The 138,037-nt window shown below is 40.4% G+C and overlaps 12 protein-coding genes, 1 non-coding gene and 1 pseudogene across 22 annotated transcripts; 7 read left to right on the top strand and 7 right to left on the bottom strand.

Moving 5' to 3' along the window:
- Positions 1–1,903: 1,903 nt before the first annotated feature.
- LOC125316184 (ankyrin repeat-containing protein ITN1-like) lies at positions 1,904–4,587 on the bottom strand. Its single transcript, XM_048283700.1, has 4 exons — positions 4,441–4,587; positions 3,887–4,288; positions 2,899–3,308; positions 1,904–2,675 (listed from the first exon to the last, which is right to left on the bottom strand). Exons 1-4 carry the CDS (start codon positions 4,460–4,462, stop codon positions 2,019–2,021), a joined length of 1,491 nt encoding a protein of 496 aa, XP_048139657.1. The 5' UTR covers positions 4,463–4,587; the 3' UTR covers positions 1,904–2,018.
- Positions 4,588–24,712: 20,125 nt separating this feature from the next.
- On the bottom strand, positions 24,713–27,094 carry LOC115726543 (3-ketoacyl-CoA synthase 19-like). The gene is made up of 2 exons (XM_030656457.2): positions 26,520–27,094; positions 24,713–25,869 (listed from the first exon to the last, which is right to left on the bottom strand). The coding sequence occupies exons 1-2, from the start codon at positions 27,016–27,018 to the stop codon at positions 24,950–24,952; spliced, it is 1,419 nt and encodes a 472-aa protein (XP_030512317.1). The 5' UTR covers positions 27,019–27,094; the 3' UTR covers positions 24,713–24,949.
- Positions 27,095–38,821: 11,727 nt separating this feature from the next.
- On the top strand, positions 38,822–45,794 carry LOC115726548 (putative pectate lyase 21). Of its 5 annotated transcripts, none has more exons than XR_007199548.1 (8): positions 38,822–39,033; positions 39,699–40,050; positions 40,159–40,369; positions 40,464–40,532; positions 41,656–41,845; positions 43,855–43,965; positions 44,104–44,669; positions 44,740–45,794. XR_007199548.1 is itself a non-coding variant. In XM_048284113.1 (6 exons), exons 1-6 carry the CDS (start codon positions 38,907–38,909, stop codon positions 43,938–43,940), a joined length of 1,035 nt encoding a protein of 344 aa, XP_048140070.1. In that variant the 5' UTR covers positions 38,822–38,906; the 3' UTR covers positions 43,941–44,681. The 5 variants fall into 5 exon arrangements, 2 of the variants coding, with proteins under 2 accessions (XP_048140070.1, XP_030512324.1); XR_007199549.1 differs by having other exon boundaries at positions 44,116–44,669; XR_007199547.1 differs by having other exon boundaries at positions 43,855–44,669.
- Positions 45,795–48,808: 3,014 nt separating this feature from the next.
- Positions 48,809–50,753, bottom strand: LOC115726549 (60S ribosomal protein L35). The gene is made up of 4 exons (XM_030656465.2): positions 50,621–50,753; positions 50,374–50,509; positions 49,721–49,877; positions 48,809–49,129 (listed from the first exon to the last, which is right to left on the bottom strand). The coding sequence occupies exons 1-4, from the start codon at positions 50,622–50,624 to the stop codon at positions 49,055–49,057; spliced, it is 372 nt and encodes a 123-aa protein (XP_030512325.1). The 5' UTR covers positions 50,625–50,753; the 3' UTR covers positions 48,809–49,054.
- Positions 50,754–54,723: 3,970 nt separating this feature from the next.
- On the top strand, positions 54,724–67,794 carry LOC115726550 (caffeoylshikimate esterase-like). The gene is made up of 7 exons (XM_030656466.2): positions 54,724–54,895; positions 54,994–55,150; positions 55,242–55,388; positions 55,514–55,644; positions 56,405–56,641; positions 56,735–57,046; positions 67,649–67,794. Exons 1-6 carry the CDS (start codon positions 54,893–54,895, stop codon positions 57,014–57,016), a joined length of 957 nt encoding a protein of 318 aa, XP_030512326.1. The 5' UTR covers positions 54,724–54,892; the 3' UTR covers positions 57,017–57,046; positions 67,649–67,794.
- On the top strand, positions 65,407–67,794 carry LOC115726554 (caffeoylshikimate esterase-like). The gene is made up of 6 exons (XM_030656476.2): positions 65,407–65,570; positions 65,669–65,825; positions 65,914–66,060; positions 66,185–66,315; positions 67,007–67,243; positions 67,338–67,794. The coding sequence occupies exons 1-6, from the start codon at positions 65,568–65,570 to the stop codon at positions 67,617–67,619; spliced, it is 957 nt and encodes a 318-aa protein (XP_030512336.1). The 5' UTR covers positions 65,407–65,567; the 3' UTR covers positions 67,620–67,794.
- A 287-nt stretch (positions 67,795–68,081) lies between these two features.
- On the bottom strand, positions 68,082–74,227 carry LOC115726551 (spliceosome-associated protein 130 A). The gene is made up of 4 exons (XM_030656467.2): positions 71,027–74,227; positions 70,274–70,765; positions 68,882–69,042; positions 68,082–68,468 (listed from the first exon to the last, which is right to left on the bottom strand). The coding sequence occupies exons 1-3, from the start codon at positions 74,036–74,038 to the stop codon at positions 68,905–68,907; spliced, it is 3,642 nt and encodes a 1,213-aa protein (XP_030512327.1). The 5' UTR covers positions 74,039–74,227; the 3' UTR covers positions 68,082–68,468; positions 68,882–68,904.
- A 3,577-nt stretch (positions 74,228–77,804) lies between these two features.
- Positions 77,805–79,182, top strand: LOC115726555 (dirigent protein 24). Its single transcript, XM_030656477.2, has one exon. The coding sequence runs from the start codon at positions 77,902–77,904 to the stop codon at positions 79,051–79,053; it is 1,152 nt and encodes a 383-aa protein (XP_030512337.2). The 5' UTR covers positions 77,805–77,901; the 3' UTR covers positions 79,054–79,182.
- A 1,926-nt stretch (positions 79,183–81,108) lies between these two features.
- LOC115726552 lies at positions 81,109–86,366 on the bottom strand. 3 transcript variants are annotated; one of them, XM_048284167.1, is made up of 5 exons: positions 86,143–86,366; positions 85,814–86,019; positions 83,393–84,785; positions 81,880–82,039; positions 81,109–81,805 (listed from the first exon to the last, which is right to left on the bottom strand). In XM_048284167.1, the coding sequence occupies exons 3-5, from the start codon at positions 84,701–84,703 to the stop codon at positions 81,180–81,182; spliced, it is 2,097 nt and encodes a 698-aa protein (XP_048140124.1). In that variant the 5' UTR covers positions 84,704–84,785; positions 85,814–86,019; positions 86,143–86,366; the 3' UTR covers positions 81,109–81,179. The 3 variants fall into 3 exon arrangements, with proteins under 3 accessions (XP_048140124.1, XP_030512328.1, XP_030512329.1); XM_030656468.2 differs by having other exon boundaries at positions 85,814–86,366; XM_030656469.2 differs by having other exon boundaries at positions 81,109–81,763; positions 85,814–86,365.
- Positions 86,367–87,271: 905 nt separating this feature from the next.
- On the bottom strand, positions 87,272–87,436 carry LOC115726556. The gene has a single exon (XR_004013568.1). It is a non-coding gene; the product is annotated as a U12 minor spliceosomal RNA (small nuclear RNA).
- A 162-nt stretch (positions 87,437–87,598) lies between these two features.
- LOC115726553 (metal tolerance protein 11) lies at positions 87,599–92,701 on the bottom strand. 4 transcript variants are annotated; one of them, XM_030656470.2, is made up of 6 exons: positions 92,402–92,701; positions 91,053–91,162; positions 90,687–90,932; positions 89,296–89,376; positions 88,915–89,148; positions 87,599–88,192 (listed from the first exon to the last, which is right to left on the bottom strand). In XM_030656470.2, exons 1-6 carry the CDS (start codon positions 92,574–92,576, stop codon positions 87,845–87,847), a joined length of 1,194 nt encoding a protein of 397 aa, XP_030512330.1. In that variant the 5' UTR covers positions 92,577–92,701; the 3' UTR covers positions 87,599–87,844. The 4 variants fall into 4 exon arrangements, with proteins under 4 accessions (XP_030512330.1, XP_048139997.1, XP_030512332.1 ...); XM_048284040.1 differs by having other exon boundaries at positions 91,053–91,239; positions 92,402–92,535; XM_030656472.2 differs by lacking the exon at positions 92,402–92,701 and adding an exon at positions 91,891–92,388.
- Positions 92,702–95,383: 2,682 nt separating this feature from the next.
- On the top strand, positions 95,384–101,594 carry LOC115726545 (protein-tyrosine-phosphatase MKP1). Its single transcript, XM_048283497.1, has 3 exons — positions 95,384–98,400; positions 99,435–99,615; positions 101,230–101,594. Exons 1-2 carry the CDS (start codon positions 95,914–95,916, stop codon positions 99,531–99,533), a joined length of 2,586 nt encoding a protein of 861 aa, XP_048139454.1. The 5' UTR covers positions 95,384–95,913; the 3' UTR covers positions 99,534–99,615; positions 101,230–101,594.
- An 11,595-nt stretch (positions 101,595–113,189) lies between these two features.
- On the top strand, positions 113,190–114,102 carry LOC115730895. Its single transcript, XM_030661514.2, has 2 exons — positions 113,190–113,825; positions 114,031–114,102. Exons 1-2 carry the CDS (start codon positions 113,190–113,192, stop codon positions 114,100–114,102), a joined length of 708 nt encoding a protein of 235 aa, XP_030517374.2.
- A 14,870-nt stretch (positions 114,103–128,972) lies between these two features.
- On the top strand, positions 128,973–134,771 carry LOC125316136 (annotated as a pseudogene).
- Positions 134,772–138,037: the final 3,266 nt, after the last annotated feature.

Genomic DNA, 138,037 nt, shown 5'->3' on the forward strand with positions numbered 1-138,037 from the left:
AATTGCTAAGTTGGATGGTATATGGCAGCTGACCAGTATACTAATTTGTGTACTAGTTTGACCCAATTTGATCGAAACTAACGGAGGATAAACTTATTATGGATGTACCAATTTGAGATTTTTTGTGGTAAAAATATTAGTTTGGGGGTAAATTTGTCATAGTTATACCGATTTAAGATTTTTCGTGATAAAAAAATAATTTTGGATAAATGTGTCATCTACCAATTTGGGATTTATCATGATACTGGCTCTTATTTAAATATGTGTCAAGACTTTTAAAAAATCATGTGAGACCACTTAAATTTTTACGATTTAAGTTGCGGAACTAGTGGCTTTACGCATGTCCGAGTTTTTTTTTTTTTTTTGGGTCCAAGTTAGGCGAAGGATTTTTGAACGGTGACATGAGTTCTAAAATAGTTGTGGCACTGTAATTTTGTCTATATTCTGTTCGTATGGTAAAGTCAATGTCATCCCTTTTGCAATTGCAGCGCAGTCCGGAAAATTAAATATAATCCTCTCAAAACAGAGGTTCTCAAAGCAGTAGTAGTTAGGGGGGGTGAGCTTTGCTCCCAATTCAAGTGGGAGTGGGAACCGACCCGAATCGAATTGAACCCGCGGGTTCAAAGCCGGTTCTCGGATAGGTCCACAGGTAAAAACCTTCAGAAACTGGTCGGGCCGGTTCGGTTCCCGATTTAACTATTTGATCATTGAATCTATCTTAGAAAGAGATATTCGACCCTTAGTGGTGCAAAAACACTCGAATTGCTCAAACCATTTTGCCCAAAGATATAAAAAAAGGAGAAACTATATCGGAATTCCCGAGTCTCCCCTAACACCGACTTGTCCCTACAGGTCGGGCTTCGGTCCACAGTTTAGAATAACCTAAAACCGGCCCTAGCTGGTTAGATTCCAGGTTCCAAATTGGCTCACCCCGCAACCGGTCACCTCTAAGAGCAGCCCTAGAAGGTCCACCGATGGCTAGACAATTGTCCCAAATGGGTCAGAGAGTCAACCGCCTCCTTGACTTGAAATATGAGAAGTGGCTGATCCAAGTAGACTGTTCAGATACAGGTTGGCAAGAAGGTTTTTTGAGTTTCATGCTAAAGTTTTCACTGCTCAAGAAAATTTATGTCAAGTGTGGGCAAAAATTCTAACAGGAGGCGTCCTCTTAGTTCCAAGTCAATTATGGCGGACATAGGTTGCAGGAAAGTTAGCCACCGGCTGGTGCTATTTGCTTCCCTCTGGCATACTCTTCTTCTGCATCACATACTTAATCACCATGTCCAAACAAACAACCTAGGACGCCATACCGTGCGAAGGATTTCGCACCGCAACATCAAGTTATTGAAGAAGTTTTTACGCCCGTTCATGCGCCTTTCGAGAAGTAAAAGACGGGCGAGAAGCTGGATGTTCCGTTGCAGATAACATAGTTTACTCAAAAGAGATGGATTGAGACACTCAACTTTTGCACCACTTCGTTTTGTTAGGTATCCCATAAGCATAGAAGTGGTTGGTGACGGAAGCTCTTGTCTAACTTGTGGAGGAAGAAAGAGGAAGTGAAAGAAAAGATAAGAGGCAGAATTGGTCTCGGACCAAAGCGAAGATACTGAAAAACTTGAACTTGCCTGGTGCTCGGAGTCGGTGACTCGGGGTCATGGCGGGTCATAATGACGAAGAAGAATGTTTGATTACTGTTAACACTTCTTTTTCGAATGCCTGTGAGTGCAAGCCTATGATTATCATGCTTAAGAACATCCCCGGCGAACCAGATCAGAAAGCTCCAGCTCGATATCGTCTCCACAGAGTAAACTCAATGTAAATTGAGCCAAATGATTCCATCACGGGTAGACACTACGTTGTGCTAAACACAGAGAAATGATTCACACGAGAATTAGAAACGACCACTACGGCATACACTCGGCATAGGTTCAGCACCCAACACTCTGCTGCGCCTTCATAGAAGTCGCCCAGTATTGATGCACTGAATCTTTCAACTGATACGAATCTCGGTTTTTGGCCTATGTTTCCTTTTTCCTTCTCGACCTAATCCTCCTTAATTTCATCTCGTAGTAAGTCTTGATGCAAAGAGAGCCCAGTAATATAACTCCCCCGGTAACGGTAATCAAGGTCGAAGCCCACTCGTTCCGCCTCCCGACCACTACATATATTGCAGTCATGAATACCACAGAAATGCAGATTGTCGCGAGCCATATGAGTTTCCTCGTTACCTCCACCACCATGGCAAGTGCCTCTGGTTCGGTCTCTCCTCTGGCCGTTGTGACCTGAATTAGCACAACAGCCATTGATGCAAAAAAAGCTATAGAGTTACAGATGATCAATACTTGAACGGAGGTATCGGTCATGGCCAGAGGAATCCCACTATTATCACCACCACCAGGCACGGTGAAAATGGCTGCAAATGCAATTTGGGCTATGAGAATGGCGGCCATATTCACGGAACGTGCACTGTTGATCCCGCCCTGAAGAACTCTATTAAGTTCTTGAACAGCTCCAAGGTCATTAGCTCGGGAAGCACCCTTACGAGAGAGGCAGCTTCGGATTTTAATGGACTCTGGAGAGTAAGGGAGCTCTTCAGCTATGTCAAGAGCAGTTTTGTGGTCCTTATTCGTTGCATTGACGTTGGTTTCAGGGTACAGTAACAACTCCTCCACTATCTGCAAAGCTCTCAGGGGAAATCTGGTCAGTTGACTGAATTCTAGTTTCCATGGATGTCACAAGTTATTATAGTAATATAAGTGGGAAATGAAATTAAATAGTCAATCTTGGTGGACTCTACGCATCATGGACATCTCATATTGATAGGAAAATGGCAACAACTGTAATTCTGAAGTGAATGAGTGCAGCATACGTACTCTAGTTATGAACCTCAAGAAGTACCTTATGTCGAGCCTTTCTCGTGGCGACATGCAATGCCGTGTTACCGAGCATGTCAGGAAGCACAACCACCGCCGGATCTGCCTCGATAAGCAACTTAACCACTTCTTGACTATATCCTTTCACGGCCCTATGCAATGCATTTTGGCCTTTCGAATCACTCCTCCGTCCCAATTGCTTGTCTTTGCCAAGCAAGGATCGAACAACCTCTACAAGCCCGAGCCTCGCAGCTAGATGCAACGCATTTCTTCCATTTGATTTGATACCTGTTAACAAGCTGCAATCCTTTGCTAGCAGCTGATCAACTACAGCAGCGTGCCCTCTTACAGCTGCAGCCATAAGAGGGCTGCTATTTGAGGGGCCAACGGTCTTGATCAACTCGGGTTCATAATCTAAAAGCATTTCAACAATGTCTGCAATAAAAAAAGGTCCATATAAGCACAAACACGGTTATTGGGATGCAATGACCTTCAGCGAATCAACTTCTCGTCCTTGCAGTCCTAGCTGATTCGATTCTAGGTAGCTAGGATGTATGCATTTCACTGTGAGTACAGATTCTACAAGGGTGCACCTTTGGTTAGTGCCGAGTGTGTCTACCATTTTTGACATTCACATTACGAAAAGATCTGCAAAATGGGAAATGTTTTCTAGAACGATTTCTGATTCACTGTTGTAGGAGCTTCAAAAAAGTGGATAGAGCAAGATAAATGCAAATCAATACTTCTAAATTTAGTCGAGCAATCCACGAAAATGTAAGCTCCTCCCTGAAATGTTTTCATATGGGCAAGGCAGCAGTTCAGGTATAACTTCCATGCTTAGTGAACACATTTTCTGTCCAAAAGCTACACATCAGGAGCCGAGAAGGCTAATCGCTAAACGGTTTAAATGAGGTGAATTCATATTCAATGACTTGAGTATCCACCCATATAAACTATACGCCAGAGCCAAAAATGAAGAAGCTAAGAAATGCAAAACATCAGGGATTAATCACCAGCATGTCCATGACCAGCAGCAGCGTGCAGGGCAGTCAGACCGTCGATGTTCTTCCTCATAACCTCTTCTCTGGTCGAATGCTTGAGCAGTTCCTTCACCATGCTCGCATTCCCACTCTTTGCTGCAGCGAACAAGGCAGTCTCTCCTGATGCGTTCACTTCATCCACCGACTCCAAAGGAGCAACGCTTGCTTCCGCGGTCGCCCCATGGATCGCCCGTCGGCCTTCGATTTCGAGGAGAACCTGCCTATCGGAGGTGACGTCATCCTGTTCCGCCGCTGAGTGCAGCTCCGTGCCCTTGTGTGGCGCGGCCTTGTTCTTCATCAAAGATTGATCGAACAGCCCTGTCGCGGCAGAGCTCGGCAGTGGCAGAACGCCGCTCTCTATGTCCCGGTGAAGTCCTGGACATGAAAAACACTCAAATCATTCGTTAGCTACGGATAAGGAATGTGACGGGACTTGGGAGAGCGTCGACGGATTAAACCAAACCGTGAATTCACATCCCACAAAATTGAGAAGATATATTGGTAGAGTTGAGGGGGAGTGAGGGAACCTTCTGTGGCAGCCGAAGCCATTTGAACAGCTGCAGAGCGATCGGAGAGGTTGACCACTGAAAGAGGAGGAGGAGGGGCAGGAGGAATGGTAATGCGAACGACCGGCGGCAAGAACAGAGATGAAGTCGACTGGGTGCGGTGGCTGTTGGAGTGAAAGTGAAGGAACGGGAACTGGAAAAGTCAACACAAGGAGAGTGGACCGGCAACGTATGATCATGGTCCGTGCGATGGTGTGAACGTGTTGACTGGCTCAGGGATTCTTTCGTCACTTCGTTAGAGGGACTGACGACCTTTTTCCAAGAAAGACGATACGAGTCCCACGAGCACTCGTCCTCAGAAAGACCTAAATCCTACGACTTTTTCATGCGATGGATTGCCGGATGTTGGACAAGTTCTTTCCATCCAAACTAACACGCCATAATGACGTTGGTGGGCTGTCCCATCGCATTGCTTTCGACGGCATCCGGTCTGATGTTTCCGTCCCCGTTCACCGAATCAAACTCTGGCCGATATCGCCCGCCGATCATTTAGGGTGTGCATGAAATCACTTCTACTTCTGGATTTCTCTATCGTAAATCAATTTGGCAGGGAAATCTATTTGGTAAAAATCTTGCCGAAGTAGAAATCCATTTGGTAAAAAAATTGACTTCTGGTAGGATTTTCAACTTCCGGTAGAATTTTTAACTTTTGACAAGATTTTTTGCCAACTTTGAGAAGTAATTTTTTTTTACTTCTCCACCTTAGAATCACTTCTTCGATCACATTGACCTCCACCGACCACCCATCGCCGCCCGCCGCCCGCCGCCCGCCGGCCGTCGAAGATTTTGTTAATAATGTTCTAGAAGTAGAAATTTTCAACCATAATCAAACGAATTTTTTTAATCAGAAATTAATCTAAAGTAAAAGTAGAAAAATCATCTTACGCTTTGAAGGAGAAGTTGAGAAATCAACTTCTGGTTAGAAGTTGAGAAATCAACTTCCGGTCGGAAGTTGAGAAGTTAATCTGAAGTGTTACCATGCGCACTCTTAGCACCTACAACTTGGACATGGCAAATTTAAACAACTTGACCGTAGGGGTAGAGAGTAGAGAAGCTCGAATTACTAAATCCGGAATGGCCAGGGAGTCACAAAGACGTTAGGTTTTTTACCCGCTTTTTAACCCATTTTTATCTATCTAGATCAAATATGAATTTAACAAATTAAAAAAATAGGTCGAATATGGATTTTAGCCCAACCCATTTTCGACCTGTGACCTATAACTTCGCAAGACTAATTTTATTCATTAAACCACCGCTCGTGAGCTGTCGTCGCCTACCGCCGCCCCTCCCGCCGCCGCTGCCTCCCGCGATGGTAAACCGGAGTTATAAGTCCCACCGGCGATGCTTGCGGTTGGAACTGCGACTATGTTAGTTTTCTATACTCCCCTCTCGAGCATGTGAATGTTTCGTTTGTTGTGGATTGCCGTAAATGTGTGAGATATTTGACGGCTGAGTTGAAGAAGAGATCCTGTTTTTGTGACTGGCGTCGATGGCCAAGTAGATGGCCGGGTAGATGACTGGCGGACGGTGGTTTGGTAGCGGTCATCGATGCCGGCGGAGGACGACGACGGGGATTAATCGGTGGTCAGAGGAGGAAGTTCTGCTGGGCATGGTTCTTGGTGGGAGCTTCGGTGAAGGCTGGGGATGAAGAACCCACGAAGACGACGATGGAAAGAATAGAAAAATGAAAAGAGAAAATAAAAAAAACAAACGATAAGAAAAAAAGAAGAAAGTCAGAATAAAAAAACAATTCTTTTAGGTTGCTGGGCTTATTCTTGGCTTTGGACTGTGGTTCTGTGGGCCTACCGGGAAATCGAATAAAAGGTGGAACGGTCGAACCATCTGGGCTCTGTGGGCATTTGACTGGCGGCTGGGGGTTGGGCGGGCGGGCGGCGGCAGGCAATGGGTACGGCAGGGTGGGCGGCGATGGCAGCAGGCACGTCGCGGTGGGGGCGGCAATTGTCGAAACAATTTTTATATTTTTTAATTTTATGAAACAAATATTTCATGATTTAATTAAATATATAAGTATTTAAATAATTCGGATCGGGTTAGGTATAGGTTGGGTCCGGTATAGGTCCTAAAATTTATACTATATGAAAATAGATTAAAAAGGATTAAATGGGTCAATATGGGTCGGACCATATTTGATCCAACCCACCCGTTTGACACCTTTAGAGAGTTGCAAGCGAGGTGGAAGAAGTGTAAAAAAAAGTCATAAATCTATTGCATTAGTGCCAATTCAACCTTAAATATTTTGCATTGGTGCCAATCCAATTTTAAATCTATTATATTGGTGTCAATTCAATGATAAAATTTTTTTGTGCCAATTTAATCCTAAATCTTTTACATTAATGCCAATATAGTCATAAACTTATTGCATTTGTGTCAATTCAATCCTAAACCTTTTGCATTGATGCCAATCTAGTCTTAAATCTATTGCTAGTGTCAATTTAATCCTAAACTTTTTTTTATGCCAATTCAGCCCTAAACCTTTGCATTGGTGTTAATTCGATCGTAAACTTATTGCATTGGTGCCAATTCAGACTTTTTTTTTTTTTTTGGTCCAAACAAAAACTTTTCATTGAAATAACTCAGGAAGGAAAGCCCAAGAGATGGGCATCAGTACATAATAGCTCCCACAATGCAAAGGGAGGGGAGGAAACCCAGTTTAAAGGTAATGTATTTTTCCTATGATTTTTAGCAACCCAATCAGCAACGGAGTTTGATTCTCTAGGGCAATAGGACACTTGGGCATTTGGGTAATTCATCAAGATATCGTTGCACTTAAGGATTGGCACATGGGCTTCCCACGTGTGCTGGTGGGGAGTGGAGATAGCTTCCACTAAGACCAAGCAGTCAGTCTCAAACTCAAAAGTACAATCGCCAGGAGAGAGAAGCTCAGTTAAGTCTTCATCTTCGTTCCTTCGGGGGCAGAGGATGCATTTGAGGGCTTCCGCTAAAGCGTGAGCTTCAACCACAAGGGCCGATGAGGCAGCTACAGATCTCGCACCACCGCTGACCAGTCGGCCGATCGAGTCACGACAAACCCACGCTATCGAGCCCTCCGACGTTCCAGGTACGTAAGCCCCATCAATGTTTACCTTAAGGTTGCGATTTTTGGGAGCTTTCCAGGAAGTTGAGGGGTTTCCTTCTTCGGATCTAGATCTGCCAGCTTTGCCATTCCATTTTTGAAAGCTTTTCAGCGAGATGAGGGCCGTCTCGACAACCTCGTCGGGGTTGGTTGGCTTTTGATTGAAAACTGCTGCATTTCGTGCTTTCCACACACTCCACAAAACCGAGGCTACCTTAGCCAGATCTAGTGCGTTTTTCCTGTGCTTCGATAAGTTATACGTCCACTCTTCAATTCGAGATAATCCCCGATTCGAAATCTGCAGGTTCAGCGATGGGTTTTCCCAAACGGCCTTCGTCCATGGGCAGAGGAGGCATACATGTTCTGCTGTTTCAACACTCTGTTTGCACAGGGGACATAAAGGATGAGGTACTATCTTCCTTTTGAAGAGATTTTCCTTTGTTGGGAGAGCACCCTGGCAAAGATTCCACATAAAGAATTTGATTTTTGGAGGGGTTTGCAATTTCCAAATGTCTGTCCATAGAGATTGAGGGGGGGTGTAGGAGGAAGATGCTGTGTTCTCTATCTGTTTACTTGCTTCTTCGCGAATGAAGTGGTATCCACTTTTCACAGTATAATAACCCGCTCTGGTGCAAGTCCACACAATTTTGTCGGTTTCAGTTTGAGGTCTGATCGGAATTGTCAAGATCTCACCCACTGTTTGCTCATCAAAATGTTCCTGCAAAACATCTTCATTCCAACAGCCCTCTTCTTTTTTTATAAGTCCTGATACAAGATGAGGTTCGTTTCTATTCGCAGGGCCAATTAAGACTCCTTTCTTCAACCACTTGTCTTTTCTAGTTCTTATTTTTGTCCCATCTCCTACGGTCCACATTATAGAACGTGAAATGGAGTCCCTTCCCAACATCAAACTCTGCCAACCCCATGATGGGCGGTACCCTTTTCCTGCATGTTGAAAATCTCCATTTGGAAAATAGAGGCCTTTGAAGATTTGGCCCCATAGTGAATTGGGGTTAATACTTAAGCGCCAGGCTTGTTTAGCCAACATTGCTTTGTTGAAATCTAGCAAGTCTCGGAAACCTAGGCCCCCCTTCATCTTTTCTCAACTTTAGCAAATCCCACCTTTTCCAATGGACCCCAGCTTTAGCTTCGTTAGTCTTCCACCAGAATCTTGCAATTTTCTGCTCAATAGCCTTGCAAATTGATACTGGAATCTTAAAAATAGACATGGCATATTGTGGGAGCGCTTGTACCACTGCCTTAATTAAGATTTCTTTACCTGCTTTCGACATAAGGTTTTCCTTCCAGCCTTCTAGCTTACTGTTGACACGTCCAAGAATCCAGGCAAACATGTTTTTTTGATTCTCCCCAATCTGAAGGGATTCCAAGATATTTCCCTGTCCTCTCTAAAATGGGAACTCTCAGTTCCCTTGCCATATTTTCCTTTAAGCTCCGAGGACAATCCCTGCTGAAAAAGATCCCAGATTTATTCAAATTCACCGCTTGTCCAGAAGCCATGCAATATTGGTTTAGAATTAATGACAAGTTCTCACATTCAAGAACTTTCCCATCCAGAAAAAAGATAGAATCATCTGCGAAAAGTAGATGGGAGAGAGTGGGGCACCATCTATTGAATTTGATCCCCCTAATAGTTCCATCAACCACTGCTTTCCTCATTAGCGAAGTTAGCACATTGGCCACTAGGATAAACAGATATGGAGAGAGAGGATCCCCTTGCCTGATTCCTCGAGATGGTTTGAAGAATTGAAGAGGCTCTCCATTTACTTTGACGCTAAACGATGCAGTAGTTACACATTGCATTATCCATCCCACCCATCTTGTATCAAACCCAGTTTTAATAAGGCAAGCTTCCAAGAAGTCCCATTCCACACGATCATAGGCTTTTTTCATATCAAGTTTCAGAATTGCTTGGAATCTTCTTGTTCTTTTCCGAATTCTGAGTTGGTGTAACACCTCCTGCACTACAAAAATGTTATCCTGAATTTGTCTTCCTCCAACAAAGGCACTCTGCTCAGCAGCTATCACTTCGGGCAGCAGTGGCTTCAATCTATTTGCTAGCACTTTGGCAATAATTTTGTAGCCAAAGTTACACAAGCTTATGGGACGAAATTGGTCGAGTTTCTCTGGGTTTGGGACCTTTGGTATTAGGGAAATCGTGGTTTTATTAAGATCTGGCAGCATGGTTCCTGATCTAAAAAAATCCTTAACTCCCTGAAAAATATCATTTTTAAGCACTTCCCAGTTTTGTTGGTAAAATAAGCCATTCAAGCCATCTGGACCAGGTGCTTTCAGAGCCCCAAGTTGGAATGCAGCATTTCTAACTTCATCAAAACTCACCTCAGTTGTTAAGGAGAGGTTCATTTCCTCGGTAACTACCTTGGGACACTGTTCCAAAACGGGGGAGAAGTTGCGAGAGCCCTCAGATTGATAAAGATCTCTAAAAACATAAATACAGCTTGCTTAATCAAACCTGGTTCTTTAATCCAGGTTTCATCAGCCCCTTTGATCATAGAGATCCTATTCCTTTGTCTTCGTTGAATCGTTGTCGCATGAAAGAATTTTGTGTTTCTATCCCCCCATTTTAGCCAGTTTATCCGGGATCTTAACCCCCAATACATCTCTTCTTGTTTCCACGTCGCCTCAATTTCTCCCTGCAATTTTTCCAATTTTTCCTTGTCAAAAGGAGTATGACAGTTGTTCAAGTACTGTTGTAACTCCTTTTTAACTTACAAACTCTTTTTGTCCATTTCCGAATGCTTTTTGGCTCCATTTAGATAAAGCAATAGATATTGCAAGCAGCTTCCCAGTTAAATTCTTATCCGCCTGGGTTGGCGAACTCCACACTTCCTTTATAACTTCTCTGCATTCTTCATTCTCAAGCCAAAATGCTTCAAATTTAAATTCTTTTTTTCGTTTGACCCTCTTTGGCTCGAAAGACAGAAGAATGGGGCTATGGTCAGACCCTACGGCTGGGAGAGCAAAGGCTTCGGCTTCAGGGAATAAGACTCTCCATTCGATGTTGCACAGTACTCTATCAAGCCGTTCTCTGACATTGTCTTCCCCATCTCTATTATTAGACCAAGTAAAGGCACATCCTTTACTATCAATGTCCATTAAAGAGCACATCTCCAGGAAATCCCGGAAAGCCGTCATTCGGTAGTTATCAGGCATACGTTTCCCCACCTTTTCCCAACAATACAACACCTCGTTAAAGTCTCCCAAGCAAACCCAAGGTATTGTAATCGATGAGCTTATTGCTCGAAGTTCCTCCCAGAGCATAAGTCTTTTCTGAAAATTATAAGGGGCATGAACAAAGGTCATTCGCATCCTCTTGCCATTGAGTAAATCTTTGCATCTCAGATCAATGTAGCTTCCAGTTAGCAAATCGAAGCTGATTTCCACTTTTTCGTCCCACAAAATGGCCAAACCACCAGCAGATCCTTCTGGGTCAACCACCTTACAGTTTTGATAATTTAGCCTCCTCCTTAATCTTTGGAGCGCCACTTCTCGATTTTTAGTTTCCATCAAGAAAACCACAGCAGGCCTAAACTGAGCCACAAGGGCTTGGAGCTCTTGGACTGTTGCGGGTGTGCCCAACCCTTGACAGTTCCAGCAAATCACATTCATTTCTACTTTGGTGGCTTCGGGGGGCTAGCCACCAACCTATAACTTGATCTCCTCAGAAAACCAATGTTCACACCAATATGACAAAACAACAACAGGAGTTATCCGTAAAACTCAACAGCTATAATGAAGTCGTTATTAAGAGACGCTAGAAGAAAGAACCTGGCATCTTTCTCTAACAAGCATTTTGTCGAACATGTGTTTAGCACTGGGGGGAAACTTCCACAAAGCGATGGAGAGGGAACAATGATAAAGCGAAGGCGAATTCTGCTACGTGGAGCATGTGAAGCGTGAGGTGGTGGAGGCAAAGAATGGCTAAAGTCGTGAAGGCGGAGGGCCGTTCTCAAGCACTTGACGAGTGAAGGCGGACCAGCAGCAAGGGAAGTAGTAGTGTTGTGTTGCGAAGAAATTGGAAGCCCAGAGACGCGGGGTGGTGGAAAAGATGAAGGAAAGGAAGCACAATCAGTAGATTGGAAAAAACTCTCAGATTCAATATCGAGAGAGGAAGCTCCCATGAAGGGAGAGAAAAGCTCCCATGAAGGGAGAGAGAAGCCACTCCATCCGGCTGCATCCCATGCCAATTCAGGCTTAAACCTTTTACATTTATGCAAATTCAGTCATAAACTTTTTGTATTGGTATCAATTCAGTCATAAACCTTTTGCATTGGTGTCATTTCAATCCTAAACATTTTTTTGTTGGATTCAAATCTTAAACCTTTTGAATTTGTGTCAATTGAGTCGTCCGATCAATTTTTGCCGAAAATCACTTACCACGATCGATTGTCCTACATGACACTACTCGTGCTAATATAGATATTTTTTAATCGGACGTTTCTAATTTCCCATAGAATCTCTAATGTTAACATTAGCTTGAGCCATGCCACGTAGGACAATCAATGTCCACGTCGGAGATTTCCAAAAAAATTGATCGGATTGACTCTGTTGGCACAAATACAAAAGGTTTAGGATTGAATTGATACCAAGACAAAATGTTTTGATTGAATTGACATCAATAAAAGATTTAAAAATGAATTGGCATAAATGTAAAAAGTTTAGGATCGAATTGATATCGGTGCAAAAGGTTTAGGAATGAACCGGCACAAGAAAAAAGTTTATGACTGAATTGGTACAAACGCAATAGGTTTAATACTTTTCTGACATTTTTCCCAAACAAGGTCAATTATGTTAGAATATATTTTGAGTTTGAGCCCATGAACAAAATCCGAGTCATTTTGAAGCGCGTGAATTTTGGAAAAGCAAAAGAAAACTCTCTTACTAGAGTAGGGGTATATTTTGGGTCACGGTCAAGAACGGAAGGGAAATTTTTGGATGACGATTTGGATTCTTTGGCTTCGAATTGACAGGTTCAAGTGGACTTTGAATTTGACCATAACTTGGTCAAGTTTTGTTTCATAAATTATATATAAATATGCCCCAGTCCTGAGTAAATATTTCATAGTAGCTATGGGACTTTAAGGAATAATGGAAAGGATTGTTCCAAATGTTCAGTAGCTTGATTTATAGTAATGAGGTTCCTTAAATCGGACAACATAGTTTGATAATGAACCAAATTTTCAGAGCAATTCGGGATAATGGGCATTCTTCACGCAATAGTTTTGATGAAATGAGAAGCTTCATCTGTATAAGGGACACCCACAAAACGTACTCTCCGAGAGTTTAGATTTTCCATCTACTTTTCAATTCCCGTACCTTTTTTTTTTAATCCTAGGAACATTTCATTCGTATCCACAATAAAACAAATTGAAATATCACAATCCAACTGCTACAATTTCAAAATAAAATAAAACTCCATTCATTCGAAAGGTAAATTTATGACTTCTTCAAATCAAAATGGACAACCGGTCACCGATTCCATCTTGAGTAATGAGCACATATCAAAATCTTCATATGTTGCTACAGCTTTGCCTTCCGATGGTACGCGTCTAGATTCGGCTTCCCCAATACCTTCCGTATTTTACTTTTTTCCATGTAATATCAATTCCAATCATGCATTCATTCCGATGTATTTCCTTTTAATATAATCTCAATTCTGGAGCATTTATATTTCCTCGCATTTAGATTCTCGTGCATTCACCACTCCACCCAAGTGGGCACTTTGTGCTAATGTGAGGAACCATTAGAGGTGGCAAAATGGATCTAGAACTCATATTTAAGGGTCGTGGGTCAAAAATGAGTTGACTTAAGTACTTAAATGGTTCTGACAAAAAAAAAAGTGCTTAAATGGGTCATAAATAGATTACTTAAAAATTTAATACGTCCTAAATGGATTTTAAATGAATCAACACTGGATTAGCTAAGACAACTATTTTAAGGGAGTCATAAATAGATTTTATGTATGTTTTAAAAATTTGATATTTTAATATTTTAATATTATTTTTTATTTTTATTTTTTTCTTTTCTTCCTATTTTCTTTTTCCTCTTGCCTTGGCTGCCACTAGCCAACGATGGCCAAGGGCAAGCTCGGGCTCGCCAGCCTAGGGCATGCTCAAGCTCGCCTAGATCGATTGAGCCTCGAGATCCGTCGAGCACCAACAAGCTTGAGCCTCGGCCATAATGATTTTGGAATGGATTTTTTTTCAAAAATTTATAAGAAATGAATTTTCCTAAATATGATTGGATATTGAAGTGATTGAACAATATGGATTGAGTCGGATGTGGGTTGGGCCGATATGTGTCATTAAATTTGTGCCGTGTAAAAATGGGCCGATGTAGGTCGAACCATATTCGACCTTACCCAATTTTGACTCGATCCAACTTGGGTGAGCAAAAAAAAAAACCATGACCCACCCAAACCAGACTGGATCATACTCTACCGGTTGATTTTGGATAGAACCGGTGGGTACCGGTCCGATTCCCGGATCCAATTTTCTGGAACTAACAGGTACCGGTTCGGTTCGCGGTTTCGGATGGGAACCATCCAACCGGCCCAACCGAACTAGTTATTTTATATAATACAAATATATATTCTTTTAATTGAAGCGATCTCCCTCAAATGCCCATAGTCTAGACCCATCCGTCCAAACAAAAAGAGTCCAAACTCAACTTATTTTCATGTGTGATATGTGTTGTGCATCATGGATGCATTTGAAAGCTTGCATTAATTAGTTGATCAACTGCTATTGCATTTCCCACGATGCTCGACTCTATTGCTGACAATAATACTGTCGCCTGCAAAGACATTGTCCTTAAGTTTTTCATGTGATAAGAATACTGAATGCAAACATGAGGAATGTACTGCCAAAGTCCCAAGTTGAGCCCTCCTCCTTCAACCGCTAATGGGCGGTTCTCGGTTCTAGGGGTGAGAACCACCCATCCCGAAACCGATCACTTATAGACCTAACCCATCGATTTAACACCTCTAGGAACCATCGAACGATTTTAGTCACCCTCCAATAGTGTGAAGTTTGGATCGCCTTGGCATATAAGGGTGTGCATGGCAACACTTTTGCTTTAGAAATCAACTTCTGATCAGAAGTTGATTTTTTTTTACTTCTACTCAAAAGTAGAAGTTGATTTTTTTACTTCTACTCCGGAAGTTGATTTCTAATCAGAAAAATTCATTTGATAACAGTTGAAAATTTATACTTCTAGAACATTATTAATACAAAATCTTCTATGAAAAATTATTGTCGATAGCTGAAAAATTTCTACTTATTTTTTAATTTTTTAAAATTTCTTTAAAAATAATTGTTATTATTTTAATTTTTTTTTAAAAATTATTTATTTTATACTCTGACGACCGAAGACGACGACTCAGCGACAGCGAGCAATGGCGGCGGGCAGTGGTTGGAAGCTGCCAATGGCGGTGGTTGATTGTGGGCATAGTGGGTGGCGACGGCAGAGGCATGCTTGGAAGAGAAAGGCTTTGAAAATGAAAAAAGGCCGAAATGAAAGAGATGTTGATATTGAGAGATTTTTACTTAAGAAAAAGAAGTAACATTTTTTAACTTCTGAAATTGACTCAGAAACAACTTTAGTAATAGAAATTTGCTTCAAAAGTAGAAATGTAATGTTGCGTAATTAAACGGATTTCTGCTCAAAAAATTGCATTACTAAACGAATTTCCGCTTCAAAAGCACTTCTGGAGCCGAAATTCATTTCCATAAGTGTTATCATGCACACCCTTTGACTCTATCTAGTGGCTCCCAGATTCAAACGAACCCAAGTGGTTCTACTTCGCATGGAACCTCGTTTTGAGGAAATCCGTTGAACTAGAACGAATAGGTGCCGTTGAAATGCTCCTTCTTCACCCCTGCTATCCTGATGGGCAATGCCAAGAAAGGATTTCGACAAGAATTGTTAGAGTGCGTATAGTAACACTTTGGGAAATGAATTTCTGCTCCAGAAATGCTTCTGGATAGTGTTTGTAATCTGAAGGTTCATATTAGCACAAACGAGATCGTTGAAATGCCAAGAGATTCAGGAAATTTACTTCTCATCCTTGCAGTCCTAGTTGATTCGATCATAGGTAGCTAGGATGAATCCATTTCATTGGCAGTACCGATTCTACTAGGACAACTCTGGTTAGCACCCGAGCGTGTCTACCATTTTTGACATCTGCATTGCAAAAGCTTCCTTAAAATGGTAATTGCTTTCTAGAACACTGTCTGATTCAATGTTGTAGGAACATCAAAACATAGTGGGGCAAGGCATCAGCGCATAATTGGTCAAAAAGACTTGAGCCATAGCCACTCATTATGTAACGACACAAATGTGGTGGTAATGACACATCACACAAGAAGTCAAGAAGGTCCCCCATGGTTTCAGTTGGTTTTCACATTTACGTTGTATGATGGTGCAAACATCATCAGTCTTTCAAAAAGAACGTCAAAACCAAACGACAGAAAGACCAGGCATATTATCGGAAATCAGGACATGAGGGAACAAACTGTCTTATCACAATTCGCTGGAGGACAGAGTAGTTCAATGCAACTTCCATGCTTAGTGAACACATCTTCTGTCCCAAGAGCTACGCACCCAATAATCGAGAAGGCTAATCCCTAATCGGTTGAATTTTACCAAGGCAACCTCAAGTTCGACGACTCAAGAATCATCCTATAATCTAAGGGAAAATTTCAAATAAGGGCCCGAAATCTTCTCGTTTTCTCAAATAAGGGCTCCAAGTGAATTTTGTTTCAAATAAGGGTCCGAAATGACATAGTATATTTCAAATAAGGGATTGAAGTGAACATAGTATTTCAAAAAATGGTCTGGCCTAAAGGGCATTTTCGTCATTTTCCATTTTGATTTTTTGTTCATTTTTTCTCTATTTTTTCCTTTTTTTTAAAAGGCAACAAAATAAAAAAAACATAAGAAAAAGCTACACAGGTGGGAGGGCTGTCCCTCTAGCCTATGGCCACCGGCCCACCGCTGGTGCGGGGTCGGCAAGGGCGACGAAGGCCGCCGAGGTCGTTGGCGCCTCGATGAGGGTCGGCGGGGTGGCGAGGGCCTCTGGCCCTCGCAAAAATAGAGAGAGGGTCGAGCACTCTCCCAAATCTAGGCGAGGGCCGACAACCCCAGCCCAGATTCGGGAGAGGGCCCGACCCTCTCTCGATTTTGGTGAGGGCCAACCGGCCCTCGCCTGCGGTCGGTAGGGTCCCTAGCAAACCCATCGAACTTCGCCGCCTTCCCCCCTAGCCCTTAGCGATGGGGCGGCGGCCACAGGCGGGAAGCTACTCTCTTACCTGTGTATGTTGTCTTTTTTTAAAAAAAAAAAATTTTGCCAATTTTTGAGAAAAGAGATCAAAGAAAAGTCTAATAAAAAATAAAAAAAATCAAATAAGTAAAAAGACAAAATGCCCTTGAAATTAGGCTCTTTCTTGATATTTTATGGCCAATTCATGCATTTATTTGAAATAATATTCACTTCATACCCTTGTTTGAGAAAATGAGAGCACTTGAGGCTCTTATTTGAAACAGAGTTCACTTGGGGCTTTTATTTGAAAAAATGAAAGGACTTCAAGCCCTTGTTTGGAATTTTTCCTACAATCTAAACGCCATAGCCAAAAAATTTTGAAGAATTTGAAAAATGTAAACATCAGGAATTATTCATTGGAATGTCCATGAGTAGTAGCAATGTGCCGGGGAGTCGAGCCGTCCCATGCTCTTCCTCATCACGCCCTTCCCTAGTTGAATGCTTGAGCGGTTCCTTCGGGACATGCGCATTCCCTCTCTTCGCTGCCACCAACGTCACCGTCTCTCTCCCGATTCGTTCACTTCATCCACCGAGACGGAGGAGCAACAGTTACTTCCCTCGCTAGCCATGCGGGTGAACCGATAGCGGTCGATTTCGCAGAACACCAGCTTCATAGCAGCCTCCGCCGCCAAGTATGAGCGCCACCTCGAAACAGGAACTTACCTATGCAAGGAAAATTATGGGAGAAAGGACACCGGACCGGTCGAAGTTTATGTACGACACTCCTTGTTCTGGTGACCAAATTTTTCATTAGCTCTCTTGAGTGCAAATGAAGAAAAAAAAAAAAATTTGCCGCGCGATGTTTTGGCCAAATTGATTACATGACATTTACTATAAAATCTTTAATATTATGTGCCAATTTTTTTAATATCAGTTCACATGGCATTTTTATCCAATAATCAAACCACATGGATTGATTTTTATAAAAATAAGCTAAAATATTTTAAGAAAATTTAATTTAATTTAAAAAATAAGCTAAAATAATTTTAAAAAAGGGCCTTATACAGTGGTGAAGGCTTGCATAGCCCTTGTTGCCGCCTCCCCACCCTCATCAAACCATCGCCAATAATGGTTGGCCGGGGTGGAGGATGGTTGGCGAGGAGCACCGAGCCCCGATTAGTGGCCGGTGACCCCCCACCAACAACAAACGTTGGCTCGACTTAGCGGTGGTTGTGCGAGGCCGACGTTGCCTAGCGATAGGTAGACCCTGTCGACCCTAGTGAGGCCTCGGCTGCTATCGGCGACTCCCGCCGGCCATTGCCGGTGGTGGTGGAGCTGCGGCGGCGATGGTGAGGGTTGTGCAAGCACTTGCTACTTAACCTTACCCTTTTCTCCTTTTATTTTTTTGGACCTTTTTTAAGTTTTTGAGTTTTTTTTAACTCTTTTTTTATTCTTGATCGAGATCTTCCATTGAGCCACATAGGATTATGTTGTTATTAAAAAGAATGCCACGTAAGATTTTTGGCAAAGTTCACTGGAGTTGATACTTAAATAATCGTTTTTAAAAAATATTGGCACTTAAGTTATCCAAAAAAAATTTGACATTAAAGTGAGCGTCATAAAAATATTTAGCACTTATAGTGTCTTTTTTCCGAAAATTATCATGAAAGTCGTAAATTTATTATACTTTTGCAAATTCAATTATAAATTTCTTAACTATGAGAATTTAGTATTAAATACTTTCACGTTTTTTCAGTTGAGTCTATCCGACGAATTTGGTGGAAAATCTCTATTATGGACACCTACCGTTCTACATGGTATTGCCGTAGTCGATGTTGATAATTTTTTTTCAATTGTTATTACTATTTTTTGATTATTTACTTTTTCTCTTTTTTCTCTTTTTCCTTTTTCCTTTTTCTTACTGTGGCCGATGAGGGCAACGAAGCCTTGGCGAGGGACGTGACACCCTAGACTATATTGTGGTTGTGATGGCCTCGCCCATATCCGGGAGAGGGCCTGGTGACTCTCGCCGGTCATAGTAAAGAAAAAGTTAAATAAGGAAAAGAAAACAAAAGAAAACAAAGAACTAATAAATTCAAAAAATAAATTATCCACGTCGGCGCTAACCATGCGGCGTAGAATGCTAGCATCCACATTAGCAATATCCGGCCAAAAATTAGCTGGATAAACTCAATTGACAAAACTTGAAAAAGTTTAGGACTTGCATAATTAAACGTTTAGGATTTGATTAGTAAAATACAATAGATTTAAGATTTTTTTAGATAATTTTGCCTACATATGCAACAATAGCTAACAAGAAAACATTCTTGCAAATTTATCAATTTAAAAGAATATCCGGAGGCAAATATTTGGGGCTAAAATCTTGGCCGGGTATTAAATTAGGCCCAGTCCAGCATTGTACAGTAGAACCCTAATCTCCTGGAGATCATCTTTCGTCGTTACTTTTACATGTATTTTTCAATTCCCACGCTTTGTGCTTCCGTGTCATTACAATTTCAATTATGTATTTCGATTCGATATATTTGCACTCGTGGTAATTTCAATTCCGATACATTTCTATTTCCTCGAATTTAAATTCATGTACATCTACTACTCCATCCAATCCAAACTCTCGCACCATGTTGTCTTCATGTAATGAGGAGCCGCGTAGCAATCTCAGCCGCTCCTCAATCATCCGAAGTTCGGGTCCGTTTAGCGCATATTGATTTCCGTCAAGAATAGTCAATCCGTCAAGAAGGGCCTTCCTGATGATGGGTCGAAATCACTTCGTTTTAGCCTTATATTTCATGATTTAGCCACAGCATCAGCATATACGATAGAGAAAATAATAATTAAAAAGGCACGTAAGAATTTTTTGTTAGTTAATTTGGATGGAGTTAACGGGAGGATTTGATTGCACCAATTTGACCAGTTTTAGGACTTATTGCACTTTTTGTTAGGACTCAATTACACTTTTGTGATAAGTTTTAAGATTTACAATGTGCTTAACCCTTCAAACGATTGACTGAGTTATCGCTAGAGTTTTAAAATGTCCAGACGATCATCTACAACTTTAACATTGTCATCCACATATAAGAGTAGTATAACAGACCCACAAGGTGTGTGCCGAACAAAAAGAGCATGGTCATAATGACTAGATTTAAAGTTGAGGAATTCAATTGTTATGCTAAACAAATTATGGCTCATCTCTACTAACATTGCATCATCACCATCAACTCACAGGAGACAAAATCATAATGCATCTTTACCACGCCTCATCCCAGCATTTTTCACAGGTGTCCTCTACATCAGCAAGGATAAATACAACATCGTGCAACTGCATGAAGATGGCTATTCCATACTCAATTCTCATGAAAATTCATACTCATTTTTTTCCCTTTTTTTTTTTTTTCCGATGTTGAACCTCAGGTCCATAATATCACATAATAGATTAGCCAAGCTATATCACGTTACACAAGCCATATCATTTCGTGTATGGATTATAAGATTTCTTCATCCCCTGTGAACTTTGCAGAGACTCGTCTTACGTAGTAGAACATCTGTCTTTTTCTGAAGCCTTACACGCATACTCATACGATGGAGCTCGCTCTTTGCCGGGTAGTCGTTTCATCACATTGCATCACTGACATGCAAATCATCATAACATAATAGTTGCCACGTGAAATTATATAATAAGAGTGAAATATCATCGCACTAAACTCTCGGCATTTCCAATATTAACATTGGAAACTATTTATCATCATTTGCAAACCTTCAAGCCCTTACTCGTAAATCAATCATCACTTAATTCATGAGCTCACAACATTCTTACGCCCCATGAACGTGGCACAAATGATACCGGCATAGTCCGGCCTTCATCATAGTGCAAATCAATATAGTGTAGCATTATACTCTTTTTTGGTTTCCATATAATAAAGAGAGCTTTTAGAAATCATATGCACCATAATATATCAATACTACATGTTGCATAATTTCATTTGCGCAAATCTCGAAGCATTAAGTCCAATGTGGCTCACATCTCAATTTTTCTCTTAATCTAGCTCCACTAATCGAATTAATTAGCTAAGGCCATTCACTTGCAATTTGATCCATATGAATATCGTATTAACACTATATTCATGTCCTCGGTTTCGTAAAATTACCAAAAGAATCCACTTTTCAAAATACTTTTGCAATTAATTCTAAATTTTGATTAGCTAGATAAATTGTCCAGTTTGACAAAAAAAAAAATTAAATTGTCTAGTGATTAACTAAGAACTTACCACATAAGCATGCTTAGCATATAAGCAGCTCTCAAAAGTTTCAGTTTTAGAAGATGAAACCTCTAACTATTTGAAATTACAAAATAGCCCCTTTACTCTACAATCTTTGGATTTTTCTACCCGATTTCATTTCCTTTAATTAATCTCACTTAATCGCTAACTAATAAACATTTAGTTCATAAAAAGTTTATTGTTCGCAGAGGAGTTTATGTCCTGTGAAATTACTTCTTCGCTCGTGTTACCCACAATTACCATGTTACTGCTTTACATGCATAGTTTCAACTTTATAAAAACATTTGCTTTTCAAGTCCAGGATCGACCACTTCCGCGTCCCCCGGGGAGGAAATGCGGTGATCGACACGGTAATTGTGTGTAAAATTGGCAGGGTGTCAACTGTCATATGCATTGATCGTTTCAAAGTATGCCCCCGGTTAAGGGGGGCATTTTTTTCCAAAATATGATTTAAAAAAAAATTACCAATTTAAGTGTTTGTTAAAAAAATTTACTGATTTAGGGCATGTGCGCCTCTCTTACAGGCGAACATGCCCTCTGCGCGCACCTCCCACAGAGGCGCACATGGGTTGTGAGCCTGTATGAGAGGCGCACAAGGCAATCCATTATTTTTTTTTTTTTACTTTCTTTTTCCTTTTTAGCTGCACATTATATATATATATATATATATATATATATATATATATATATATATATATTATATTCCCTGTGCGTTGCAAGCCCGTGAGCCCCCTCCGCTGCCGCGCCCGCAAGTTGCTGCCATGTCGTCGTCTGAATCGTCGCAGAGTAAAAAAAAATATTATTATAAATATAAAAAATAAAAAAAAGGACCCCTGTGTGTCGCAACTTGCAGGCGCGACAGTGACTCAGACGACGATGACGACGATATGGCGGCAACTTGCGAGTGTGGCGGCGGCACGAGGCTTGTGAGCTTGCGGCGCACGAGGATCCTTTTTTTACTTTTTTATATTTATACTAATTTTTTTTTACTCGGCGGCGGCACGGGGTTCGCGGGCTTGTGGCGCACGGGGGTCCTTTTTTTATATTTATAATTTTTTTTTTTACTCGACGACAACTCGGACAAACACCACGACATGGCGGCAACTTGCGGGTGCAGCGGCGGCACGGGGGTCGCGGGCTTGTGGCACACGGGGGTCCTTGTTTTACTTTTTTTTATTTTTATATTTATAAGAATGTTTTTTTTTTACTTGGCGATGACTCGGACAACGACGACACGGTGGCAACTTGTGGGCGCAGCGTCGGCACGGGGCTCTCGGGCTTGTGGCCCACGGGGGTCATTTTTTTACTTTTTTTTTCTTTTTTATATTTATAATAATGTTTTTTTACTCGGCGACGACTCGGTCGACGACGATGACACAGTGGCAACTTGCGGGCATGGCGGCGGCACGGGGGCTCCCGGGCTTGCGGCGCACGAGGGTCCTTTTTTTTAAATTTTTGTACTTTTTATATTTATAATAATATTCTTTTTTTACCCGGCGACAACTCGGACGACAACAACAACACGGCGACAACTTGTGAGCCCGGCGGCAGCAAAGGGCTTGCGGACTTGCGGAATTGATGCGCATGGGGGGTCCTTTTTTATTTTTTTATTTTTTATATTTATAACAACGTTTTGTTTTTTACTCAGACGATGGCGACATGATGGCAACTTGCCGGCGCGGCAGTGACACAGGGCTTGTGGACTTGTGGCGCATGGGGGTCCTTTTTTTACTTTTTTACTTTTTTATATTTATAATAACGTATTTTTTTTACTTGATGATGATGACATGGCGGCAACTTGCGGGCATGGCGGCGGTACGAGGGTCGTGGGCTTGCGACTCATGGGGTCCTTTTTTTTTTTTTTTTTACTTTTTTATATTTATAATAAATTTTTTTTTACTTGGCTACGACTTAGACAACAATGATGACACGGCGGCAACTTGCGAGCGCGGTGGCGACACGGGACTCGCAGACTTGCCGCTCATGGGTGTCCTTTTTTTACTTTTTTTTTTTTACTTTTTGTATTTATAATAACATTTTTTTTTACTCGGTGACGGCTCGGATGACAACGATGACGACGACATCGCAGCAACTTGTAGGCGTGGCAGCACGGGGTTTGCGGGCTTGCGTCTCACGGGGAGTATAAAAAAGAGAAAAAAAGTAAAAAAAAAGCATAAAATCTGCAGTTAAAAAAGAAAACGAAAGTAAAAAAAAAATTAAGGTGGCTTGTGTGCCTGTAACAGAGACGCACATGGCATAAATCAGTAAAATCTTTTAAAAAACGCTTAAATTGGTAATTTTTTTTAACCATATTTTGAAAAAAGCACCGGTTAAGGCGGCAATATTAGTGCTGCTCCCTCGTTTCAACTTTGACCAAGTTAAGGACACGCGCAAATCCGGCCAAACAAAGGACATGCGCAGCACACAAGTTAAACTTTTCGGCCGTGAACCGAACTGGGGTTTGAGAAGTACTCCAGCAAGAGCATTTGTGGGGGCTTACAGAGGTTTAGGTCTTGTCGGTCACGTCCTTTAATTGGTTAGATGTAACGATCCGCGCTGCTCTGCAAGATCTCGTAAGTTGTCCATTTTCTTCTCTAAAAAAACCGGGGGACCTCCATGTATTTTGCTGAAGTAATGAGAACCTAACCACCGATTAATGGGATGAAAGTGAAATGACATTGAAATTATTGAGGTGTAGTTAATACTCAATCCTCCCTTCCTCGGGGATGCGATTTGCCAAGCTGAGGCAAACAATCAAACCAGTTACTTCATTCCTGGATCGGCTTTTGCCCGGTATTACCTAAAAAAATTGAACTCTTGCTCCCCTGTTTTAGTCAGCACGTAGTGGGCGTGGGACAGTGCCGTCTTTAAGGCTTAACCGTACATGAGAAGATTGATTGCAGAGAAAAAAGAAAGATAGATTCGTATTCGCACATATGAGAATTATGTAGGAACAAGAATAATTTTGGATTCCCTTTTGAAAAAGAGAAAAGTACACGGGTCCCGCTACTGCCATACATTATTCCATTCGCTTGTAGTTGATAGATGTAATAGCGAAGTGCGATGTGCTAATTGTAGTAGAATCGTCTGCTGAATGAAGCGCCGATTTAAGGGCAAATCAAGATAAAACTTATGCCTCGATTTCGTTTTCTCGCTTTTACACTCTATTTCGTTGCGGTTATTCGACGGATCCTAACACAAATGACCTAACTCGAGTAGAAGGAGCAAACTAAAACATTGCATGCACTATATTCAAATAACACAAATGACCTAACTCGAGTAGAAGGAGCAAACTAATTACAGTGGAATCGTCTGCTGAATGTAGCGTTGATTCAAGGGCAAATCAAGATAAAACTTATGTCTCGACTTCTCTTTCTCGTTTTTACACTCTATTTCGTTGCAGTTATTCGACGGATCCTAACACAAATGACCTAATTAGAGTAGAAGGCGCAAACTAAAACATTGCATACAGTATATACCATATACCATGTTGATCATCTAACATAAGAAGTCCCATGGCATTCCACTCCAACGATAGTGAAATGGCAAATTTATTTTATTTCTATCCACTTTAAAGGAAAATAAGATAATTACTTTGACAATTGAGACGAATCAAGAGTCGCTGAGCCCAACTTACAATTACAGAATCATTTGGAACTGTCTAGTTGGGTGTTTGATAAACAATGTTTGTTCACCAAAAAAAGAAAAAAAGATAAGCCAAAAACCAGCATGTAGTCCAATTTTACCTTTTGATTTTTCATACGAAGGCAACTGCCCGAATCAACGCACCATCTCGGCCTCCTCTAGCCGGACGAAGTTGAGGCTGTCGTCGTAGATCCACCCGTACTTGTCCATGAACGGGTTCTCGAGGCTGGCCGCCGGGTAGTCCTCGACGCTGTCCGCCCACACGTTCGGCCTTTCGAGATCCCGCATCACCTCCCACACGCACGTGTTGCTCTTGAACCCGGCCCCGAGGCTTATCATCAGCACCGTGTCCCCTCTCTTCAGCCGCTTCTTCGCCTCCATGTAACCCAGCACGTACCAGTTCCCGCCCGCCGACGTGTTCCCGAACCGGTGCAGCGCCATCCTCGATGGCTCGAGGTCGTAGTCGCTCAGATTCAAACCCTTCCCGACCGTGTCGATCACCGCCTTACCTCCCGGGTGGACGCAGAAGTGGTCAATCCCGGACTTGAGGTTCAAGTTGAGGCTTGGGCCGCCGCGGACCTTCTGAGCCTTTCTCTTGGCGAACGGGTTGCCCGCGAGGGCGTTGGCAAGTATGTAGCGGACGAGCTCGTGGATGGGGAGGACCCGGGGCAGCAGGATCCGGAGGTTCGCCTCGAGGGCCTGCCCGGCGGCCTTGACGAGGTACTTGGTGAGGCGGAACCCCTGGTGGCCCTGCCCGTCCTCCTCCTGAATGCAGCAGCCGTAGGACTCGTCGTGGGAGCCGTGGTGGATGCGGACGGAGCTGCCGAGCTTCATGAGGGCCCCGTCCTTGGCCCGGGCGCGGTCGTTGGTGAGGAGGACGGCGCATCCGCCCATGCGGAAGAGGCAGTTGGAGATGATCATGGACTTCTCCTTGCCGCAGTACCAGTGGGAGCCCATGCTCTCGGTGCTGACGACGAGGGCCACCGCATTGTCCTGCGTTTTGAAGAGCTCCTGGACCAGGTGGATCGCCACCAGGCTCGCGCTGCAGCCCATGCCTGCGCGGAGTCGGTTTACGCATCAGAACATTGAATCATACACAAGAACAACGTTGAAGGATCGAAATCCGCTGTGAATAATTAGATTAATTTTTTATTATCGAAACCCATTTCTACTTCTTTTGTCTTTCAAATTAATCCTTCTCGTTATTTAAGTATCTATTTACATATAAATCTACTAAATTCACGGATTGTATGGGGGAGAAATAAAGAGTCTCAAATCAGATAAATCTACTTGAACGAAATTAAGTACAATTATGTTTCGGCTTCGACTTGAGCTCTAATCATTAAGTAAGAGTACTTTAATCAATTATCCCACGTCAGTGCCAGGTCAGCATCGGCCGGCCAAAGTTGACCGGAAAAATGCAAAAGGTTTAGGACTGAATTGACACAATTAAAAATAGATTTGGAACTTTTTTTGGTGATTTTCCCTAGCTAAAAACGGGTCGTTAGCTGTGCACACGCAGCATATAAAAACTGCAAAGAAAAATAATAGGAGAATTAGACATATAAACAGGCCTTCGTTTGGGAGCAAAATCCGTTAAGCCAAGATTCAAGCAAATCGAATCGGGTCCTTTTTCAATTAGAGTTTAGAGGCATTAGGCGTTTCATAATCGACTGTGTTTTCGGAGCCGAACCGTCTCCACTACCTGCTAGATTGAAGGTCTTGACGTCGTCCCTGAGCTTGAAGTGGTTCACGATCCTTGACGTCAGCGACGGCGCCGGCGAGAACAGCGACACGTTGACGATGAGGATGTCGATCTCGGGCGGCGCCACCCCGGTGCTGGCGAGCACCTTGCTGACCGTCTGCTGGAACACCACGTCGAGCTCCAGGAGGGCATCGGGCAGGGTCGGGTCCTCCTCGTGGCCGTCGAGCACAAGCCTCGGCCCGTAGCTGTCCTCGCCGATCCCGGACCGGGCCATCGTCTTGAGCAGGAACCGGTAGTCCTCCAGGTTGAGGTTCTTGTTGCGGAGGACGACACGGACGCACTCGTCGGTGGTGAGCTTCGTGTCCTCGGGGGCCTTGTAGCACTCGTAGCCGAGCATGTAGCAGCACTGCCCGCGTCGGCGGAGGAGGCCCCGGGCGAGGCTGAGCACGGCGTAGGCCGCCGCGAGGACGTACATCGTAGCAAGGAGTGTGATCTCCATCAGAGAGAGAGAGAGAGAGAGAGAATGAGAGAATTCACTAACACTTATGTCTTAGGGTTATGTTTTGTCGGAGTTAGTACTGGGCTACTGCATTTATATTCCCCGGGAGTCGTATCGTAGGTGGCGTTCACCTTCATCCTAACTTTGGATAATCACGTCACAGCACCAACGGCTACCCAAACCCCGTTTTAATTGCACCTGATCTCACCATAGAGTTATTATTATCAAATGCTTTTTTTCTTTTTTTTGGACGAGCCTGAGGTTCATAATGATGAATTGAATTCTATCTGCCAACGAATATTTCGACGACGTGTTCCTCGAAGTTAGCTGGTTCGCCATGCGTCGCACTCGTACGAAGATTGGAGCGATGCGTGATCGATCGTCCTTACTTAGCATACGCAAGTAGGTTAAAAATATTGCCAGAGCCCAGAAACCCGGTTATCTCGAGAGCCGTAGAACGCCTAGCAAACCCCACGAATCGATTAGGTCCAGATGTTCGCAGTCCCCCGATCGAGGGCGATCTGCACATAGTTGTGGAGTCTGAGTAGGTGACCGCCCGATCCTAGAGCCGAAATCGGCCGACTGTGCGAACCCTAGGGGGACTCGAACATGGGACTTGTTGTCCCAAAGTTTCAAGGAAAAGGTTAGATTTGAGGGGGAAGAAGAACTAACGGAAAGCCAATCGCATTAAGCATATTAAATGAGCCGACGAACTCGTTGGAAACAGGGCACCATCGTTTTCTATCTTCGACATCTCTTGTCTAGTCTCTCCATCTGCAATTAATCCTTCGTACCAACATGGAAAGCTGGAGAGTGCAGGGTCAAACACGAACGGCAAATTACGAAGAAAGAGGAGAGGAGGAGGACGAGGAGGACGAGGAGGACGAATGTCCATTCATGACTCATGATTGGCGAGTGATTTTCAAACTTAGAATAAAGAAGAGAAACAAGAAAAAGCTCTTGCAGAACAACAAAAGGAAACGCATTAGATGATAACCATAAGTTGGTACAGCGCGCGGCCACAATAGATTTCTAGCTCAAAAATTAAAAGATTATATTTTTTTTTCGTCTCCCATCGATTAGGAAAATTATCAAAAAAATCCTAAATCTATTATATTTGTGCAAAATTCAGTCCTAAACTTTTTTTTTTGCCAATTCAGTCCTAGACCTTTTGCAATTATGCCAATTCGGTCTATCCCGCCAAATTTAGCCCGCCGACGTTAAGGTGACGACATATTGTTTTAATATTTTTCTCTTTTTTTTATTTTCATTTTTTTTCTTTTTGTTTATTTCATCGCTCTTCATCTTCTTCCTCTGCAACGATCGGCTTTGAACTTTGCAACTTTAATCTTATCCTGACTAGGTCCCCCAAGAGTTGCTTGAAAAATTACCAATGTCTTGACAATGAACGTGAAATCCACCTCACCACGGGCCAGCAAGACTCAACCTCATCGTGCCCAGGCAAGACTCGCCTCGCCAACCCGGATCCGGCAAGTTCTCGGCCTGCCTCGCCCGGCCATGGCGAGGCTCGATCTTGCCAAATCTGAGCGAAGCTTGCCCTCGCTAGTGGCCGGCGGCACGGAGCTTTGCCTAAGGCCGGCCCCTTTGGCCAATAAGAAGATGAAGAGCCATAGAGCCAGAGGAAGAGGAGAAAAAATTAATAAAAAAAAAAGAAAAAGAAATAAAAAAAAATCCAAAATAATATTAAATTAATATCTCGTCGGAAGACGTCCACATCAGCATCAGCCAAATAAATTTTGTCGGATGGACTGAATTAGCACAATTACAAAAGGGTTAAAACTGAATTAACATAAAAAAAAATTATGACTGAATTGGCACAAATACAATATGTTATGACTTTTTTGGTAATTTCTCCCCATCAATTACCTATCTTGAACAGGGTTAGCCGGCCAAAGATCCAATCTTGATCGATTTGTTGGTCTTGTAGGGTGGTCCATAGAATATCAAGTAGTCAGGTCCTATGCTAGTGGGTCTAAATTATTAAGAAGACAATTGAAGAGAGACATAAATGTTCGTTCCGTAGAAAGTGAATGTTTTGGAAAAGGTTTTCCTAAAATACTCAGCACTTACAAAAATGAATGAAGGAAAACTATTTTTAATGTCCACTAATCATTTTAAGCGATTATTTGAAAAAAAAATTCAAATATTATTTTTCACGCAATATATGCACTTGAGGAATCCAAAGTTTTTCTTTATTCTTAGGTCCCTTTTGTTTCTAGGAAAATATGGCATTTTTGAAAAATATTTTCCAGCAAACCATTTTCTAGGAAAATGACGATGTTATTTGACATTTGGCTAAAATCTGAAAATACACTAGAAAATATTTCCAGTCATTTGGTATGAAAAATCCTATTCGATTTTCCTTCGTGCACTCATTTTAATAATTTTTTTATTTTTGTTTATCTTATCTTTTTTTTTTAAATTAAAAATTTTTATTTTTATATTTTTTTTCTCTTCCTTTTTTTTTCAAGCAAGCTTGAGCCTCGCCACAGGTCGGTAAGGCCTAGCCTCAATCTAGGATGGCGACGCCACTCTTGTGGTCGGTCGCCTACCGAAGAAGAAGGGAATGGAAAAGGAAAAGGAAAAGGAAAATTTTTAAAAAAGAGAAAAGTTAAAAAATAAAAAATTTACGAAAATTCTGAAAAATAAATAAAAATATAAAGAAGGTAAAATAAAAATAAAAAGAAAGAAAATATGAAAGAGAGGAGGAAAGAAAGATAAGGAAGATTCTTTCCTCTTCTCAAAAAGGGGAAAATATCTTTTCCACTTTTGAAGGAGTTTTTTTTTTCCATGGATTGAAAATGTTTACCTTGGCTAACTTATTTTTCGTGAACCAAACCGAAAAATCTGAGAAACGTTCTCCCAGAAGTTATTTTCCTCAAAATAAATAGACTTACTAGATTATTCCCAATGTGCCATGCCGATAAGCATGTAGCCTTAGCATGCCCATATCCTCAAGCAATCTCTCTCACTCTTTATCTCTCTACACGTCATCGTTGATTTTATAAAGCTTTCCATTGCTTAGTTGTTTCTAGCTTTTAAGCAACAAATGCAAAGTTTAGCTAAGTTTAATAGTCGAGATTTGGACCTCCATTGCAAGGATGACCACCATCCTGTAGCGTTGCGTCAATGACAACCACCACGATGGTGGGCTCAAGGGGCCGGCGAAGTGGTCCACCACCCATAAAACCAGAAGGAAAGACGAGGGGACCAGAGAGTTGAGAGGCTCAACACTCAACCGACGGGGTTACTGGAGAAATGATTAGTTTCGTTTAAGCATGAGATGGAGTATCATGCCTTCATTTGATAGATTAATTCTAGCAAAAGGACACTAGAAATGTCAATATTTGTGTACGGCACTCACTTTAGTGCAAATATTTCTTTTTGGATCATTTAAGTATCAATTTTTTTGAAAAACGGTTATGTCAGTGCCAATTCCGGTGAACTTCGTTGGAAATCATACGTAGTACCTACGTGGCTTGCTGGAGCATCCAAGTCAACAAAAAAAAAATTAAAAATCAATAAAAAAATCCATGTAATATTAAAAAACTAAAAAAAATAAGCTAAAAAAAAAAAAAAAACTGCAGTTGCAGTGGTGAGGGTCGTCCTCACAGCCGCTGCCGCCCACCATCACCGGCCGGCGGTGGGTGGGGGAGTGCGGGGTTGTCGGGGCTCGACAACCTTGCCGAGGCCTCGCCGGGGATCGGCGAGGCTCGACCGTGGCTAGCCAAAGCCTTGCAAACCCCACGGCGAGGCTCGACCTTGCCCGGATCCGGGAGAGGTCGAGCCCCGCCATGGCCGGGCGAGGCCGAAATCGCCGTGGGCCTCGCCAACCCCCGGCGAGGCCTCGGTGGGGTTGCCAAGGCTCGGTGACCCCCCCTCGCCCGAGCACTCCCTCACCCATTGCTGATAGGCGATGGTGGGAGGCGACGGCGAGGGCTGCAAGTTTGTTTGTTTGTTTTTTTTTTTTTAAGTTACTTTTGTGGTTACTTTTAATTTTTTCAAAAAATCAACCTAAATTTTAGTTTAAAAGTCCACGTGGACTGAATTTTAAAAGAAAATTTGTCATGTGGATAGATTTTAAAAAAAAAACTCCACATAATATTAAGAAATTAATAAAAAAAAAATACCACGTGTACTATTTCATCGGAATTGGCACTTAAGTAATCTTTTTTGGCCGGAATTGGCACTTAAGTGATTATTTTTTCTTTGATTTGGCACTTAAGTAATCCAAGAAAAAATATTAACACTAAAGTGAGCGCCGTATACAGATATTGACACTCAAGTGTCCTTTTACCGATTACTTACATGGCAAAACATTTGAAACAAAACGTATGGGGAAATAATAGCAACCACAGATTGGGCATTTTAATCATTAACACCAACGCGAAGTCCTCGAGCATGCTTTATGGGCAAGATTCTTTGACATACTCCCCTATAACTATTGTCAATACATCTCAACAACCGACTCACTAAATTTTAGCTTCATACGTGTGTCGGAGCATCGAATCATTATCGCGAACGTGATGATGGCGTACCAGCCGTGTAGGGATGGGAAGAGCATTAAAAAGCGCGACCCCCCTGCCCATACGGTCGACACCGGATGCGCAAGGATGTGACCGATCCGCGGCCCCATCCGTGGGAGCGCCAACTAGGGGACCTGTAAATGCACAAGGAATGGGTTCCCTCCGTAGCCAAAAATTGAGCACGAAAGGAGCAACTCCGCCCCGAAACTGTGAGGTCACAAGTTGCCGTAGCATTAAACGCAGCTGCAGGGACAGAAGATGACCTCCTCAGCTCAGTCCTCCCAGCTTCTTCGATTTTAGCTTGGGCCCAATGCCCCTGTTCACCAATTGATTACCAAAGAGGACAAAAGGCCCATGCTGCAACCTGCTACTTTATGAGCGTCATTATCATTTTTATGAAGATTTTTCTCCACTTACGAAGCTAAAGTGGACAACCTTTGGGGAATTTATATTTGTGGAAAAGGAACGCCCGAAGCACCACTGACTAATGTGAGGATTGATTGCATCATAAAATTTATTTGGGTGTGAGATTGAGGAGCCTATCGAAGTAATCAAATAAGGAAATGTTCAATTTTCCTAGTAGTGCTTTGGAAATCAAACTTTCCCCTTATTAGGTGTCCCGAAACTCTTAGGCTATGTTTGATAAGAATTAAGAAAGAATAGAGTAGAGATGGATAAAACGATCCTCCGGATAATAAATGTTGACATATTTAATCTTACCAAGTGTTTGGGACACTTCGGCATAAGATTGAATAGTGAATAGAGAATTCAATTAAATTAGAAAATCTAGAAATTAGGAAAGTCAATCAAATTGGAAAATTGAAACCATAGATCTAGGGATTGCAGCCACAGTCGCCGCAATGTGGCCTCGATCAAATAGGGTGAACACCAGCATGGCCTCTGCATGGCGATGCAGATTTGTAGATATGAAACCATGACAGAAAGGGGGGCGAGGGGAATGCTAGCATTGACGCAGAGTGATCAAGGTCTGAGTTGATCAGCAACCTCTCCATCACCATCTTCACCTCGCCCCTTAAGAGGTTGCGTTGTCCTGCAAGATTCTCACGTCACAAGTTGTCGTAGCGGTGAACGAGGTAGCGGAGGTAGAAGTCTTGCAAGATTATTAACGTGTGGAACAACACTAGGACCACAATTATGCCTAGGAGCGAGGAGGGTCAAATCAGCTCCATGACAACGATGCTTTGTCTAGATTGGCTGATCCAGCTCTTGGGATTAATGTTAGGAAAATCACTTATGATGTTTTGAAGATGATAAAATAATCAAAAGGCCATTAATTTGTTTATTGGTCGAGTCGAATTAACTGAAAGATGCATAAGCCATTATGCAAATAGTGTCTAAACAGGGCATCTAAGGGTTATGAGTTCTCTACCATTGGTAAACAATGCGTTGGGCGTAGAGATTTCTATAAGCTGGAAGGACTTGAGTAGAAGGTGAACAAGTCTGGAAGAGAGAGTTCGGTGAAGTTTGGAGATACCATAGAGAGGTGAACATCAAGGTCAAACATTGGTTGCTAATATGCTTGGAAGGACTTAGTTGCCTATGTTAGCTTGATATTAGTAGTAGTCAGTTTACTGCGTTGATATCAGCAAGACAAATGGATATTAGCAAGGTTGACACTTGAATATCAACAAGGCGCTAAATATCATCAGAGTACGTTGAATGTTAGTAGAACATTTATTACGATCTTATAACGATCTTCAAGATTATTTTTTGAGATATTTAATCTCATCCCTTGATAGCAAGTGATCTAACATGGATTCCAGTTACGGAGGGATATCATTAATTATCAATCTCAAAATATGTCTAATTATAGATATGCGCAACATCTTTGTGGATTGGCAATCAACCCGAAGGCCAAATACTTTCCATAATCGAACTACTCTATATCTAGACATTAAGATTTGATTGTATGGGCCATCAAATCTATGGAAACTCTTATTGATTCACTTCAATGGTTAATCGATCTTCTCAACAATTATCCAACAGCTAGTTTGGAGATTGATCCTCTTGAAAATTATCTAACGGGAAGATTGGATGCTGATGAGTATAAAAGGAGATCAAGACGCTTGAGAAGAGGATAAGCAACCAAGAGTTCAAAAATCCAAATTTAGAGAAAGCTTTACATTTTAGATTTGTCTTATGTGGCTTCATGTGTAATCATTTGTGAAGTGTTGGCAGTGTTATAGTTTGTGCTTACGTGTGAGATGGTAAGATATATATCCTTGAGTATAAGCAACACTAGCTTTGAGAGAAATGCTTGGGTATAAGCGGCACATTCCACTACTGATGGTGTGGGACAATAGACGTAGGCTTACACCAAGTCCAAACACTATAAAACTCTGTGTGGAAAGTCTTCTATCTCTTTGCTCGTATTTACTTATTACTTGATAGAAGTTTTTGCATTGTTGAGCATTATCAGAACCCCGATCATATGCACACTCTTTTTAATCGGTCCTAACCATATTCAACTTGATTTTTCTAATCTCGCATCTATTTATCAAGTTTATTTAGAGTCATATATCCACCCCCTCTAAATGATACTGCTAACCAATAACAACTGTACCCAGTGAAATCCCTCTCCAGATTTATAGATGTCATCGCTCTTAGTCTTTACCCAAGATCAACTTGTTCTTCTCATTTTGTTAGTGTCATTGATTCCTCGAGTACATGATCAATTCTCCAAGACAACGTATTCTCATGACCCACATTCCTCACATCACCACATCGATGGTTGATTTTCTCTCTTTTGACCTTTGGCAGTACATCTTGATTATTCTTGCTATCAGATCGTCAAAAAGTTTACCAAGAAACTTATGGCTCTCCATTGGAAGAAAACATGGTTTGCTTCAACTTTTGGGTAAGCTTTGGCTAAAATGGTTGGACAAGAAGAAACTTGTTCTTCTTGCTTTTGTTAAGTTATTTTTTGAATTTTCTTTCATCCAATTCACGTTTATCTCACCCCATTCTAGACATATATGAGTTTTGGTTCATAAGATGTCCCCAAACAATAGATAAGATAATTCGGTATACTATATGATGAGATGCATGCGGAGAATTAATATGGTATGGAGTAGTTAATAAAGCAGTGTTGACTCATAACTCATTGGCTTAAATTTTTAAATGAATGTAGATTTAACTAGATATGTTGACGGGCTCAGACTTGGTCTCTCTCTTAGTTATCTCCCTAGATGAAGGTATCGGGATTTCTATTGCGCGTTTCCAGGACTATCCAAACTTAATCCAGAGTACTGAACGGAACTGTAAGGAATTAGGTGATTGCTTGATTTAGATGCAGCGCTTCCCATATTCAAATTACAATGTCTTCCACTTAAAATAAGTTTCGGGACTAGTTCGTCATCTGGCGAGTAGAAAAGCTTATTTAGTGCACGTTGAGGCCAATTGAGTGCACCATCACGGATTTATCAAGTTGAAATATCAAATATCCTATGACAATATATAGTGCTTCTGAAACTCTTTCATTTCATAAACTGATATCAGTGCAAACTTTTGAATTATGCAAGTGACTTTGACCTAAAGCTGTTTGCATGCAGTTGACAAAATCTGAACATCTGACTAACTGCGTTGACGTGGGGGGAGGTTCGAAACCCTATTTTTATTTATTGGAAAGGAAACGAAGGCAAAGGCCAGAGAGGAAACTCGTTTTAACAACACAAAGGTGGTATTATGATTTTGATTCAGCGTGATTAAAGTCGACAGGGAATTTTGTCGAAGTCGTGTGGCTGGGAGGAGTGGAGGACCTACCCATCGGACGGCGAGAAGGGTAGTTGTCCGGGCTGGAGCGCGGCCCCCCCCCCCGTTCACACTTTTGTTGCAGGCTCTTGGCATCGGTCGCCATGAAGTGTACCGGTGGGGAGTCATTAATGTCCGGGGGGTGGTGGCCAATTTACATGGTCCAATCTTTGTAGACTCTGGGTTCAGCGGCTCCGCACATGGACATGATTACAAAAAATTTATCGAGTTTTTGACTGATAATGATCTTTAGGTACCGGCGCTGTGACTTTCGGCACGAATGGTTGTTCCCCACTTGTCCGACTGTTGCCGAGCAAATTTTGGATGTCGAACGGACCTCTCCCAGAAAGTAATATTACTGTGGCAGATTTCCCCTCTAGGGATTGCTCTAAATCGTATATGTCTTACTTGTCGCTTAATTCTTGCTTTAGATCAACTTTCTTTTTATCTACCGAAGGCACAGGACTTCGCAATGTTAAGTATTTTTACCATGGCAAATTTCCCCTCTAGGGATTGCTTTGAATCGTGTATATCTTACTAGTCACCTAACTCTTGCTTTGTATCGACTTTTTTCCTCTACCGAAAAGCACGGGACTTCGCAATGTAGAGTATTTTTACCATGGCAAAATTTCCCCTCTAGGGATGGATCTGAATTGTATGTATCTTATTAGTCGCCTAACTCTTGCTTTACATCAAATTTTCTTTTATCTACCAAAAGCACGGGACACCGCAATGGCGCAAGACCACGTATGGGGAGTGACGGCTGCCCGCTTGGCATTGTCGAGTTACAACAATCTGTTTTCCAAGGATACCCTGATTTCAACAAATTCGACTCTATATTGTTGATAGAATATCGAGTCATTCTTCAACGTACTTGTATATGCCATTGTAAACAAAAGAATAAATCAAAGTTCTTATTGCAAGATGTTATCAATGAGGAGAAGGATCAGATTGACTACAATACAATATCATGGCATCAAATTGAATATTGAAGAAGAGTAAGAGCATCACTCGACGGTCTCCCGAAAACAATTCATAGCTCAATAGTTAAAAGGCTAATTGGCAGAAGACGTGAACTTAGATCTAAGGACAAAAATACCCCACTTTTCAAACTGACAAAGTGTAAACATCAAATATTAGTTCCTCGGAGTGAATTATTCTATACGGGCAAGATTATGTGGCACCTAAGATGCCAAATGATGATAATGTGTACGAATGATACGTTATATGAGTGAAAATTAAGATGTTGACTGTTGTCTTGAAGCAAGAAAATTAAATAGAAACTCGGATCCGCCACATAATGACGTAATTTCGAATATGTCATGAGGCCTAATACAAAAACAAAAAAAAAAAATTCACAACTTTAGTATCTATTCCAATTATATCCATTTTTTTTCTTTTTGTTTCCTAAAAGCTCTCAACTTTTACTTTTGTCCCAATTTTCTCGTACCCAAAAAATCTCCAATTTTAATATATCCCAATTATATCTAGCATATTTTTTATCTCGTAAAAAATTCCCAACTTTTACTTTTGTCTCGGTTCTGCCACTATCGCCCTTCCCTTCATTATCACCGTTAATTATTCCTATGTGGCTCGAATTTTCTCACCGGATTTACCAATGAATTTTCGAATTTCGAAAACAGCAAGGTTCGGGGACAACGAAATTTGAGATCGTTCGTCCAAATTATCAAATCTCCACATTTAACCGTTTTTTGAGCCGTTGAGTGCTAGGGTTAATTCGAAACGCGCCATCTTGAGTGACTTTATATCTCATGACAATTTGCAGGAGAAGCAAACAATAGAAGAAAAGTTGGGGGCTTTTTCATGTCGGCTTTACTACGGGATAATTCATTAATGATATGAAAATGTCATCTAGGATTAACTAATGATAATTATGAACGGAAGGTTGACGATGATAGAATTGAGACAAAAGTAAAAGTTGAGGGTTTTTATGAGACAAATAAAGTGTTGGATATAGTTGGGGCATATGCTAAAGTTCTGATTTTTTTGGATATTGAGTCAATCGAATTTGGACAAAAATAAAAGTTTGGGTTTTCTTATGAGACAAAAAAGTTTTGGATATGATTGGAATAGATACTAAAGTTGAGATGTTTTTTGGGTATTGGGCTTATGTCATTAGATTAACTTTCACTCTTATGACATTTCATTTGCCACATCATCACCATTTGCCACGTTCAGTTGCCAGATAAGCTTATTTGGATAGAAAAGTTAACGAATAGGTACCTTTGTGCTAAAGCAAAAATTTTGTGCCTTCTTTTTGTCAATTTAAAAAGTGGTAGTGTCTTAGCCTTCGAGTACAACTACGATTTTTCGTTTTGTTTTTTTGCCATTGTTAAAATGAGCTTGTTAACGAGTGTCATTCGAGCATTGCTTAATCATACTCATAGATAGAGGTGGCAAAATAGGTCTAGAACTCATATTTCATGGTGGGGGTCATAAATGAATTTCTTTAGCTTTAAAAGTGGATCATAAATATGTTGCTTAAAAACTTAATAGGTCCTAAATAAGTTTTCAATTGGTCATAAATGAATTAGCTAAGAAAACAATAAAAAAAATTTAGCTACATATATGTATGAGAAATAATTTTCTCTAAACTGAATTTTAATATTGAATTATTTTAACAATATAGGTCGGTGGGTAACTAGATTTGTATAACATGAAAATTGATCAAAACGGGTTAAATGGGTCAATATGGGTCGGACCATATTCGACCCGATCCAACCCACTCATTTGACAACTCTACTCATAGAATATGTTTCTTATGCAAAAAATAAATGATTTAGAAAATACTTTTTAAAAAATGATAGCTTATCAACAACAACTTATGATTAAAAATTTTCGTCAACGATAGAATATAATTTTCATTCATTCATTTTTGTTGTTTAGTAGAATATTTTTTAGATTATTTATTTTTTGCAAAACAACAAAGCATAAGAATTTCTCTTTTCAATATACTTATTGCATATAAAACAAGACAAATAATGGATGAAAATGACAAATTTTCCTTTTCTAAATGTAAAACAATGCTTCGACCCAAAAAAAAAAAATGTACAACAATGCAATAGTTAATAAAACCCTTGTACACAAATGGTTTTTACACTTTTGTTCAATATAATCCCTAAACTTTAGGCTTTAGCTTAATGTATTATGTTGTCCGTGAATTGTAATTTGTTCATTGTGTTCCATGAATTATTTGTGGATATTGAATTTAGTCCATGGATTAATATTTCCTCGAATTCAATCTAGTCAATGGATTATTTAATTTAATGATTAGATTGAATATTTTGAAAAGTTCAAAGATTATATTAAATAAATTAAAAATTCAGAAATGATATTATATATTAAATTAAAATTTAGAAATTAAATTGAATAAATTAAAAGTCGGGACACCATGGTTAAAATTCAGACATCTTTGTGTTGTTTTCCGTTGAAATGACGATATTGGACAACAGAGATCCCCCCGATAATGCGCTCACGAGTCTTAAGACAGAATTTCCCTAACAAGATGCCGTTGATCAAACCACCCGGAGCTTTCTGAGGAAGACGATCATGACGACCTTGCCCTACTCCGACGTCGACTTCAGCTTGAGAGCAATGGCCGGTCGGGCCGAGGGATTCGGCCGGTTGGCCGTCGGCGGCCTCCATGGACCTCTCTATCACGTCACTTCTCTCTCAGGTGTTCTCAATTTTCCTCTTACTCTCTCGTTCTTCTTTTTCTTTCGGTTTTCCTCTCGACTGTTGAGGTATCTACAATTCGTTGCCATTGCTTGTTTCGCTGGTTGTGACGACGCCTTTGCCTGTTGAGATGTTGCTCTTTGGATCCTCTGGCTTCGATCATCATTGCTGTGGTACTGAGTGAACAACCCGCATTGTAATGTAATATGATGATTGCATTTCTGTTCAGAATTTTGAATTCAAATCGGATGTTTCGTGAAAAGTTGCGCAGTTTGAAGAGCTGGACATTTTTAATGTTAGTTTGTGCACAAAACATGTCTCGGCCATCTATGATCTGAAATTTGCAGTCAATCATTCGGAGATGGAGTGTCTGCATTAATAGACATCTCTTCAATCGGGAAGATGACACGGACAGGGACAACAAATAGCTCATTCTAGTCAAATAATTTCCAAAGGAAAAATAGATTTTTTAAGGCTGAGGGTTTGTCGAATTTTGTGTATATCCTATTCAAATAACTTCGACAGGTAAGACATTTAATGCTTCGTATCTGAGTGATTTTCTCATTTAAAACCACCTATGAAGTATCATTTTATACACAGATGTTCAGTCTTGTCATCTAGCTTCATAGATAACATGACATGCTTTTTGGCCACTTTCATCTTTAGATGATGGTCCTGGATCGCTACGAGAAGGATGCCGGAGAAAAGAGCCATTGTGGATAGTTTTTGAGGTTTCGGGTACCATATGCCTTTCATCTTATTTGAGCGTGTCATCTCACAAGACAATTGATGGCCGAGGTCAAAGGATAAAGCTCACTGGCAAGGGCTTGAGACTGAAGGATTGCGAGAATATTATAATATGCAACCTGGAGTTTGACGGTGGTAGAGGTCATGATGTTGACGGTATCCAAATTAAACCAAATTCAAGGAACATTTGGATAGACCGCTGCAGCCTTCGTGATTATGATGATGGATTGATAGATATCACCCGCCAGAGCACCGACATTACTGTTTCTAGGTTGACCATTTGACATAAGACACATAACCGTATAGCTGTACATTTTCAGTTGATGTGTTTATGAGCTTGAACCAACGATGCTAATCAGTTCTTTTTGTACCCTGCCAGATGTCACTTTTCACATCATGATAAGACTATGCTTATTGGAGCTGACCCCTCTCATACTATGGATAGATGCATCCGTGTAACCATCCACCATTGCTTCTTTGATGGCACACGGCAAAGGCATCCTCGGGTACGGTTTGGAAAAGTTCATCTGTACAACAATTATACCAGAAACTGGGGCATATATGCTGTTTGTGCGAGTGTAGAATCCCAGGTGCGTGTCCCTGGTTTCCAGAGAAGAATTGTTTTTGCAGTCCTGTCCAAGATGCACTTGTTTCCTCTCTTATCGATCTCATTGGTTATTTCAGATTTTCTCGCAATGCAATATATATGAAGCAGGACAAAAGAAAAAAACGTTTGAGTATTACACTGAGAAGGTATGTATTGTAGTTACTACATGATTGAATATTTTATGAGATCGGTTCTCCTTGAAGATTATCAGTTCGTATGGAAATTTATTGGTTAGGACTATGCAAGAAAAAGTACATAGAGGTTAGGCTTCTCTACTGGCTTCTCTATATAGCTAAAGTTTTGACCTCTTGTATATGTATATTAATGAGCCTATTTCTGTGGAAAATATTCTATGAACCCACTGATGAAGAATAGGATCTGTGCACAAGAATATGACATTAAACCTTTCTAAGGAATTCCTGAATCTTTTGACCTTGACATGTAAATCTGATATTTAAGTTGGGTGCACAGTGATTACTCTAAATTCTTAAGCTATTAGAGAATAGAAATCCATTTTATTTCAGCATACTCTGTCATACAAATGCTCATTGGATGACAAAAGCCTGAAGCATGTGTGTATCGAATACATCTGGGTGGACGAATTGTTGAGACTCATAAAGTTTAGGTAAACTCATGGGTGCTGGGGAAGGTGAGAAATTGAACTTGAGATCTCTATTGCGGTACCATCATAAGTTGAGTAAACTGTAGATTAACCCAAAAGCATAAACAGTTCTAGAATAGCACAATTTATAGCTCATATCTTCACACTAATTTATATTGCTGTATATCGATTAGAGCTTGATAACATGCTTGAAGGAGCCAAATTAATTTAATAGTGTAGGTTATCTCACGAGTCCATTGGGTTTGATTGGTGCCTTTATTTGAGGAAATTGAGTGTATGCTAATAGGTTCACAGCTGAGACCAAAAGTGATATAATTAGCAGAAATTGTCATTGGTCTCAGTTTTCACTGATTCAAGATCATAGAGCACTTGCCGCTGCTCTTTTGACCAGAATGTATTCACTCCCCATCGTTTATCGTTGTTGGTGTGTTCTTTTTGTTGTTAATAAGGGGGAGAAAACGCAAAAGAGAAGTCATTTTGATTATGACGCAGAAACAAGCTTTTAGTAGTCTCTGGAGTGATGGAGCGCCTTTCAACGTTAAGAATGAACTTTAATAGACGAGGGGAATTGCCTGATAACAGTGAAGATCCAAATGCATTATGGCTATTCCATCTATTTAAATACTTACTTTGTGATGAAATTGTAGGCAGCAGATAAGGAGCAGGCAGTATCTGGCTTAATAAGTTCTGAAGGAGACTCATTCTCGAATGGTGCCCAAGCATCGCTGCAAGCTGGGTTTGGAGAATGTGGCGTTTTCCATCCAAGTGAATTTTACCCGAACTGGACAGTAGAATCGCCTTCGGATTCTCTGAAATATGTTCTCCAGATATGCTCAGGTTGGCAATCCATTCCAAGGCCAGTCGATCATATGGTAGTTGGCTAGTTTGATTTTACTTGATTTATGTGTTTTTGGCTTTTATTAGGTTGATTTACAATCATGGGCAATTTTCCCCTTATTTCACACTCCAATTTTTTAGTACAGGAGAGATCAGATTCCGGGTTGTAGATACGATGATTCAGTGCTTTAACTTAGCAAGCTCATTGAATTTGTTTTCTTCTTTTCGTAATCGTCACAATATGAGCATTTCACAATATTAAATATGTATGTTGTTCATCTTGTCTTCTGGAATGGTTGAAACATCCCAATGCGGCCTTAAAAGAGTTTGAGAACCTTGCGCATCTTCTTTCTTCATTCCTCCTTGAAAAGTTTTAACTTTTCAGATTGGGTCTATCGCAAGGTTTGAGGACTTGATATATCCAATTTAAACTCAATGGCTTCACTTGTGCTGTAACATTTTTGCTTTAACCGTGTAAAAGCAACATAGAATTTCTATATGATTCTTCATTAGAGTAGAAATTCTAAATAAATAGAAATTCTATGTTGCTTTTACACGGTTAAAGCAAAAATGTTACAGCACAAGTGAAGCCATGGAGTTTAAATTGGTTCATTAAAACTGTTTACACTCTTCTAGAGCTTGAACAAAATTTTAGTGAAGACTTCACCAATGGACCCAGCTCCAAAGTGTATTAGTATATAATTCCATGAATGGAAGGTCAATTGGCCTCAACTGGCTCTGACCGTGATTCGGTTTTTATGTTTCCTGTGCTTTCTACAACAGAACAGAAAATCCTTGAAGCTAATGCTTTTCTTTTCGCATTTCTAAAATAATCGTGAGAAAATTATATGTCAACCATCATGTCAATATTATGTATTCTGAAAAATCTCACTTGTTTCGAATAAAATAAACATCAAATTGCGTGAGCCTAATAATTTGAGATAGAATAAAAGTAATGGTCATCCCAAACAGAACAAATGCTCAGTTAGAAATTTGTGCAAATCAGCTTGTCTAGCTGATTGCTCTACATGTTGACTATGGCAAGCGGCTAGTATAAGAGGCATTAGGAATTTAAATTCTTTCAATCTGTGGCTACTATACTTTTCTGCTTCAACTAGGGAAGTAACGAGATTAGTTAGATTGCGAATCGCAAGTCATAAATAGTCTAAATCAGCTTTTGCATTTAAAATGAAAAGAATTGTACACAAGATGTAATGAAATTTGTTTCATATTTCTGTGTGTTTGTCTGTCATAGACCGACTCTATCTTTGGGTTGTTCCGCTGATGGTTCGACCTGATATTAGCATGGTATAATTTTCTCAAATTTCCTAACTCAAGTTACATTATTCGTTTGACCTAACTAAGGGCAATGTTTGGATTGGCTTTTAAGTTTTACTTTTTGCTTAATCTAAATCTTGTAGCGCATCACTTTGCTTAAGTTAATCTTTTCGTCGCATGCTCTTTCTTGACCCAAAATATCTAAATTTTTGAAAACCTATACGTGTGTTCATGTGGATTGACATATCAAATTTTTCCATAATTTTTTGAATTAAGATAAAATTTGAAATTTCTATGGAAAGCCAAAAAAAAAAAAAAAATACTTTCTTCTTATCTTTAATGCTAGACAAACTAGCCCTAATTACTAGGAATGATTCTGCTTTTATACTTAAAATATTCTGATAACCAATATATATAGAAAGATAATTTTTCAGCCAAGTTTTAACCGTTTTTCGATGGAAGACGATGGTCTATGAATTTAAATCTGCCTGAAAGTGATGCCGAACAGTGTAATGGCAGGATGTGGAACAATTTAAATGAATTAATATGCCTCCACTCGACTAGGCCTGATTGCCTCTACAATTTCAACGGACAAAATGAAAACTTTTCAGATGTTGAATGGTTATTTGTACTTAAACTTGCAATTCATTATTTCATCTTGGCAAGCGACCCTGTGAATGTGAAGAAGAGGACGAGGAAGAGCTCCCTGATACAACGATACCATGGAACAGATCCGACAGATAATATTCCAGATCATCAGGACCAATCCTTATCAGGACTCCCAAGTCTTTTTTCCCCACTTAGCATAGCTAAATAACTGTTGTAAAATTCTCTATATGCAGGTATAAGCTTCTTTGCAATTGACACCTTTACTTTGTCCCGTAATTTCCTGTCTGTTATGACCCATGAAGTCTGCTTCTGGTTTGCTTCTTCAAAGGTCGCATTGAATTTCCTGAAAACACCCTTCACTGCTGCTACAGATGTTTCTGCAGAGTTGCTGTCAGGCAGCAATGAGAATACCTTATTCCAAGCAATTGCTTTGTAGCTCGATGCGTACTGCTCGACTTTCCTACCATGCCAAGATAACCACTCATGGCCGAGCAGGGAGTTAAGGTTGGTCATTTTAACATTTCCAACAACAAAGTTAAGATTGTTCGCTAGGAAGAGGTAGGACAAAGAGACATCCTTGTACTGCTGGGCTTTGGTGTATAGTTTGCATAGAAGAACTGGTATGAGCCGTGCCACGTGGACTGGCACAGCTGGGGTCGGGCCATCTTCTTGGCCTGGACTCTCAAAATATGACTCTGGCATGGGAAAGTCATTTGGCAGTAGGTGATCAGAAAGAATTTGAGAGAGGGTTTCTCTGTAATTGAGAAGGTTGGAAATGAAAGCCATGACAGATTGGGTCAGGGGATGGACCCCGCCGCCAGGAACTGCCATACTGGAAGAGTCATTTCAAATGGTGGACTCAAATTCTGCTACAACGTTGTGGATCGTCGTGCGAAGTCTAACTAACGAGGAGAGTGCTTGTAAGTTGACTGCTGAGGTGGACTCATAGCTGAATCGTCGTGCGAAGTCTAACTAGTGAGGAGAGTGCTTGTAAGTTGGCTGCTGAGGTGGACTCATAGCTGAATATTGACCCAATGTCTTGCCAGAGTTCAAACGTTGCTTCATAGAGTTCCATGAAATGGTAGATCTTTCCTGTCGATGGTTTGTGTCTGGATGCCATTTCAGGGAATCTGAATAAATTGATTGCTCTTTCCTTGGTGATGTCAGAGAACTAAGATTCTCTGATTGCGTGGGACGCTGAGAAAACATGATCACAGAGGATTCTTTCCCCTCTGAAGATTGTTTTCACTGCAACTTTCACTGCAACTTTCACTGCAGTTAGCCAGTTCTTGATCATGTGATCAAGTGCTGGCCAGCTGAGTCTTTGAATATGGGCGGATCTGAATCGTTAGATCCCAAGTTGATGTAGATTTTTATCGGTAATGGAGTTTCTGATGAGTTTGTAAATTTTGACGCACTCTCTACTATAGCCAGAACTGATTATGCAATCTGCTGTGGACTTAGGTTCGCCATGGCAAATTCTGAGATGGGCACTGCTTCAGTGGTCAGCTCCTTAGAATATTCCTCCTCTATTTCTCGATCAAATGTGCTTGATCCCCCTGTGCATCGGCCCAAGATTGACTCTGGATCCAGTTGGTTCTGGTTGGTGAACAGTGTATGGTGGAATTTTTTTTTCAAGCCTTTTCATAGCGATTTGCATAAGGTTTTGAGCAAGCACGAGCTTAGCAGAATTAGAGTTTGTAGAGATTAAGAAATCCATGGCTCGAAGCAGGTCCTTGATGGATTTGAGAAACTGCATGGATTCTCTTCTGGTGTCATGGAAGAGAGTGGGGACTGTGTTGTCCGAGTTGTTCAAGTCCCATCTAGCGATGATGGACTCGGCATTTTCTATGTTCTCTTCCATCATGGACTCAGAGAATGTTTGGCTAGGTGGGAATTGAATGTGAGGGCTTGGAAAAGTGTAAGAAGGAGAAAGTGGTTCGGACGATGAGATGAGATTTGATATGCCTTTTCTTGGCATGGCTGCGTTCTCTCTTTGGAGTTCCTATGGTTGGCATTTAGCCTTTCAGTTTTTCTCCTTTTCTTGTTGCTCACACAGAGAGAGAGGTTGTTTTGTGTATAATTTGCTTATGGGCATGGGTATATATAAAGAGGGCAGATGAAAGTTTCCAACTCATGGGGTGGTATACTTGGATTTGTGGACCGAAGATAGTCGACTGAACAATATTATAAAGCGCCATTGTGCTCACACATTTCAATTCAAAGCATAACTTAAACATTATCTCGTTTGCTTCGCCATCACTGATATGTGTAGACCACTTCTTACTTGGGACAATTAGCAGATAATCAACAAAAGATGCGAATGCCAGCAGGATCATTAGCGACTATGCATCGATGATCTATCTCGTTCGCTCGAGATGTTGCAAGAACTCTCATGAGATCGCAACCGCGATGAAGCATGGTCAAAAAGTCATAGTGATTTGCGAGTATATTTTACGGGTATGAGAAAATTGCGGCAAAGTTAGAACCTAAGAATGTTCAGGCAGGACTGCCCACTGTACAATTAGAGGTGTCAAAATGGATTGAAAACCCATATTCAATGAGATGGATCAAATAAGGGTTAATTAAATTTTAGCAAATGAGTTGTTAATGGGTTTGAGTTGTAAACTCAAATTTCAATAACCAGAGTGCCCAATGCCGCGATGGTCCGGGCAAGGCTAGGCAAGGGCCGCAACCCTCACCGGCGCTAGGCGAGGCGTCGCAACCCTTGCTAGCGGGGACGAGGGCATCGCGGCCTTCGTCCGTAGCCGGCGATGGCCGGGCGGCCCTTGCCCGGCTACCGATGAGGGCTTGGCAACTATCGCCGGCCACTAAAAAAGAAAACCATAGGAAAAAAAGAGTAAAAAAGAAAAGAAAAAACTAATAAAGAAATTAGAAAAATATGTCAAAATATTATTAAAAAATTATCCATGTCGGTACCGCCCATGCCACGTAAGATGGTCGCATCCACATCGGTGATTTACGTCCAATATGACTCAATTGGTAAAAAGTGAAAAGGTTTACAACTCAATTGGCAAACTTAAAAAGTATAGGTTGAACTGACAAGGCTTAATAGATTTAGAACTTTTTTCACAACTATCCCAATAATAGTGGCTAATTGTTTTATCAAATCCTCACCGTCACGTGATGTATTCATCCCATAAAATGCTTTCTTATCGTGTAGAGCTAATCTTGCCATGAACTCATCTGGTAGTCACCAAATTGATCCATTATTGACCATTGTGGAATGTTTATTTATTTATTTATTTTGTCGAAAAGTGGAATGTTTATCTAGTTATTAAGCAAGCTCGCAAGTTTTTTCGGGGTTTGTTTATAGTTAAATTAACAGGAGTTTAGTGTGATACTTATTGCCAAATTATTTGATTCTCTAAGGTAGAGCTGCGTTTTCTTTCAATGGAGTTTATGAAATATGACATGCTTTTGAATACTTGTATACTTCAGGAATTGATGAAAGAGGCCATTTAATTAAAGGCTACATCCGCAGCGGTCCAAACAATCCTTGCCATGGTCATTCTTCAGCTTCTACTCATAATCCTCAAATTAATGAAGATGGTGAGAAGTCCTTTCATCTCTTCCTCTTTTCCGCTAGCTAATTAAATATGCATTTGACAGGTCAAAATGAGGCTGGTCTCGTCTAGGAGGAAAAGTACTAAAAAAAATTTTGCTAAACATATTATATTTGTACCAATTCAATACTAAACCTTTAATTGGACCTATTTAGTCCTAAACCTCGATTTGCCAATGTAGTCCATTCGACTAATTGTGTTCGGAAATCGTTGACATAAACGCGAGTCATCCTATATGGTACGATCGGCATTACTATGGATAATTTTTTAAATTTTTTATATAAACATTTTCAATATTTCTGAATTTTCTATTACTTTTTTTGTTATTTTCCTTTTTCTTTTCTTTTTGTTCCTTTCTTTCCTTCATTGTTTCCATAAACTGTGGGTCGGCAAGGGCCGCAAGCCCCTCACATGGGGCCAGCGAGGACGTCACGACCCTCATCGACCAGAGTCGTAAAAAGAAAAGAAAAAATTAAAAAGTAAAAAAAAAACATAAAATTTAGAAAGAAGTAAAAAATTACAACATTTGTCCACTTCACGCCCGGTCGTGCACGTAGGACGGCCGGTGTCCGTGTCGGTGATTTTCAGCCAAAATTGGCTGGATATACTATATTGGCAGATAATAAAAATTTTAAGGATTAAATTGGTACAATTTAAAGGCTTATGACTAAATTGGTACGAATGTAATAGATTTAAGACTTTTGTGGTGCTTTTTTCCAAATTTAATTGATCTTTCTTGGCAAGAACTATGGGTAGAATATTTTATTTTGCCATGAAGTTCATGATTAAACTATCATTTACTTTGTCATATCTCTCAATCTCTATGATGTTATAAGCACATTTTTCATTTACGAGACAAAGTTGACTTTACTTGTGTGGAATGTGGTTGTTTCGCCAGTGGAAGCTCGAAGTTCCCTTTGCCTGTGATCTACAAGAGAGACGGGTCAGGAGATGATGTCCGAGACGAGGCCCCCAAAAGCAACCTGAGACCCAAGCCAGTGAGAAAATTGAGCGGTTGTATGCGTTGCACTGTGGAGTAATCCTATGCATAATAGTCAGTACTCAGAGCTTACCGGGGCCTCATTTTAGGCTTGGAAGGATCAGGATTATGGTTCACTTAAGGTTGGGTCCTCAATTTTTATTCATGTACACATTGCATGAAATCAATTTTAATTTGCAGGGAAGAACAAAGAATGCGTTTAGTATTTGCTCCTTTGGTTCCAATTAGAGTACGAACTAACGATCGCACAGCTGTATTCACAATTAAGAGCACCAGCTAATAAAACGCAATACACTGGGTATAAGACGCCTAACAAACACAAACCTTACTAGCAAAGCCTCAGTATTCGCAGCACACGAGCTGGGTCGCACTCAACCCACAAGCGACACACCAACTCTAACTATTAGGACAGTTTCAATCATGGACAAGTGTTCCATGTGTTAAGACTAGATGTAAGATAAACCATCAGATAAATTTGTTATAAAGAACACACAAGCAGGGGTTCTCACATCATGATCATCACTTGTTGAGGATTCAACCCTAGTTATAATTATAAAGTCAAAAACAACCTCACAATTGTTCTCAATGGGGGAAACAACTAAAGCGCCAAAAGCTAAGTTTTTCGTTGTCTTTTCGTCATCCGACCATGATGCCGTTCAAGATAACCGGAAACTTTGAACAACCAAGAGAGATTCAAGAAGGCAAAGCTCCGATGCAACATGAGCGGTATGCCTACTATGCCTTAATGGCATACTTCCTCACAGGAAAGTACATCTCTTTCTTCTTCTCGCGCTCTGTCTTCAAAGATGCCTGAGCAGAAGCAAGAAATGGAAACTCAGTCTAAGAACCAATGGTTTGGAGATATAAAATGTGTCCGTGCCCAATCAGGCCAGCACAAATGATTTCATTCTAAAAACTCTTTAAAAATTAACATGTAAAAGTTTAGAATAATCTTTAGATGCAAAGACACTATACAATCTACATACAAATGAGACGTGTGAAGCATGCGAAGTCTAAAATTTAAACAAAAGAAAAAATTGAGGACATGAAAGGCAGATGGCGATAATTCAGTCATCAGTCCACCGAGCACAATATCATAAAGAGAAAAATCATGCATTGTGCAACAGCATACGGTCCAGCAGGAGCCGACAGTTCACAAAAACCAATTACTACAACTTAACCCCTCTGAAATTTTCCCTCATCCCAAAATAATATCACCACAAAGCAATGCCCTGCTTCTGTTCACAACCCTGTGCAAGCAAAGGACCATCCAGAAAATCCAATACTGGCCATTTTTAGAATATCTACAGGAAATATCTTTTTAAGTTTGCGAGCAATTCTAGAAGGAAGATGCTTTTAACAATGAGATATAAGACTTGGAAATAAGGAGCAAATCACTACCTGGTACTTTGTTAGTCTTCTCCGAATAGCTCGGGTCTTCTTGGGACGGAGATCAAGGGGCAAGTACTTCTTATTCTTATAAACCTCCCTCAAGGCAGCCTTTTGTTTCTGTGAAATCACAGTCAAGACTTGCGCAATCGACAGCCTCACCACCTTTCTGCAACATTTGAATATCAATAACTAATTAAACCAAAGCACTAATTTCCCTATGTCCAATTGGGAAAACATGAACACCGTTGTTTGTAATAAACCCGTTAAGCTAACCATAACAGCACTTCGAAGTTTTGGTAGGTAATTTGCATTTTATATACTTGAGATACATAAAAAAATCGAGCCTTTTCGATTTTCCAATGCCTTGAAAAACAATAACCCGACTGATATCCAGTACAGAACTCAAAGCTAATTCCGCCACCGATTACCAGAGTACTCATCACCCATACATTAATCATCCTTCGTACGAACAGCAACAAGACAGCATGCTTTGAGTGAATTCCTCAAACGCGAAATTAAAGAACAACCGAAAACCCAATTCAACCAGCACAACCAAAGCTTATAATCATCCCAAACCTAACATTACCATCTACCCAAAATACAAGGCACTAAGTTAAGACCTTCAAAATCGCAAAAAAAATCAAGTGAGAACAGATGCATACATCTTGGAGAGCTTGTTCGGTGCACCGCCGGTGACCTTGGCGACGCGAAGGAGGGCGAGCTCGGCCTTGAGGTCCTTCAACTGGCTCAGCAGATCGGCCTTCGTCTTCTGCCTCAGCTCGTGCACCTTAATCCTCGCTGTCACAAGTCAATCGAAAGGCAAGTTCAAGACGCAAAAATAAAGATAGGCATGCAAGACATCCATGAAATCGACAGAAGGAGTGGCGAAACGAGCGTCGTCTCTCTCACCCATTGCTGTGATCGGAGGTCCTCTCGCGGCTCGGGGACTGCTCTGCTTCGGCGACTGTGAAACCCTAGGGACGAAATGGGGTTAAGCATTTATAGAGGTTCGTTGGCGGAGGAGGGTTTTCTTTTCTCTTGCCCTTTCGTATGGACCGAGTTAAACCCGACCCAATTAATGGCCCAAATAACCCGACCCATGGTTAACGGACATGACTTAAATTGTGGGCCTTGTGGCCCAATAGTAGGCCCAATGTCAGCTATCAATTCGAGTTCGCATGTCAAGTTCTTGTTATAAAAAATGTGTTATTGAAAAAGACTCCGATTGTAAGGGTAAATAACAAGAATCATCCTTGAATTTTGGCATAATATATGATGTGATGTCTGAACTTTAAATGCATTCAATATTATTTCTGAGCTCTGACCCAACGTACAATGTCGTCCCTAAGCTTTTAATTTGTTCGATATGGTCATTGAACCTTTAGTACATGTTCAATTTAGTCTCTAAGCTATCTAAAATTATTTAATGTCATCCTTTCATTAATTCAAGTGGAGGACAACATCAAACATATTCATACAGTTCATGGGATAAATTAAACATTTACCAAAAGTCCGAGAATCACATTGAACAAAATAAAAGTTCATGAACCACGTTGCATATTGAGCCAAACTAAGTTCAGTACCGTTGGTGGCAGTATCCCCTTATTGAACATGCCAATGAATGGATTAAATTCACATTTATAACATGTTCAAGTTTATTAATGTCCATTTCCATAGGCGAAGTAAATTCGTGTCATAGAATTGTCGGCTTGTATATTAATAAAAAGTCCATGTGGGATTTGAAAGAAATCGGGTTCTCTTGATGAGATCATCAAGCCCATCATAAGCTTTTCCAAATCGATCTTTATTGCAAGAAACAGCCTCCACAAGCTTTAAATAGTCTGCATCAGGTGATTGAATTCCCTGACAATGACGACATCATCGCTGAGTTCTTCTTCTTGGGGATAAAACTAGCTTGGTAAGGCCCCAATGAGGTCATCCAGAAATGGTATGAGCCCAGTAAACCAGAATCTCCACGATCACTTCATACACAGTCTTATAAACAGGTTAATCAATCCATCTCGTCGAATGGTCTAGGCCCCTCGACACTCAGGAACGAAAACAAGCAGAGAATCATTCAAATAAGGAGGAATGTCTTACGTTAGAAAGAAGAGAGAAGAACATCATGAGTACCAAAAGTAATGTACGGTGCTCACTTTAGTATCAAAAGTTTTCCATCGGATCACTTAAATGGTGTACAACGCTCACTTTAGTACCAAAAAAATAGTATACGACGCTCACTTTAGAGCATCAACAACAGTTTGCAAGGAGAATCACTGACACAATCCCTTTGGCTCAAAAGAGAACATTCATGGATCGTTTGTGGTCAAGTGATGGGGAGAATGATCCCGTCCATGAGGCTACAACAATGGTATCATGTCCTGCATTTGTCCCTTGGTCCAGAACGGTCTCCTGCACAGTGACGAAGCAAAAGCCCAAGAGGAGCTCACTCCCCCACTTTTGAGCCTCCACATGTGTGGAAATGCTGGCCGAGTGGTCATTTACATCAGTAGAAACGACACACAAGACGGTCCAAGCCAACCATGTCAATCAAATTTAATGTGCTAAGCTCCAATGTAATGGTACGTGGGAGCTGGGACGAGTCCCAACCGTTGTAGTGTCTCTAGTTGAGTGTGGGCTTTGTCATATGTATAGCGTTTTCCGTGTGGGTCTTTGCCTCAAGAGGATTGAGACAGACGAGACGAGACAAGAGGAGACGAGACGGGAAAAAGTCGATGCCCGGCCATGTGACATGGGCCACCTAACAAGCATTGCCGGATTCTGATGCTATTAACATTTCTGTATGGTTAAAGAGTACTTTAGAGCACTCCAAATGTACAATCCTAAATGCATCAGATCTAAGTGGGGAGTACACCATTAAGATCGCCTAGATTGTTTTTGTACTATTCAGGATGCCCAAAGCTGGTTTCAACACCACCTAACCACTAAACCCAAATTTCTACCAAGTGAAGATCCCATGCAACGGGGCTTGACATTTTCTTTACTTCTTTTTAATTTTTTTTTCCGTTTACTTTTTGTCGAAGTTTTAACTAAAAGAACTATATCAGTATTTGTATTACGTAAGTTGATAAACCGACGGCAATAAAGATAACACCATACGAGTCACTACTCTTAATTTATGTAAAACTTTATTCTTCCAATGGTAGGATGATGTCCAGGCCAGCTCTCCGTATCACGAATTATGCAATTTGGGCAATCTTGTGCACCGGTGCTTTCCCGCATCCCTGCACCACGTCTATTATCGCTTGTGCTCACACCGCATCTCCATCACGATCGCCGGTGCATGCCTCTCTCACTCTTAAGAGAGAGAGAGAGAGAGAGAGAGAGAGAGACTGTGAACAAACTTCAAGTCAACTCAACGGGAAGCATCACAGCCTAGGTTTGGGCTACCTCCGATGTCGATCTGCAATAATAGTTTTAGAAAAGTTAATTGAGGTAGGTTTTTATTTTAACCTAGAGCGATTTGCCTGCTTCTTTCTTCTTAGCCCGCGAGCAAAAAGAAGGGCAGGTGGGGTCATTTTACCATCCCCGTGCCAAGTCAAAGCTGCCGTCTACCCCAGCCGACTTGCACGTTGGACCCGAGCTCAACAGGTGTGCAATACATGTAGGGCTGCTCAGCGGGGCCCACGTGCGTGTTTTCCCCAGCACGTGATAGGTGATCGAAACGAAAACACGGAAGAAGAGCAGAAGAAAAACAGAGGATCACCATCGATTGCCCAACGGCCAACTCTTATCAACTGGGTTGCAACTTTGCTCTCTCGCGCAAATGCCGATATAATCCTAAACTTTTCAATCTTCTCAATTTAATCATTCACGTCGAAACGAAATTTCAATGTAGTCATCCAGGTCGATTTTCGCAGAAAATCGCCGAAATGACGATTCATCCTAGATTCCTAAAATGGCGGTTCAGTCATGGCCACTCTGCTATGTCCGGATAAAATTGATCGAATTATATTTGAATTTCGCACGGAAGCTTAGAACTATATTGAAAGATTAAAAACGATAAGTCTGAATTGATATTCGTATTATAAAGGCATGGCTGATAAGATAATTTTTTTTTTTTTTTTGTGAAACGAGAAATAAGGGATAAGATCGGTAGTCGACTGATTTTTTGGATCATCTTTCTTTATTTAATCTAGACTTGGTGGTCTTTATTTGGTCCAGATTTGATCCGGCAATTTTAAACTCATTAAATGAGTTGGCCACGTGGGGACCCACGAAGGAAGCCCCACGAGTGGCCCGAACCCGAGGGCCGCCAATGTGGACAATTTCAACCCGTTGGGTTGACCCGATTGCTAATAAATCCTCCCGAATTAATATATCACAAGAGTCCACTATTGCAAGTTGGGCAATGATCTCATGGAAAGCCAATATAAAATGCAATAAACTTGAAATCGTCGAGTCTCATGGATTATTTACGAGTCTACACATCTATATTTGATCCAAGATTCTCGAAATTACAGATATTTCTTTTCGTAGTTAATTTATTTTCCTTTTATGCGAAATATTTTCAAGTCGCTCTCCTCATTCTTTTTTTATATATATTTTGGCTAAAAATATTCACTCGCCTTAATTGCCAAACGAATTTTTTTTTTTTTTTTCATATAGCATGCATGTAGCGCCTGTATCACCTGGCAAATTAAGAAGAACGACGAGAATCACAGCTAAAAATCTTGGGATTCTCGGGCATCCAAGCCCCTCCTCATGATCTTCTTCTCCTCTCCATTCCCTTTAAGTGTCTATTTTTCTCTAGGGTTTACTCTTTACTTTACCATCTTGATGTTCTTTTGCTTTGGTGACTCGAAAAGGCATAGTCCAAGTTGGAAAATAGAGTGCTAATAATAAACAACTGGGCCCCACTTAATTTCAGATTTAGTTGATTTTTTTTTCTTTTATTTTTTTGGTAGGGCATACCTTTTAACTATGAGGACTCATATAAGAAGGAGAAGCGTGAAGATAGAGAGCCTCCCATTATAGAGCCTCCCCATGCAAAGTATTCTCTTCTGTCTTGCGTAGATTTCTCATTCGGATCTTCGTATATTGCTGTCTATCCTCACCTTCCTTTTTCCTCTCCTTTCTCTTATATCCTGTCCGAATCATTCTTTCCACACCTCAGATTTTTAATAATTTCTCAGACTTCCTGGGGATTTGCTCGAGCGAATGGTGAGATCGCTTTCCTCCTTTATTGACCCTCGATTCTCATCCTTCATCTGATGCTTTGGATCTTCCCTTCTCTTACGTTTGTTTTCATCTGAATTCAGGCGAATCAAATCGCAGACGTGAGCTATGAAGAGGAATATGTCCTCAATTCTAGAGGGTTGAAGCTTTTCACCTGCAGATGGCTTCCCAGCGGCGAACTGAAAGCTTTGATCTTTATCTGCCACGGTTATGCCATGGAGTGCAGCATCACCATGAACAGTGAGCATATTTTCTTTTTAATTTGTCGGTTTATATCTGGCAGAGGTGGATTGAATCAGACAACTAAATGAATCGTATCGGTATTATTCAGGCACGGCTATCCGGCTGGCGAAGGCAGGCTTCGCGGTGTACGGGATCGACTACGAAGGCCACGGGAAGTCGGACGGGATGCAGGGGCTCGTCAACAGCTTCGACGACGTGGTGGACGACTGCTCCAATCACTTCACCAGCATCTGTGGTCAGTTTCTGTCTTCTACCCTCTACCTTCCTCTCTCGTTAAAGGAAGTTTCATGATTCATTCATTCATCCATCCTTTGGCTATTCTGGGGTTGACTTTTTTGAGCTTGCGAATGTTTTTTGCAGAGAAGAGAGAGAATAAGGGGAAGATGAGATATTTGATGGGAGAGTCGATGGGAGGAGCGATGGCCCTCCTCTTACACCGGAAGAAACCGGATTTCTGGGACGGTGCTGTCTTGGTCGCCCCCATGTGTAAGGTGTGCGTGTGCCCCCCCTGATTTCTCTGCTTTTTTCCTTCAAATTTTTCATTTTCCATCATTTTTTTTTTTTTATCCTGTTTTCTTGTCGTGTCCTCGGTTCCTTTTGGTAGAAAAAACCATGGCGGGTCAAAGATGGATCCACTCCAAGACATCTGCTGTGTCTCTTCTCATTTTTTTGACTTTTCTTCCGTTCCAATCCAGACAATGGCAATTATTTTTCTTTTTTTGTCGGAAAATATTTGTGTTTCTGTGGAACTCCAGCTGTAACAAAAGTCAAAAACAGAACTGCTGACAAAAGAAAATGAATATTTCTGTCCGGGCTTTTCTTTGTTAACAAACTCGATGGTGATGAGTTCATAAGATGATAAATTGTGCTTATTACAAGGTACTTTAAGCCAGAACGAACCGTCAGGTTCCAGCTGAAATGTCTTTTTCAGGGCTTAGGCTAGGGCTACATGTTGCTACATCAGAAAAAGTCAACTCCTGGGATACGATAATCACCTAATCTAATGGGATAGTTGATTGGGACTTGGCTTGCTCAATTAGGTTAAAAGCCCTATAAATTAATGGAACTTGGAAGAATCGAAGGAGATCAAGTAGACTTTTGCATTACATAAGAATTCATCTTCTTAGTTGGGTTTTCTTCTTACCTTCAACTATCTATTTTTTTGAAAATTTAATGCATGAGGGATGTATAGATATTGAGAAATTCATTCATTCACTTTACTTATTTATTTATTTATTCTTTGAGTTTCAGATTGCAGAGAACGTGAGACCTCATCCCATGGTGATTACTATCCTAACCCAACTGTGCAGAGTCATTCCAACTTGGAAAATAATCCCGACCGATGACATAATCGACCTAGCTTTCAAAGAGCCCGAGGTCAGGGAACAGATAAGAGCAAACCCATATTGCTATAAGGGACGGCCTCGCCTGAGAACTGGCCACGAACTAATGACGGTCAGCATGGACTTGGAGAAGAGACTCGACGAGGTAATGCTGTTTCTCTCCAATTTCATCATCTACTTACTGGGATTTATGATGAGAAAAAAATCATTTTACTCACAATGAATCTTACTTAAACAGGTTTCGTTGCCGTTCCTGGTCCTGCATGGAGGTGAGGACAAAGTGACGGACAAGGCGGTGAGCCAGCTCCTCCACGAGGTGGCCTCGAGCGAGGACAAGACGTTCAAGCTGTACCCCGGGATGTGGCACGGTCTGCTCTACGGAGAGCCTCCCAGCAACATCGACATCGTGTTTGCCGACATTATCAGCTGGCTCGACGAGCGGAGCGCTCTCGGGAACTCGAGGCTGGAGAGAGAACAGAAAAGCGCGGAGGACGATGCCCACTCTGTAAAGGCCAAATAGTGGGGGGAAGAGCGAGGCTAATTGTTTGATCTATACATGAAGAGAGAAAACAGAGTTTTCTTTCTTGTCCTTCGACTTCTGCCTCAGCAGATCGGCCTTGGCTGTCACGATTCAATTTCAAGACGGAAGGCAAGTTCAAGTCGCAAGAACGGGCGTCGTCTCTCATCCATTTCTGTGATCGGAGGACCTGTGACCGCTCTGCTTCGGCGACTGTGAAACCCTAGAGACTAAATGGGGAGGGTTCAGCCTTTATGCAGGTTCGTTCATGGAGGAGGGGATTTGTTTTCTCTTGCAGTTGCACGTCAATCTCTTGTTATCTATTGAAGAAGATCCCAATTGTTGTTCCTTTGTTGAACATGCTACGGAATTGATTTTGTTTTGCATTTCTAGTGTTTTAGAGGTTATTAATATCCATTCCCATAGACGAAGCAAATTCGTGTCAAAGAGATTGTCGGTCCTAGTCCGTGCCTTTAAAATTCTGAGGGACGAAATGAAATCAATTCGATCTTTCAATGACTGGACGTCCACGAAGCAGAGCAGTCACAGAATTAGTTTCAAGATTCGAGATTCGAATCTAGTTGTATAATCTAGAATAAGTTTCGCATTAATCCATTCTGAGTAAAACAAAGAACACATTATCTCAGCACATGCCCAAATCATTATCTCAATATAAAATCTCAAACATAGAGGATTTTCACAATACCCAAAATCTCAAACTTGTCGACAATGTGATTTGTTGGATCTTTTGACTCTTTGCCGGTTGGCTAATTCAAGGTTTAAGGAACATAGGTTTACTTTTAAAAGTATCATGTGGCTGGCAATTCAAGGTATTGATGGCTCGTCGCGAATACGAATATAGTATTCCGTAGAAAATGTCCCGTATTAATGTTTAACAACCGCTTTTGTCTTGTGTAATCACGAGTTCCAAAGCATCATACTGTTATGGAGCAAAAGTGCTGCCGACATGAGCTCTCAAAACTTATTGTAATTGAGTGGGAAATTGGGAAGGAATTTGTTAGGAGTAAATTGATCTGTTATTCACAAAAGGCATGGAAAAAACTTGAATGTGGGAGGACCAATATCCACTCTAAACCCTTATGTATAGTATCCATCGGGAGCTATATATGCAATAAGTGATAGTTGAACAAGCCAAGGACAAGCTTTTGGAACAAACAATCCGGATCCAACAGTAATAGCTGATGTATGCCACGTGTCCAGATGTAATAAACACAAATTTTCACATATGAAGAATCAAGCGACATTGGACCTCCTCCATGGGGAGCAAGTGTAGACTTTTTATAGATTAAGCAATACAACGGATATTACAATCATATTCAAATCATTCAATCACTCTCATGTTTCTTCACCCCCAATCACACCCAAAAACTCACAAATAGCTTAGTGATCACAAATCGTTGCGAGACAATATCTCAATCAAACAAAAGAATTACAAAGATCTAAACACGAGATTTTTGTGACTCCAAACACTCAAGATGGAACGTATAGGCACGCCGCACTATTGATTGTCATGGCTAAGTTAGGACTTCAAATTAAAATTAATCCAAGCTGCTTGCTTAAATGTTTTCTTTAAAATTGAAAAGGTACCAAAGGGATGCTACTCAAAATATTAGCATAACCAAATCTCCAAACTTATTAATTTATGCTTCGTAGAACTAAAGTATTTCTTCCGATACTTTGTTTAAGTGTCTTATCAACCTACCGTAAATTGATTAATGACGACTCCAAATTAAAATCATTTGCATGCTAAGAGTCAACACTAAGTAGTGATTTGGTACGAGCTTAGGAGTGCTCAAACTAGGTTAATAACTTAACAATCCATTAACCTAAGAATTTTTAGGTCGCCATAGAATATGTTAATCAAGGTTACACAAGGCATCACAATAGATACTAAGGATATCAGCAATCTTCTCACAACCCTCTTCGAAGCTTCCCCAAACGAGAAAAAGGCGTCAAGCAAAGAACAGATGTGAGAAAGCAAGCCCACTTATGGAAGCTTTTGAAAGCTTTACATGTTGACACCTAAATTTGATTTTCTTTAAATCATTCATTTTGTACAAAATGAGAACTAGTCTTAGTTCTCACTAAAAATTAATTCCTCAAGATTGCATGTTTTAATTTCTGTCGGTCACGAATTATCATTTGTATCCAGGCCAAAGATGAAGCAATTGAGCTTAAATTTGACGGGCGGTTGGACCAAACTTAGTCCGAGATTTTCTGACTAATGTCACGAGGGTGTGCCGAAAATTGACAAGAGCATTTGGACCTATTTTCAAGCTCAATTCAGTCTATTCAAGTTTAATTATATAATTGAGGCTTTTAATTAAACATCTATTATTTGGAAAAAGCCTCGATTGATCTCGAAAATTTGAGACGAGCCCATAATTTGGTCGGGAAAATTCGGCCAAGGGGGTATCATGAATGTGCTGAATTTCAATGGGTTTAAACCTAATTTTGAATTCAAATCAACCCATTTTAGCTCTTGTAATTATGCGGGATCTTTAATTAATTACCCATTTAATTAATTGAGGCCCAAGCCAAGCTCGGGATTGCAGCACAAGCCCATAAGAGCTACCATCTTTGGCCATGATCATTGTCACCCCTATGTGACTGAAATTTCGGAGAGTTTTAATTGGGTATGACTCTTCAAAATTCAAATTAATTGAGAGTTTAATTGATTTGGGATTCCTACTTTAGCGAGAGTTCTACGGATGTGAACTCTAATAATCTAATGGCCATTATTAAATCCTACTCTAGCTAGGATAATCAATCCAATGGTCATTGACAATTCCTACTCCTACTAGGATTGGTAGATTGAAGTCTATATAAGCAAGCCTTCACTCGAAGCACTCTCATTCATGCACATTGAAATTTTCAGCCAAGCCTAAGAGCAGAAAGTAGAGAGCTTCTCGAGTAGTTCAAGGGTTTGATTATCTCCCCCAAGGTCAAGACAATCCCCTTCCGAGCTCTCACCCGAGTGCTGGCCAAGAACCCCCCAAGCCGAGCAAGCTGCGCCTCGTCGAGCTCCGTTCATGTCTGCCGTCTCCTCCAACTTGCGCTACCACACAGCCTCGGTGTCACGAGACCTCACCGGCCGCCATGCATCACGTTCCGGTCCCAGTGTGGCCGAGAGCAGCCCCCGGAATCACTCAATCAGCCCACTCGTCCGCCTAAATTGCCCAGCGGGTCTAGTCCACTAATCGGTCTCGGATCAACTCCTGTTCGGTGTTAAAACGGCTTGCATTTCTATTCTTATTTGAGATCTGACGTGGTTGTTTGCTTGGTGCAAGAAGCTCAAAGATTTTGAGCTCAATCAGTAGCGAATTCGGATTAAAAAGAGTTGTTTTGGCACGGTAAGCAGAGTGCAGAAATTTGCTTGGAAAAGGTATAAATTTTTCACCTTTTGATTGTAATCCAAGTCTTGTTAAATTGGTAACATGCATATATGTTCTTGCACCTCAATGAACATAAAGGATTTGCAAATTAAAAGCAGAAAATTTAGCTCTTTCTTGGACCAAACAAATGAATCCTTAATTGATTCTCCAAGTTCAAGCTTTTTTAGATGTTGCTTGTTGTATTGCCTTTAATCAACCATGTTAATGTCGCCGGTCGCTCTACGTTGTGCTTTGACCTGGAGTTGCTTGAAAAGATTTATGATTTAGCATACCAAAAATAGTTCGTTCTTTGATGAACAATTGAGTTTACGTTTTTTTAGTAAGAATCGAAAATTGGCCTTCATGGTATAAAACTACGACTTTTTCAAACAAGCTCGATTTGATTATGGAATTAGTTGAATTTCATGCACAATTTTGAGAATCGATTAATTTGATTGGAAGATATCTTTTCTCAAGTTATGTTCAACAATTTTGGATCGAATTGAATGGGTTGAAAAAAGATTAATTTTTGGGAATCAAAGGTGATTTTCGGCACATATCATCTCTTGGCTGAATTGCTCATAATGGTTATGGATGATCTTTGTTTTGGTTTCTATCCATGGTTGGTTGAATTGTCCTATCTTGTGGCTATTTAATGCTATATCATGTTATGGATATTGATTGAGCTTAATTACATTTTATCTGATTTTTGAATGCTTTATTTGGATAATATCTAATATGTCATGAATAAACTTTTTGATCTCGATGATTATCTTTAACATATGAGTTGGTTGGATTGCTAGTTGAATTGCCTTATCCCTTATGAATTGTCTGAGTTTATTTAATTTGAGGATAAGATTTTATTGGATTGGATAATTATCCAAAATTTTGAGAATTATCTGAAAATACCTTTCAAATCTTAAGGGATAATTTCTCAAAATCAAAATAGAACCTTGGATGAGGAAAGATGGACCCCACTTTCACAATTTCGACCATCCCACATATATTTTCGAAAATTAAAATAAAATTGTCCATTTTCTTGCTTGTCCGGTCATGTTTGTTTGATTATTTTAATATTATATATAGTTTGTACAATTATAAATAAACATGCCCATAATATATGCTCCCTTGTGCCTAGACCCTTCGCAAATTAAATTGCATTTTCCTAGCCATGATCTTATAGAATGGGGTTATAATTTAGTATAGAATTTTGTAATCCGCCATTTGTATTAAGGGATGATGTTATTCTTTACCTTTATCCGTATACCGACTTGAATCTAAGAGTATGTAGAGGATAAAATTCTACTCTAACCCTAATCTTTGGGTATAAGTGAATTTATCGGAATTAAATCGGGTATATTATGAGCATTTTGTTTATTTTTGTTCATCATTTGCTTCAATTTAATTCATGTAAATAACCCTCGTTTTTCTATATTCAATCATGTCAAGAGTCCATTTTTATATCACAAATAACATTTAATATAAGTTAAGACTTTGAAAAATTATTTTCTTAATTAAAATTGGATATTATTGCACTTTATGGCTTGTTTTCATAATAATCACCATTTTATTCGAAAAATACAAAAATCTCATGATTTTCGTGTATCACATGGTCCATTTCGTTTTTCTAGATCATTCAATTCACATCATCAATCAAAAGGAATTTTTCACGAAATTTGATACCGAAAGGCCATTAATTTTTTCAATTAATGTAACCAAGTCTCCTGACTCATTTTCTCTAGTTCGCAGAACTAAGATATTTCTCCCGATATTTTATTTAGGTTTATAATCAATTTACTGTAAATGATTAGTGGCGGTTCCGATTAAATAAATTTTGCATGAACTGAACTTAAGTTGCGATTCGGTAGGACTTGGGAGGGTCCGAATTATATTAGTTACTTTAGTTAATCCGATAATCCGTTAACCTAAGGTTTTCCATTTTTAGGTCGTGACATTCCAATCACCACTATAGCGGGCTTCTTCAACGATTTTGACTCAAAATGTCTACACAGAGAATAAACAGATAAGACGACATTGGATCGTCACCCTGATTAATACCACGACTAGGTTCAAAAGGATTACTCACGCCACCGTTTGAAAGAGTTATAGCAGATGCAGATGAGACGGACTTCATGACAAGTCAACCCGTATGTCAGGGAATGAACTAAGGTTTCTCAGGTGTGATCTCATTCAAACCCATCATTAGCCTCTTCAAGATCTATCTTTATGGCAGAACAGCCTTCCTTAACTTTCATATTCTGCATCATGTGGACGAATCCTTAACGATGACAGCATTATCGTGGCTACTTCTTCTGGGGGGGAAAAACCAGCTTGGTAAGGCCCCAATGAGGTCATCCAGAAAAGGTACGAGCCTATTAACCATAATCTCCTTGATCACTTCATGCAAAGTCTTACACAGGTCAATTGGTCCATCTAATCGAATGGTCCCGGCTCCTTGGCACTTAGGAATTATACCGAGCAGAGAATCATTCCAATGAGGAGGAAGGTTTTGCGTTAGACAGTATGTTATACCAGAATCTCGTGGAGCGTTTGTTGTCAAATGATTGGGAGAATCCCGTCCATGTGACTACAACAATAAATCATATGTTCAGCACTTGTCCTTGGTCCAGAATGCTCTTCTGCACAGTGACGAAGCAAAAGCCAAAAGGAGCCCACTCCCCCACTTTTGAGCCTCTACATGTGTGGAAATGCTGGCCGAATGATCATTTACATCAGTAGAAACGACACACAAGACGGTCCAAGCCAACCATGTCAATCAAATTTAATGTGCTAAGCTCCAATGTAATGGTACGTTGGAGCTGGGACGAGTCCCAACCCTTGTAGTATCTCTCGCTGGATGTGGGCTTTGTCATATCAATATGTGTATTATGTATGTTGATAAACCGACTGACGGCAATATAAATAACATCATATGGTCACTGCTATTTATGTAAAACTTTATTCTTTCGGTGGTCAGGTGGTGTCCGGGCCAGCTCTCCCGTACCTCGACGTATGCAACTTGGGCAATCTTGTGCACCGCCGCTTTCCCGTATCCCCGCACCACATCTATTACCACTCGCGTTCGCACTGCGGCTCCATCACGATCACATCCACGCCACCGGTGCATGCTTGAGAGAGAGAGGAAGGTGGGATAGGGATCAACCCGATAACCGTTCACTCTTTCAAGTATGCTCTAAGCAAGATCAATCTAGAAATCACAACGTTGTTGCTAAACTTGTATCTTCTTTTTTGGTTCCACAGAGCAAAAGGAAGGCCAGGTCGGGTCTTTTTTCCCCTCCCGCGTAGGGGTAGGAGCTCGTGCCAAGTCAAAGCTGCCGTCCAACCCCGCCGACTTGCGCGTTTGACCCCGAGCTCGTCGGGTGTACAATACATGTAGGGCCGTTCAGCGGGGCCCCACGTGCGTGTTTCCCGTGCACGTGACGGATGAGTAAAACGAAAACATGGAAAAAGAGCAGAAGAAAAAGAGAGGATCGCCATCAATTAGCGCAATTGCCAACTCTATCAACTTGGGTTGCAACTCGAGTGACACGTCAATGAGATTTTCAAAGCACTAATTACACGTAATAGCCAACGAAATAATGCATTACCTAATTACAAATCTTTTTGTTAAGTTGCATAGCAAATGATTTGAGGAACAACTGTTAAGGAGGAAATTCATGATTAAACAACGAAACTGGAGAGGAAATTACATAATCAGTCTATAAAACCTCTTGTACGGGTACCAATGTAGCCCTACTTTTCAATCTATTAATTTGACCCTCCCCCCACCTTGAAGGAGTGAAATGTCAATGCAATCATTCAGGTCGACTTTCACAATAAATCTCGGAAATGGCGGATTCGGCCTGGATTGCTGAAATGGCGGTTCAGTCATCATCGATTGTCCGGCCTACAAGATATTCCACCAGGTCCGAAGAAAATTGATCGGAATATTCGCATTATAAATTTATAACTAATAAGATAATTTTCCATGAAACAGGAAATAAGGGATATGATCGAGCATCGACTGATTTTTTGGATAATGACTAATCCCCTCATAACAATCTTTCTTTATTTATTCTAGACTTGGTGGTCTTTATTTGGTCGAAATTGGCCCCGGCAATTTTGAACTCATTAAATGAGTTGGCCACGTGGGGACCAAAGTGGACAATTTCGACCCGTTGACCCAATTGCTAATAAATCCTCCTGAATCGATAATATATCACAAGAGTCCACTATTGCAAGTTGGGCACCCGAAGAAGGGCAATGATCTCGTGGAAAAGCCCATATGAAAATGAAATAAAATTGGAATCTTCTAGTCTTATGGATTTTTCACAAGTCCAAAAACGATCTTTGTCTATTCACTCTTAAATTCAAACATCTATATCTACTCCCGGTACCTAAAAGTATGATTCAATATTATCGAAGTTAGAGATATTTCTATGGCCTCCGCATAGATAACTTATCCTTATTTTTATGTGAAATATTCGGCTAAAGATCTAAACTCACCATCAAGTTTGAAATTACTCTTCCCATTTTCTTTTTCTTTCTTTTTTTTTTTTTTTGGCTAACAAAATTTACTAACCTCAATTATCAAACGAATTCCTTTTGTTTTTCCTCATGTGACGTGTGTATCACCTATCAAATCAAGAAAAAATGCCAAATTCACAGCTAAAAATCTTGGGATTGTTGGGCATCCAACCCCTTCTCATGATCTGTTTCTCCTCTCCATTCCCTTTAAGTATCTATTTTTCTTTAGGGTTTACTCTTTATGCTTCATGAGAAAACCACACCTGATCCTGTCATGCTAATTCAAAGGCCACTTCTTGTCGTCCAAGTTGGAAAATAGAGTGCTAACAACAAACAACTGGGCCCCACTTAATTTAAATAATTAGTGGGTTTTTTTAAAATTTATTTTGGGGTAGGGCATATGTATTAACTATGAGGACGCATATAAGGAGGAGAAGCATGAAGGTAAGAGCCTCCCCATGCAAAGTGTTCTCTTCTGTCTTGCGTAGATTTCTCATTCGGATCTTCGTATATTGCTGTCCATCCTCACCTTCCTTTTTCCTCTCCTTTCTCTTATATCCTATCCGAATCATTCTTTCCGCACCTCAGATTTTTAATAATTTCTCAGACTTCCTGGGGATTTGCTCGAGCGCATGGTGAGATCCCTTTCCTCCTTTATTGACCCTCGATTCTCATCCTTCATCTGATGCTTTGGATCTTCCCTTCTCTTACGTTTGTTTTCATCTGAATTCAGGCGAATCAAATCGCAGACGTGAGCTATGAAGAGGAATATGTCCTCAATTCTAGAGGGTTGAAGCTTTTCACCTGCCGATGGGTTCCCAGCGGCGAACCGAAAGCTTTGATCTTTATCTGCCACGGTTATGCCATGGAGTGCAGCATCACCATGAACAGTGAGCATATTTCCTTTTTAATTTGTCAGTTTATATCTGGCACAGGTGGAATGAATCAGACAACTAAATGAATCGTATCGGTATTCAGGCACGGCGATCCGGCTGGCGAAGGCAGGCTTCACCGTGTATGGGATCGACTACGAAGGCCATGGGAAGTCGGACGGGATGCAGGGGCTCATCAACAGCTTCGACGACGTGGTGGACGACTGCTCCAATCACTTCACCAGCATCTGTGGTCAGTTTCTGTCTTCTACCCTCTACCTTCCTCTCTCGTTAAAGGAAGTTTCACGATTTATTCATTCATCCACTCTTTGACTATTCTGGGGTTGACTTTTTTGATCTTGTTATGGTTTTTGCAGAGAAGAGAGAGAATAAGGGGAAGATGAGATATTTGATGGGAGAGTCGATGGGCGGAGCGATGGCCCTCCTCCTACACCGGAAGAAGCCGGACTTCTGGGACGGTGCTGTCTTGGTCGCCCCCATGTGTAAGGTGTGTTTTGTGCCTCTGATTATTCTGCTTTTTCCTTTGAGTGGGAACCAAAGAAAAAAAAAACAGAACTGCTGACAAAATGAAGATGAACATTCTCTGTCCGGGCTTCGTTGGTCGATTGACCGGTTCAAGGACGGGGATTTTGCAAGGGTTAACCCCTTCAGAGTGACTTGTCCTTTTCTTTGTTAACAAACAAACTGGACCATTTTAACCGACAAGGACGAGATTAGGCTAAGCCCAGACGGAACCAGATTAGGTTCCAGCTTGAAATGTCATTTTCATTTCAGGGGCTTAGGCTGGGGGCTAACCACAATGTTTGCTACATCAGAAAAAAAACCTCCCCAACATTTGACTTTTCCTAGTCTTGAAGCTTCCATCTTAATAGACATGTCGATCGTCACGTTTTCTTTTAGCATCCCTAGAAAAAAGTCAAGTCCTGGGGATAAGATATTCAAATGACGTAGTGATTGAGGGGGGCTTGCTTAATTTGTTATTAAGTCTTGAAAGATCTTGGAAGATTTGAAGGCATCCAAGAAACTGTATGGGTCTAGAAGGAGATCAATTAGACTTTACATTACATAAGAATTCATCTTCTTAGTTGGGTTTTCTTCTTACCTTCAACCTTCTATTTATTTACAATTTAATGCATAAGGGATATATAGAAAGTTCTTATTTATTCTTTGGGTTTCAGATTGCAGAGGACATGAGACCTCATCCCATGGTGATTACAGTCCTAACCCAACTGTGCAGAATCATTCCAACTTGGAAAATAATCCCGACCGATGACATAATAGACCTCGCATTCAAAGAGCCCGAGGTCAGGGAACAGATAAGAGCAAACCCATATTGCTATAAGGGACGGCCTCGCCTGAGAACTGGCCACGAACTGATGACGGTCAGCATGGACTTGGAGAAGAGACTCGACGAGGTATGTTATTCTCTCCAATTTCATCATCTACTTACTGGATTTATGATGAGAAAAAGCATTTTACTCACCGGCTTCTTTCGATGAATCTTAACAGGTTTCGTTGCCATTCCTGGTCCTGCATGGAGGAGAGGACAGAGTGACGGACAAGGCAGTGAGCCAGCTCCTCCACAAGGTGGCCTCGAGCGAGGACAAGACATTCAAGATGTACCCCGGAATGTGGCATGGTTTGCTCTATGGAGAGCCGCCCAGCAACATCGACATCGTGTTTGCTGACATTATCAGCTGGCTCGACGAGCGGAGCTCTCTCGGGAACTCGAGGCTGGAGAGAGAGCAGAAAAGCGCAGAGGACAATGCCCACGCTGTAAAGGCCAGATAATGAGGGGAGAGCAAGGCTTATTGTTTGATTTATACATGAAGAGAGAAAACAGAGTTTTCTTTCTCGTTTATCCTTGTCCTCCCCGATTGAGTTCACAGTCATAAGAGATACTCCAGTGATCCTAGTCCGTAGTTCCTATTCCGAATTGTATTTACTTAAATGTTTCATTCGTAAATTGTCCGGGCAATTTGCTTGTTGTACAGAGTTACCATTCAAAGGGAAGAACACTGTCCTGGATTCTCTGTCTGACAACATCTGCGAGATGGCCAATGGAGCATCGAAAGAACCCAACCAAAGAAATTATAAGGAAAACAAGAGTTAAAAAATAGATATCCTTTCATATCATCAACTAGTTAACAAAGATGCCCAAATTAAGATAGACGCAATTCGCTCGAAGCGTTCGTGCGAATGCCTCAAAGAAAAATGAAGATGAATCGCACATCTAGATTTTGCTGCGGCGTCTACAGGATTCGGATTTCATTTCTGGATCTCTTACAAAGGTTCAACAAAAGGAGCCCTGCCAATTATAACTTCATGTCGACTCAAGATACAAGCACCTTTTGCGAGGTAGGGAACCTAAGCCAGAGGTTAAAAATACTGCTACAGACAGAGAAGGGAGAGATGAGAGAAGTACAACATCAGAAGCAAATTCAGACACGCTAATTAGCCATTTAACTGAGACGAGAGATGTAAGAACAGGGAACTTCAAACTGTCCGAGCAATTTTCCCATTCATACCCCCACGTTGCTGCAGCATGTTTACACCAAAAGCCAATCTTATACCTCTCGCATCCAGGCGTAACATCCACGTCACACAAACCATCCATGCGGAAGAACCTAGAATGGTGACCTGAGCATACAACGTTGATGCTACCAATTAGAATCATTGATCAATGGAATCCAGCATAAGGAAAACACTTCCAAAAAAGCCACAAGCAAAAGAAAGTCCGTTAGGGCAGGAACTGAGGCATGGGCAACATAATCAACGAAAAAGCGTTCAAAAATCCCAATAGAAGGGAGCATCCATTATAGCATAAGCTTCCACAAATCCTGAAGCAAAATCTATGCTTCCCATATCCTAAATATGCAGTCCAGTGGCAGACAGTTGTACAAAGAAGAGGACAAAACAAACAGGCCAGTGTCAGCAAGTTGTGCAAAGGAGGAGGACGAAGACAAACACTTATGAGTAGAAAAAACATGTCCACACGGGAACAACACATCCATGTGATTCCAGATATATAGCCTAGCAGGATGAGGATGCACCTTCAAGCTGACTAGCCCCATTTCTATATGATTTTGTTTCTCACTTCTTCCAACTTCTTTAGGATCTCCGCTGGGGTTCTATCCAATTCATCGGCTATTTTTCTTTGCATATCCATAGGCAGGGTTGGAAACTGCTCGCATAAATCGCCGTCAATCACATCCTGAAGAAGGAACTCAATCTTTAGCAGCAGTGCACATCAAATAGTAAAGCGCACAACTATAGAATCCGATAAAAATCACTATACAAGTTAGAAACCATCCCGATAAAATAACATCAGATATCACAGTCACACTAAGTGACAAAGCTGCTTCATACGACATCTACACATTTAGCAGTAAACCTACAGTGTTTCTTTGGATTGGGTACGAGTATCGGATAAAGATACATGTGGCTGACTTGCCTAACTCTAAAAATCAAAGACAGGGAATTGCCCCAAAAAGGGTCCAAAACTTGCACATGGGTATAACATGGTAAGTCATCTGGTAATTAGGGTCTTCTCTTTCTGAATCATCATATAAAAACTTCTTTTGCATGCTCAGACATTTTAGGCCCAAGTTTGCAAACCTGCCTAACTACACCTCAAACGCAAATACTTGGTAATTAGGGTCTTCTCTTTCTGAATGATAATATAAAAGCTTCTTCTGCATGCTCAGACATTTTAGGCCCACGTTTGTAAACCCTCCTAAATACACCTCAAACGCAAATCTTGGGACACTCAACAAATACCACCAGATGAATGAATAAAAACAGTCTGCCATATTGGTGGACAAGTTTTTTGATGATTGGCAAGACAATGGAGTTCAGTGTCATTAAGAGAGAGAGAGGATCAAGAAAGTTTAAAATCACAACCGCCACCATTTTTCAGATAAACCTTTCAAACGGCAAGAAATAAAAAAAGAAAATTCATATAATCTATACTAGAACAGGCCCACGCATTGCTGCAGAAATATTGAATTCTCTATGTAATACTTTTTTCAGCAAAAAGATTATTTTAATATCATTAAATTTTTTATATTGACTGAGTTTGATGAAATCTACTGATCAAAGATAAAAATGTAACCCATGTTGCTTATTCAAAATACACGTCTCCTCATGTTATGCGTTCTTATTAGATTATGTGCTGATAGTGCACTGAAATTTTAATTTTGCCTAATGCAAAATAAAAGTTTTAACTATTTCGAGAAACTTGATAATTTAATCCCAGTACTTCTATCATCATTAAGTACTACTTTTCCATAATGTACTACATGCGATAATAAAAATTATTTACCTATAATTTTACATTATCACCAAAAAAAAAGATTAATGCATACAAACAAAACTCAATTGAAAATATATAAAGGACATTTGTAGAAGGACCACTAATTGCAAGAATAGGTACCAGCACTCACCTTGACAGGAAAATAGGCAGATCGGTAAGCCATGTGATCTCTGCCACACAAGGGGGGGTATTCCTGCCTCAAATGCATCTCCAAGTGCGAGAAGAAATCAACATCATCACGGGATGTAAATGGAAGTAACGCTCCTAAGCTCCCCATTACTGTTCCGTAGATGACAGAATCTCCACCCCCAGGAATCAGGGATGCCTTCTGCAGGCAAGTAACTACATCACCAACATGAAATTGCACTATCTCCTCCACTTTATTTGGCGCTCCATTCAACTTCCCCTGTTCCCATTTTATCTTCCCACCAGTTGGATCTTCTTCAATCTCATCTGAGACATCCTGTGGTAAACGGACAAAATAAACATTGCCAAATTTGTCTGCTCCTGCCATAGTGTCAAAATCAATGTGGTGTGCTGCCGTAACCCATCTTGGTACAGAATCATCAGCAAATACATATAACTGGTTCTCATCTCGTCGGTACTTGCAATAATGGAAAGACTGCGAAAATGAAGAGCCAAACATAAATTCTTATGTGAGAGATGGGAAAATTCTCTAAGATGACAACTCACACCACAAAACATGTCATAAGGACACTTCCAAACAATAAGACCGGCCATGAGAAGAATTTATGGACAACATACAATTTCTACCGCAGAAATATCAGTCTGGAAGAATTTATTACATACACATGCAAACTATAGGGAGATTATGGTTCTTTTGAATTAAAGAAAGATAAGCATAATTTGCTTTAAGACGCACCTCTTGTATATCACCCACATAAATTCGATCGCGGTAGGTTTGAACAGACACAATTGTGTTGGGAAACAGCTTATTCTCGCATTTTCTGAGCAATCTTTTCTTTCCCAAATCATAGAGCCTTAGGACTGGGCCTATGCCGGCAAGTAACCTTCCCTGGAACTGACATAAAGCTAGAGGAACACCTTCAACTTGCGTCTTGTGCAAAAGTTCAAGGGCTCTCCCATCATCCACAAACCTGTAAATATGAATGAACCCAGAAGCCAAACTTCTTCTTGGCCAGAACTGCAATCCTTTCGCCGTACCAACAGCCAACAATGTTCCATACTCTTTCTCACGGAAGTTCACAGTGCATACACTATATGCAGCTTCATTGTCCTGAAGTTCCAGCAGACAGGTTGTGTTTGATGTCTTTGGGTCGAGCACTCTGATGCAAGAAACCCACTTGTCAGACTCTGCCTTTGGATAGCCATACTGTTCATCAGACAGAGGATCATTCTTGTCCTCATCATCACCACCATTCTCCATCTGTTCACCATTATTATTCCCATTTTCCCCCATACCAGCAGCCTCAAAGAATTCCTTTTTCCCGGCTTCACGCTCTTCTGCGGTGAATGCCCCCTGATCACTTTCAATGATTATCAGGGACTTCTTTTTATGAAATACAAACTTTCTAGGAGTGTATCTCAAAGGAATTGCAGTCTCATTAAATGTTTCTCCCAACCTCTCAATAGTGAAAACCCTCAATGCATCCCCAGCTACAGCAACCACACCTTCAGCACATTGGTCAGATGAAAATGAAGCAGCATATTCAAGAGCCTCATAAGAAAGAGGTGTCAAAAGAAAATGTCCCTGATGAATATAACCTAGCCATGGACGACTAGACAAACAAAGCATAGCGCGCCTGCCTCTAATGACAATAGAAAAGAGCTTTGGGGCTTTCAGTCCTAAAAATCTGGAGCGAGAGTCGGAAAGCTGACCAGTTACCATGTCAACAACTGTCCTAAACAGAACTCCATTACTTAAACCAGCATTGAGGAAAAGACTGGCAGGATGATCAGCACCATCCTCCCCACCAATTGATGCCTGGACTTCAAGAAAGAGGAGAGATTCTGGAGCTGCAGAAACACTCTGTACACTCAAAATCTGCATGCAATCATCTGGATCCAACGATAAGATCCGAATAGTGTTGTCATATGAACCAACCGCAAGAAAACGAGATCTTTGCCTTCCTTCTGGCACAGGGGCTATGTCCAAGCAAGCAACATCTCCAGACATTTCATGCTTCTCTACCTCCATTAACTGACCAGTCATATCCACCTCGAAGTATATAAGCTCGCCTCCACTGAGAGCAATCACCACTTGTAGCCTGTTAGAACCGACCTTCACTATAGTCCTCTTGCCAGGAGTCCTCCATTCATTAATACGACCATCTTCCCGGATGTGTCTGATACCGCTGGGGTGAACTTGCATTAAAGAATCATCGCCAATGAGGGACACTGCAAGGGATGGTGTAGTATCAAGAAACCCACTGTCACTTACTTCTTCGACTGTCTCACCAATCGAAAGCACAAGAGTTGCATTTGCAAATGACACGACGATGTACGCATCAAACTCATCAATTAAGTTCTTCTTCACAGTCCAAACAGCACTCGGTACACCAGGAAGCTGTGAAACGGCCATTTCACTAATGGCCAAACCCGGCCTTAGTATTCTCAAAGAAGATCGAGGACCCCGACCACATAATGTGAATATCTGAGGTGTTTCTTCCTCAAATAGATTTTCTACTTTCATGTCCATTATGGGCATTAAGCTCTCGACCTGGTCAATCCTTACAAGATTTTTAAGGCTTCTAGGCTGGAAAAACACAGGCTGGAAACCTTCTTCAGTTTCCATTAGCGTAGCCGATGAAGCCTCCACATCAGCTTCTTCACCTATCGCCTGGAACTGATACAGAGCATGGTTTCCAAACTCAGATGCTGCAAACAGAAAACCTGATTTCAAAACGCACATGGAAGAAGTAACAGGAATTGTATCAAAATACTTGATCCTCAACTCCTGAACATGTTCGCCATCATGCTCCAATGTGGCCTTAAATATATCCCCATACTCCGTCTGCAAAAGGAAGAAAAACATAGACTTCTGCTTGTGCGTAGCAGCCGAGACAATCAGCACACCACGTTCTGCTGGCAAATCAGCTCGTCTCGGAATAACTGCACGGACATCCGGGTGACCCTGGTTCTTATAAATTACGAAATTCTCTGCACATACCAACACTCCACTAGGCCCGTCGCCTCCTCCAGGCACAGTAACGAGCATGTTAGCACCGTTATCGACGGCCTCCGACCATTTTCTGGATACATGGTTAAGCCCCAAATCAAGCTCATAAAATGTCAAGTGCTTTTGTGCCTCACTCGCTGCCTGACCGGTTGAATCTTGGTCAGCCTCCGAGTAATCCAGCTCAATTGCAGCAAATATTGGGTTATCAAACCCACAATCTACCCCACAAATCGAGTACGTTATGGTGTGTGACTTATGCGCCTCTAGAGGCGATGATATCGTCAACCTAGCCGCTGTATCTCTATTCAAAACGTAAACAAGCTTCTGCTTCTCACAAGCCCCAATCATGACAGCCCTTCCCTTAGGGTCGATGGCCAGGTACTGGCCCGGCACGATTCGTCGACACCCCGACTTACCGAAAGTCTCTTGGTGGATCTTGTCGAACACATTCTTCTCCTTATTGAATTCCAAAATCACGATACGCCCGGAATCGGACCCGACGACGATGTAATCCTTCTGGGCTCCAGTGAGCCTGAACTGAGCTAAGGACCTGACGGCGCCGAAAATCTCAACCGAGAGGACGGTCTGGATCTTACCGCTATCGTCGGGGCGGAGGAGGTCGAGGATCTTGCCACGAGCGACGACTATCTCCTGGGACTTGCCGCCGGAGAAGTTGCCGTTGATGGCGCAGACTATGCCCGTGGCCTTCTGCAGGGTGAGACTGTAGAGGTACATGGTGAAGCAATTAGGAACTCCTCAGCAAGAGCTGGTGCAGAGACAGAGAGAGAGAGAGAGCTAGAGAGGTGTTCAGGTGCTTGACATTTTCAGGTTTTGCAGTGGAGAGTGAAGGTGGAAGAGAGTTAGGGTTTTGCTCGACGGAGGACTTTGGGAGAAAGAGCGCGAGGGAGAATTCGCTCTCGTCGCACGTCGCACCGCCTCTGTCTTGATCGGACGGCTGAGTTTTAATCATAATGGATTGACTGCGCTGATCCAATTCGCCACCGTTCGATCGTGTGAAAATGTCTAATAGAGACTATCTACTGTTGTTAGGTGGTCCTTCGCGGGCGAGTGTGCCTAATTAAATTGATAATCCCATGAGCATCGATTCCATTTGGAAGTGATCATCGAGCAGGCTACAACCGAGCCGGGACTTAAGTCCGGACCTACCATAAATATTTTATATTCAAAATTTTGGATTGGAAGTAGGAGTGAGCAAAAAGAACAGATCGGATTAGGAATCACCCAGGACCGACCGGTTGGGCCCGATTCACGGTTTCCTTAAAAATCTTTGAAAAAATTATGTGAACCCTGAAAATTATTAGGAAAACTTATGCACATTTAAAATGAGAATATGTATTTCAAGTACATGTAATTGGTTTCATTGGACCATATCGGTAGGTTCGGTCCCCGATTTCAAAAACTAGAAACCGATCTTTTCGATCTGGTTCCCGGCTCCGGGGTGAGATCAGAACGGATCGGAAACCAACCACCCCTAATCCGGAGGGACAAAATTTTCTCTCTAAGAGCATGTTTGGTAACGTTTCTATTCCTCCGATTCTGTTTCCCGGACAAAAATGAATTAGAAACGTATTTGGTAACGTAAATAATTTTAACTCTAATTATGCTCCCAGGAACATTTTTTAACCAAAAAAAAGAACAAAAAAAGGTTGGTACTCAAAAAAAAAAAAAAAGGAATGCTTTTAAGAATCAAAAAGGTAATTATAGTCTTCTCTCACTTTTGTCGGCCGCCCGAGGCGAGTCTGGATAATTTTTTTTAAAATTTTTTTTTAGAAATTAATAAAAATATAAAAAAAAAATATTTAAAAAATCAAAAAAATGGAAAATTCATAAAAATTCTTTAAAAAATTGGATAAAATCAGAAAAAAAATTTCCAAAAATTCCAAAAAAAAATCTCAAAAATTAGGAGATGGATCATTTCAATCGGCCAATCCTTTTTGACGATTTTGCATTCCAATTTCTCCCAAATGACGATTTTGCCTCTCATAGGCAAATCGTTCCGAAAAATCTCAAAAATTCACAAAAAAATCTCAAAAAGTAGGAAATGGGTCCATTCAACTGGCCAATTCTATTTTTGATGATTTTGCCATTCGATATTTCCTAAGCCCCGCCTGATTTGTTGCTGGAGTACTAAGTCGCATCGGTGACCATCCTTATGATATCCAAAGATAAAATTGAGTCACCTACGTGGTAGAGATGGAATTTATTCATTTGGAGTAATTAAAGATAATCAAAGTTACCTCTTTCATCCTTCGCATATGCATAGTCTCAAGAGAAGCATGGGAAAACAATAATTTTAGCATATTATCCTTCCAAGAAATAAATCCGAAGCATCCCTATTTTCGCCAAAAAAATATCATAGTGCAAGAAGATTGCAACTGTGCGGTATGAGAAAAGTCATCAAATGTGATTATGTAATCATTTGATTTAAATGAAAAATTTGGAAGATAAATTATTTCCCGGATCGGAAATTTTGTGCAGTTACCAAACGTGCTTCTGTCTCGAGAACAAAAATCTTATGCAGTTATCAAACTCGTTCTAATTCTCTAAAATTCATCCATGAAATATAATAAAAAAAAATGATTCTAATCGGAATCACTTTTTTGAAACAAAAACATTACCAAACATGCCTTAACCGCCCTTGTCTAAGGCCGACCAAATATGCTTTCGAGCCGAGCTCGCATGGGCCCGCCGACTAGCGGATCCGTCATTAGGTTTTATTCCACTATAATTAATTAATGACATCATTGTTATCACATATCTCAGACTACTCTTGAAAAAATAAACAACTTTTAGATTCTATAATCGCAACTTAAAGTTTTTAACTCACAACCTAAAAGACTAAATTTCTTCATTTTCATTTTTAGACTGCTTATAAAAATTATTTCAGTTAATATAATAAAATAAACTTAGATCGCATTTAATTTAGGACTTTGATTATAGAAAATACTTTTTATTCCCTTCACAAGTTGTTACTTTATTGAAAGGCTAGTAAATTCATTGCAGTTTACTATTAATCAATGGCTTACGATACTGATAAAAATTCACTTGAGTTGGTAATTAAAATATTTCATTTGAATTGGGGTAAATTGCTGATAGAATCATGTAATTACTTACCACACCAGTAGCATGTAACAACAGTTGGTGATTTATTACTTCATTGTCGTGCAAGTGTACTAAGTCCCTCATAATGTTCGTAGTTTACATTTCAGAATAGTTAATAATTTACTGCTTCATTGGAATATTTTGTAAATTGCTATTTCATTGGAATATTGGTGCATTAATGTTATTATTGGTAATACACTTACGAAACCCGTAAAGCTTCAGAAGAGTAAGTAATTTCCCTCTTCATTAGAATGATGGTAAATTCTTGATACTGTTGGTAATATGCAACCGGTTTAACCAACAAGCGAGTTCCCGATCATATTTTTTTACCAGCACAAAGGAAAACTACTGGCGAGATTGGGATTCTACGGACATGGAAATTTATTATAAAACTTCAGTATGAATTCAAGACTGGGATCACCTTGAGATATCAAGGATCAATATAGCCTCTAACGTAGATTATGCACTTCATGAGAAGACCCGGAAAGGATGTGCCGGATCTCTCAGAAACTAAATCGAAATAAGAATGATCCGACTCATGAGTCCCGAAACTATCTTTTACTGCTTTTCCTAGAATTTTCACCGATAATCTCTATGTTACATAACTAAACTCTCTCTTTCACCAGAATTAGATAGCTTAATAGTGATAAGGGCTCTCGCAAATCGCGATCTGCCCTCTTGGGAGGTGGCTGCACTTATCACCTAGTGTAAAAGTTCAATAGGCTAGTTCGAGAGCCTCCAAATTGCCCATTATTATAGAGAAGCGAATCAAGTGGCGGACTGGGTTGTCAAAGCCCACAGACGAAAGAATCTTTTTTGTAACTAGATCTCCAACCCCTGGCAAGTACTATAAAACCATTGAGATGCGGAGGCCCATTTAGTTTGTAATTCTGGATTCACTTAAAAGAAAATGAGAGGGATACTATCTTTTGATCGAAACAAAGTCTCTACATTAATCTTACCACTCACTCCGGCTTTCCCACCACAAAATGCATGGAATCGATTGGAGTGGGTGGTGAAAACAAGAAGTACAATTTTCATGTAACAAAACCAAGATAAACCTAGTTGTTGCTAGAACAATTCATACCATATGATTACATTAATACTAATGTCAGAATTAAATAAGACCCAACTCTGCAAAAAGGCTTCTTCTTTGCAATGTCTCCTCTCAATCCTCCAGATGCAGGGTTAGTTGATGAGAGCCTTCCTTCATTTTTTTGGGGGATATGATTTGTAAAGCTTCCTAACAAATACACTCTCTTTTGCTGCTGGTGAGGTTTGGTTACTCAAACAACTCCACTTCCATCAGCTCCACATTCTGTAATTTGACACATTCTGAAAGGTCTCCCTCTCTATATAATCCCCCATTGACTCTCACTAGACATTCATCCACAGCAAAGCGTCTCCAGCGTTCCACCTGCTTTCTTTTCAAGCATACAATTTGCTGCTTCTGGGCTCTTTACCCATCAAAAGAGATGACTACTTCTCTTTTGTTCGCTTCCAAGGCCATCGCTCGCCTTCTGTTCATAATTATCGCCATCGGATGCGCCTGCTCGGCTAGGATCCTCGATGAGGTCGACCCTCAACCCCAGATCGTCACCGGTCCTCCTGGACTAACCAATCCCGGCGGGGCGCTTGTCCCCAGTGGGGCCGGCCCCGCCAGCACGTTACCAGGAGGTGGAGTCCCCGTTGCTGCCCCTGCCACAGTGGATGAGAGCGCAGACCCTCCTCTCCCCGATGAAGACGACACTGCCGGACCTGTTGCTGACGTGGCCCCTGCAACCCCAGAAGACGCCGCTGCGCCTGAACCTGAAGCACCTAGCGTTGTGGCAACGCCCGTCGCCAATGTGGCCCCGACTGTGGCTATTCCAGCACCAGGTGGGGCCGCCACGGTAGCTACTAATACTGCCGTGGCGGCGAAGCCCGGTGCCGACCCTCAGTTATCCTTCTTTATGCATGACATATTGGGCGGATTGCACCCGTCGTCCAGAGTGGTGACCGGGATCATAGCCAATTCGGGCGTCAACGGCCTCCCGTTCTCCAAGCCCAACAACAACATCTTCCCCATCAACGGCGGGGTCCCGTTGGTCAACGGCAACCTCAACGGACTGATCAACAGCAATAATATCCCTCGCCTCACTGGCCTCAACGGCGGGCAAGCGAACACTATAATTCAGAACAGCGGCAACAACAACCAAGTCTCAGGCGGAAACAACCAGCCATTCATCACCGCCGGGCAGCTCCCTGCCGGGGCCACGCTTCAGCAGCTCATGTTTGGGACAATAACGGTGATCGACAACGAGTTGACCGAAGGGCACGAGCTGGGCTCCTCAGTACTTGGCAAGGCACAAGGTTTCTATTTGGCTAGCTCCTTGGACGGCACTAGCCACACGATGGCACTGACGGTGCTGTTGCACGGCAGCGACCACGAAATAGACGATACCATCAGCTTCTTTGGGGTCCACCGCACAGCTTCAGTGGAGTCTCAGGTCGCCATCGTCGGCGGGACGGGGAAATACGAGCACGCCAAAGGTTATGCCACTGTCGAGACTCTTCCTCAGGAAGATCAACACACGACAGATGGAGTGGACACCATCTTGCATTTCAATGTTTTCCTCACTGAGTAGGAAGTCCTGTGTCATTTGCTGGATTGGAGGCTTGTCCTTTTGAGTGTGTTTGAATTGTCTTGATCACTTTACATGCATCTAAACCAATGTTTCTATTCCGATAAACTTCAGATGATTTGCTCTCTTTTGCTTGAAAGAGAATATGATCTTTTCTAATCTAAATGACCGTCGCCGGCCGTTTCATCATTAATTATGCTCATCCGGTGGTTAAAACTGATGCTCAGACTCTTGTTCATTATTAGATATGACTTAGCAAGTCCTTTCTGTCCAATTTTGAAACGGAAAGGACTTCCCCAAGTGCTGCAAATGGAACTTCGCCCATGGCAATCTGTCCCAGCGTCAAGCTGTGAGACCTGTATAATAAACATCAGTAGTAAGCTGTACTTCATGAACATCCATACTGAAGGAACAAGGAAACAAACAAGGATTACCTCATCCTGAGTATGCTATAGAGGGCGGAGTTCAACCGTTCATCTTAAGAAACATTAAGGCTCCGTTTGTACTTTGTTTCGTGGAGAACATTTTTCGGGAAAACATTTTCCAGCATTTGGATCGCGTAGGAAAATGAGTCGACAAAAAATGTTTTCCTAGTCAATGGAAAAATGTCTTCCTGCCAAAGCTTAAGTCCAGCAAAATTTATTTTTTCTTTAAAAAAAATTGGAAATTATTTTTCAAAATTTGACTAGGTAGCAGTGCGTAGACCAGAAACTCTGCGTTTGGGCACGGGAACCCCAATGCACATTCTCAGGCCCTTGGCAGGTATTAAAACTTAGGACAAAGTTAAGATCCAGTCGATTTGCTAGACTTTCTTTCAGTTATGACACTTATTAAGTGATGGTAAAGACAGAGCATAAGCTAAAGTGAAGTCTTAGTAGAAGTAATCCAATGCAATCTGTAGCATCACTCAATGCCCTGGCTTTGTATCTCAGCCCTGGAAAACATCATTTTGTTGTGTATTCATAAAACTTCTGCCATTCCTATCCTTTTTCCTCTTCTGTTTCCACTAAGTCTGTCGCATTGTTTATGCTTACAAGAGTTATTTCTTGTCTGGGATTGTACGATTGGAAAGCAGACGTTAGAAGGAAAGGCACCCGCCGAATAGAATGTGCAGTCCGCTGATTTCGAAGCGAAGTTCCCAGACGAGCAAGTGTGTGAAAAGAATTCAACAGTAATTGAAGCCAGTTATGCATATCGAGTTCTAGACTGCTCAAGTACTTCATTTTGCTTTATGAGTTGCAAACCGAGAAAAGCTCGTCTTTCGCAAATCAGAGTTAAGCGCTTACATCTCTTGCTTCCTTGGTTAGACTGATTTTGAATGATTGGAAATGGAAATATGCCTTCTAAGAAAGTCTTAATTCTGCTAATGGAACTAGTTTAGTATAATGCCATATATGGCTTCCGTGGTTGGACGGTGATTGGAAAGGAGATATGCCCTCGAAGAAGTCTTAATTCTGCTAATAGATACCTAACGACATACTGACTTCATATGGAATGCTTATTCGCTTTATAAGAATGTGAACATCCGAAGTTTTCAAGTCGATACAGTCCTCTATTCTTGTAAATAAACGGAAGTCGACAATTGCAGTTCAAGAGCACAGTAATCCAAATAGGATAATGTCCGATCGCTAGATCATTTTACACATGCATATGAACAAGAACCAGAAATCCTAGCCTTGATACTAAACCTAATACCAAAATAACCAACCCGTTTATTCGGTTTGTTCCTTCCCAAAAGCAGAAACAGTACAATCTTTCCCATGACAGAACAGTGCAACTTAACTATCTTCTGACAGTTGAAAAGCCTGCAATGATGCATCAAAAGAACTCACTTCTCCAGCTTTTATTTGATTGATACATGAATGAAAACATTGAATCTCTATGAACTCCTCCTCAAAAGTCTCTCAAATGATCAAAACTGTTTCAAAACATAAAAACAGAGATACAAGCCTAGAATCATAACAAAGAGACACAAGCACTCATTTACATGCTGATGACCTCTGCCACAAGCTCATCAATTACTAGCCTCTCCATCTCTGTAACTATGTCGCTCGCCTATTGTAAGTATTGATTTCCCTCTATTGAAAAAATACAAGCCAAGAATCAAAACAAAGCCTCACAAGCACCATTTACAAGCTGATGACCTCTGCCACGAGCTCATCAATCACTAGCCTCTCTATCTCTACGAGAATAGAATCTGAACAATCTCCTAAATCTAACGACTTAAAATCATTTTCCAGCAGCTGTTCAATCGACTCCTTTCTCAGTTGTCTAACCTGTCTGACTAGAAATTCACAGAGCACTTCCTCAATGGCATCTCTAGTAAGACTGCTCCTAATCCTTGTCGATACAGGAATTCCTTGTGCTGGAACACCCAAAAATGAATGGAGAAATTTTGTCAAGAAAAAGTTTATTTGGTCGAATAGGAGCCTCCTTTCCGACCTTTTCCAAGACTTCTGCTCACCATATCTCTTTTCTAGGGCCTGAAAAACCGAGGGGCTTATCGGGCATTCTAAGGAGTGCCATTTATGAAGGCCAGTCGCGAGATTTGTACCATGAAGACCTGCCTCGATCAAAATATCAACGATATAATGGAAATCGCTACTTTCCTGAACAGCAAACGACCTTGTTAAATCTTCTCTTTCTTTAGATATTTGTGAAGGCCATTCCATGTTATGTCCATCGCCTGACCCAGTTCCATCTGAGCATGCTACCGAAGGCTCCAAATTAAAAAGGTGAAATTGCAGCCCAACACCTACCACAAAATTTTAGAAGTTAAATTATGAAAAAGATTAATGCTACTGAAAAAATGCAGCAAAGTTTACTGACCAAAGAGATCAGCGCTGCTGCTAAATGGAACTTCTTCATGTTCAAGAACTGAATCTGGACTAGGCTGATCAACATCCTCCAAACTCTTGAAGGAGACTGCTTCGATGCTGGAGCAACAAACAGCCATGGAGTCCTCTTCTGTAAATTCAGTTGACATGTCCTGGTCAATTGTCGTAACATTAGCAAACCGTCATAGTACGACATCCAGCAATACCACCAAATAATGAGCAATCAAGACCGGTAAATTTCTGACATTGAAATCTTCAAAAGGCAATGGTTAAACAACTCATGGGAAAAAATGCAAGAAAACATTTAAAAGAGATGATGAAGAAGAAAAATGTGATGTAGAGGTTCAACCCAATGCGAGATGATTGAGCAAAGTTGGCTGAAAATAGTTGACTGCAGTTTAGCACCAAAAGGAGCTCACAAAAAGACAATTCCATTCATGCAAACAGAACTTGCACCCTTCATCTGAAGAGTTGGTCAGTACATGACAACGAACACAGGAAAAAAAAGGACACAAAATCATGAAGCAGAATTTTCTACAGACATCACATTGAATCTGCAAGGAGATTGACTTGGGAGTGGAAAGTGAAATTGACATGAGGAACTAGCTACTCTTTTACTGTTGAAGAATTAAGATTAAAGCAGTGTCCACAAATATGAACTTGAAGGTTTCAAGCATCCAGAAATTAAGTTGCTAGAAGAAGCAAATTAAAGCATGCTGAGAAAATCAGTGTTCCTAGCAATGATTATGTCCACACTAACTTTTGGCTTTTGCAGCATCTAGTGGAGAACAAATTTTATAAAATGAAACTAAGAAATAAGTTCAGCAGTGGATTTGCCAAGAAAACCATCATAACATTTCCAACTCTCTCATTTCCAGATTTTAACCACCAAAGCTACTTTACCAGCTCATTTCTCTGATGTTAGCACTGTCTAGTGGCCTGAACAAAATCACTGTACTCTCAAGACCGGCTAAGGTTTGTAATTTATTGAGCATCAACAATAAATCATTTCATCTACTTCCTGACTCATGAGAATACCCTTTGGGTGTAGGAGTTTTTTTCCTTTTCAAATTATTTCTAATGTTGATAGAGAAAGTGTCAGTTGGCTAAGCTCATAATACTCAGACACCAGGGTTAATGTCTATCAGGCAAAGAAATGGCTGACATGTTAAATTACAAAAAGATATGCCTCTCTACTCTTAATTTCCAACTTGGTCGAACAGTCAAGAAGTCCACAGGAACATTCTTTAAATAATCATCTGTCTGTTTTTCTCCTTTTGCAAAGTCAGCCACCAACATCAAGCACAAGGACATACACTACATACTATCCTATCATTAGTTCACTGACATTCAGAGGCCCGCGGTTATTAAGCGACTTTATGCAACAAACTTGATGTAAAGAGAAATTATAGCAGGATGAACAAAATGAAGTGCAATTCCATGTCCAAAATTAAAATGTAAGAGAACGGACAGCCTAAATTATGCCAACGACAAGTTTGTCAAACCTGTTGAATTGAATTCTCTGAAAGATTAGAGAAGAAATCAATATCTTCAGCCATGGGTGACTTCAGAGCCACAAAATTCTGTTTTGAGTCTCCTGAAAAGAACAACTTATCCGACTCATTCTTCAGTTCCTGCAGGATCACTTTGGGCTCCAATGAGAATGCATTGTTCTTTTCCTGAGCTGACACACAACCTCCACGATTGAGTGCATGCAAAAATCTGGAGTTGTTGCGACGGGATACTGAGTTTCTTAATTTTGAGGAGTCTTTCCAATTGAAATCTTTCTCCCTTGACCTGCTTCGAACCACATCATGTGAAAATTCATGTCCTTTAGACCAGCTGCAACCACTTTTCTTCCTGGTTCTGGGACTTGCAAACATAATAGAAGGTAATGAGGATCTAGAAGTTGGTGATTTTCCGAGCCGCCCAGTTTTCCAACAGTCTCTAGCACTAATTACAGAGAAACTAGTTAAATTCTCAACTGCACCAAACCTCCCTGTGTGATTGCCTGGAGCAGAACCATTGAAATTTCTAAACATAACATTACATTTATGTGTGGAAACCGTTTCCCCAATGGTCCTGCTTCCACCTGCCCAACCAACCTCTTGATTTTCTTTAGTACTCTTCCATGTTTTCGAGATTCTCCTCTCGACCTTTCTAGCCATATATGGTTCTTCTGGAGAAGAGGTCAAAGATTGATTTCTCTTCTTCCTATCTGATGTACTGAGAAAATATGGCATTAACAGCTGAGACTCTCTTGTAGAGGAATCAGAATTTCTGATATCTGCTCCTACCAAGCCTGAATGACCAATCCTCCTCCTGAGATCCATTACTATCTCGTCACCTTTTTCCTTTGAGACTCTTGGCTTCGGTGCAAAAGATTCTACCTCATGACAAAAGTTGTATCTTTGACAAGATAAAGGCCCTTTCTCATCACCTGAATCTGCATGATGACCTTCATTATATCTTAGCGAAGCGAATTTTTGTGCAAAGCTGTCTTCCTCTTTGTAACGTCCTTCTAAAGCACCTTCTCCAGGAGTGCATGCTTCACTGCCCCAATTCAAATGACATCTCAAAGTGTCTGGAAAATTTTCAGTTATGTCATATGATTTTCTTGAAACATCAGCATTAACAAAGTTCTTCCTTGCAACCTTCTCGTCTGAACGCTTCTCTCGCACTGCTATAGAAGCAACTCTCTGGAAGTATTCCTCAGAGAGCACTCTGCATTGTTTCTGGCTAGAATGCTGACTTGGCAGATCCTCCAGCCCCATTAATTTTGCAATAACACTGGGAGGACCAGAGATGGATTCCATTTCTGCCAGTATGTCCTAAGCCCTTCCAAACAGAAACTCCCAAATTCAGCACTATAACCATCTAGAGAATGAGAAGTTTCATCTGCATGGAAATAACATACCAAGAAGATAATCAAAACAACTTTCATATTGTTCATCATCTGCTGTCAATAAATCATCTGCTAACTAATTACTAAGAATAATGAGAAAGGCCACTTGAGCTAGCCTGTGCCAACGAAAATGAACCAATAGAAACTACACACATCATGACTGCCATCATATAAACCTAATTAATTAACAAAACAGAAGCACATACAAGTGTCTAAACCTGTTGCTACTTGTGATGGTGCAAAGTCTAAATGCCTGTTAATACAGAGTAAATACCAAAGTGCTCCAGAACCTACACACAACATGACCGCCATCATAGAAACCTGATTAAGTAACAAAGCAGAAGGACATGCAAGGGTCTAACCCTCTTGCTACTTGTGATTGCGCCATGTCTAAATGCCTATGAATACCAAAAGGGCTCAAGAAAATATAAAAGGAGAAACAAGGAAAGAAATCACGAAACATAAAGAAGCAAACTTTTCAAGCCTAGAAACAGGATAAGTAAGTACAAGGTAGGTATTCGACCACAAAAAAAAAAAAAAAAAAAAAAGCAAGGCAGGTAAATCATATTCCAGACCAATACTAAGGATGCCAATGAAGTAAAGAGTTTCGGAGACCCCCATGGACAATCCTAATTTCCCCAATCAAATTGATCGACACATGCAGGAAACCAAATGATTAGAATAACTCTTTCTGCTAGGCAACTAACCAACAATAAACCCCAATTACTATTCCAGAGGACACTGCACCAAAAAGTGGCATCATCTCAAATAATAGCTCCAGCACCAACCACTCCATAATCATAAAAAGGATACGACATTACTTAAAATGCCACTGAAACACATAATCTCAGTTAAATCCCTACTTGATGGAATTCGTCTTTGACAAGAGCACACGCAAAAACTCAACAATCAACTCTAACCCCATAACCTCGTGCTCAATAGATACCAAAAGAACGAAAAGAGAGAATCTGCACAAGACCAGCAAAAACAACAAACAAAAAAAAAAAAATCAACAACTCACCCTATCTCCGAACTCCTCGGACAGAGAAATCAACTCAGCATTCATTGAGCGACACCCACGCTTTTTTTTCTTGGCCAGAGCAACACCCGTGACCGATTCGGAACACCTCACCTGAAAACACCGAGATCATAAATGCAATTCCAACGGTGAAGGATCACCGAGAGTCGGTACAAAAGGGTGCCAGAAAAGACACGCCGACATGTGATCTGGGGGGAAGCAGTTGGGTCAACTAATCGAGGGCTAGAATAAAAAGGAAACAGCGAGTCAAAAGCGGCTGATGATGTAAGTAAGCTTTTTATTCGGGGCACGTAAAAAAACAGAGTTTTAACCCAAAGCAAAAATCCGATTTTGGAGCGAGCGTCCGATGTGTCGATCGAGGATAACCGAACCCCAGAAACCCAAAAACCAAAAAGACATCGAATTTGCAGTAGAGCTGGGGAAACACAAGCACTAGAGAGAGAGAGACACGATACGACGTCTGTCCTGTGCAAAATGACGGTGAAAGGGCGCGCAAGAATTGCAATGATTGTGCGAGGAGAGAGAGAGAGAGAGAGGTGACATGGGGCGGTTCGATTCGTTTGTCGCTTCTTTCTTCGTAAGAATTTAGAAATACGCGCCAAAAGGGCCGATGTCTGTCTTTAGCGTGTGGGAGTGCGCCCGAAGGAGTTTGCGGCTTTAATTTCTGCTTGTGTTCATTTTCTTTCCCTTTTTTTTTAAAAAGATTCACTTTCTTTTTGACCGGATAATTCTAGAGCGTATTTCGTACGAAATGCTTCTTAAAATTTTCAGGTCAGGTCAAGGTTTTACTGAAACCTACCGTCAAAACCGATTCTTTAATTAACTTTGTCATATCACGATTTCAGGATCGGTTTCAAAATTTAATGATCACCATTTATTACTATAATTTATTGACCACAACTTACATCTAGATACATGAAAAATATGAACCATTAGCAAAGCAAAAGTTTTAGTCATAGATATCACCGAAAATGCAAGTTCGACTAATGGTTCCAAATTGCATAGTCAGAATCGTCTCGCACCTAACAAGATTCGAACATACACTCCCCACAGACACAAAAAGCCACTTAATGCAAAGACGTAAAGAATCCGACCTAAAATGGATTCCTAAAATGTAGACATCGAGAGAAGCACCACTTAACCGCATGCTCAGAGAAGCACCACTTAACCGCATGCTCGGAAAGACGAGATGAGCTCTTCTACGATAAAAAAAATAATTTATCTTCTTTCTTAATTAATTAATCTTTCCATGCTAATTTACCGTCATTCTTAATTAGTTAATCAATTCCTCCATTCCATTGATAAATTTTTCCTTGAAGCCTAAAAAATTCCCGTAGTTCATAATTTTATCCATCGCATTCCTTTTCAGAGATTCCCATCATTTTACGAAAAAGAAACGGGAAGTTGAACTGAAGTATTGGGGATGGGCATAGGCCTTTTGGGAGGCCCGCGCGAGCGAGTTCTGCAAAAGTAAGCAGCGTCTCCGCTCGGCCAGCCTATGGCCCCTCCATAAATTCTTGCGCCAGGAAACCCTAGTTCCACATAAGGCGCTGCGACCGGCTCCCACCGTTCGCTTTGTTTTCCTTACTCATTAGTTTAAGGCGCCTTCCAAGGTTGCCTCACCCTCCCTATTTATATGACCTCACTCCCTCATGACTTGCTCCCCACGGTCGATGTGGGACATCCATTTTTGCTTTGTGACGAAATTCCACGAGCATCGCAAGTACAAACTGGCCTCAGAGGCCAAGGATGGAAAAAAGACTCCAATAGCTTCAAGAAGGGCCTCTTTCATTCCTCTCGGGAAACTATGCCGATCAAATCGAGTGCAGAATTAAACCCGATTTGTCACTATCACGGCTCGAATGCAAACTTATGCTCCAGCATCAGTAATACATCCTATGACAATAGTGCTTGTCGTTCTTCTCCCCGACAGCAAAATCGTTTTGCGGGAGAGGAGGCAGTTACTCATCACGCAAAAAGTAAGAAAGTTATCCCTAGATACGACGGGCGCTGCTACGAGTGCGCTTGCGTGTGCTCTGGCTTGTGGGAGTACTCGTAGTCGAGATGGACGAATGCGCGCTCAATCTCCGGAAGGAGCTCCAGCTTTTCCTGCAGGGATTCCCCGATGTCGTGAGCCTCTTGCAAGGGCATGCTGGCGGGCAGAACGATGTCGACCTCGGCAAAGTAGTGCGACCCGAAAGTGTAAGCCCGGACGGTGTCGATGTTCTTGATCGCCTTGTGATGGTTCCAACACAGATAAGTGAGCTTCTGCAGGAACTCCGGAGCAGCAGCTCTCCCCACGAGGGAGTTCACATTCTCCAACACCGTCATGGACCACGTCCGGATGGTATACAAGGCCAGCTACAAGATACATTCAAAACAGAACCGTGTGAGAGGAGCAGGAACTCATGAAATTTGTTATGGAAGTGGTCAACAGCTACAGCCCAGGACAAAGAAGCAAGCCATGCTGTCAGAGAGAAGTCATGGAAGATCACAAACACCTCAACTAGTTCCCCTCGAGTGAAAGGCCAAGAGAGGTAACTCATCAATGCAAAAGCTCCTATGCTGTGTTCCTTGCCAAGAATCTGGCTACATCACCGTACCATTGTTGGGCATTTTCTCATATCAGGAGCCTAAACCTCGATAATATTTCTAATAATTATGGGTGCCGAACTTTAACTCCCACAAATGCGCTTATCCCCCCGTTTCCCCAAGAGCACTCTGGGTGGGAGGCTCTGTGATTAGAACACAGGATTCGCTGCATCCATCACTAAACCTTTAACTACGTAGCCAACTCCTCGGGAGTTACTTATTAAGAGCATCACTGGCAACTAAAATCAGTATCAAGCATCTAGCTGAGTAAATCACCATTACATGCAGAACCATAGGAAAAATCACCCTTTCAATGTGCATTTCCTCATGACCTCATTAACAACCCAGTACCTTTTTATCCATTCAAAGTTCTAATAAACCAGAGTCTTACTCAGAATCATAACCAAATCACCCTTTCAATGTCAAGGCAAGTGAAACTCTGCAGATTAAAAGGAAAGAAGAAATACCAAACGGAGGGAGATAAGACTTACGATAATAGCCCCAACAGGGTCCATCCAGTCATCAAAATAATTAGCAAGCAGCGCAGCAATCAAGCCAATGACATTAGTGATGACGTCGAAAAAGTGATCCTGGGCATAAGCTTTGACAATCTCATCAGTGAAAGATCGGCAATAGACAACCAGTAACAATTTAACGAGGGTCACTGACAGCATAATGCCCACAACCCATTTCTCTTGCTCTTTTGTCAAATTGAATTCAGCTTCCTGTGCATGACCAAATAATTAGAAACCATTGCAGTCGCAAGAATATATTAAATGGAGTTCAACCCAAGCATCAAATCTAAAGCAAGACTAACTGACTACATCATAGAGAAAGTAATGCACATGACTGTTCATATTAGATCCACATACATCAGACAGAAGCTGGCGCAGTGACTCCAGAATTATCTGCAGACCCAATGTTGCCATAACAGAAGCAAAAACGAGAATACCCTGCACATCGTTTTAAGCCCAGTAAATAAGTGAGAAAGCGATAACCCCATTGGTAACCCAAATAACCAATTAAAATAAGAATTACAGCACATTTAACTGAATTTCTCAAAATGCTTGAAAGCACTATATTCAGGCACGCAAGACATATGTTATCACTGTATACACTTCCGTGGTAAGAAGATCATGGTTTTCCTTGGTTGAAACTAATAGCAGGGAGGCTGTATATATTTCAAGTCACATCACCATAGAGGTATAATCAGAAAGCATGGAGCAAATAAAAGAAATTAACCAGCAGGAATCTCTAAAAGGGCGAATTAAATAGGCCGAAATTCATTCTCAACTCCACAAGCGCCAGTCAGTTCTGTGTGCTACAATATCCACAATGAGTTGGGTGTCGACGACACCAGTCGGGCATATTCTTGATAAACTTGCTAAACAGAGTTCGACAAGGTAACTATGATTGAAATGATTTCTTCTCTTATATGTCAGGTAAAAGGATGTAACCTAGAGAAAAAATGACAGACAAGTATGCACCGTGAATTGAGGAACAACAAAGACAAGATGAAGCTTGATAGCTGACACAAATCCACTGGAAAGCACTCAAGGAAACAGGCACACAAACTAGAAATAGAGGGATAACAGATAATTTAGACAGTGAGCACAGTGAGAAAATGTTGAATAAAGAGAAAATGCTGAACCACTTTCCCAGCAGCTAACTTGAATACCAATACGGATTCTCAAGATGCAGTATGTAAAACGAATACCAGCAGTCTGCAGACTTGGCCTGCTTTAACAAATTGCACGCAATAAATTTGCTTGTATTTTGCATGAGGATAACCAATCCAAAACGGAAGAAAAATCTTAACATAGAAAATTACCTTTCAATGTTAAGTATTACGAAACCCAGGCCAGAAATTGACTCCAATATTCAGTTTCTAGCATGCAAGTCATCTATTTTGGTCATTAGTTGAATCCATTCATGGGTACTTGTGCAAGAATTTCATAAACAGAAGATTGAATACATGAAAAGACCTCACAATCTATACATTCAACTTGACAGATACATTCGTGATAGGTCACAAGGTTGTCAATAAGCATAAAAATGAACATCCTAGAATGAGCAAAGTGGGGAAAAAAAAAGCGAATAGAGTAGAAGAAATGGTGCTGCTGTCATTCCAAATACCAAACAACCTAGTATTGCATGGATAGGTGAGTTGGTGCAAACTAAATCAAAAATCACTCGGAGAGCGATATTGAGAGATTTTAAAAGATGTTTGTATGAGAGAACTAGAGAATAATAATGGACTCACCAATGGTTGCATACGTCTCTTTCCTATAGGATATCGATACGGGTTAGGCGTTTGCATGGAGAATGCAGTGAACCACAAGATAAATCCAGACAAAAGATCGAGAAGAGAGTCCAGTGTGGATGCAATTATGGCTAACGAACCACTTCGAATAGATGCATAAACTTTAGCAGCAAAAAGAAACATGTTCGCAACATTTGATATTCTAATGGCAAATGTTTCCCTTTTAGCCAACTTCTCACGCTCTTCCTGCAAGCAAGATTTTTGTTATGTTAGTACAGGATATCGCACTGCAAGCACTTATTCTGAGAATAAGAGAGAGACAGATTTTCTTGGATAATAATTAAAGTATGATCATACAACATCGACCTTTGATATTCCAGGAACGAAACCACGCTCAGCTAGCGCATCCATTTCGTTAAATCCCTCAAGCATTTCTACCTGCTGCTGATAGTACTCGGCCACATTATCTTCAGGACCTGAAGCCACCGATCATCATGTTACAGGAAGAACTAAAGTTGGACCATTGTGCAACCCGAAACTGCATAATGGCTATCTATAGAAGCTTAAACGATCTCTGTAAATTTTCACATCTTTGGACCATGAAATACGTACACGACTATAGACATTTGATAGATATGTGAAATTGGACACTTACTGCAGCATCTGGACCAAATTAATTTGCTGCAACCAAAATTCTGAAATTGCAAAGCAACAAAGGATGCTTGCTGCATCGTCTAGCAAGCAAGTACTTTTTGCACATCTATAATTTCTCTAGCAGTGAATGGCGGTTCTAACAAGCCAACCCCATAGCGTACAAACAAAAACGAACGGATATCAAGCAATTATTCCCGTTCTATAATTGTGACCTATATGTCAGTGCTCTCGAAATCTTTTCTTCCTCCTCTGATCTCCCAAAAAAGTGAATAATGCCAAAACCTCATTAGGGTCATTTTGGTAAAACTCCGCAGAAAACAGTAGAGATCGTACAATTCATGAACGATTCCCTTCATTCCACAACTTCAGACCACATCAGAATGAAGTAAAGGGCAAGAAAACAAGCCCAAGGGCCACAGCACCCAGTTCAACAATGTTGATTGAAACAAGCAGGCGCATTCACGCATGTACATATGCCTCTTGACAAGGATTATAATCTATCAAAAAATCGAGAGAAAATATCCAAACGAGAACTCATCGAGGAACTAACCTTCCATCCACCTCTAACAAATCAAGCCTCGGCCGCAAGAACACAGATTTTTACTCAAGACGCACACTTCACTAAAGACCAGCTCCTCCTCCTTGAACTGAACCACCAACCTTATGACAGAAAACTACGAAGTTGACCCAGGGAAATTCCATGTCCACCAACTCTATTAGAAAAACACCCAGTAACCAAGAACAAAAGGGCAAATTCATCCCACCAATAGACCTTATATTAAGTATAATATCCAACACTATACATAGAAAGGCACCCTAGCACACCCACTTAGATCTACTTAATCTTCTGATAGAAACCGGAACTTTATACAACTCAAAAAAAGGAGAACCGCAGAAACTAGTACTAAAACAGGCCAATCCAACAATTTGTAGAAATGCTCAGATGCTTTGCAATTATCAACCATCAACAACGCATCAATAAAGGACGCGCACAGCATATCATATTTGGCTATTCCAAAAGCTCCGAAGGACGATTGCGACAAGGAATAATGCGATGCTACCTAAAACCCCGAGGCAATAGTCATGGAGACCGACGGTTTGCTTCCTCTTGTTCTCCGTGTGCTCCGACGACAACTGAAAACCGTCGAAGTTCAGCCGCCACGACCGGTCGGCGCCGTCCGGCTGCGGCGAGAGCAGGCGCTCCGCGTCGTGATCGGGCGTCGACGGCTCCACCATTCCCGATTCTCTGCAACGAAGCGGGGAGAGATTCTTCGGGCGAACATAGGAAAGGAAAGCGAAGATGCGGGAGGGACCGAGGATGGCACGTGAAGTCAATTTTGAACATTAGTGGGGCCCATCTTGGGGGAGACCAGAGCTTCCTTGCGAGTATAGGTACGAACATTATATGTTTTGAGTGCTGAAAAAATAAAAAAGAATTCGCGAATCCGCGAGCTCGATTCACGTACGTTTGACTTGAGCTAAAATTGCACGGGTCTGACTAGTGTCGTGCATGCCACGTCGGTCGATGTGCGTTGAGCATATCACCAACGACCGAAATCGGGCAACTAAGGAAAAAATTCGCGAGCGCACAAGTTCAATTTACTTTCATTTTCGCTAAAATTGCACGGGTCACAAGAGTGTTGAACTCGCCCAACTTTCGGTGAACGGATTGCGATTGTCATGCGTTAAGCGGACGATCGAGAATCAAGAAAAGGAACGATCTGAGCGTTCGATCCCGGGTTCCCGTAATTGACGGCAAGAGAATTTGAGCAAAGAGTTTGGTTTCTAGTGCATTGAACCTAATGCAAAAGGCACGTGAAAGTAAAGATAGAGTGCGATTACAAAAAGATAAAGTTTGAAGTAACGATTATAACGCTTGAAGAAAAATAATTCCTTCCGTTTATTTCGCAAAAGATAAATTATTTGAAGAACATTTTCATAAAAATAATTATTTGTATCGCTTAAAATAATTAATTAATAAAAAATATTTTCATTGTGAATAATAATTTATATTTAAATATTTTGATAAAAATATTTTTTGTTTATTTTTTTTAAATGTAATATAAACTAATGGAACCTAACATGCAAGACCTATCCACTCACCTTGTTATTGTCAACGAACTTCATCTGAAAATGTATAGTCACTGATGTTGACTGACGAAATCACCGGTCAACTTTTTGAATTTCAGTCATTTTTCAAGCTCACATCGGATGCAATTGGATGCTATTTTTACATAATTCTCATTTTTTTTCAATCAAATGAACCGCTGTGTTTTTGCCCTTTTCGAATTTTATGACAAAAAAATTTCACCCTCCCCTTGTGGGGGCATTACTTCTAAATCGGCGATAATAATTTCTGATTTATGTAATTCTTTTTTAAAGTTAAATTGTCTTTTCGTCTCTAGCCAAATGCAAACAAAATTGGAAAGTAAATAAGAAATATCGAATTAAAGTCGTTCTAGAAATCGATAAACAAATGACCCTAAATAGAGATGATCGGAACCATTGACCCCCCTAATATTGCCATTTTATTGGAGCTAAAATCTCATTGGCAGGAGAAATGTCAAGCATGCCATGTTACTTGTCGCTTGACTTCAACGAATCGAAAATTTCAACACAATTGTGGTCCTTGCTCATTCGACGGATGCCTAACTATTGAGAAAAGAAGACGAACACGGCCATAATTATCGAAATTGTTCAATACTAGCTAAAAAGGGCACATGAGAATGTGTTTATCAGAACTGGGAAAAGAAAATCTTCACTTTAAACAAGCAACACGAAAAAAGAAAAAGAAAAAATGTGAGTGCGAAACTATAAAAGGACCAAATATTGACACGCGAATTTTAAAATATAGTTTAAGTTTTGGCGGGGAAAAAAAGGTACATTGTGTTTTTATTCAAGTCCAAACAGAGATTTAAAATAAATATGAAAGTTTCTCCACAAAATTATTGGGCCTAATTTGGCCCAAAATTGAAAACGCTTGCCTAAGGCCCACGAAAAATTTGGTCTGGGCCTTGTTTGCTTCTGTAGGCCTAGGAAAGCCCAAGTGGCTGTCACGTTCATGATCAGGGTATGTGTAAAAGTTTTAAGTTTACATAATTGACTTTATTTGGTGAAAATTAGCATGCTGTGAACTTTTTTAGTAAATAAAGAGATAGTTTTTATGTTAATTAGCACACTAATTTACATATTGCCGTCGCACGAATATTAAGAAAATGACTAATTAGACAAGAAAAGAAATTCAGAATTTTATGTAGGATTTGTTAGGTCGCTAGTGATCTTGATTGACATCGATCAAAATGTGTGAAACGAGCTATTTCTCTATATTGCGCAATAATTCATACAAGCTTTCTAATTCACGTGGTAAAAGTGACTGGTATTGAAATTGGAAGTTTTTGCCTAATCTCCTCTACAAATTAAAATCCTTGCTATATTTAAAATGGATTACCCTAACTGATTGCCATATTGTAAAAAACTCCAACCTGATATACTTACGACGCATTTATCACAAATTAATTTTTGTGTCATAAAAAGCGGTACAATAGTATGTGGAAAACAACTTGGATAATCGGCGTGTGACATGGATCCGACATAGAAACTCAATATTAAATGGGTCCCCTAAAAAAAAAAAGACTACCTAATCCAAAGAAAATGGCTAACATTGAGAAATCTGTTAATTTTGTCCTAAAGTCTCCCTAACATTTTGAAATCCATTAAAATCCTAATTTTGTCATAGCACTATGGTATATTTATTATAAGTATACAGTTTGAGTTTTTCTTTTAGAGGCGAAAATCGGTTTGGGACAAATGCAGAATGGGGATACTGATTTAAGATTTGTCGCGATGCAACAATTTAATTTGCCTATATATGTCATAGACATACCGAGTTTAATATTGTTTTAATGTATGCTTTTTTTTTTGGGCAATTAGGCCCTAGAAATTGTCGGAATTCACGAACCCATGCAAAGAGAAATTAATCTTTAAAAACATAAAAACAAAATCAAGTCGGAAAAATACTGTTACTGTCTCTTCCTTCTCTCTCTCTCTCTCTCTCCTCTGCATCTTCTTTTTCCCTCTCTTTCCTCGACTCTCTCTCTCTCTCTACCTCTTGCCCACACTCTCACATCTCAGTCCCAGCTCCTCCCTTCTCTCTCGCCCGCTCCGTTTACAAATCGACGAAACCCTAAATCTCTGGATCTCTCTCACCTCGCCGCCTCCCGGTCTCGTCCCACCGCCTTCCTCAGTGGCTCGCGTGAGGTTCTAGGCTCCGAATTCGCTGCCTATACCCCCAAATCTCCGGGGCTCCAGATTCGCCTCCGCCTTCCGCGAAATTGAGGGTGCGCGCATCACTGGTTGTACGTTCAATCTTCCGCTTTTGCGCTTGATTTTGGTTCTCGCCGATGTTTGATTCGGTTATACCCTTGTCGCTGATCTGATATGGGGTTCTGAGTTGTTGGATTCACCACCACCGCCACCATGTTCACTTGACTACGGCGTAGGGGTGGGGAAGGAATTAGGGTTTCGATCGTTTTTGGGTTTTGCGCGAACCCTAGGCTAGGAGTCTGAGTTGAGCATGGTGGGTAAGGAGGAGTCCACCGTTAATCCTCTAGCTCCATGCCATATGCCCACTGCCCTTAAGACCTTCTGGCGTTCGGCGTCCTGGTCGTCTTCTCGTACTGCGCAGCAGAACCCTGGTGAAGAAGCTAATAATTGCTCGGATTCAAATGGGAACGGTGGTCAGAACCGTCGTTTTCCTGCCCCTTTAACCCCGCGTTCCCAGCATAATTCCAAGGCAAGGTCATGTTTGCCGCCATTGCAGCCTTTGTCTATCACCCGACGGAGCTTAGATGAGTGGCCAAAAGCAGGATCTGACGATGTTGGTGAATGGCCACAGCCACCTACACCCAGCGGGAACAGAGGCGGGGAGAGGTTGAAGCTTGATATGTCTGCGATTCAGCGGAACCCTGATAAGAATGGTGGGTTAGTGAAGAGGGAAAAGATAGCATTCTTCGACAAAGAGTGTTCTAAGGTAGCTGAACACATATATCTTGGTGGGGATGCAGTGGCTAAAGACAGGGATATACTAAAGAGGAATGGAATCACGCATGTCCTGAACTGCGTGGGCTTTGTTTGCCCTGAGTATTTCAAAGCGGATTTTGTTTATAGAACTTTGTGGTTGCAGGATAGTCCATCGGAAGATATTACTAGCATTCTCTACGATGTCTTCGATTATTTTGAGGATGTTAGGGAAGAACGTGGGAGGGTTTTTGTGCACTGTTGTCAAGGCGTCTCCAGGTCAACATCTCTGGTGATAGCATATCTTATGTGGAGAGAGGGGCGGAGTTTTGATGATGCATTTCAGTTTGTGAAGGCTGCAAGAGGGATAGCTGATCCTAACATGGGTTTTGCTTGTCAGTTGTTGCAGTGTCAAAAAAGAGTTCATGCTTTTCCTTTGAGTCCAAGCTCATTGCTTAGGATGTACAGAATTGCGCCACATTCGTCCTATGATCCCTTGCATCTGGTTCCTAAAATGTTGACCGATCCTTCTCCTGCGGCACTAGATTCCAGAGGAGCTTTCATTGTACAGGTACCTTCGTCAATTTACGTGTGGATCGGAAGGGAATGTGAAGGCATAATGGAAAGGGATGCTAGGGCGGCTGTTTGTCAGATTATGAGGTATGAAAGAGTTCATGGTCCAGTGGTTGTGATCCGGGAAGGAGAAGAACCATCATACTACTGGGATGCTTTCTCTAACCTCTTACCTTTGATGGATAAATCTGGCAATGGAGTGCCTGATAAGGAATTAATTGCCAGGAAAACATCCTCAGGGCGGAGAAAGGTGGATTTGTATGATGTAGATTTTGAAATTTTCAAGAAAGTAATAAAGGGGGGAGTTGTGCCTCCCTTTGCATCATCTGAAAATGAGGATGAAACCCATCTTCCTGCTAGAGAAAGCAGTTGGAGTGTGTTGAGACGCAAATTTGCCCCCAGTAATATGAAGGATTTCGTGTCAGCTCCTAAGATTACCCTGCCCAGGGTTTTCTCTGAGTCTATGATGGTTGTACATTCTCCTGTGAACTGTTCACCTGCATCATCGACTTCATCATCGTCATCATCGTCATCTCCTCCTTATCTTTCTCCAGATTCCCTCTCTTCCGATTCGAGCACGAGCTCGACGTACTTCTCCGAATCATCTCAAGATTCACCCTCAACAGCTTCCTGTTCACTTCCCGTATCATCGACCCTATCTAACTTCTCTAATTTGTCTCTCCATCGTTCAATAACAATTTCTCAGCCTATGTCACAGAATCAGGATTTTATTGACATCAATTTTCCTTCGAGGCGACACCCTCAGTCAGTCACTTCACCAGTTAAGAAAGTCTCACCCTCGCTTGCTGAACGCAGAGGTAGCGCATCTAGGACTCTAAAGCTACCAGTTGGGAAAGATAAACTAACACAGGTTCCATCCATTGCTGTTCCCCCACAAGAAAATGGGGTATGGGCAAATGGCGATTCTTGTTCATCACTTGAACTGGTTCCTGACAGAGAAAATGTTGTAGGAACAGGGGATAGTATGAAAACCAGGGAGAGGCATCTGGTTCCAATAGGCAAGTTTCAGAAGCCTTGTCCAGTTGCTAGTGATCTACCTTCCAACAAAGTTGCTGGCATCCGAGCACAGAGTTGTTTAGGAAGAAGTGGAGAACTAGAAGAAGTTGGTGTTGCTTCTGTCTCAAGGGAAATTGATCAGAGTGACTTAGAATGTAATGGAAAAGTGCGACCCCTCATATATTGTTGGCCTAGTTTAGAAGAAGTTGCGCCTTTTGGTGGGAGTGATTTGAATTCAGGAGGTGTTTTTGCTATTTATTGTCCCGCTACATTTTTGAAACAGTCAAAGGAGGGGATTCTATACTTTTGGCTAGGAAGGTCCTTTAATTGCGATGAAAGCAAAACTCCAGTAAAAAGAAGCAGAGATCTAGTTAATGTAGAGAAGATTGACTGGAACCAAGTTGCACATGATTTTCTTTTAGAGAAAAGCCTTCCGAAGGAAACCAAAATTGAGGTATGCATTTTATGACAAAGCTCTTTATCATTTATCTGTGATCTATCGAATGCCTTGTGTGAGTTGGGTGTGCTTTATTGTAAAGATTCCTAAAATTAATGTGTTTGAATGAAACTGTTCTAAAATTTCCTATTCTTTCATGTATTTTCTTGGGTTTGACATGTTTTTGATGATTTTAGTTCTTTGGGAGGCATTTATCCTGTCTTCTTCAATTTCTATCAATCATTCCTGCTAAGAAAATGTTTATGACCAAATCGAACATGATCATATGTTTATGACCAAATCGGACATGCTCATTCAGCATAGAAGCTCCTTGAAGATCGCATCGGTTTGACGCTTTAGTTGACAATTAACTTGGCACATAGGACTTTAGTCGAGTTCACAATGTTATACAGTGGATCTGCAGGACCAAAGGTGTGCTTACTGGGTTTTGTGGAGTATTTTATTGTATATGACATATTTTTATTTCTTGGGCTAGCATTTGTCCTGTCTTCAATTTCTATCAGTAGTTAAGAAAATGTTCTCGATCCTATCTGATATGTCAATCAAATAGAAGCTACTTGTAGGCAGCCTCATTGTGGCTGTTTTTTTTTTTTGGTAAGGAGCCTCATGTGGCTGTTAATGCCTTAAATTAACTATTATCGGGAAAGTGAAATAAACTTTGCGTACTGTATCAGGGACTTCATATTTGTCTTTGTGGTAATATGTTGGATAACTGGGCAAGATGAAGAAACAAGTGGGTTACTTGGTGAATCTATGTTGCGCGATCCTGGGTATTAAGAAATACTCATTACCGGATTGGCATGTGTTTACCTTTTCAATAATGAGCCATGTTCATGTAATTGTCTCGTGTGGAGTTTAAGCCTATCTTTGCACACTGATGGATATGTTCAATTTGCATTCTCACTGTTGTTCTAGGATATGCCTTCTTTTCATGAGTTCTTCCGGTGGACTGTTTGATTATAGCAGTTAAAGCATTTGGTAAAACTGTTTTGCTTCCTAAATGTATTCTTATGCCGAATGCTCGTCAACAGATTCTTATAGAAGATCAAGAACCTGAGGAATTCCTTGCAATTATGAGATTGGTCAGGAACAGTGAACTTCGGAAGGGACCAAGTAATCAAGTAGCTTAGCAACCAAAGCAGCGTCTTCCATCAAGTGGCTTTTTTTTAATGTCAACCTGCACAGCTGCCTGCTCTTACAGTTGTCTTAGAGGTGATGATTTAAATTTTTGAGTAATTCTCCTATCTAATCATATGAATTAGAAAGCATTCAGGGTTAGCAACCCAACTCTATGTAATTTCGTAGTAATCATGATTAGACTATAAGATTTGACTAAGATAACCTCGTGGTTTCCTCCAACTCTTAATAATAGAAACTCTTGAACATGGCGTGGAACTGTTGAATTGCATGTGCGTGGAGTTAGAAGAGCACGAGTTTACGTTGTATGTTGCATTTGTAAAGGCTTAGCAATCATATTTTTTACCGTTTGTTTTGATAACTAAGCACTTTATGGAAATATAACCAAATTCAGACTGAGTACACAAGAAGTCCACATCTGAAAGTAACAACTAACCAGAAAACAAGAAGACATTGTGAAAAAAACTGAACAAATAGAAAAAAGGTAGTCCACTCCATACCTGGTTTAGAACAAGGCTCTTCAGCTTTTGATGATTCAGTTCCAATAATATTGTGTCTCTGTTTTTCAAGGGATAAGTTCCGTACGAGAGAAAAAGGGAGATCTTTCCATAATTTCTTTGTGAATATGAATCTTCTACGCTATTTGCAGCTAGCATTAAGTTCTGTTGTATTCTTCAGCATGGCCCAGTCGTTTCTGCTTTTTGACCCAATTCCAAATAGCCAAAGCATCTTTTACGGTGAATAAGAAGATAATCAACAGATTAACCCGAATTTTTGCACATGTAAGCCCTATGCACGATGACTATTCTGTAAAGTCAGTTATCACCAATAAGATGCTTACCATGTGTAGTAATCAAAGCAAAGAATGCTACTTAACTTTTTTAAGAGCTTTAACTTTTTGAACTTGTTTAAGGAGAAAGTTGGGAATTGAATGACAAAACAAGGCATGACAGAAGGATTTGCCATAAATAGCAAGATAATAGTTAATGTGGAAACTTTGCACGCACTCTGGAGTTTCTGCATGGATGCATTTTCTGTTATGATCCCTGAGAACAAGTGAGAAGGAAACTTATGTTTCATCTGATTGGTAAATCATCTTTTGGTGTCTTTGGATGATTTTCATGATTTAAGTGTACGACCTGTATTGTTGTGACCGTTTTTGAGAGTACTGTTTAAAACTGACTGATTTGTCAAACAAGAACATGGGCTTTTTCCTTTCCTTTACAAAGTTCGAGATACTTGCTAGTGTGTTGGGTTGGCACTAGGTTTTGTAAACAAGTATACTTACCTTGTCTTTAGCATTACTTGAAGTTCCATTTTTTCTCATGCTATGATCAGATCCTGAAAGTCGAGTGGATACATGATAGCTTGATGATGTCAGGCATTCTATTACTATTTCAACATTAGGTAGTACTTTAAAGCAAATCCAGTGCGCTAGCTTGGTTAGAGTCTTCCATTTTGTATATTATTTGTTCTTATGTTGATGAGAAATGTCGTGGCAATAGGAAAAAGAACTTTTTAGCTTGCTAAATCTGAAAGTCAAAAGTGAAGTATTCACAATTGAAGCAGATAATTAGCAAACGGGTTTGGAAGGGAAATTTCCTTTGTGCAGGGCAGCTCTCCCTGCATAGTTGCAGAGCATTGTTGCAATATTCTGACTCTCCATGTCTTCCTGTGGTACTTTTGCAGGAGCGTTGGTCTTTATTCTTCAAGGCATTCTCCTTGTTGTACATTGCGGTGACAGTGTTGGCTGTCAAAACTTCTCGCTGGAGAGGGAAGTGACCTGGAACTTGTATATTCATTGCTTTCAGGAATAGATACAGATGTTTCCATGCAAAGATGCACTGTCTCTATATCATCTCATTTTTCTTTTGCTAGAAGCAGCCCGAGTATTATCACCTCTGCATTCTCGTAGTTGTAACTCGTGGCATACAAATGCAAGTGATACAAGTCTTGCATTGGCAACAGTCTAGAGGGGGAAGAATTCAGTAGCCCTCTTGCCCATCTTACTGGTGGTCCAGTTGTTAATAACCGATCCATCAGAAACTGTGTTCGCAAGTAGATCTAAGCTCTAGAGATCCCCCTTGTCGATCTTAGGGGGGTCCTTGGTGGGAACTGGGAAGTGATGAAGATCGGTGATGGTTGGCCAACCCCATGTATACAATTTCTACTTCGATCTGATGTACGCTATTTTAAAGCATGACCGAGTGGTCATAATGATAGAGTAGACTTTGATGTCACGGATCATGCAGATCACACGTTCCCAGAACACGAAATGTTTGGACATTGCCAATACATCAAAATTGCAAGTATATATCAAAGTTAGGATAGCTTGGCTGGATAAATAATTTCAAAAGTGAAAACACAAAACCCAGTGGGTACTAATATAGCGGAAAAGTGTTAGAAAAGTTATAAATCTATTGCATTTGTTTCTTTTTAGTCTTAAATCTTTTAATTGTGTCAATTTAGTATTAAATCTTTTGACCTAGAGCAAATTCAGTCATTCCGATTATTTGTTATCAAATATTGTTGGCATGGATGCTAGACGGCCTACGTGACATGACCGGTACCTGCGTGAACATTTTCTAATAATATGTTTGTAACTTTTGAATTTTCTTTGTTTCTTTTTTTTTTCTTTTTTTGTCCTCTTTCCTTTGGTGGGAGGAGAGCGAGGGTTGACCTCGCCCTGGCCCAAGTGATGCTAGCCTCGCCCAAGCGATGTCGACCTCGTCGTGAGTCGCTTGGGCTAGGGCAGCAATGCTTGGGCCAGGGCGAGGCCCACCCTTGCCCGGGCCATGTCGGGCTAGGGCGAACGCCGGCAAGGCCGATCGTCCCTTGTGGCTAGTGAGTGCCATTTGGGCCCGTGGGCCCGGAACCGGCCCGTTGACCGGGCCCACGGTTCCCGGAAACGCGGAACCGGCCCGGAACCGGCGGTTCCGGCCGGTTCCGAACCGCAAAAAAAAAAAAAAAAAAAGATGGTGGGCCGGGGCGGAGAGCCGTTGGGCTCTCGCCCCGGCCCCCCCTCTCCCCCCGTGCCCGCTTTGGGCCGTTGTTAACGTGCAACGGCCAAATTGGCGTTGTTAGCCAATTTGGCCGTTGCTTTTCATTTTTTAAAAAAAAATAATAAAAAAAAAATGATTCTTGCCTATAAATACATATGCTTCCCCTTTCATTTTTGTCACAAATTCTCTCGAACAATCTTTCGAATTCTCTCCGAAATCCTCTCAAATCGCTCAAATTCTCCCAATTCTCTCAATCCCGATCAATTCTCTCAAAAAATGGCAAGTGGAAGCGTAAATGCCGACAAGGGCAAGATGGCTATGGGAGATTCCGACTATCCCTTTCATGAATACGATCCTCGTGAGTATGCAAGTTGGGAAGACGACGACGATAATATTAACTATGTCCCGATTCCGAACGTCGAGCACATCCCAACACAAGAAAGTCTTCATCCTCCCACCGGTGTCGAAGAAACGTCAACGGCAAATGAGCCGGAACGGAAGGGCCGAGATAATACATCGGACTTGTGGCTACACTTCGACAAGGTACGTGATGAAGTCGAAGGTAAGTATAATGTAAAATGTAAATATTGTTCGCAAACTTATAAATTCACGAAAGGAGACGGTTACGGAACATTCCGTCGGCATTTGACGAAAAAACATCCAACGCAAGCGGGGATCGACAATACGCAACAACAAATTTCCGGGTACGTCACTTCTAAGCCTCATCCTTTATTTCGTTTCACTCAAGCACTTTATAAACAAACATTAGGTGAATATGTTGCCCTTGATCATGCTCCGTTTAATACTTGGTGAAAATTTTAATATGAAATATTTGATAAATACTTGCGTTGGTTTCGCAAGCGCCAACTATTCCAAAAAATACTCTTAAACGCGAAGTTTTTCATCTTTATAAAAAAGGAAAAAAATCTTTAGCAAAATTTTTTGCGGAATTCAATGGACGTGTGCATATAGGTAGCGATATTTGGAGTGATCCTTGGCAAATTCATTGTTATATGGGTGTCACGTGTCATTGGATAGATGACAATTGGATGATTCAAAAAAGACTTATTGCATTCCGAGTTTTTGATGAAAGCCATTCGGCTCATAATATTTATAGAATAATTAGGCAAGTTTTAGAAGAATATAATTTAATAAATAAAGTATTTTCAATTGGTTTTGATAATGCCGCCGCAAATACCGCTTCTATTCCCGAATTAGAAAATATTTGCAAACCCACTTTTGGCGGACAATTTTTTCACATTAGATGTGCTTGTCATATTTTAAATTTATGTGTACAAAATGGTTTACGAACTCTTGACACGTCTCTCGCCCCAATAAAAAGTGCAATTAAATTTTTATGGAGTCGTCCCCAATGTATGAAATCATGGGGAAAATTTTGTAAACAAAATGGGAGAAGGCCAAGAAGATTTCCAAAAGATATTCCGACTCGTTGGAATTCTACGTACGAGTTGCTTCGGCAAACTTTTGAATATAAAGATTTATTATGTATGTTTATTTCACAAAATATTCCCGAAATTACTTTACTTCCTCAACATTGGGACGTTTGCAAGAAAATTTTAGATATTTTGAAAATTTTTAATGATGCTACTAAGACTTTATCTGGTATTTATTATCCTACAACGCATTTATTTTTAATAGAGTGTGTTAATATTAGTAGTGTTTTTAGTGAATATGAAAAAGATACCGAATTAGGTCAAACTATTTTAGTAATGCGAGAAAAATGGTTGCATTATTATTTGCAAATTCCTCTTGTCTATTTAGTTGGTATTGTTTTTGATCCACGTATTAAATTAGACGGTTTACAAGATTATTTGAATGTGTATTATCATGATTGTTTACATTTGGATGATTCAATAGATATTTTAAATATATTAGGACATGTTAAAGAATCTATAGTAGCATTATATGGAGAATTTTGTAGTAGATATGGTTTAAGTGATTCCGGATCTTTACAATCTACCGCCTCACGTAGCGAAGGTGGTAGTTCACTTAGTAGAGGGTATAATATGCTTAAGAGTAGGCAAAAAAAAAAAAAGGGGCAACGGGTAATATTTCTGAATTAGAAAAATATTTAACCACTCAATTTGAGTTTCGTGATGCAGAACATAGTACAGATTTCGAAATCCTGAAGTGGTGGAAGAGTCACCAAATCGAGTATCCAGTTCTCGCCCTCATCGCTCGTCAAATATTAGCAACCCCTTCTTCAACGGTTGCAGTTGAACAAGCATTTAGTTCTGGAGGATTAATTTTGGACTCTCGCCGTTCAAGATTAAGCCCGGACTCGTGGAAGCTTAAGCTTGTGTCGGCGATTGGACGAGGGCGAAATATCGACACCAAGAGTTAGATCGTGAACACGAATTTTTTAGCGATGATGTTGGAGATACCACCGCCACGGGTACCACAACGGGTAGCGACGATTGACGATGAGGTAAGTTGGGGTTCTCAAAGGTAAAAAGAACTACATGGGCTTTGATTCTTCTATCCCCAAGAAGATATGTAGGTCGCTTAATGATAATTCATTAAGTTCAAGCCCATTCCTTCTTTTTTTTTTTTCCCATATTTTATTACAATGTACAATTTAATTGTATTTTATAATTTATAATTTATTATATTTATTTTATTATTTATTATTTTAAAAATTATTATTAAAAATGAATCGGAATGAACCGGAACCGCCGGTTCAGAAGCTGAACCGGAACCGGCCCGGGAACCGGCCCGGAACCGCCGGTTCCGGTTCGGAACCGGAACCGCCATTTTTCACGGCCGGTTCCTGAACCGGAACCGGCGGTTCCACCGAACCGGCCGCGTCTACTTGTGGCTGCGAGGGCCACCTTCGCCGGTGATGGCCATGTTGGCCACTAGAGGAAAGAGGAGGGAAAAATAGGGTAAAATAAAAGAAAGGAAGAAGAGAAAGAAAAAAAAATAATTCTAAGATTATTAAAATATTATTGAAAGAATGTCCGCGTCGGAGCTGGCCGTGCCACGTAGGTCTGTGTCTAAGTCAGCAATATCCGGTAAAAATTAGTCGGAATGACTCAATTGGTTCTAGGTAAAAAGATTTAGGACTAAATTGGCTCAATTAAAAAAGTTGATGACAAAATTGGCATAAATGCAATAGGATTAGGACCTTTATAACACTTCACCCCACCCACCCACGCACGCACACCCCCCACCCGCCCCCCCCCAAAAAAAAATTATAGTTGTGCATTCTTGTTTAACCATGAAGAGGACTCTAGATCATATCACATGCAACCCTAGATAAAACGACCAAATATATCTTTATCATATGAACTAAACATAAATAAAATCCTTTTGAACCAGAAATTACGTACCCTCCTTCGAGAACCTTCCCAAGAAGTTCGAGAGCAAGAGCCTGCGAACTCTTGATGGAATAATCCAAATAGACGATGTAAGTCTGCGAACTTTGCATAAAAAGAAATCGTTAGTACGGAGAAGCGCTAAATAATCATTTTAGTCGATATTTGTTTTAAAACTTGCATGAAACATTTCATTAGCACAAAATAATTTACTATAGCTTTTTTCACCAAACCTTAAAATATTGTCTGAATTTCCAAAAATCATGAAAAATATATATGTTGCTATACGCGTAAGAATTTTCATGTGGTGAAAGTTTTTGGGTGTCGCACATTTGAAAAAAAAGAAGAAGTCAAAATGCGCGAGCCGCAATATTTTTGATTAAACGAAACAAAATGAAAAGATCAATCTGAAAAAAAAGGGTGTTGTTGCCTTTCTTTCTCCAAGATTTTGCGCATGGCAACGGCAATTGAACAGCAAGATGAGAAACGAACAGAGGACAAGCACCCTAACGAAGATTGGACAGCATTGAGGGAGCAGGAGTTGTTGTCCCCATTGAAGGTTTCTTTCTTTTCCTGAAAAGAAAGAGATTTGTCTGACCTCGAACTAGAGAATGTAATCTGAGAGACAAGTTAAAATTTCTTGTTGGATGAGGCATGATAGAATTGAGTTTATATCAAGGGCTTGCCAAGTAAAGTGGCCTTGCATTGATACACGATTCCAATTTGACGCCACACGTGCCAAAAAAATAAAATAAAAAAGCAATAAAATAATAAGCGGGAAAAACAAGAAAAAAGAAAGTTTAATTGGACAGTATTAGTTACCGTGGGTAAATAAAGCACTTGGTTGCAAGGGAAAAATTACCGAAAAAGTTCTAAACATATTGCAATTGTGTAAATTCAGTTCTAAACTTTATTTTTGTCAATTTAATTCTAAATCTTTTGTAATTGTACCAATTTAGTCTACTTTGCCGGTCGGTCCTGACGTGAAAAATTTCTAATAAGATCTTAATTTTTTTTCTTCTTTTTTTTTTTTTTTTTTTTTTTTCCCTTCCTCTTCCCGCTTTGGCCAACGAGGGTCGCCGGAGCTCACCGGCAAGGGTTTCGTGGCCCCCAACGTGCCTCGCCTAGCCTAGGCGAGGCCATAGCAACTACGGGAGAGGGCGGTCTCGCCATGGCCTCGCCCATGGTTGGCAAGGCCATGGTCGAGCCTCACGAAACCCTCGTGAAGCATGGCCGGCCTAGCCTTGTGGCCGCGGGCAAAGGTGGCCATGGCCTCGCCACCGGCGGGTGAGGCTGCCCTCGTCGGTGGCCTCCATGGCCTTGCCCAGCCCGAGCGAGGCCTTTTTAGGTCGTGAAGCCTTTGCTAGCTATAGCTCCCTCGGCACAGCCAGAAGAGGAAGGAAAAGATGAACAAAGAAAGAGAACATAAAGAATAAAAAAGGAAGAAAGATTGAAAAAAATTATTAAAAATTGTGCACCTCAGTCCTGGTCGGTAAAGTAGAGTGAATTGACACAATTGCAAAAATTTTAGGACTCAATTGATAAAAAAAATAATTTAGTACTGAATTGACATAATTGCAATATGTTTAAAACTTTTTTTTTTTTGTAACTCTCCCAATTACAAAAGTCAAGAAAGACAGAATTTGATTGCACATAACAAATTTGAGAGGACAAAACCACACAAATTTAGAAAGTTAAGAGGATTTGATTGCCCCAAATAAAAATTAGAGGACCAAAGACGAAGGGCCTACACGAGATGATGATGAGACACTGATCTAATCCTATCAATCAGTCAAAAGTCAAACTGAAGATTTGTTGTCTGTCATGATTTTCTTGTTAGAAAAATATTAACCCACCCATCCTCTTTCCTTACCATTCAAACCAATCTGTGATCGAATTCCACATTTCAAGCTTCTTTTTCTTGTTAATATGATTTTTAAACAATACTTAGTCATGAAAAGATCTTAATCCACCAGCTTAACCCAATTTTTTTTTTTGTCAGTCTCTCTTTTTCTCCTAATGAAATTAGCCCATTGTTCTTATCTTCAATTATGGCCAAGCGTTATCTTTTAATTCAATATTTTATCAATAAAATCAGATTTTTTTACTCGGTTCAATTGATATTATCTCCATTGAAACCCATGTCTGAACGAGCCTTGTCCCACTCTACTCGAAGAGAGCTTTATGAAGATGACGTCCAAGAGAAGGGAAGCGTCCGTGGAGACCCCTTGATCGGGCGTGGGCATGTCCATGGTAGTTCCGCCAACAGGGCTTGTGATTATCATGTGACCGGAGCATAGAGTGCGGCATGTGGCTGCGGCACGTGTTAGTTCTAAATGCTATTAATGCGATTCGATGCAAGGCATAATGCCAAAGGTAACTCTAATGTTTTCGTTTAGGAGTCAGGGTCCATCCTTAATTTTTAGCTAATGAATGATTAAATGGAGTAGCCAAACTTTAGCCGTCAATGACTTCCGATTGCAACTAGGTGGCTTTGCTTCCTGGCCATGAAGAGGTCGCCTCACGAACATGCCATGACTAGACCATGACGCGACCTCATCGACATTAGTTAGTGATTAGGTAGGAGCAGCAATTTGCCATTTTGTCGTTTTCCAAATTTGGCAAGGAATTTCTTTGGCCCAACTTAGCTGGTCATTGATTTTATTTTGGGAATATACAAAAAACATGCCTCAATTTTGACTCAATGACCACTTGAAAGCTGCTAGCCCGACAGTCCGACAAGATTATCGGTTATTTCTGACAAAAAAATCTCCCAATAAATGAGCGCTTTATGCAAAACACGAGGTAATGATGTGTGTATTTACGGTTGAGATTGTATCGTTTTTGACAGTATTGTGAGGGAAACATTTCCTATGACCACTTATGTGCCTTTATTCTTACAAATAAAATTCACATACATATAAGCAAGACTCGCATCGAAAAGACGAAATTTTCCCTCCTTGAAAAATCAGTTTTAGCATCTTGCTTTGAATTTGTGTGGTCTAGTTTTTAGTTGATTGGAGTGTTTCTGATGTTTGTGAGAATCTAGAACTTGAGGGTGTGTCTTTTTGGAAAGAAATTGGCCTTATTGGAATTGTTGATGTTTGCGAGTGGTCATTAGAAAATATATTAATATTTCACCCTTTTATAGCAAATACCGTTAGTCTCTCATTGCAAATGCTTCATTCATTGGTTTTCTCCTTAAATCATGTAGTTTGGTCTGCATTGTCTGAATGGGAGGATTCGTCTTCTACGATGATGATTGCCAAGGAAGCGAAAAGAGACAACTCAGCACCTAGAATTGCACGGTTGATTGGGATGTTGTGAGATTGTTAACTCAGAATCCAAAGGTCACTTATTTGATTCTCACTAATTGCATGCAAAGTGTTTTCTGGATGAGGATCATTTTCACATGTTAAAGGCCTGAACTTAAATGGTATTTGAGTTTGGTATTTAGGGTACATTTGGTTCAGCTTTTCCAAGGAGCTTCGGAGGCCCAAATTCTTGTAAGGTGTTTCGCAAGAGTTTTTGGGACTCCATTGGGCAAATGCTAGCATTTGAAATGTTGGAGAATGTTGAAAGCCCAAGGCAGGTGGGGACCTGCATACTTGTGGTAGCCGAGTCTCCATACTTATGTCCTTGAACTATAAAAAAAAAAAAAAGGGGAAAGGGAGAGAGAGAGCCAATCGCTGGCTTTCTAAAAGTGCTTCTGCCGTGGGAGTTTTGTTGGAGTGCCCCATCTTATGCAGTGGCATTCTGAGGTAGATCGAAAGGGTGCAATGAGTTCTGTATTTCTTCTACATGTGGAGAACTATCTTAATTGGTTCTTGGATGTCTTAGAATCTCAAATTGAATAGAGATCACTCTTCCGGGACATGGCATGTTGAACTTGGTCTCTCTCTCTCTCTCTCTCTCATGCTTGTTTCCAAAGCATAAAATACAAGGTTTTACTTTTGTCTCGATTGTTGTCTTAGATAACAAGATTGGTCAGGAACAGTGTAACTTCAGAAGGGACCAAGTAATCAAGTACCTTAGCCACCAAAGCAGCATCTTCCATCAAGTGGCTTTACTCTATGTGAAACCTGCACAGGAGCCTGCTCTTACAGTAGTCTTAGAGGTGATGATTTAAATATTTTGAGTGATTCTCCTATCTCATCATACGAAATAGAAATCATTCAGGGTTGGCAACCCAACTTTTTGTAATTTCGTAGTAATCATGATTTAGACCGTAAGATTTGACTAAGAGATTGTTGCTCGTCCTATCCTACAACCTCGTGGTTTCCTCTAACTCTCAACAAGAGAAACTCTTGAACGTATCCTGGAACTGTCGAACCACATTTGCCCGGAGTTAGAAGACTGCGAGTTTGCGTAGTATATTGCATTTGTAGAGGGTTAGCAATCATATTTTTTGCTGTTTGTTTTGATAACGAAGCACTTTTATGGAAATAAAACCAAATTTCTATTGAATACACAAGATGTCCACATCTGAAAGAAACAGCTAACCAGAGAACAAGAAGACATTGTGCATAAATTGAACAAACAGAAAAAAACTTAGCTCAGTCAGTACCAGGTTTAGAACAAGGCAATATTAACTTTTTGACAATTAAGTTCCACGCGGGAGAAAAAGGGAGTTCTTTCCATGTTTTATTTGTAAAGATGGCATTAAGTTCTCTGTGAATATGAAAATTCTTCTTGTTCTAATTGTATGACCTGTATTGTAGTGAACTGGCTTTGAGAGTACTGTTTAAGACTGACTGATTTGTCAAACAAGACCATGCATGCGCTTCCTCCCCTTTCCTTCATGAAGTTCGAGATACTTTCCAGTGTGTTGGGGTTTTGTTCTTTATTACAGTCTGTGCTCGCTAACAATCTTCACGGTATTATTATACAAGGAATAAAACAGGGACTGCTCAATGCTCGAGGATTCAGTTTCTTGGTTGAAATCATACATAAGAAGCACAGGGAAGACAGGCGTTTAGCAGTCAAGAGAGCATTTCTTCCTGTTGATGGAGATGGAATCGCTCGTTCACTTTCACCGGAAAATTAAAATGAGAATCAATGCAAATGTCGTTGGGAGGATGAGTAAATGGTTATTAATAATTTCATGGGAAAGCTGCAGATTGTTTATCGATCATATAGCTATAATCCTGTCGTTGGTATGTTAGGTCAAAAATGAAGCCTTCAGGCTTAAGTACACCCCAAGTGTCATAAGTTGTATACGGCGCTCACTTTAGTGTCAAAACTTCTAAATCGATCACTTTAGTGCTAAGTTTTTGTAATTTTGATCACTTAAGTGCCAACTTCTTTTAAAAACGATCACTTTAGTGCCGGAGCTGACGTGGCTTGCCGAAAATTCGACACGTGCTATTTTTTATTAATATTTGAGAGACGTAGCTTGGTGAATTTGACACTAAAGTGATCGTTTTTTAAAAGAAATTGGCACTTAAGTGATCGAAGTTACAAAAACTTAGTACTAGAGTGATCGATTTGGAAGTTTTGGCACTAAAGTGATCGAAGTTACAAAAATTTAGCACTAAAGTGATCGATTTGAAAGTTTTGGCACTAAAGTGAGCGCCGTACACAACTTATGGCACTTGGGGTGTACTTAAGCCAAGCCTTCACGGAAAGCTGTTTTGTTTAAGCTGGCCTGCTCATTTTGTTTATGAAATTCGATATTTCATAGGTGACGGATGGCCTGAGCAAAGTTTATCTTTCCCTACATTTTCTTCATTTTTGTTTATCTTTTATCAAGTTTTCTTTTTTAGAATACTTTATTTTCTCCTTCTAAAGTGTCAAAGCTTTAATTTAAAACTTTCGAAAGGAAATGCTAGAAAGAAACCGGTATTAGAAAGAGAGCTACTCTTCCAAAATTTGTACAAATTCCAAATTTCTATCACCTTGGTATGAGAATACGGGGATCCAAGCACGAGCATCTGGGTCTCGACCTCGGGCAGCTGTCTACCTCGGGCAGTTGGGGACTCTGTGTCCCATACTCGTTTCCTTGCCTACCCGAATCCAAGTTACTGAAGCTCAAACAATGCATTTTTATTTTGGAAAAAAAAAGGGAAAATTTTCATTCCCAAACGATGAAAAGTATTTCGTGGATCTTCTTCAGATCTCAGTCAAACACTGGAGAATATTGTTATTTTCCTGAAAATATAACCAAATTCTTATTGGCACAAAGTGAGCGCCATGCGAAACTTTTGACATTTTTAGTGTCCTTACGCTTTTGTTTTTATAATTAAGCACTTTATGGAAATATAACCAAATTCCTAGTGAGGACGCAAGTAGTCCACAGCTGAACGGCGCAGCTAACCATAAGACAACAGGACATTGCTAAAAACCTGGACACATAGAAGAAAGTTAGTCCAGTTAGTACCTGGCTTAGAACAAGGCTCTATAACTTTTGACCATTCGTTCCAATGATATTTGCATCACTGTATTTCAAATAAGTTCCACGTGAGGAAAAAGGGAGGTCTTCGCTTGTTTTCTTAGTAAATATGAATCTTAATACGCTATTTGCAGATTGCATTAAGTTCTTTGTGAATAAGAATATTCTTTTAATTTTTGCACATGCAAGCCCCATGCATGATGACTATTCTGCAAAGGCTGAGGTTTTCATCGATAAAGATGCTTACCACATGTAGCAATCAAAGCAAAGAATGCAACTTAATCTTTGAAGAGCTTTAACTTTTTGAGCTCGTTTAGAAAGGAACTCCTGTAATTTTAGATTGATAAATCATCTTTTGGGGGTGTCTTTGGATGATTTTCGTGATTTAAGTGTACGGCTTATATTGGAATGACCGATTTTGAGAATACTGTTTAAAACTGACTGAATTGTCAAACGAGAGTATCGTTGAAAGAAAAGAATTCACAAATTGAAGTGGATAATTAGCAAGCGGGTTTGGAAAAGAAATTGTCGTTTGTGCCGGGTTGCTCTCCCTCCACCGTTGCAATATTTCTTCCTGGGGTGCTTTCTGTAGAAGCGTTGGCGTTTGCTCTTCAAGGCATTCACCCTGATCATAGGAGGTCTTCTGCAGTGTATAAAGTAGGTCATTTCGATGGAAGTTGAATCGTTCGCTTCATCTCAAAATCAAAATGAATTATCGTCGGGAAGATGCGTGGTGGTTATCATTAATGCATGGGAAATGAGCTCCTCTCCTCGATGAAGAGACTGCGTGTGATGTTTCCCCGTAAACCAGACTCTTCACTGTTTCATCATCCAAGGTTTCTTCTTTTTTGCGCTATATATACCTGCATTGCCCCTGCGTTTTTTCCCCACTAAGCACAATCGACCAAAAACGAAAACATGGCGTCAGGCAAAGTAAGCTTGAAGCTTCTGGTCGACAAGAGCAACCGAACGGTGCTCTTTGCTGAAGCAAGCAAAGATTTTGTCGACTTCCTCTTGCACATCCCCGCGCTGCCGGTCGGGACGGTGGTCCGGCTCCTTGCCCAAACCGGGATGGCGGGCAGTGTAGGCAATCTCTACGGCAGTATCGAGAAACTGAACGAGGTGGACATCACGTCTTCCAAGAAAGACGTCCCGTTGAAACCCAAAGCACCCGCCTTTCTCTCGGCAATCCCATTTCTATCGCCTTGGACATCGTCCTTAGACTCAACTCCGAAAACCTACTACAGGTGCCCTTACCATCCAGACTATGTCGCTGAGGACCCTTCCGCAAAATGTCCTCAGTGCGATCATTCCATGAACAACACATTCATTCTTGTCCAATCGCCGGCTGGTAAACTGACGGCTGCTGCGGCATCAGCAGCTGAGTCAGACGGTAAGGGCGGTTTTGTGCAAGGGGTGGCGACGTACATGGTGATGGACGATCTGGCGGTCAAGCCGATGTCGACTATTTCGAGCATTACTATGCTGAACCAGTTCAACGTGAAGGAGATTGGGCATCTTGAGGAGAAGGTGATCAGCTTTGGAATGGATGAGGTAAGCCCATGCCAGTCCTCGCTACTCGGATACGTTAAGGTTTTAGTAGCTCAAACTTCCTAACTCAACAGTTTGTGTGGAAAAATGATACTTGCTCTCTACCTCCAAAATATTCTCGCAAATATTTGTTAATCTAATTTTTTTTTTGTTACAATCATTTAGAGATTAACCATTCTTTTTAATTATTTGTTTTGTAACTTTGAAGGGCATGAAGTTGTTGAGGGCTTCATTTCACTCCAAGAAGGTTCTCACTAACGTCTTCCTCGGGGAGAAGTGAGACAGATCGTTGAAGTGGATGCTATAGAATTTCATTTTCTCTCGCTGTATGTCCTCTGAATTTAGAAAGTATGTGAACGGATCTGTTCTGATTTTGTGACCGAGGTTACGTCAACCGTGTCCCTGACTTATGAGCAGTGGGGCACGATTTTTTTTTTTCTGAGTTGGAGAAACTCGAGTATGTTGAGTTTAGTATAATTTATGAGCATGTCGAGTTTTGTGTCGAATCGAGTTTGACCGTAGCACCGTGGCGGTTCATTACACTCGATGCAACCCTGGACACATTTGATTTGATCTTAATGTGGCGGTGCTCCATGAAACTCTAAAGATGAGGTTGACGTGTAGCTCGATCAATGAAAAAATGCCACATGTCCTTTCACGTCCACGTGTGACATTTCCAATTAGGGCACGTTGAAGTGATTGAATGATTATCACATGAACCTGCATTAGCACGAAAAATGAACAATATTAACAATAATAACTTTTTGTTATGAAGTTAACCCTAAAAAGCAAACTATTTCTGGCGGTCCTTTTCTTTTTGTAAGTCGGTTTAATGTCACTTTTGACATATTGATGAATTAATGTTTTTGGTTGAAAATTTCAAAGAAAATATCTCCCTAAACAAATGAGCCCGTGAGCTAAAATCAAATAGAATCCAAAGTTTAATTCTAATTCTGATCTCCAAAAAGGAATTCATTACTATTGAAATTGTACAAAAGAGGAAAAACATGTATATGAACTAATCTTTAAATGCAAATCTAATATCAATGCAATGAGATTATTATCTTTTTTATTTTTTTCTACATAGTTTCTTTTCATTTATTTTTATCTATAAAATTCGGGTTTGTGTGAAAAATTCAAAGAAAATATCTCCCTAAACAAATGAGCCCGATCTAAAAGAAAATTCAATTAACACAACCAAAGATGCGACCACCTAAAGCCTAAGTAGTTGAGGACTCGTTGCGGGAGACTTGCATTTTCAAATCATCAGGATGACCAAACTAAGGGCGCGCATGGCAACCATTCTCTTCTCTGGCTCTATTGTTGTCCGGAAATAGATTTTTCTATTTCTATTCCCGGGACGAGTTTCTGAGATGAGATATGTATTTGATAACAACACAAACTTTCTGTTCCTAGAACATAAATTCACTTGATAAGAGCATAATTTTTTTTTTCCTGGAACATAAATTTGTTTGATAATAGTGCAAAAAAAAAAAAAAAAAAAATTCTAGTTCCAAAATTTTGTTTCCTCATTTGTTCTCCTTAAATACAAATAGAAGTAATGGTGATATGAAAACAAAAAGAAAGAAAGAAATGATCACTTCTCTAGATCACAAGAGCTTGTGCTACACTCGCTGTAGAAGTGAAGGGAAGAGAGACATTTTCATCATTGTTTTTCATTGCTCAAAGCCTCGAATAAAATACAGTTGTTTGTTGTTATATCACGACTCGGTACAATAAAACAGGAGCAGAAAGCCCAAGCCATTTCCTGGCATAAGGCAGTGAATGTTTAGATGCGGCGGCATCACCACATCCGTCGCAGATACACATGTTTGCTAGATGTCGACATATGCTCAAGGTTTCTTGCTGAAAAGTACCTTGTGAAGATCAAAATGGCAAGACGAGAATGCTGGCATTATACTAAACCATGGAAACTACAAAGAAAAGTCCGCTTTTATATAAACAAACTGAATACCACCAGAAATGATCACTTCTACAAAACATAGTCTCATTTGTCTAACACAGGTTCTCAAACAGAGGAAACAAAGGAAATCCTCAAGTACAACATCACATTACCAAAGCCAAGCTAGGAAAACCTCAAATATAAATAGTGGAAATACATTACAAAAGTCGAGAACACAATTTCATGGAATCTCCGGCATATTATGATCCCTTGCCGTTTTATTGGCAAAAATTTTCCTAAGCATGTTCATCTCGGTTCCCTCGGTCGATGTATCGCCTATAACCTCATCTTGTGTAGGTCCAAACGGGTACTCTGGATCTCCATATCGGCAAAGTTCTTATTCATCTTGTCTTGATTACATATGTAATTACAGTAACATCAAAGGCAATTAAATGACCATAAAGCATCACCAAATTATATCAAAATCTAATTTATATTAGCACCAGCAAATTACAAGAGAAACATGCGAAAAAATATGCTTGAAGTAGGTGTATGTTTAACTCAAATATCCAACTCAGGAGCTCACAAATTAATACATGCACACACATCGTAGGACGAGAAACAATACGAACTACACGAACTAACTCATGTACAAGCAGTGTCAATGTGGCCTAAACTTCAAACAATTCTTCACCATAATTCACTCATTAATATCCAACTTAGGGAACAAGACAAATTCACAAATTAACTCATGTACAAGTAGTCCCCGTATCGTTTAGTTCCTGAGGCCATTCTTCACATGTGAATTGTGTGTTCTGCAGAAAATTATACAGGGACTGCTTGTAAATAAAACACAATTTTGCAAACCTCAGCAAATGATATAGGAACAATACCGATAACATTGTCGCTGCAGCAAATTGAAACCACAACAATCAAGTACCTGCTGCTTTCTTTTCTTCTCAAGCTAAGATTATTTAAAGCACGGAAAAGAATGAACCAGAATTAGCTCATCAGGCGAACGAAATATCTGTACAGTGCTTCAGAATCCCTAAGATTGATTTTGCACTCCACTTCATTCCTGAACAAAAAACAAACCTAGAAAAAGAAAGACCTGATTTAAGGCAAATCAAACCGAAATCAACGGTTTCCACACGAAACACAGAGGATTGAAGAGGTTGTTTACCTTCGAAAGAGAGACCGAGAGCAAGCCGATGGGAAGAACAAAGGAGGGAGACCACAGCGAGCCGACGGGAAGAACGAAAGAGAGAGACCGAGAGCAAGTTGTAGTTGGTGGCGACGGGGATCTGAGATGGAGGCCTGCTCACACTTTTGTTGGGTAGAGAGAAAAATGCTTCAGCGTTGCATTTTAGAAGAAGAAGAAGCCTAACAAGCGATGCCCTAAATTTTGGATGGCCCGAACTTATTTCTATTTTTTGTTCCAAAAATAAAAAATTAACTTTTTTGTACTTCTGATTTCTTTCCAAATCTATTTTTGGATCAAAGATTCATCCTGGGGATAAAAAAAAATAAGATTACGCTACCAAACGGGTTTCTATTCCAAACGTGTTCCCCAGAACAAAAAACAGAAAAATAGAGAAATGAAATTGTTATCATGCGCACCCTAAGTAGTTGAAGACTCGCTGCGGGGGGGATTGCAGGAATCTCGTTGTGGCGGGCCCGTTGGACACGGTGTGAGTGTCTTCATCCGTTCCTTGTTTTGTTTTTGATCGAAAATACTGAAATTTCATTAATTGAACGAAAACTTGTTAATGTCAGAAATCAAAATGTCCAACATAGGTTTTAGAGCCAAACTAAGTAGCTGAAGACTCGCTACGGGAGGCGTTCCAGGAATCTCGTTGTGGCGGGCTCGCTGGACTGGGTGTGTGCGTCTTAATCCGTTCCTTGTTTCTTTTTTTTTTAATCGAAAATACTGAAATCCGATCCTTGTTTTCAACCACCTTTTTTCTTAATTTTTTTTTGGTTTTAAATAGTTTTTATCACTTTCAGATTTTCCCAATCTAAAGCTCTCACCAAATCACCGAATTCGCTCATCTTATGCAACTTTCCAATATATCCAATCACGCTTTAAACCGTGCATTCTAAAAAACGGGCTATCGTCCCTACCACGTCGTAGTAATCAAGTGAGAACAGTGATGTACATCTTGATAAGGCTCCTCAATGTTGCCAAACCAAAGCTCGGCTTCCTTCCTGGAGTTGTAGGTCCTGGCGAGGACGCCGTTCGCATTAGCTAGGCATCCCCGCATGACGAGACACTGGGGGGACTCTGGCATGGCAAGGATCACAACGGCGAGTAGGACCAAGGAGATTGCTCCCTTGCATAGCATGAGACGCCAACCATTGAATTTGATCTTGGAGAAGAAATAACTGCATCTGTAGCCGAAAACGATGCCAATGCCGACATTGGTGAACACAATTTTTCGTGGCTTGTTCACCTCTCTCCCCGAGGTAATTCATCATTTTCTTTTTTTTTTTTCTCTCTCTTTGCTAATTTTTATCATCTTTTCCAATTTTTTATATGTTATAAATTTTTTTTATCATTTTTCATGTTGAACTGTATTCTATTTATGTTTTGGTGGTTCAGATGGTCGTCAATGTGGGCATAGTTGTAAGCTACGGCTGCAATTATTCCTTCTCCAAGATTAGATTCAAAGGGTGGCGTCTCTTGCTATGTGGGGGAGTAATCTCTTTGGTCCTGCTCGCCATCGCAATCCTCGCAATGCCGGAATCCCCCGGTGGCTCATCGTGCAGGGACGCTTGGTCGATGCGAATGGCGTCCTCGCCAGGACCTACAACTCTAGAAAGGAAGCCGAGCTCCGGGTTGGCGACGTCAAGGGGACTTGTTTGGAGGAGGGGACCTTGACCTCTTGGTCCTTTGACTGGTTTAGTAGGTCGGCGTTCGCACTTCTACCTCTGCTCGTGTGCCTTGATCCCCGCTGTCACAATCCAATTTCTTGTGCGTGCGAGGTTGTTTCAAAACAGTGCAGAACGAGAGAAAATGGTCCAGAGAGAGGCCAAGCTTGGGACACTTCAAGGCCCGTGTGTTTCATAATTCGAACTGTTCAAGCATCATAATTTGTGTAGAGAAGTTTAGACTAATTTTTCTTTTATGACTAGATGGAAATTCGGCTAATGATGGATGAATAGAATAATGTCACTAAAGGAACAACAGCATATCCACTTTTCTATTGTTCTCTTCTCGCTGAAGACTGCGTGTGATGTTTCCCACAAACCAGACTCTTCACTATTTCATCATCCCCAAGGTTTCTTTTGCGCTATTAATAGCTGCACAACGAATGCGATGATACATCAACGTCAACTCACCAAAGTGTTAACACGAGTCTGAATCTTTTGCATTGCCTGAGTTTTTCCTCCCCTAAGTACAATCGACCAAACAAGAAAATGGCGACAGGCAGAGTGCGCTCGAGGATTCTGGTTGACGAGCAACAAAAGGATTCTCTTTGCTGGAGCTGGCAAAGATTTTGTCGACTTCCTCTTCCACATCCTTGCATTGCCGGTGGGAACGGTGATCAGGCTCCTCAGGAACACCGGGATTGTGGGCAGTATAGGCAATCTCTATGGCAGCGATGATAAGCTGAACGATGTGTACATCAAATCCTCCAAGAAAGACATTCTCTTGAAGAATCGGTCCGGATGATACTATGGTTTTAGGATGAATGCTCCTATTTGGACATTTGGTTCCGTCTCTTGCTTATCATTTTGAGGTGAGCATGGTCCGGATGGGCAGTTCCCATCGTGGAATCGGGAATCTTCCACTAATTCGAAAAAATTGAAACCGGGAGCTGGTCCTGGGTTCGTCCATGGAACTGGTCCCCAATCCCTATAAAATTGCATTCATCAATTAATATCATATTGAACCTAGTTTCTGTGTGGGTACTTATTTGCAATGGAAAAGGTAAGAATAATAAAGAAATGAGCATGACTTGCTTATCAAACACGAATGATACTATGATTCTAGGGTGAATGCTCCTATTTGGACATTTGGTTCCGTCTTTTCCTTATCATTTTCACACGTTAATCTCGACGGAGACACCCATGAGGAGGGAGAGAAAAACTGTAGGGTAAATGGTAGCATCTTGATGTGTGTTTTATTTTGAGGATTGCCAAATGCAAGTAGGATTGTAGGATAAATAGCAAAAAGAGGGCAAGAAAGACTCACTTTCATTGAAAGTGGGCAGGTGGGCGGTTCCATGCCTAGAATAGGGAATTGAACCGATACTCACTAGTTCCAGTAAATTGAAATAGGAAACCGGACCAATCCCTATAGGAACCGCCAGTTATGGGCTAGTCCAATCCGGCACTACAAAAAAATGAGAATTTAGTGACGAATTTTGCCACGAAAAATTCGGCAAAGTTTGTGGTTAATCAGGCGTCGCAAAATTTAGCGACGAAATTTTGAAATTTCGTCGCTAAATTTTGCGACAAAAATATATTTCGTCGCTAAAGTCATTGCTAAAATTTAGTGACGAAAAGTGTGTTTCGTCGCTAAATTTAGTGACGAAAAGTGTTTTTCGTCGCTAAATTTAGCGACAAAAAGTGTTTTTCGTCGCTAAATTTTAGTGATGACTTTAGCGACGAAATATATTTTCGTTGCAAAATTTAGCGACGAAATTTCAAAATTTCGTCGCTAAATTTTGCGACGCCAGATTAGCCACGAATTTTTTTTCGTGGCAAAATTCGTCACAAAAGTCAATTAGCGACAAATTTTGCCAAATTTTTTGTGGCAAAATTAGCGACGAAATCAACTTTTCGTCACTAAATTTGATTCGACAAATTTTTTTTTTGGCCATGAAAATTATTCAGGAATAAATTTGACAACGAAATTTGTTTAGCCATGAATTTTGCAACAACCAGGCATGGGACGAATTTTGCAACGAACTTTTATAATTTGTGATCGTATAATAAAATAATTTCTTTTAATTTTCAATTTTAAATCTAATTAAAAACAAAATTAATTTCTAGAATTTGTATTTAACATTGATAAAGCAAGATCTAAATATTATAATAATATGCAAACAAAATACATTCATCTACCATTCACTGGAAGAGAGTTTTCTGAAAAAATAAAATATCATTCATCTACCATTCACTTAACATAGATTCTTTAAGTATTGAAACAACGCCATCTCTAGTAGACAAGTGCAGCGAGTTGGGGTAGCCTCTTGAGGTGTGGTATTGTTATTGCAGCCCCCATTTGAAGACACTTCAACTGAGGATGCGCATTTTCCAGTTGGAGAAGAAATACCTTGTGGCGGCGTTTTTGGTTCTGCCTTCAATTGACTTTCTAATTACACTTGCAACTGCAAAATACTTGTAGTGAGAACAACATTGAGATTGATTATAAGCAGCACACTTTACTACATACGATTGATATCACGCATTCTGTGTCGTTTGGTGCACATTTTGCTCGCCTACTCCAGCTAATTCCAAGGGTGGAAGTTGCTTGAGAGAGCAGGTTCGGAGCCTCGGCAAGGAGATTAGGTGGAAAGAGTGACCATCTAAATTGTCGCAAATATCTCAACATAAGCCAAATTGTTAGAGTGAGTGCAAATTCATAGCATAAACATCAAGTTTGACAGCTCAACTAATATGAATAGCTGATGCTGAGCTTCATATTTTGACAATATGCTCAAGACCAAACGTATGTCATGAGCTGCTCAGATAGGTGAAAGGAAATTACAAAATCATATCCAGACTATAACTGAAATAATAGGTAGCAGTAGGCGGTTCACATAAGGCAGATTCTACTCATTGTGCTACTCTTAATGAAATTCGTGTAACAATGATATGGCTACAGAAGAAAAAGTACAAGGGACCCCAGAGAAAAACATACTATCAAAATTAAAAATTTAAAAACAGCAGTTACCCTCATTCTGATTATTGATGATGATTTAGCAACTGGGTCACCTACAAATTTAGAAGTCTCAAAGCCTTGCAGAGAGACTACAAATTTCAATTTCTCAATCTTACAATCTGTTCTAATTCCTGAGAATGCAGTCCAGACGCTCCCAATATCAACAGCTCAGTCGGAAGATTAACCACAACACCCCGCAAGCTCACATCAATCACAGTACTGAAGCCCAGCAAAAATATATCACATAGATTGACAACAGTCAAATATACTCCAGAAGAAAGAACCACAAGGCAGAACACAAACATCCATGAAGAGTATCTAGTTGAGCTCATCCTGAATTACGCAAGTTTATACCAGAAGCCCTTTGAGTAGAAGGTTCTTATTCATGGACATGAAAAGATAAGCATCATAGAAAGGAGATCCATCTCATAATGAAGAGTACAAAATCAAATCAGTTATGACATGCTCATATGAAGACTAGCAAACCAGCTCATCATGAAGCCCAGGTGCTTTGGTGACATAAAATTATCCAGGTCCATCTTTCTAACTATTAGATTAGACCTTTTGGGACTAATAGTTTTCTGAAATCTTTGACCTATTTTTATTCTATTAAAATGGAAGGCCAAAGTCGGATTACTTCTTTTTAAATTTTTTTCTACCTTTTGGAAAGATCAATGCATTCTTACCTTACCAAAAAAAAAAAAAAAAAACTTAACCAGTAATTTGATGAAAGCTTTTTTCATAAAAACTTAACAATCAAGAAACTTGTAACTTTCATTTCGGTATCAAGTTTTGTGCTTAAGTCATCGACAGTCTCATCACAACAAAAGGGAGCACTATGATACTAGCAAAACATTCCAACAAAATTCCCCCCCAAGAAAAGTAATGTACTAAAAAGTTAGACCTGCAATATATGCATTAGATCGAGAGTTAAAGCAATTTCTTTTGGCATGATATTTGATTGGAATGAATACATTCAGCAAAAACGTAATAAAAATCTGACCCGATGGGCACATATAAAACAAATGGCACTAATACCATAACTCTGCACACATCAAGAAGAGTGATTGAGGTACAACAGGTTGCTTAAGAAACATTAATAGTCACAAGATAGAATGCTCACTTACCACCACTCAATTTCAGGAATCGTGTCTTTTGGTTTTTCCTTGGTAACGACTCTTTCTGACACCTCGATCAAATTAGGATTAATATCAGGTGCTGACTTTGCCTTTGCCAATTGGGCTTGCTTAGCTTTCTGTTCCTTTGCCCGAGCTTCTCCAAATTGACTCTAATCATAGGAAGAACTATGATGTTAAAATCTTTAAGAAGCGGCACAGGGATCAGAAAGATGAAACAAATAAACACCTTTAACTTCATGATCTCCGCTTCTTTCGACCATTTGCCTTCTTCAACAAATAGAACACTCATTCTCTTCGGTCTTAGAAGTTTGGTTTTATTGATACCCATCCTTTCATCAAAATGAGGATTCGATTCAGGATCAATATCCAGATCTGGTTTTACTCAAAAGCACCACAATCGCTGCGAAACATTATGATAATCGGCAACAGCAGCACTCTTCAAATGTACGCCGCCAACAACTAAACATGGTGGAAAAATGCTATGGCCAAGAAAATACTTGGAAAACACACGAATCATCGACCCTAAAATTCCATTTTTTTTTCCTTTTTCCACTGCTTCGATTCCACAAAGGGGTAGAGACCCACAAGGGAACTGCAGGAAAAAAAAAACCCGCGAACCAAATGAAACGGTGACGAAAACGAGATAGAAGAGAAAGGAAAGACCTTTTCCAAGTTGCTTATCTCCGAGGAGATGAGAGAGACAACGCGAGGACGCTTCGCGATTCTCTGAAGTTGCCGGCAGTTTCTGGCTACTGCCGGCCGTGGACTGCCGATCGACGGAGGCGGTAGGTCGCCGGAGATGGCAGCGCGGAGGCGACGGCGGTCGGTGCTGGCTTTGGAAGCGAAGGTTTTGTGTGTGTGCGTGTAGCGAGAGAGAGAGAGAGCGAGAGAGAGAGAGAGAGAGAGAGAGATTTGGGCTGCGTCGCAACCAAAGAACACACTGTGGAGGGGGAAGAGGAAAAGAAAGAACAGGGAAAAAGGGTTTTGTCTGGGGACTTTAGCGACGAAAATGTGTCTTTCTCGCTAAATTAGCGACGAAAAAAGGATACGTCACTAATTTAGTGACGAACAATTTATTTCATCGCTAAATTAGCGACCAATAAATGGATTTGTCTCTAATTTAAATTATTTATTTATTTTTATTCATATTCCATTAGCGACGAATAAACTTTCCGTTACAAAATTAGCGACAAATCACTTTTTCATCGCTAAATTAAATATTTTATTTTTTTATTTTTTTCATATTATATTAGCGACGAATCACTCTTTCGTCGCTAAATTAGCGACGAAACAAAGCGTTCGTCGCTGAATTAGCGGCGAAACAATTATTCGTGGCTAAATTGGCCACGAAAAATCAAGTTCGTCGCTAATTTACCGACGAAAAAAATAATTCGTAGCTAATTTGAATATTTTCTTTTTTGTTTTTATTCATATTCAATTAGCAACAAATATTTATTTCGTCGCTAATTTAGCGACGGATAATTTGTTTCGTCGCTAATGTTGTGACGAACTCGATTTTTCGTCGCCAATTTAGCCACAAATAATTATTTGGTCGCTAATTCAGCCACGAACGCTTCATTTTTGTCGCTAATTTAGCAACGAAATAGTTTATTCGTCGCTATTCTTTTTAGTTTTTATTCATATTCTATTAGCTACGAATTTTTCTTTCGTCGCTAATTTAGCGAGGAAAAAATGAATTCATCGCTAGTTTGAATATTTCTTCGCTAATTTAGTGACGAAAAAGTTGTTTGTAGCTAATTTCGTCGCAAATTAGCAACTAATTTTTTTTTGTAGCTATTTTAGTCGCAAATTAGTGACGAATTTTTTTTCGTCGCTATTTTCGTCACCAATTTAGCGACAAATATTTTTTCGTTGCTATTTTCGTCACTAATTAGCAACTAATTTTTTCGTCGTTATTTTTCGTCACAAATAGCGACGAAGTTTGTTTTTGTCATTGTTTTCGTCGCAAATTAGCAACAAATATTTTTCGTCGCTAATTTTTTGTGGCTAAATCCTTATTTTTTTTGTATTGCAATTTCGAGCTGTCCGGGCGGTTCTCGATTTCTTTGCACACCTTAGTTATTAGGAAGAGAGGACCGATGTACATATGTGTAAATTATATGGGTATGTCCATCAAATAACCATAATCTTAAGATCAACACTCAAAAATTGTTTATCCGTTAATTTTTATTTAATCAAACCTGGAGATCGATTATCAATCATATAACCGTAATCCTATCATTGGCGTGTTTGGTAAAAAATGAACCTTCAATTTCCACTCAATTTGTTTATGAAAGTCGATATTTTCTAAATCACAGTCCTGTACGACCAAAAAAAAAAAAAATCACGATGTGGGCAAAGTTATATTTTCCTACATTTTCTTCATTTTTTTTTTATCATTTATTTAGTTGAAATTTATTTTAAAAATAATTTGTCTTCTCCTGCTTAGTTGTCAGAGCTTTAATTCAAAACTTTTAGGAAGAGAGTTACTCTTCCGAAAAGTTTTAGGATATTATATGTATTCCGACATGTGTATGCTGCATCCAAACGTTTTTAAGAATCTGCAAGAGAGAATAAAGACAAACAATTTCGATCTACATCAGGAATTCATTTGTTTATTTTCTTACATTGCTCGACCAGTTCGTTAGTTTCTAAACATACGGAAGCGCAATTCTGTACGTGGTTTCGCTTGAAACTAGATAGTACAAACTTCAAATTTCCATCACCTTAAATATGAAATTGTCTTCTCATCACGTTCGAACCTTATAAGTTGATTTGCAGCCAACATGTAGTAGCAGCAACGTGCGCACGAATAAATTTGATTCTATTTTATCTAGAACGTATGTGCGTGTATATATAAAAATTTGCATGCGCATAGATAAAAGTAAACACTTGAAGACGTGTAATTGCCACATATCCAATTTGCGAAAGTAAGTAACAAGGCTCATAGTGAAATTAGAAATCCAATATAAAAACAGACGACGCAATCTAACACAGAGAAAACATGAACAAAATTAAGTAGATTAATGGTGAATTTTGGTTTTTTTTTTCTTATTTCGTTTTGTATTAAATTATTTTAATTAGTAGTTCTATATGGAAATTAATTGTCCCTTAAAATCAAGTCAACAAAAGAAACCCGCGTAGCTTGAGGTTTTGGGCTGCTAATAGTTTGTAATTTTTAAGCGTTAATAAGTTAGCAAATGACGGTGCTTACTTGGAAGGACTGAGCAAAGGGGCCATTGCAGCCGTTTGTCGAGATAACCACAGGCGCATGATTGACGGTTTTGCACGATCAATTAAAGTTACATCAGCGGCCATGGCGGAGGTGACAACCTCGGTTGAAACCCTAAAACACTTTCTCAGGAATGTAGGAGAAGACTTGCGATAGAAGCATACCCCTTGGATCTGATACGTTGTAATGTCCTAGGCACGTCACCCGCAAACGTTTTTTTTTTTCTCTCTCTTGGTTTCCAGAAATGCGAAAACGTTTTGGGAAGGCAACTCAAGTAAGCAGACATAGTAGCTTCCAAGGCCTTTACAAACACGTAGTTTTTTATATACACATCATGTATCTTACAATACATCATAACCTTTCATTTACTATGTACGTTCAAAATTTTGAAAGGAAACGCCAATGACTACCATCCTACCACTCCTTACTATTGCTATACTTCTAAGGCTCCTCCTCGATCACGACATGATCATTATCCTACGGTGTCATCTAGCCCTAAAAACCGGCGGCCCATCAAAGTTACGTAGAGGGGCAACGAGTACACCATCAATGTTCCGGTGCTAGGTGACAAAGATAAGAGGGATCGTCAACTCTATTCCAACATCTACCCACACGATGACCTTGATTTTGGTATATATAGCACCCGTCTCTACGTCTATCACTTCTCGCTAGGAGAGCTCCATGAGGACCAGCGGACCCAACAACGAGACATGCGACAGATCCATCTTAATTTCCTGAAAAATAAATGAATGAGCAAACAACCCAATAAATAAAATTACTAGGCCTAAAGTAGGAAAGCCGGTTTAGTACTCAATGCAGTGGTGTCGGTATATAGCAGACAAAGTTGTCCTGTGATCCACTATAAAAATGCCATGTATCACATATATTAAGTATGCAATGTGCAACGATTCCATCATATAACTTGTTTACTCGTAAGGGTCGTGAGCTCGTCGACTCACTCTCATAATCTCGTAATCGTTTTTCGGGAACGCTTTTTTGTAGGCCCAACGTCGCTTCAAGAACAATGTCTCCTTCGTATTTCCACCTTCACGGGAACGACGGCCCATGATTATTTCTCATAATAAAGCCAATCTAGCTCTAGTTGATCCCTTAGGCCTTCAAGGGAACAATAACTCGTAATCTCGTAATGAAGCCAACTCTAGCTATCATAATCAAGCATACTCTGGCTTGCAATCACATGGTTCCAGTTCCGATTGGCCTTGTTCAACTTGGTTTTTGCCTCAATCGGTCCTCATTTGGCTTTTTCGGCCCGTTTGTCGAAGTCCAACCAATGTAACTTAATGCAATCACACACATATCCGCATACGTAATCACCCGTTCAATGTCACACATCAATGCAATACTTCATTGAAGCAATAAACAAACATTGCTGTCTTAGAACTAGTAATTCTATTTACCTGTACCTCGTTGACACCTAAATTTTGATTTCTCTTTAATCATTTATCTTGCATAAAAATCTGGAGTTAAATTTTAATTCCTACCAAAAATAATAGCTCATCATTTTCATTTAATTTTAGTATTCATGCATTGCATTTTACATTGGACCACCGACGGCTGAAGATTTGAGCTTAATTTGTCGTGTGATATGGACTTGAATTGAAAAAAAATCGGCAATTCAAGGAAGAATTTGGGGTTATTTTGAGCTTAATTGAGAAAAAGGCCTTAATTAAAAATGTCAATTATTATGTGTCAAAAATCTCAGTCAAATTAATGCAATTGGACCCTTTGGGACTTAATTGATCACATATTTTGATCCCGGGTCTGTTTGGCAAGATTAACAAAACTTAAGCCCCAAGCTTGCAAGACTTTTCTCTATAAATAGAGCTCTTTCTCTAGGGTTTGAGGGGGCTCACTAAAAAAAATAGAGAGAGAACGTGAGAACAATGGGAGAGAAGTCCTTGGCGATCCTTCCCTAGCTTGCGCCGCGGCCTCCCTCCATAGAGCCTCCTCTTATTTCCGTTGGCAAGCAAGAGGACAACAACTGGTTGTTCCTTTCCTGCACCACAAGCCGGTTGTCATTGATTGGAGGTCCTTGGCGAATCAGCACCATCTTCCTACGAGCTTCCCTAAAAACGAGCATCACAACAAAAGGGAGAAGAGCTTGGAGTGTGGGCTCATTTTCTCTGGATTTTGTCCAGACTTGCTAAAGAGATCAACAGATTTTTGTTAGCCTTCAAAACGTTTTTCCGTGTTTTGTCTTGTTCACGTGTAGCTATTGGTTTCTATTTTGTTGTTGGACCTCCAATAACAAGCCGCTAGGCTTGGACCGTACTTGGAGAATACATTGTTAACGTCGCCGAATTTATCAATGAACCGTAGCAACATCGGTAGGTATTTTGAATAGCCTCTCTGACGAGTTGCCCACTGTTGACACCCGATTTTTAATCAATCTTTTTTTCGATTTTTTTTTTCGAAAATTCATAAAAAAATTCACAAAAAATTAGAAAATTGAAAAATCAACTTTGGTAGCCTTGGCCAAGCTCAAGGAACCATTTTTGATCAAAAAATAATTTTTCATATTTTTCGCATTTTTTGATATTTTTCAGAAAATAGGAAAATACCCAAAAAAAGCCAAGAAAAATACCATTCGAGGTCACAAAAATACAGAAAAATAGTCAATATTTTTCTTTTAATTTCCTTTTCATTTTGACCTCATAAAGTTTGTAAATTCCAAATCGGATTTGTGTGTTCCTTCACAAATGTACCCCACAAATTAGACATAAAAATACCATTTGGGGTCATTTTATTTTTCTTTCTTCACTATTAAGGTTGTGACGTGATTCTTTAGTATTCCACTTCACATTCTGATCCAATTGCAGGTTAATTTGCTCAATTTTGGCATTAGGGACTTAATTGCACATAAAATTCTTTCATTTTAGTCCCTAGAAGGCCAAATTCAAAATTAAATTTCATTGAGAGACACCCATGGAACCCCAGATCTGATATGGGGTTCTGAGTTGTTGGATTCACCACCACCGCCACCATGTTCACTTGACCACGGCGTAAGGGGTGGGGAAGGGAATTAGGGTTTCGATCGTTTTGGGTTTGCGCGAACCCTAGGCTAGGAGTCTGAGTTGAGCATGGTGGGTAAGGAGGAGTCCACCGTTAATCCTCTAGCTCCATGCCATATGCCCACTGCCCTTAAGACCTTCTGGCGTTCGGCGTCCTGGTCGTCTTCTCGTACTGCGCAGCAGAACCCTGGTGAAGAAGCTAATAATTGCTCGGATTCAAATGGGAACGGTGGTCAGAACCGTCGTTTTCCTGCCCCTTTAACCCCGCGTTCCCAGCATAATTCCAAGGCAAGGTCATGTTTGCCGCCATTGCAGCCTTTGTCTATCACCCGACGGAGCTTAGATGAGTGGCCAAAAGCAGGATCTGACGATGTTGGTGAATGGCCACAGCCACCTACACCCAGCAGGAACAGAGGCGGGAGGAGGTTGAAGCTGATATGTCTGCGATTCAGCGGAACCCTGATAAGAATGGTGGGTTAGTGAAGAGGGAAAAGATAGCATTCTTCGACAAAGAGTGTTCTAAGGTAGCTGAACACATATATATCTTGGTGAGGGATGCAGTGGCTAAAGACAGGGATATACTAAAGAGGAATGGAATCACGCATGTCCTGGAACTGCGTGGGCTTTGTTTTGCCCTGAGTATTTCAAAGCGGATTTTGTTTATAGAACTTTGTGGTTGCAGGATAGTCCATCGGAAGATATTACTAGCATTCTCTACGATGTCTTCGATTATTTTGAGGATGTTAGGGAAGAACGTGGGAGGGTTTTGTGCACTGTTGTCAAGGCGTCTCCAGGTCAACATCTCTGGTGATAGCATATCTTATGTGGAGAGAGGGCGGAGTTTTGATGATGCATTTCAGTTTGTGAAGGCTGCAAGAGGGATAGCTGATCCTAACATGGGTTTTTGCTTGTCAGTTGTTGCAGTGTCAAAAGAGTTCATGCTTTTCCTTTGAGTCCAAGCTCATTGCTTAGGATGTACAGAATTGCGCCACATTCGTCCTATGATCCCTTGCATCTGGTTCCTAAAATGTTGACCGATCCTTCTCCTGCGGCACTAGATTCCAGAGGAGCTTTCATTGTACAGGTACCTTCGTCAATTTACGTGTGGATCGGAAGGGAATGTGAAGGCATAATGGAAAGGGATGCTAGGGCGGCTGTTTGTCAGATTATGAGGTATGAAAGAGTTCATGGTCCAGTGGTTGTGATCCGGGAAGGAGAAGAACCATCATACTACTGGGATGCTTTCTCTAACCTCTTACCTTTGATGGATAAATCTGGCAATGGAGTGCCTGATAAGGAATTAATTGCCAGGAAAACATCCTCAGGGGCGGAGAAAGGTGGATTTGTATGATGTAGATTTTGAAATTTTCAAGAAAGTAATAAAGGGGGAGTTGTGCCTCCCTTTGCATCATCTGAAAATGAGGATGAAACCCATCTTCCTGCTAGAAAGCAGTTGGAGTGTGTTGAGACGAAAATTTGCCCCCCAGTAATATGAAGGATTTCGTGTCAGCTCCTAAGATTACCCTGCCCAGGGTTTTCTCTGAGTCTATGATGGTTGTACATTCTCCTGTGAACTGTTCACCTGCATCATCGACTTCATCATCGTCATCATCGTCATCTCCTCCTTATCTTTCTCCAGATTCCCTCTCTTCCGATTCGAGCACGAGCTCGACGTACTTCTCGAATCATCTCAAGATTCACCCTCAACAGCTTCCTGTTCACTTCCCGTATCATCGACCCTATCTAACTTCTCCTAATTTGTCTCTCCATCGTTCAATAACAATTTCTCAGCCTGTGTCACAGAATCAGGATTTTATTGACATCAATTTTCCTTCGAAGCGACACCCTCAGTCAGTCACTTCACCAGTTAAGAAAGTCTCACCCTCGCTTGCTGAACGCAGAGGTAGCGCATCTAGGACTCTAAAGCTACCAGTTGGGAAAGATAAACTAACACAGGTTCCATCCATTGCTGTTCCCCACAAGAAAAATGGGGTATGGGCAAATGGCGATTCTTGTTCATCACTTGAACTGGTTCCTGACAGAGAAATGTTGTAGGAACAGGGGATAGTATGAAAACCAGGGAGAGGCATCTGGTTCCAATAGGCAAGTTTCAGAAGCCTTGTCCAGTTGCTAGTGATCTACCTTCCAACAAAGTTGCTGGCATCCGAGCACAGAGTTGTTTAGGAAGAAGTGGAGAACTAGAAGAAGTTGGTGTTGCTTCTGTCTCAAGGGAAATTGATCAGAGTGACTTAGAATGTAATGGAAAAGTGCGACCCCTCATATATTGTTGGCCTAGTTTAGAAGAAGTTGCGCCTTTTGGTGGGAGTGATTTGAATTCAGGAGGTGTTTTTGCTATTTATTGTCCCGCTACATTTTTGAAACAGTCAAAGGAGGGGGATTCTATACTTTTGGCTAGGAAGGTCCTTTAATTGCGATGAAAGCAAAACTCCAGTAAAAAGAAGCAGAGATCTAGTTAATGTAGAGAAGATTGACTGGAACCAAGTTGCACATGATTTTCTTTTTAGAGAAAAGCCTTCCGAAGAAAACCAAAATTGAGGTATGCATTTTATGACAAAGCTCTTTATCATTTATCTGTGATCTATCGAATGCCTTGTGTGAGTTGGGTGTGCTTTATTGTAAAGATTCCTAAAATTAATGTGTTTGAATGAAACTGTTCTAAAATTTCCTATTCTTTCATGTATTTTCTTGGGTTTGACATGTTTTTGATGATTTTAGTTCTTTGGGAGGCATTTATCCTGTCTTCTTCAATTTCTATCAATCATTCCTGCTAAGAAAATGTTTATGACCAAATCGAACATGATCATATGTTTATGACCAAATCGGACATGCTCATTCAGCATAGAAGCTCCTTGAAGATCGCATCGGTTTGACGCTTTAGTTGACAATTAACTTGGCACATAGGACTTTAGTCGAGTTCACAATGTTATACACAGTGGATCTGCAGGACCAAAGGTGTGCTTACTGGGTTTTGTGGAGTATTTTATTGTATATGACATATTTTTATTTCTTGGGCTAGCATTTGTCCTGTCTTCAATTTCTATCAGTAGTTAAGAAAATGTTCTCGATCCTATCTGATATGTCAATCAAATAGAAGCTACTTGTAGGCAGCCTCATTGTGGCTGTTTTTTTTTTTTGGTAAGGGAGCCTCATGTGGCTGTTAATGCCTTAAATTAACTATTATCGGGAAAGTGAAATAAACTTTGCGTACTGTATCAGGGACTTCATATTTGTCTTTGTGGTAATATGTTGGATAACTGGGCAAGATGAAGAAACAAGTGGGTTACTTGGTGAATCTATGTTGCGCGATCCTGGGTATTAAGAAATACTCATTACCGGATTGGCATGTGTTTACCTTTTTCAATAATGAGCCATGTTCATGTAATTGTCTCGTGTGGAGTTTAAGCCTATCTTTGCACACTGATGGATATGTTCAATTTGCATTCTCACTGTTGTTCTAGGATATGCCTTCTTTTCATGAGTTCTTCCGGTGGACTGTTTGATTATAGCAGTTAAAGCATTTGGTAAAAACTGTTTTGCTTCCTAAATGTATTCTTATGCCGAATGCCTTCGCCAACAGATTCTTATAGAAGATCAAGAACCTGAGGAATTCCTTGCAATTATGAGATTGGTCAGGAACAGTGAACTTCGGAAGGGACCAAGTAATCAAGTAGCTTAGCAACCAAAGCAGCGTCTTCCATCAAGTGGCTTTTTTTAATGTCAACCTGCACAGCTGCCTGCTCTTACAGTTGTCTTAGAGGTGATGATTTAAATTTTTGAGTAATTCTCCTATCTAATCATATGAATTAGAAAGCATTCAGGGTTAGCAACCCAACTCTATGTAATTTCGTAGTAATCATGATTAGACTATAAGATTTGACTAAGATAACCTCGTGGTTTCCTCCAACTCTTAATAATAGAAACTCTTGAACATGGCGTGGAACTGTTGAATTGCATGTGCGTGGAGTTAGAAGAGCACGCAGTTTACGTTGTATGTTGCATTTGGAAAGGCTTAGCAATCATATTTTTACCGTTTGTTTTGATAACTAAGCACTTTATGGAAATATAACCAAATTCAGACTGAGTACACAAGAAGTCCACATCTGAAAGTAACAACTAACCAGAAAACAAGAAGACATTGTGAAAAAAACTGAACAAATAGAAAAAAGGTAGTCCACTCCATACCTGGTTTAGAACAAGGCTCTTCAGCTTTTGATGATTCAGTTCCAATAATATTGTGTCTCTGTTTTTCAAGGGATAAGTTCCGTACGAGAGAAAAAGGGAGATCTTTCCATAATTTCTTTGTGAATATGAATCTTCTACGCTATTTGCAGCTAGCATTAAGTTCTGTTGTATTCTTCAGCATGGCCCAGTCGTTTCTGCTTTTTGACCCAATTCCAAATAGCCAAAGCATCTTTCACGGTGAATAAGAAGATAATCAACAGATTAACCCGAATTTTTGCACATGTAAGCCCTATGCACGATGACTATTCTGTAAAGTCAGTTATCACCAATAAGATGCTTACCATGTGTAGTAATCAAAGCAAAGAATGCTACTTAACTTTTTAAGAGCTTTAACTTTTGAACTTGTTTAAGGAGAAAGTTGGGAATTGAATGACAAAACAAGGCATGACAGAAGGATTTGCCATAAATAGCAAGATAATAGTTAATGTGGAAACTTTGCACGCACTCTGGAGTTTCTGCATGGATGCATTTTCTGTTATGATCCCTGAGAACAAGTGAGAAGGAAACTTATGTTTCATCTGATTGGTAAATCATCTTTTGGTGTCTTTGGATGATTTTCATGATTTAAGTGTACGACCTGTATTGTTGTGACCGTTTTGAGAGTACTGTTTAAAACTGACTGATTTGTCAAACAAGAACATGGGCTTTTTCCTTTCCTTTACAAAGTTCGAGATACTTGCTAGTGTGTTGGGTTGGCACTAGGTTTGTAAACAAGTATACTTACCTTGTCTTTAGCATTACTTGAAGTTCCATTTTTCTCATGCTATGATCAGATCCTGAAAGTCGAGTGGATACATGATAGCTTGATGATGTCAGGCATTCTATTACTATTTCAACATTAGGTAGTACTTTAAAGCAAATCCAGTGCGCTAGCTTGGTTAGAGTCTTCCATTTTGTATATTATTTGTTCTTATGTTGATGAGAAATGTCGTGGCAATAGGAAAAAGAACTTTTTGGCTTGCTAAATCTGAAAGTCAAAAGTGAAGTATTCACAATTGAAGCAGATAATTAGCAAACGGGTTTGGAAGGAAATTTCCTTTGTGCAGGGCAGCTCTCCTGCATAGTTGCAGAGCATTGTTGCAATATTCTGACTCTCCATGTCTTCCTGTGGTACTTTTGCAGGAGCGTTGGTCTTTATTCTTCAAGGCATTCTCCTTGTTGTACATTGCGGTGACAGTGTTGGCTGTCAAAACTTCTCGCTGGAGAGGGAAGTGACCTGGAACTTGTATATTCATTGCTTTCCAGGAATAGATACAGATGTTTCCATGCAAAGATGCACTGTCTCTATATCATCTCATTTTCTTTTGCTAGAAGCAGCCCGAGTATTATCACCTCTGCATTCTCGTAGTTGTAACTCGTGGCATACAAATGCAAGTGATACAAGTCTTGCATTGGCAACAGTCTAGAGGGGGAAGAATTCAGTAGCCCTCTTGCCCATCTTACTGGTGGTCCAGTTGTTAATAACCGATCCATCAGAAACTGTGTTCGCAAGTAGATCTAAGCTCTAGAGATCCCCCTTGTCGATCTTAGGGGGTCCTTGGTGGGAACTGGGGAAGTGATGAAGATCGGTGATGGTTGGCCAACCCCATGTATACAATTTCTACTTCGATCTGATGTACGCTATTTTAAAAGCATGACCAGTGGTCATAATGATAGAGTAGACTTTGATGTCACGGATCATGCAGATCACACGTTCCCAGAACACGAAATGTTTGGACATTGCCAATACATCAAAATTGCAAGTATATATCAAAGTTAGGATAGCTTGGCTGGATAAATAATTTCAAAAGTGAAAACACAAAACCCAGTGGGTACTAATATAGCGGAAAAGTGTTAGAAAAGTTATAAATCTATTGCATTTGTTTCTTTTTAGTCTTAAATCTTTTAATTGTGTCAATTTAGTATTAAATCTTTTGACCTAGAGCAAATTCAGTCATTCCGATTATTTGTTATCAAATATTGTTGGCATGGATGCTAGACGGCCTACGTGACATGGCCGGTACCCGCGTGAACATTTTCTAATAATATGTTTGTAACTTTTGAATTTTCTTTGTTTCTTTTTTTTTTCTTTTTTTGTCCTCTTTCCTTTGGTGGGAGGAGAGCGAGGTTGACCTCGCCTGGCCCAAGTGATGCTAGCCTCGCCCAGGCGATGTCGACCTCGTCGTGAGTCGCTTGGGCTAGGGCAAATGCTTGGGCCGAGTGGCGAGGCCCACCCTGCCCGGGCCATGTCGGGCTAGGGGCGAACGCCGCAAGGGCCGATCGTCCCTTGTGGCTAGTGAGTGCCATTTGGGCCGTGGGCCCGGAACCGGCCCCGTTGACCGGGCCCACTGTTCCCGGAAACGGGAACCGGCCCGGAACCGGCGGTTCCGGGCCGGTTCCGAACCGCAAAAAAAAAAAAAAAAAAAGATGGTGGGCCGGGCGCGGGAGAGCCGTTGGGCTCTGCCCGGCCCCCCCTCCCCCCCGCGCCCCGCTTTGGGCCGTTGCTTAGCGTGCAACGGCCAAATTGACCGTTGCTTTTCATTTTTTATAAAAAAATAATAAAAAAAAAAAATGATTCTTGCCTATAAATACATATGCTTCCCCCTTTCATTTTGTCACAAATTCTACGAACAATCTTTCGAATTCTCTACGAAATCCTCTCAAATCGCTCAAATTCTCCCAATTCTCTCAATCCCGATCAATTCTCTCAAAAAATGGCAAGTGGAAGCAAATGCGACAAGGGCAAGATGGCTATGGGAGATTCCGACTATCCCTTTCATGAATACGATCCTCGTGAGTATGCAAGTTGGGAAGGCGAAGACGATAATATTAACTATGTCCCGATTCCGAACGTCGAGCACATCCCAACACAAGAAAGTCTTCATCCTCCCACTTTGGTGTCGAAGAAACGTCAACGGCAAATGAGCCGAACGGAAGGGCCGAGATAATACATCGGACTTGTGGCTACACTTCGACAAAGTACGTGATGAAGTCGAAGGTAAGTAGTAATGTAAAAATGTAAATATTGTTCGCAAACTTATAAATTCACGAAAGGGAGACGGTTACGGAACATTCCGTCGGCATTTGACGAAAAACATCCAACGCAAGCGGGGATCGACAATACGCAACAACAAATTTCCGGGTACGTCGCTTCTAAGCCTCATCCTTTATTTCGTTTCACTGAAGCACTTTATAAACAAACATTAGGTGAATATGTTGCCCTTGATCATGCTCCGTTTAATACTTTGGTGAAAATTTTAATATGAAATATTTGATAAATACTGCGTTGGTTTATAAGCGCCAACTATTCCAAAAAATACTCTTAAACGCGAAGTTTTTCATCTTTATAAAAAAGGAAAAAATCTTTAGCAAAATTTTTGCGAATTCAATGGACGTGTGCATATAGGTAGCGATATTTGGAGTGATCCTTGGCAAATTCATTGTTATATGGGTGTCACGTGTCATTGGATAGATGACAATTGGATGATTCAAAAAGACTTATTGCATTCCGAGTTTTTGATGAAAGCCATTCGGCTCATAATATTTATAGAATAATTAGGCAAGTTTTAGAAGAATATAATTTAATAAATAAAGTATTTTCAATTGGTTTTGATAATGCCGCCGCAAATGCCGCTTCTATTCCCGAATTAGAAAATATTTGCAAACCCACTTTTGGGACAATTTTTCACATTAGATGTGCTTGTCATATTTTAAATTTATGTGTACAAAATGGTTTACGAACTCTTGACACGTCTCTCGCCCCAATAAAAAGTGCAATTAAATTTTTATGGAGTCGTCCCCAATGTATGAAATCATGGGGAAAATTTTGTAAACAAAATGGGAGAAGGCCAAGAAGATTTCCAAAAGATATTCCGACTCGTTGGGATTCTACGTACGAGTTGCTTCCGGCAAACTTTTGAATATAAAGATTTATTATGTATGTTTATTTCACAAAAATATTCCCCGAAATTACTTTACTTCCTCAACATTGGGACGTTTGCAAGAAAATTTTAGATATTTTGAAAATTTTTAATGATGCTACTAAGACTTTATCTGGTATTTATTATCCTACAAACGCATTTATTTTTAATAGAGTGTGTTAATATTAGTAGTGTTTTTAGTGAATATGAAAAAGATACCGAATTAGGTCAAACTATTTTAGTAATGCGAGAAAAATGGTTGCATTATTATTTGCAAATTCCTCTTGTCTATTTAGTTGGTATTGTTTTTGATCACGTATTAAATTAGACGGTTTACAAGATTATTTGAATGTGTATTATCATGATTGTTTACATTTGGATGATTCAATAGATATTTTAAATATATTAGGACATGTTAAAGAATCTATAGTAGCATTATATGGAGAATTTTGTAGTAGATATGGTTTAAGTGATTACGGATCTTTACAATCTACTGCCCACGTAGCGAAGGTGGTAATTCACTAGTAGAGGTATAATATGCTTAAGAGTAGGCAAAAAAAACAAAAAGGGGCAACGAGTAATATTTCGAATTAGAAAATATTTAACCACTCAATTTGAGTTTCGTGATCAAGGAACATAGTCTGATTTGAAATCTGAAGTGGTGGAAGAGTCACCAAATCGAGTATCCAGGTTCTCGCCCTCATCGCTCGTCAAATATTAGCAACCCCTTCTTCAACGGTTGCAGTTGAACAAGCATTTAGTTACGGAGGATTAATTTTGGACTCTCGCCGTTCAAGATTAAGCCCGGACTCTGTGGAAGCTTAAGCTTGTGTCGGCGATTGGACGAGGGGCGA

The sequence above is a fragment of the Rhodamnia argentea genome, chromosome 8 (assembly GCF_020921035.1).
Source record: "Rhodamnia argentea isolate NSW1041297 chromosome 8, ASM2092103v1, whole genome shotgun sequence".
Lineage (NCBI taxonomy): Eukaryota > Viridiplantae > Streptophyta > Magnoliopsida > Myrtales > Myrtaceae > Rhodamnia > Rhodamnia argentea.

What these genes read in the sequence shown, in the direction of transcription:
- LOC125316184 (XM_048283700.1), bottom strand. Translation starts at nt 4,462, where the DNA reads ATGGCTTCGGCTGCCACAGAAG. An exon ending in GGCTTCGGCTGCCACAGAAG is followed by an intron (nt 4,289 to 4,440) that starts GTTCCCTCACTC and finishes TTTCATGTCCAG; the next exon opens with GACTTCACCGGGACATAGAG. An exon ending in TGCTGGTCATGGACATGCTG is followed by an intron (nt 3,309 to 3,886) that starts GTGATTAATCCC and finishes TTTTTATTGCAG; the next exon opens with ACATTGTTGAAATGCTTTTA.
- LOC115726543 (XM_030656457.2), bottom strand. Translation starts at nt 27,018, where the DNA reads ATGGAGATCACACTCCTTGCTACGATGTACGTCCTCGCGGCGGCCTAC. An exon ending in CAAGACCTTCAATCTAGCAG is followed by an intron (nt 25,870 to 26,519) that starts GTAGTGGAGACG and finishes GACTCCGCGCAG; the next exon opens with GCATGGGCTGCAGCGCGAGC.
- LOC115726548 (XM_048284113.1), top strand. Translation starts at nt 38,907, where the DNA reads ATGACGACCTTGCCCTACTCCGACGTCGACTTCAGCTTGAGAGCAATG. An exon ending in ACCGACATTACTGTTTCTAG is followed by an intron (nt 40,051 to 40,158) that starts GTTGACCATTTG and finishes GTACCCTGCCAG; the next exon opens with ATGTCACTTTTCACATCATG. An exon ending in TGTTCTCCAGATATGCTCAG is followed by an intron (nt 41,846 to 43,854) that starts GTTGGCAATCCA and finishes ACCATGGAACAG; the next exon opens with ATCCGACAGATAATATTCCA.
- LOC115726549 (XM_030656465.2), bottom strand. An exon ending in CCGAACAAGCTCTCCAAGAT is followed by an intron (nt 49,878 to 50,373) that starts GTATGCATCTGT and finishes CAAATGTTGCAG; the next exon opens with AAAGGTGGTGAGGCTGTCGA. An exon ending in GAAGACTAACAAAGTACCAG is followed by an intron (nt 49,130 to 49,720) that starts GTAGTGATTTGC and finishes GCTTCTGCTCAG; the next exon opens with GCATCTTTGAAGACAGAGCG.
- LOC115726550 (XM_030656466.2), top strand. An exon ending in TCACTTCACCAGCATCTGTG is followed by an intron (nt 55,389 to 55,513) that starts GTCAGTTTCTGT and finishes TGTTTTTTGCAG; the next exon opens with AGAAGAGAGAGAATAAGGGG. An exon ending in TGGTCGCCCCCATGTGTAAG is followed by an intron (nt 55,645 to 56,404) that starts GTGTGCGTGTGC and finishes TTTGAGTTTCAG; the next exon opens with ATTGCAGAGAACGTGAGACC.
- LOC115726554 (XM_030656476.2), top strand. An exon ending in TGGTCGCCCCCATGTGTAAG is followed by an intron (nt 66,316 to 67,006) that starts GTGTGTTTTGTG and finishes TTTGGGTTTCAG; the next exon opens with ATTGCAGAGGACATGAGACC. An exon ending in TGGAGAAGAGACTCGACGAG is followed by an intron (nt 67,244 to 67,337) that starts GTATGTTATTCT and finishes GAATCTTAACAG; the next exon opens with GTTTCGTTGCCATTCCTGGT.
- LOC115726551 (XM_030656467.2), bottom strand. Translation starts at nt 74,038, where the DNA reads ATGTACCTCTACAGTCTCACCCTGCAGAAGGCCACGGGCATAGTCTGC. An exon ending in ATGTGGGTGATATACAAGAG is followed by an intron (nt 70,766 to 71,026) that starts GTGCGTCTTAAA and finishes TCATTTTCGCAG; the next exon opens with TCTTTCCATTATTGCAAGTA. An exon ending in CTGCCTATTTTCCTGTCAAG is followed by an intron (nt 69,043 to 70,273) that starts GTGAGTGCTGGT and finishes TTCCTTCTTCAG; the next exon opens with GATGTGATTGACGGCGATTT.
- LOC115726555 (XM_030656477.2), top strand. Translation starts at nt 77,902, where the DNA reads ATGACTACTTCTCTTTTGTTCGCTTCCAAGGCCATCGCTCGCCTTCTG.
- LOC115726552 (XM_048284167.1), bottom strand. Translation starts at nt 84,703, where the DNA reads ATGGAATCCATCTCTGGTCCTCCCAGTGTTATTGCAAAATTAATGGGG. An exon ending in CAGAGAATTCAATTCAACAG is followed by an intron (nt 82,040 to 83,392) that starts GTTTGACAAACT and finishes ACAATTGACCAG; the next exon opens with GACATGTCAACTGAATTTAC. An exon ending in CAGCAGCGCTGATCTCTTTG is followed by an intron (nt 81,806 to 81,879) that starts GTCAGTAAACTT and finishes ATTTTGTGGTAG; the next exon opens with GTGTTGGGCTGCAATTTCAC.
- LOC115726553 (XM_030656470.2), bottom strand. Translation starts at nt 92,576, where the DNA reads ATGGTGGAGCCGTCGACGCCCGATCACGACGCGGAGCGCCTGCTCTCG. An exon ending in CTATTGCCTCGGGGTTTTAG is followed by an intron (nt 91,163 to 92,401) that starts GTAGCATCGCAT and finishes CGGTGGCTTCAG; the next exon opens with GTCCTGAAGATAATGTGGCC. An exon ending in TGCGCCAGCTTCTGTCTGAT is followed by an intron (nt 89,149 to 89,295) that starts GTATGTGGATCT and finishes GGTCATGCACAG; the next exon opens with GAAGCTGAATTCAATTTGAC.
- LOC115726545 (XM_048283497.1), top strand. Translation starts at nt 95,914, where the DNA reads ATGGTGGGTAAGGAGGAGTCCACCGTTAATCCTCTAGCTCCATGCCAT. An exon ending in CGAAGGAAACCAAAATTGAG is followed by an intron (nt 98,401 to 99,434) that starts GTATGCATTTTA and finishes GCTCGTCAACAG; the next exon opens with ATTCTTATAGAAGATCAAGA.
- LOC115730895 (XM_030661514.2), top strand. Translation starts at nt 113,190, where the DNA reads ATGGCGTCAGGCAAAGTAAGCTTGAAGCTTCTGGTCGACAAGAGCAAC. An exon ending in TCAGCTTTGGAATGGATGAG is followed by an intron (nt 113,826 to 114,030) that starts GTAAGCCCATGC and finishes GTAACTTTGAAG; the next exon opens with GGCATGAAGTTGTTGAGGGC.